This window comes from Lithobates pipiens, unplaced genomic scaffold (genome assembly GCF_037356315.1).
Source record: "Lithobates pipiens isolate NorthernLeopardFrog02 unplaced genomic scaffold, aLitPip1_a1.2 Scaffold_28, whole genome shotgun sequence".
NCBI classification, from domain to species: domain Eukaryota; kingdom Metazoa; phylum Chordata; class Amphibia; order Anura; family Ranidae; genus Lithobates; species Lithobates pipiens.
This window is the reverse complement of record NW_027507789.1, coordinates 63705501-63823029: the sequence shown is the minus strand read 5'-3', so window position 1 is coordinate 63823029 and position 117529 is coordinate 63705501. Positions and strand designations below refer to the sequence as shown.

Sequence of the window (117529 nt, the reverse complement as noted above, 5' to 3'; positions counted from 1 at the left end):
CAGCTGCCATGGGCACCATCATTGTTGTGGGGCCCAAAGCAGCTGACTCATACTTGCCAACTATCCCAGTTTAAATTTCCTTGTCCTTTGAAGTTTTAATCCTGTGCTGTGTCCCAATATCTCAGTGTGAAGTGCTGGTACTAATGCTACTCACCTCTGCCTTATTGTTGTGTACAGATGACTCACCTGCAGACCCTGTGTTTAGAAGAAAATAACAGGCATTCATATGTAAATAGCGGCAGCATTTATAAGTAAATAGCTGCGGCCATTGGCACTGATATGTAAATAAAGTCGGCATTCATATGTATATCATGCCCCCCTGCAGTGAGGAGATGATGTGCTGTAACCTCTAGCAACCAATCAGTGAGCAGTAATACTGTACAGTAATCTCTAGCAACCAACAAGCAGAAATCATTTGCTGTAACCTCTAGCAACTAATCAGTGAGCCAAAATGTGTGCTGTAACCTAGCAACCAGTGTCCAATCAACATTAAAGACGGCCCTGGCTCTGTACATCATATACCAGGCTGTACACCAGGCTCTGTACATCATATACCAGGCTGTACACCAGGCTCTGTACATCATGCCAGGCTGTACATTATACACAGGGCTCTGTACATAATATACCAGGCTCTAAGAAAGCCTAAAAAAATAAAACTAATACAGTCATCACATTTAGGTAAGGAATAATGCAATATCTTACATGTTTGCCTTTGGGTTCAATATCACTTAAATCCATAACTCAGAGCAGATCTACACAAGGTATTATCACTTAAAATGCATGTTCACAAATAAACCTATGGTGTTCTGATCTCTGTGGAACTACAGGTCTCAGGATGTCCTGTCCATGCCTATGACAATGGTTCCTCGGCAGCACAAACCGCTCAATGCTTGAATATCATCACACGTGTGTGTATATATATATATATTATATATATATATATATATATATATATATATATATATATATATATATATTATACCTACCAGTGCCCATCACTGCCACCTATAAATGCCCTTCACTGCCACCTATTAGTGCCCATCAGTCCAGCCTCATCAGTGTACATCAATGAAGGAGAAAATACCTGTTTGCAAAATTTTATAACAAAATATAAAATCATTTATTTTTTTTTTCAAAATTTTTGGTCTTTTTTCATTCTTTTAACAAAAAATAAAAAACCCAGAGGTGATCAAATACCACCAAAAGAAAGTGGTTTGTGGGGGAAAAATGATGACAATTTAATTTGGGTAGTGTTGTAGGACGGCTCAATTGTCGATCAAAGAGTGACAGTGCTAAAAGATGAAAATTAGTCTGGGCAGGAGGGGGGGTATAAATGCCCAGTAAACAAGTGGTTAATAAAGGAAGAAGATTATTTTGCAGCTCAACATGAGGCATTCCTGTTCATACAGTAAATATACGCATGGTTTCAGTCTATCATATTTATTATAGTTAATGCTACAGAAAACTCAAATATTGACCCACTAGAGGAAATGGTCAGAGATTAGTCTTTACCAACTCCTGTAGACCAAAGTCATGCTATAGGAAAACAGAGACTAGGGACATATATGAAACAGCTTGCATGTCGTTGCTCTTACCACTGACTGCTGGGGCCCTCTGGCTGCACTTCAAACACTAAAGGGGTGAATGTGGCCTATGGACTGCAGCTTGGGCACCAGGATATTAAATTATTAGTGATTTATGGCACAAACCACAGAAGGAAGACACTAGGTGCAAAGAAAAAAAAATCAGCCAAGGGGATAGGCAAGCAAATGCTTTTGGTAGCTTTGAATCAGACCTGCAAAACCATTCCTCTTTATAAAATAGCTTCAGCTCAGATACATTTGTGGGATGTGTGGTGTCATTCCACAACAGCTGTAATTGGGTTAGGATCTGGGCTCTGACTGGGCCACTACAAAAATGCCCATTTTCTTTTCTCTGAAGCCAGAGGGTGGGCTTACGTCAGTGCTTAGGTTCATTGTCCTGCTGCATCACCAAATCCCTACTAAGCTTCAGCTGGGCAGACAGCCATCCTGACATTATTCTGTAGGATATTTTGGTAGACTTGGGAATTAATTTTCCTCTCAATGATGGCAAGTGGTCAAGGCCCTAACGTAGCGAAGCAAGCCCAAATAAAATGTTACTTCCACCATTGTGATGTTTAGATGTTGGTAAGCTGTGACCTTCTGGAGCCATACGTAGTACTGAGTATTCTTCCCCAACAATGAAAAAAAATTGAATCAGTCTAAAGAATTTTCCAGTAGTGTTGCGGTTTGCCAAGGTGCTTTTTGGCAAACTTCATGTACACAGCAATGTTTTTTTTTCGGACAGCAGCAGCTTACTCTGTATTGTTCTGCCATAGACACTATGGGGGTACTGTGCACTGTAAATTTGGAGGGGAAGATCTGAAATGAGGGGAAGCTCTGCTGATTTTATCATCCAGTCATGTACAAGCTAAAACGCTATTTTTTTTCTCCTTGCGTGTCCCCCTCAGATCTATATCAAAATTTGCAGTCGGTGATGGGCTCTAGTGAAAAAGTGATCCGAGGAAAGGGAGAAAACTTACCCTCCTCCTGTGATGGATGAGCCTGGAAACAATGGGGATTTCGTTACTTCCGGTTTTGGTTGTTTATTTACATGCTGTTACCAGCCAGACAAGCATCTGCCTAAACTGATCTCATTTGGATCAGATGCTTTGGAGGGCTCGGGAATCTTATAGGCCCCTGAAAGAGTACCTGTCACTGACCATGCCATCACAAGAGATGTTGTTTATTCATTTGATAAGTTCACCTTTTATAACAACATTACACACATACTCAGGGCGCAATATGGATCATGTTAAAAAAGGATTGGCCCCTGCTCAGAGAGCTAGGGGGTGGGGTCATCTCCCTATGCTGTCAAAATTTTTAAAATGTGGCCGCGCTCCACCCACATCACTCATTCACATTCCTCTGTGAATTGTAAACTACAAGTCCCGACAACCTTAGCGGCTGTCGGCTTATAGTTCTCAATGAACTACCACAGCGCTGTGGTAGAGAATCCATTCTTCCTGTCAGCTTGTATCGGCTTGCCCGTATGAAGCACGAGCACACAGATACACTGACAGGTCTGCAGGAGATCTGCATGGCATCAGCGATCTGCTGATCACTGGTGCAATGCTTTACAGGCTCCTGTAACAAACAAAATTAATTTCACTTTACTTGCAAAAGCCACTTTCGGTCAGATCGCCAGGGCAATCTGAGGGGAAGTTCGCACCCCCTCCTTCCTCCGCAGCCATCTGGGACACATCACAGGTCCCAGAAGAGCAATCACAAAGTGCAGAGCGGATTACGCATGCACACTTTAAAGGCGGCTGTGAAGACGCAAGGCTTAGTAAAGATGCCGGCGCCTGCAGCCAAATAAAGAAACAGCTTGGGTGAGGACAGTGCTGAAATCGAGGGGGGTGTCTGTATATTAAAAGTCAGCAGCTACAGTATTTGTAGCTGTGGATTACTTATTGGGGGAGAGGGAAACTGGAGCTCCTCTTTAAAGAATTGTTGAAAATCTGCAGTAGCATACTTACCTTGCAGTAATCTCCCATTTGGAAGATTTTCCCTCACTTCCTGTCCTTGAAACAGAATGACAAAACAAAAAGGTGTAGAAGTCAACAGCACAGGAATTAAAACAAAAAACAAACGAACCCTTCTTTATTAAATGTGTTTTTTGTCCCCATTGGAGACATTTCCCATCACTTCCCTTGCAGAAGTGAGCTGAAACCTCCCCAAAAAACGTACACAGCTGGCAAAAGCCCAACAGAGGCTTCAATTCATCCTTACCCCATCCAAAACAGAATAGTTTTGGCAGGCGATGGGACCGACATGATGCATGTGTTCAAATATATAATACGCTATATTAATAGTAAACCATACCCATTTTTTTTTTTTCCTTTTAAACACTGCAAGGTAAAGGCATAAAGTGCATCTCAATGGCCGCCCGAGATGACATCACACCCACACATGTGTGCGTTCGTCACGGACCACGGCACAGAGCTCTGAAGGGATGGGTATACTGTCCCTTTAGAGTCCATGTGCCAGGTGACGTCACCGGCTGCAGTGTGAATATCTCCTAAACAGTGCAGGTTTAGGATATATTCACTGTACCTACAGGTAAGCCTTTTTATAGGCTTACCTGTAGGTACAAGTAAAAAAATAAGTTTACTTACACTTTAATGTTCTGCTATGTATATTCAAGTTATTCCGGGAAATTATGGGGAGACCGATCCACATAGTAGTTTCATAGTTAATAAGGTTGAATAAAGACACCAGTCCATCCAGTTCAACCTGAGTGAGTGTCTACAATTGTCCCTATACCTGTACATTGTACACTCACATCGGTCCCAACCCTCAAAGAGCCCACAATCCAAGGTCCCCATTCATATACTAGGGCCAATTTTGGACAGAAGTCAATTAACCTACCTGCATGTCTTTGGATTGTGGGAGGAAACCGGAGTACCCGGAGGAAACCCACGCAGGCACAGGGAGAACATGCAAACTCCAGGCAGGTAGTGTCATGGTTGGGATTTGAACCAGCGACCCTTCTTACTGCTAGGTGAGAGTGCTAACCACTACACCACTGTGCCGTCCTTCGAATTTTCTTTGTTTAAAAAAAATAAAAGTCCTAACAATGATGCCACACAACACACTCAGCTAGTCACACAACTGTTTATTTATTAAAATAAATTTCACATTGTCATTTGGATGGAAAATAAAAGGAGCATACAAGTTTAACTGCAACAACTACAATTTGCTTAGCTTTATCAGATTAATACTCTGAACATTCTTAATGGTATAAGCATTATGTAAACATTTGAAAATGTTGAAGACAGACAAAATGTGCGTAGTATTTCACAGCCATCAATCTGTGTTCAACCTTACTACTTAAACTGAGTAGGCAGCAATCCTGCCAAGGTATAGAATGTGGGCAGTTCAAATCACTAGGACCCAGTTAGTGCTCTCTCCGACGGTGGAATCTGTATACAACTTACATCCTGCAAGTTTCACATTTGTTAAAAAAAAAAGTCAATGCTCTAATATTGTATAGAGCAATGTGCAAACCTAACGTTGCAGGTTGAAGGGCTTGGTTAACAGATTTTGTTTTAAAGTTGTGCAGCATCTCTTTATAGCCTACTTGTGAGGTATCACTGTTTTGCAAAGCCTAGGCTCTGTATGATGGTACATACTTTCACTGAGGGGTTGGCATCTATAAAAGGGATCACATGCAGATTTGAGACCAGAACATTTTCAAGTCTTTGTTCATATACAGTACCTGTTGCCTGCTAGTGCTCACAAAAGATGCATGCTGTCAAAAATTGTTTGAAAACAACCAGCCACTAGGAATAAAGTAGCAAAACATTTTCTGATCATGTGAATTACGGAGGTTATTTTTCGAAACAATTAAAGTCCAGATGACTAAGGAAGGAATGTGTACATTTTGTGGTATTGGACACACAAAAGATTTAAGACATAATCCAGAGGCATAAAACTAAAGCCTAGGTGCCACAATGTAGGTTATGCCTGTAGTACACAATCCTTCCATATTGAACTGTAAAGCAGTTTATACATGTTTGACAGTAATATAAAACCTGGCTAAAGCTTGGAAAGCAATGACTTGTATGAATAAAAAGGCATCTCTAATCATCTACTATAGATTGAAAAAAATAACAAAATCAACACCAACACTATCAAAAGAATAGTGTTACAAATGGTTAAGAGCAAAATAAAAAACATAAAACTGTTAACCTAATTCGAATTTAAATACCTTTTTTTAAATTTAACAAAAAGTAAAAAATGTTTTTTTTTAAAGAACTTCCAAATTAAATTACTATGTAATCATTTTAAATTTGAAACAGGGATGTATTTACAGATACTGAAACTGTATAAGAAGTAAAATCTGAAATAAAAAAAAGAAAAAAAACAAAAGAAAAGAAGAGGGCAGGGGGAGGCTTGACCAATCACACAGCTTCATAGCGGACACTGAACCTAGGCATATCCTACAGAAGTTCACCTCTGTAGTTCTCAATGAAGAGAAGAGGTGGGTGTGGTCAGCATTGTGAACAGGATGGGTCTGAGAAGTATCCAGTGCAGGATATAAAACCAACAGAACAGCATAGCTATCACAACATTCTAAATTAGTGGATTATACCCTATAAATGGCCATACAGCTGTAGCAAATACATTCACTTTTTAACACCCTTGAAGATTTTATGAGCTGGGCTAGAAATGTTTGGCTGTTTTTACATTACAAAATGTTATCGGGGAGAATGTACATTATCAAAACTGCTTGAACAAAGCTAAGTTAGATCTGTCAAGACAGATTACAGTATTGCATAAACATTAGTAAACAATTTCTCAGCACTGGAAATTACACGGAGCAGATACTGAAGCTATGAAAGGATACACTTTTCACCAGGAAAAGTTTTAATGCGTTCTTGCTCAGACTCGCCATTAATGGCTCCATCTCGATCTGACAATCCTGTGTGGTGCTTGAGGAAAAAAAAAAAAAGGGGGCTTGTTTAGGGTACCCCTAGAAAGTGAAAACACTTCTGATGTTGACAACATCACACAGAGAAATTTCCTGAATTTTTTGGGGCAAATGCTTTCATTGAGAAAAGCAAATGCAGAAGTAATACAATAAGTGAGCAGCTGGGGTACAGATTTCTCCCTGACCGCCTTGTTTGGAGGAGTGGGGTACAGATGACTGGACGGGTTTCTCCCTGTGTGTCTACAACTAGGAAAAAAAAAAAAAAAAAAAAGTAAAAACCTTATGCAATGTTCCAAGAACAATGTCAAGTGGCCAGTTTAAAAGCAAAGCACGGGGGGGGGCCGGAACCATAGGTGTTCAAACACAAAGTTGCAATCTGCAGTAGAAACACAATGCAAAAAAAAAAAAAAAAAAAAAACAATACCTGTTTAGTTAAGGATCACCCTCTAAATACCACCACCAGTATATTAAAACAGAGCCAGTTTAGTACCTTTGATCTACCTTAAAGGTTAAGTAGTAGAGGAAACTGAATTGAATTACTCTAACAACTCCGGAGGACTCCAGTGGCCAGATCTACTCAATGGAGTATGCCCAGGTCCACCCACCAGGGTCAATACTAAGCAAAGCAAGAGTGTCTCACTCCAGCTACTGCATGATCTGTTATGTGAAGAAAAATGAAGTGAGAAAACCAACGGCAGTAGGACAGCTCTTGTGACCACAGCAGGTAGATGACTAACTCGAATACATCGATTTTATCACTAGACAACCAAGTAGATAGTGATCAAGTCAATCAATATCCATCCAACTGTTAAGGCAACTTAGCCTTTAAGTTAAACAATCATACAAACAAGAATAAACTGTTGAATCTAGCAGGTTAAATAGGCTTGATAAAGCTTTTGTACTGCTAAAGGGACTGTTCATACTTTAATTAGCTGCTTGAGTGATGTCCTGTTTGCACTATATTTTGTAGTACCTTTCATAAACAAAGGCCCAATGTTTTAGGATAGTTATGAAAGATGTTGAGTGAGATATTGGAGTGATTACCATATCTCTGCAGGGATCGTAGATGGTACAAGCGCTTCCCATTAAAGGAAACCATTGTTTTAACATTAAAGTCCTTCAGACCATAATTGATATGGTCACAAAATACAGTTATGAAAGGGTTAATGAAGGTGTCTATAAATGTTTTATTCTGCCTAAATAGTTGAAAAAAAGTGAAGAAAAGGAAAAAAAAAAAAAAGCCAACTACAAAACATAGCATAAAAAAAATAATGCTTGTATAAAACATAGCAATAACATACAGTATTTGTCTGGCCCCTAATCCTTTACAGAAAATAAAGGCTGAGTAAACATGTGAACCATTCTGATGTTCTCATTTATGAAAAATGTCTTCAAAGCAGCCTTTTCAGTAGGTCTGGTATGGTCTTATCTTTGCTTTACTTTGTAGTACAAACATAAAGGCCCCTTTAACAGGGACGGGACCATCCATTGCTCTCTACAGATGGTCTGCTTTCATCCAACAGCCCATAGAGGACAGCGGGCTGTGTCCATGTTCTCTATGCATCAGCGGAGCGGGCACAGCAGGTAGATCCACTGGCAGACTGCCAGTATGAAAGACCTTTCTGGCCTTATCCAATAGACAGCATAGTGGTCTCTAAATAGCAGGAAGATTTCACTTTTGGTGAAGAATGCAAGTCTGTTGAACCATGTGTCTTGTAATACCATCCTTTTAGCACAAGGTTAGGAGTGTGCATAGTTGGCACTGTGAACACAAATTAGTGTTGGGTAGCATCGGGAAGTAAGAGGAGATCCCACTAATGGGGAACACATAAGATAAAGATCCTACAGAGGTTCGAACTCTTTCCTTCAATTAAGCTAGCCAAACAGCAAAAAAGGGAAGCTCCACTTAAAACACCTTAAACAAATGAATCCGTTTTCATTCACAGTACCCACTAAGCACATCCCTAACCTCTATAAAGCAGCAGTTCACAACAATGAAATATGGTTTGCTTCACCTGCTACTTCAGAACATGGGCTGCCTAGGGGTAAGCAAGGGAAAAAATGGTTGGGAAATACTGCTATAAAAAGTATGAATTATAAAGCCATATAGCTCACCACACAGCGCTTAAAGCAGTTTTAAACTCAAAAGCAAAACAGATTGCAGCTCATCAATTCTCAGATGTGATGGCTGTATTAGCTTCCTTTTTTTAGGCTTTTTTCTATTTTCATCTGATGATTCAGCCAGTTTCCTCAAGTTACATGAATGAGAGACCATTGCAAGGGGTGCTTAAAGTGATCAGCTTTTATTTATCCAAAACCTTTATCCCAAAACTGAAAAAAAAAAAAAAAAACAGCTTGCTGTAACAGATTATAAAGTATTAGGTGGAGTTCAGCTTCAATTTGTTATTATATTTAACTCTGCTAGTACAGCTAACACTACCCCCCACCAGACCGACCATGCTTCTCTCCAAATCTGCCTCCTGTGCTCATTCACCCAGAGTGGTGCCTGTATAATACAGGTGGTGTGTTTGTTACTGCTCAGATCACCAGGTGAAACCAGAGGGGGGGGAAAAGCCTAAAGAAAACGAATACACCCAACACATTTGATTGGTAAGCTGTAATATATTACATTTTCAGTTTTGGGTTTAATACCACTTTATATTAGTATCACATACAGGGCATGTCTGCTACTGCAAGCCATTCACTTTTATGACCATCTGGGAGATAAGGGTGATTAAAAAAATGCGATGGGAGATTGCCTGAGGCCGAAACACAAGCAAGACACAAGGTAATGAGATCTACCTCCAGCTCTGAATGTTTTAATAAAAAAAAAAAAAAAGTTTAAATGTAACAATAGCATAGCCCTGTAAATTACTGCCTGAATCTGTAGTAATGTAGTATCACAAGTAAAGGAAGGAGGAGTGTAAATGGGATTAGGACAATAATAGGACCCTTGACATATCAGTCTGTCTCCAAACACCAATAGCTCAGAGCATGACAGGACTGACTCTAAAAGGGTTTAAATGTTGCGCGCGTATTATATATACACACACACACACAGAAAAGGGTCAAATTATATACATATATTTTTATGTAGCTGTATATATACACAAAGTATATATGCCAGTATATACACATACATACATATATTACAAAGTAACTGCCAAGTCTACTCGTCTACAAACCTGGTCCTTCCCATTCTCAAGGACCAAAATGCAAAACATACGAGTAGAGTTGTTACAGTTTAATAATCTGACACTACTCGTCTAATTTTTAACCAGCTAACACTGATTTGCCTTTTCAAACCTAATACTAAGTCACTTCTATATTTACATATATTTTTTCATTCAGTTACCCCGTGACGTTATTTGCATGTGTACGATACCAACTGCAAAGATTCCAAATTATTTTATATACCATATGTATATAAACCTGCATGTGTTCATGTAAAAATATGCATATCTGTAGTGCATGCTGACATACATGTTAAAATGTATGCTGCAACTTCTACATGTACTCCTAAGTATGAGATGATGCACAATATTGCCATATACTGTGTCATTTGTCTATATACAAGTAGAAATTATATTTAGAGTTATAGATTAGTATTGCTCAGTAATCCTTCCTGGCTCCTGCTGCAGTAGAGAACACAGAATGGGAAAGCGGTTCCTGAAAGGGTCATACAAACCGTGCCTGATGCAAAGTCAGCCATGCACATTTGGGATGGATATAAAAAAAGGAATAAGTTTGATGTATGACCTTTCCTAAACCTCATTCCTGCCATCAACCAGGTGTGACCTGTTCTCATGGTCACACAGTCATTAACAATAAAAAAAAAAGTCTCTAATACGTAAACCACCAACTGGCAGTGCCCATAACAAAAGACGAAAAGCCCCAAATCTGCTTCTACCCTTTTTTCGCAAATGCGAATCCATTATGTAATCTTTTTCACATGTCCATTTCTTCAGCATCAACAGGAAGATCCTTCAGTCATCCATTGCAATATTGCGGAAGAGGTAAGACATGGACTCCCCATTGTGGATTCGGCGAATGGCCTCTGAGAGAATAAGGCTGATGTCCACTGTTTTGATCTTTGAGCACCGCAACTTTTGCACATCGTGAGGGACAGTGTTTGTCACTACAACCTTGTATGCAAAAGAGAAAAAAAAAAATATTAGTGTGACAGCACAATCTATTAAGATCTATTACAGGGCAATTTAAGGTACCAGAAGCTAAAATGAAAATGCTTACTGTGGAACAATGCACGCTTTCCCCAACTTGAACGTAAACATAGGGGTTTTCATAAACATAGCTGAGTGAAACTTATTCAAACACCTTGACACAAGGAGTATAAAATTGGTTTTATAATGCACTTTTGGGTCCATAAGTGATCTTACACGCCTTTAATGCCCAGACTCTACCCACAGAATCTATACTGCAATGTCTTGTTTAGGTTCATGCTTTAATGTCGTTTGTATTCCTTTTTCTTCCTTCAATAAACATTTATTAAAACAAAAGAAAATACTTACTGTAAAATTTATTTCTTGGGAGTCCATTGAGTGACACAAGAATTCAGATAAAAGATGAGGTATATTGCCACCTACAGGTGGTTTGGACAGTGGCAAAAAGTGTAAGCTAGCCCTGGTATAAACCCTCCTCCACCCAGCATGCCTTAGTTTTTTGGAAAAGCCGTTCCAATGGCAATGGCAATAGCAAATAACAAGGTTTGGAAATAATTTCAAGAAAAAGCTTTTGAGAAGTACCAAAAAGAGGGCATTTTACTTACCTCTAAATCCTATATAATGGAGTACAGTACAGGGCATAGGCTGAGTACACAGATCCAGGGATGTTCCCCAACAATGAATGAGAAGGGTGGGCTTCAAAAACTTAAAAAAAAAAATAAAAAGTATGAACAGAAACCTTACAAAGCTGAACCGAGACTTGGTGTTGAAATGCCCAGGAAACATCCATTAATATTGGGGAGTGGGCACATAAAACATTGCAGGATTTTTTTTCCTTTAGGGTGTAAAGGACTTGGGAGCAGGATGTCCCTTACGAGATCCTGAATATAGGACAATATGGAGTCTGACTTCCCGACAGAAGCAGCTGCTTTGTAGCAGACTCCGATGGCTCCATGTCCAGACAATGAAAAGGTTTTTTCCCCACTTTTTATGTGCTTGGAACAGGGCACACAGATGGAAGGACTGTATCTTAACTGAGGTGGAAGACTGATACCACCTAGGAAGAAAAGATAAGATAAGATGTTCACTGGACCATGATAGACTGGAACACTCCACCCCCACCTTAAAGACAGGTTCCTGCTGCTGCAGGTTTCCAGTGATGAGGAAGGAAGTACTTCCACCATTGTTAAGTCTGGGCTGGAGATCCACTCAGCCAGTGAATTCTTTGCGAGTGACAGAGAGAGTATGCATCAGCGACAGTGTGGTGAGAGTTTGACCAGCAGTTTGTCACAAGTTTGTGAAGGTGGCTGAGGTCTGATGCTGCATCTGTCACAGTGCTATGGTTCCAGAACTGGAACACACTTTGCAGCTAGCAAAGTACCATTCAGGTCTGCTCGTGCTCAAGTTTAACAATCAAAGGCCAGCTCTCCAAGTCCAGTGGTGTTTGGGTGCTACTTCCAAATCTAGGCTGAAAAGATACCGATCCAAACAGCTATTATATAGAGACCAACTCGAGCAGCAGAGTTGCAAGGAATCCTAACTAATGTCACCCCAAAAAAAAAGCCATGAAAAGAAAGGTCTGGACAGTCAAGGCTATAATGTCTGTCAGAACCTGTGTCAACGGTTCTCTCAGGAGATTGTCAAGGCATCCCAAAATTGGAATTCCCAGAGAGCACAGCAGGACAGAGGTTGAAATGCAGCGAAAGGTCATGAATCAGCCTTATAACCTCTGGGATCAGAGTTGACAATCAAATATGCTATCTGGCCCATTAAATCCTGCAGGACTGTAGTGAAATCCTCCTAAGATGGACTAGACTTAAAGTGGTTAAGCCACTAAATGCACTTTATACCACTCTGTCCGTTTAATGTTTATGTGCCCCTGTGTCTGTGGTTTTATAAAAATAAGCGGTTCTTCACCAGTTTTCAGAGCGCTAATCGCCACTCACGTGACCTGCCAGCTCTCTCCCATCTGACAGCTGCAGTGGGCAAGGCCGAGGATTACCCACTGACGTCAGTCGAGGGGGGAGGAGGAAGAGGCGGGTCACATGAGCAGTGATCGGCGCTCTGAAAGCTTGTGAAGAACAGCTTATTTTTTTTTATAAAAACACAGACACAGGGGCACATAGGATTATTAGACAGGATGGTATAACGTTTAAAAATTAAACTTAAGCAGCAAAAGGGGAGGCGGCAGGCACTGACACAAGAGCAGACAGGCAGGGAGGGAGGGGGGAGAGAGGATGACAGCTGTGGATGATGGAGGCACGTAAACGGACCACGGTGTCGGGGCTCAGCAGCCATAATACACCATGGTCAGTTTACATAGGGGAGGACATAGCCAGGCAGGATCAGCCAAGTTATTTAGGCGTTGTAGAGGACCAAATTACACAGCACAAGCACTGTGCTGGATAACACGCTTTAAGGGAATAAAATCAATATATAATTTTAAGTTAACCACTTCCCGCCCAACGACATCATGACGTTCGACTATGTGGGGATATCTGAATGATGCCTGCAGCTACAGGCATCATTCAGATATCTTCTTTTATAATGTTTGGGTAATTTTCTAGCAAAAAATTATGATCTTTACATATAGGAGCGAAGTGTCAGAACTGGCCTGGGTAGCAAGTAGTTAAATGTTTTAAGCAAAGGGCTTGTTCAATTTAGGCTTTTCAGGGTCAAAGTGAAGCAGCACTGGAACCATAGGTGTAATGGGAGCTGAAGGCACCTGGGACAGAAGGGCTGTTCCCCATGGGTCTTGGATCCAACAATGCACCACAGCTTGCGGTATAAGACTAGACTGGCCGGTCATGAATCCACATGCTGATAACAGGACAGGGTCAGGAAGCCAAACCTGACCAAGTCACTGTAGTGAAGGTACTTATGCAACCCTGGTTGGCAGGAAAGAGCATGTAGCACTCATGCAACAAACTTAGTGGATAAATATAATAGTGGGTTACTGGAAAGTCAAATGAAGCTCATGTGCTCACATGCCTCCATCCCTAAATCTGGAAAAAAAAATTTGGGCGACTTTAGATGAGGCACGTGACACACAGCTTGATAAAAATGCAAAGAGACATGTTTATTCTCGTAAACACAAACATAGCACATTGCCGCCTGTACATTAATAATTTCAAAGTATATACACACACCCCTTATGGAATATTATCAATTCACATACAGTTGTGCTCATAAATTTACATACCCTGGCAGAATTTATGATTTCTTGGCCATTTTTCAGAGAATATGAACAAACTTTTTTCACTGCTGGTTTTGTGTTTGGCTGAAGCAATTTATCATCAATTGTGTTTACTCTTTTTAAATCAAAAGTGAAGGCTGAAAGTACACACTCATGTTTAATTTGAGGGTATGTACATCCAAAATGGGAGGAAGGGTTCAGGAATAACAGCTATTAAGAATAGCCACCCCCCTTTTTTTTTTTTTTTTCAAGGGACCAAAAGGAATTTGACAATTGAATCAAAAGCCGTTTCATGCTCTGGTGTGGGCTACCCCGTTAGTTTGTCCTCAATTAGGCAGGTAAAAGGTCTGGATTCTAAGTGTATTCATTTGCATTTGGAATCTATTGCTGTGAACTTACATCATGCGTTTAAAGGAGCAGTCCATGCAAGCGATTCAGACCATTGTAAGGCTTCAAAACCTAAACAAATCCCATCAGATGGATAGCAGCAACATTAGGAGTGACCAAAATCAACAGTTTGGTACATTCTGAAGAATGAACACACTGGTGAGCTGAGCAAATAAACAAAGGTCTGGACGTCCATGGAAGACAACAGTGGTGGATGATCGCAGGATCCTCTCTATGGTAAAGAAAAACCCATTCACAACATCCAGACAAGTGAAGGAGGACACTCTCCAGGAGGTGGGCATATCATTGTAAAAGTCTACAATTAAGAGAAGACTTCACAAGAGCAAAAAAATAGGATTTTTATAACCGCTTACCTGTAAAATCCTTTTCTTGGAGTACATCACAGGACACAGAGCACCATAGTAATAACTATGTGGGTTATAGGCCACCTTTAGGTGAATGGACACTTTTATAACCAAAAAGGAAACCAGAAGTGCCCCTCCCTATATAAACCCTCTCATACTGGGAGTAGCTCAGTTTTTGTAGCAAAGCAATGAGGCTTGGTGATGCACTGCCCATGAAGCACTGACTGCCCGGGTAGAGTGCGCTTTAATCTTAAAAAGGGAGGAACCCTTCCTTTCAGGTCATAAGCCTGAATAATGACCTGACGAATCCACTTAGCAACAGTAGATTTCAATACTGCCTGACCCTTTCTAGGGCCTTCTGGCAACACAAACAAAAACATCAGTTTTCCATATAGGAGCAGTCGCATTCAGATAGCTTTTAACTACATCGAGAAAAAACACATGCTTAAAAAAGGATGCTGCCATTTTCTCCATCTATAGCGTGAATACACGGAAACGCGTTGCATATCTGTGACATCACGGCCTGGTGCCACGCTCTACTATGCTTCTCAAGCCTCGTTCTGGCTTCCCATACATGGCTGTGCCATACCAACAGCACGGAGGCCGTTGAGGCTATACAGATATCATGACACAGCTGGTGACAGGTTGTGGCGTCAGATCCCCTTACTCCCGGAACCCACACCTGGCTGGACAAACTCACTGATGACTTCACTCAAACCTGGTGCGTCACTTTTGGAAGAATTAAAGGAGCAACCGCTGTGCTTTTCCACCTCATCTCATCAGATCTGATGTGCTGCCAGCTACATACAGACTTGCTGTGACTTGTAGTCCATCTCCTCTCTTCCAGTCCAGAGACGTGTTTGAACGCAACCTTGCAGTCTTTCATATGAGTGGATATTTTCAGTTTAATAAATGCTATGTTGATATATATTCAGAGGCACCCCCTCTTGTTTTTTCTCAGCTTTTTTGGACCTCGCTTCTGGTCTTTTCAGTGGCAGCCCTGACAGACTCCTGTATGTACATATCTATGTATACACCCATTTCTGCCCCCTTGGACTATTAGGAACATTTTATTGAGGTACTGTTGCATTGCGCCCATTTTACTTGTTTAATCACTACATCGAGAGAGTAATAAATTTATCTTCTGCTGAACGAGGTTCTGGGAAAAAAGAAGGCAAGGAAACATCTTGATTCAGATGAAACCCAGACACTACCTTTGGCAAAAAGGTTGAATGCAGACGCAGCACCACCTTATCCTTGTGAATGATTAAGTATGGCTCTTTACAGGAAAAAGCAGTCAATTCTGATATTCCTAGTTGCGATAACCTCTGCAAGAAGAGTACCAATTTCCTTGGCAAATGGATCAAAGGAATATTCCATATAGGCTCAAAGGGTTGTGTTTCCAACACTGACAAAACCAAAATCAAATCCCATGGGCACAAAGGCATTCCAACTGGCGGAGTTATCCGAGTTACCCCTTGTATGAATACCTGGACTAAAGAATGCGAAGCAAGCAGGCCTTTGAAAAAACACTGCCAAGGCCGAAATCTGACCCTTGATTGTACTCAAGGCCAGCCTAATTTCTACTCCTAATTATAGGCCAGAACGGTTCCTATGACATACTTACGAGGATGCCAACCCTTGGTTTCACACCAAGGGATATAGGCCTCCCAGACCGTGTAATAAATGGTCCTGGGTGCTGGCTTTCTGGCCTTAATCAGGGTGGTTACTACCGAACCTGAAAGCCCCTGATTTATTAGAATGTGGGGTTCAATAGTCACACCGTTAAATTTAGCGTTTGTAAAGCAGGATTGAATATCGATCTCAGCGGGAGCAGGTCCGGATGAGGTGGAAGAGTCAAAGACTCCCCTACTGCCCTTCTCACGATCCCTGAATAACAGGGTCTTCTGGGCCCTTAGGATTACCGGCTTCCCTTCTTCCCTTATCCTGTGAAGCAGCCAAACTGGAGGAAATGCATAAATCAGCGAAAACTGATTCCACAGGGTCACTAACGCATCTACTCCTAATACAAGTTGATCCCTTTTTCTCTCCACAATATTGTTCAACTTCTTGTTGAACCTGGACGCCAATAGATCTACGTCCGGCGTACCCCATCTTTGGCATATAGCCAAAAAGACATTGGGATGTAAAGACCATTCCCCCGGGAACAACTGTTAACGGCTCAGGAAATCTGCCTGCCAATTTTCCACTCCTGCAATGTAAACTGCAGATAGGCTAGGAATGTGTTTCTCTGCCCAAGGCAGACTATAGTCCACCTCCTTTTGGGCTGCGTGGTTTCTGTTGGGGGATGGTTTATAAAAATGGTTGCAGTTCCTAAAATTTGTAGTTGATATTTATGTTCAACCCCTTGAATTAAAGCTGAAAGTCGACACTTCAAATTAATTTGCATGGTTTCATTTTAATTTTATTTTGGTGGCATACAGAGCCCAAAGTATGAAAATTGTGCCTGTGTCCAAATATATATGGACCTAACTGTATATACACAGATCATATTGTGGCACATTGCAGTAACCAATAATGTAAGCCAATAGCACTTAGTATCATGGAGTCAGGTAAAATAGCAAAAAACGGTCTGCATGGAAAATTAACCATATATTAAATTACATGGCTGCATCCAGCTTGACACGTTTTGTGGCTTTGCCCCACTTCCTCAGGAGCAGATGCATGACATATCTGCAAGACATATGAATACCAATATGGTCTTTTGTTTAATACAAACAGCAGTGAGGGAAGGGAGGAAAGGGGATAACCAACCGAGAATACTTACATATCAGCTGCAGTTTGAAACGTGGTACTGCAAACTCTGGGCTGCTAAGAATGTCTATCCTGGGGGCTGTGGTGACAGAGACCCACAGAAGGATCCAGCACACACGTCTGTATCTTCATGTCAATATTCGGTAATGGTGCAAAATAGTAACTCCAAGAATTTCTATAAAATATGTTGTGTGTGACCATCATGTGTAGACAGTGCTACTACTATAGGTGAATATAGCCAGTACCCAGCTATGACTGTGGAAGGAGCACAAAGCAGTGGGAATTAAAGAACAGATAAACCATAACCAAAAAAAATGTGAAAAAGGGGGGGATAGAAACAGTATGAAAAATATTGCATGGATCCCACGCACTTTCCCCAGAAGGGGAACAAAAGGTGAAGAGAGACATGTTGCTAAAAACAAAACAAAAAAAAACAAAAACAAAAACAAACCTTATAGATGAGAAAAACTCCCAAAGTAGTTACCTTGTGTTTTTACATGGAACCATGACCCAATTGTGATGGGCAGTGTGCCCAAGTATGCAACTGAGAGGACTGTTCCAAATGGGGGTATTTAATGTACTCAACGTAACCTCGGGTTCCTCCCAGCTTCACACTGGCGTGGTTAAAGAGGGGAGGCATCCTCGCCAGTGCGGCAACTGTTGCCTGCAATTGGCGTCAAACTACCTCCTTCGTGGACCAGCCAAGTTTGCACATTAGGTGATCACCCGTGTCCAGCCAGGGCGGAGGGGAGGGCGCCCGATAAGCATCGACAGCCAGCCAGCCATACAAAATCAGACTGCATGAGACTAAATAGAATGGTTTCTCCATGGGTGTGAGAAAGTGCTAGAATTAATGTAAATGGGGACTCTGTCCCAATTCCCAATGAGTCTCAAAATATGTACAGACCAAGGGGTAAGCTCTGCCATCCATAATAAGGACACATGGATAATAGTCAAAGATTATATACCAGCCAGTCACATGCCTCCATCCCTATATTCAACATGTAAACTAAAAGGCGGTTAGTGGGACTTTAAATTAATTGCATGTGTTCATGCGCCTCCATCCTTAAATCTGGAAAGAAAGGGAGTTTTTTTTGGGACTTTACATGAGGCACATGACATTCTTAGCAGCCCAGAGTTCGCAGTACTGCATGTTTCAAACTGTAGTCAATATGCTAGGGTGGATATCCCCTTTCCTCCCGCTTTTTTCCCCTCCCTGCTGTTTGGCTTAAACATCAGACCATATTGGTATTCATGTCTTTTGCTATGCATCCGCTCCTAAGGAAGTGGAGCGAATCCACGAAACGCATCAAGTTTGTTGGATGCAGTCATGTCGTTAATATATGGTTCATTCCACTCAGACCATTGTTATTTTAACTGACCCCATGACACAAAGTACTATTGGCCTACTGCAATGTGCCATGATATGATCTGTGATATATATATATATATATATATATATATATATATATATATATATATATATATATATATATATATATATATATATATGATAATATTCCATTGGTGTGTATATAGATATATGAAACTATTAATGCCTATGTATTTACAGACTGCAATGTGCTATGTTATGTGTTTACAAGAAAAGTTAAACATACATTTCTTCCAAGCTGTGTCTCCCAGTGGATAATGTCAGCACTCAACATTAACCCCCTTTCACCGTGAAAATGTTACAGGGTTACATCTACCTTGGATCTGGAGAGCACTCTGCAGCTAACGCCGCACACTCAGGTCTAGAAAGTGCCTCAATGCAGAGCCCAGAGTGCCCCAAGGTAACATACCAGGCTAGCCCAATCCAAAGTGGTCCTGGTACAGCACTATAAAATCTGGCTTAGAATTACTGATAGCTGCATAGAAGACCAGTTCATCAGCAACGTAGAAAAAAAAAAAAAAAAAGGCCCGCTGGGGAAAGAGGGGCTATGCTGGACTGGCCCTCAGTTTTTTTTTTTCCTGTTTGCAAGTGTTTAGCATCCTATGTAGGTGGAAGATAACCTATCTGTATCTGAATTCCTGTGACCCTCAATGAATATGAAAGAAAACACCATTGCAACCCATTTGTAAAGTTTTTCAACCAAAATCTTGCGATTTAAAAGCCTCTACTAGACTGCAAAGCTAGGAAGACAACTACGCTACTGAATGCAGGCTAGTGTGGAAGAATTTCACTACCACTTTTAAAAGTGCAACTAAACCCACTAATGGTTTTCAAAAACAAAGCTCAAGTTAGAAAGATTCACTAAAGATTATTAAATCCCAATACATTTTCTGAAGTGTTTTTGTTTACATTTTTCCTACTAGTGCATGCACTGTGTATGTTCCACTCAAGCATGTCTCTGGTGATGGCAGTCACAATTGTCAGTGTGTTTGTCAGGTCTCAATTGAACTTTCCAAACCTAAAATGGCTGGAGCCATAACTGATCACGTGCGGCACCATGGCAGCTGCAGATATAAATTAATAGAGGCTAAAATGGCGCTGACCTCGTCTGTATAAGGACAGGAGGGCGTGGTTTTGTTTCAGTATGCGGAATGTGTTTCTTTATATTGCATTAAAAAGGTGTTCTGTCTATTTTTAACACATATTCATTTATGAAAGTTTCATCTGCCTATATTGCATAGCAAAGACATGCTGATAGGGTTAAAAGGATTCCGTCAAAATTGGCCCTAGTATGTGTGTAGGCGAGTTATGGGACCTTAGATTGTAAGCTCCTTGATGTGAATGTGCGCTATACAATGCTGTTAAAAAGTATTTGCCCCATTTTCTGATTATTATTTTTTTTATTTATTTATTTTTTTGCATATTTGTCACACTTAAATGACTCAGATCAAACTAAATTTTATTATTACACAAAGATAACCCGAGTAAAATACAAAATGCAGTTTTTAAATGATGGTTTCATTTATTAAGGCAAAAAAAACTGTCCAAACCTGCCTGGCTTTATGTGAAAAAGTAATTGGCCCCTAAACCCAATAACTGGTTGTGCCAACCTTGGTGGCAACAACTGCAATCAATCATTTGCGATAACTGGCATGGAGTCTTTCACATTGCTATGGAGCAGTTTTGGCCCACTCTTCCTTGCAGAATTGTTTTAATTTAGCCACATTCAGCATGAACAACCTGTGTAAAGGTCATAACACAGCATCCCAATTGGATTTAAGTCCAGACTTTGACTAGGCCACCCAAAAACCTAAATTTTGCTTTGTTTGAACCATTTAAAAGGTGGATTTGCTGTTGTGTTTCGGATCATTGCATACTTAACCCAAGTGCACTTGAGCTTGAGGTCACAAACTGACTGCCAGACATTCTCCTTTAGGATTTTCTGGAAGAGCTCAAAATTCATGGTTCCATCAATTATGGCAAGTCGTCCAGGTCCTGAAGCTGCAAAGCAGCCCCAGACCATCATGCTACCATCACATCTGACTGTTGGTATGTTTTTTTTGTTATGAAATGCTGTATTCATTTTATGCCAGATGTAATGGGACACACACCTTCCAAAAAGTTAAATTTTTGTCTCATCAGTTCCCAGAACATTTGCCTAAAAGTCTTGGGGATAAATCAAGATTTTTTTTTTTACTAAATGCGAGATGAACCCGTGTTTTTTTTTGGTCAGCAGTGGCTTTGGAACTCTCCCATGGATGCCTTTTTGCCCAGTCTCTTTCTTATTGATGAATCATGAACACTGATCTTACCTGAGGCAAGTGAGGCCTGCAGTTCTTTAGATGTTGCTCTGGGTTCTTTTATGATCTCCTGGATGAGTTGTCGTCATGCTCTTGAAAATCTCCGAAGATGAACGGTGCCTGCGCCGTGAGTGGAGGTGTTAGCCCCCCCCATCCAAGCGGACATAGGGTTGTGAAAATTTGAGGGCCCCTCACGGACGAGCTTAGCTCGCCGCGCTCGGCTCCTTTTATTCTAACTCTATATCCACTTGGATGGTGGGGATAGAACCTGGACTCACGGTGCAGGCGCCGTTCATTCTCGGCTATTTTCGGAATCGCAGTACACAGCGGACACTGTCCGATGGGGGACCATATTTGATAGGACGCCGGCCACTCCTGGGAAAGTTCCCCACTGTTCCAAGTTATCTCCATTTGTGGATAATGGCTCTCCACATGGTTCACTAGAGTTCCAAAGTTTTAGAAATGGCTTTGAACCCCTTCCTAGACTGATTCATGTACATTAGTTTGTTTCTAATCTGTTCTTGAATTATTTTAGATTGTGGCATGATGTGTGGCTTTTTGTCATCAGTTAGCGTACTTCACTTTGTCAGACAGCTTCTATTTGTGATTTCTTGATTCAAGAGGTCTGGTAGTAATTAGGCCTGGGTGTGGCAAGTGAAATTTAACTCCGCTTTCCAAAAAATTGTGGTTAATCACATTTCATTCATTATTCAGCATGGGAGAGGGCAATTACCTTTTCACATAGGGTCAGGGAGGCTTCAACAGCTTTTTTCCTTTAATAAATTAAATAATTTAAAAACTGCATCTTGGATTTACTCGGGTTATCTTTGTGTAGTATTAAAATAATTTTGATGATCTCAACAATTTTAGTGTGAGAAATATGCAAAAAAAAAAAAAAAATATGGAAGGGGGGAAAAATACTTTTTTTTTTACAGCACTGTATACGGGAAGTGCTGCGTAAATATATTGCTTTATAAGTACTTGTAACAACAACTGGATTCCCTTGCAAAATACCACAACAAAGTATTTAAAAGTTTAAAGTATGTATACCTTCAACAAAATAACTCTGCTGCCCCCTAAGCTCAACTAACTGAGCTGCAACATGCTGTGATCCACCTGTGTTGATACTTTAAAGTGGTTAAGCCACTATCTGATCTTTATATCCCTCTGTTAGATAACCTGTGTCCTAGTGCCTGTGTATTTTTTATTTTATTTTTTTATGAAACAGATTACTACCCGTTTTCACAGTGCCTCCTGGCTCTCATCTCTACCCATCTGACAGCTCCAGCGGGCGGGGCTGAGAATTTCTGCCGACTCTTTCCTACCTGCCTCCCCCCTCCCAGCCGGGGAGGCAGGGAGGAAAGAGTCAGGAGCCATGCAAATGCTGGGAGGCTCTGTAAAAACAGGTAGAAACCAGCTTATTTTTTTTTATTTAACGCACAGACACTAGGACACAGGTTATCTAACACGGGGATGTTATAAAGAGAACATAGTGAGAGCTGACAGGTGGGGAGGGGAGGAGGATGACAGAGGGGGGCTGCAGATAGCAGCAGATGATGAAGGCACGTAAACTAACCATGATGTCTGGGCTCAGGAGCCATGATATACCATGGTCAGTTTACAGAGGGGAGGGCATTGCCAGGCAGGATCAGCCAGGTATTTCAGGTGATACGGGGGCCAAATTACACAGCACAAGCACTGTGCTGTACAACATACTTTAAGGGAACAGGGTCAATTTTTTTGTAGGTTAACAAACACTTTAAGGGTTAAAAGGCTGAATGGAAATTTTTAACCCGTTTCCCATTTAGCAATTGTGCACAAGCTGACATAGGCTAATTTTAACTGACCTCAAAAATAGAAGACTCATCAATGTGATTAGGAGCATCTGCAGACAAAATACCATGTGTGGCCATTACATAAATCTTGTAAGCTCCACGCTCCTTAAGAATTTCTGCTGCAGCCACAAAGCTCTCTACCTCATCAATGATGTCATCCTGTTGGATAAGAAAAATAAAAAGGATTAAAGTGAACATACAGTTAAACTCTTCTTTATTTTAGTTTTTGATAGAGTGGGAAAGGGTTAGAACTCCCCCGGGAGATTCAGCAGCTTTTTATGTTCTTAGAACCATTGTTACTGGGACTGAAAGCAATGAAAAATACAAAAATTTGAATAATTTACAGAAACATAAGTAAAGGAAAAATCTTCCAAATCACAGCACCCGTTCTAGTAACAACGGACTTGGGATAGTCTTGCTTTCTGCTGTGTCCACCGGACAGGACATAAAATGTAAAAAATAAAATACAAAATAAAAAAATAAAATCAGGTCAAACTTCTTACCACTATGATAGCAATACGGCCCCCAACATCTCCTACCACGCTAATGGGTGGCTTTTCCTTGGCCATCATCACTTGAGGGGAAAAATAGAAAGAAACCTGTTAGTCTCTTCACAATTTGGGCCATTGAATGTGCACAAAAATCACTTGCAAAGTTAAAGGAAAGTCAATATGAAAGCCAAAGCTGTGTCAGCCAACAAATCTGTCACAGCATCATACAAGCATGCTGGAGGAAATTCACATTACATGCTAGGTGGCGTCTACATTACATAGGACTCCTGCACTGTGACAACTGAAATCTTGAAAATCAGCATTTCTTTTCCTTTGTAATATACATGCGTAGAAGTGTGACATGAAGATTGCCTTAAGATGTTTACTTCAAAACACAATATTCCCTAATATTTTATACATGAGTTTATTTTGGAAATATGATTACTTTACGATGAGTCAAACAATCTGATAAAAAATAAAATATTTAAATTAGTATTAAACTTTTTTTTTCCCAGTAAACTTCAGTTTTGTGGTCCACAGCTCCGACTCATCTGTCAGTGAGCTGTGGCTGCAGGGTGGCCGCTATTTTTAGCAGCGCTTTTCAGCCGTTAGCGGCATGCTTTTAACCCCCACTAGCGCCCCAATTTAACCCCCGCTAAATTGATTTCAATGAGCACCGCTCCTAAAGCGCCTCAAAGATGCTGCTTGCAGGAATTTTAATGACCCGCAAGCGCAACGCCCTTGGCTTTCACATTGGAGTGACAGGAGAGGCGCTTTGCAGGCGATATTTTTAGCACTATAGTGCCTGTAAAGCTCCTCAGTGTGAATGTAGCCTTAGCGTTGGGATGGAAATTTACTTTAATAAATGAATTTCTAAAAGAATGGCTCCTAAAAAACATGACCACTACATTTTTGTACCTACCATAAAATGGATTTTCTTGGAGCTCATTATTGAACACCGTGTCATTTCTGGGTACAAGAGGGTTATACCGCTGTATACAAAATATTGGACTCTGGCAAATAAAACTGGTGGTCAGCCATATATAGCCCCTCCCACTGCAAAACAGGGTGGTAAACCAGTTCTTGAGACAGAAGATCTGGGGGCCAGTTGGGTGAGCCCACCAGGAATCTGATAAGGTTCATGTACCAAATCTGACCGAATCAGTTCAATGACGTTAGAATCACTGGACTGCCTTTTTTCAAGTCAATGAAGCAGAGGAGCATGCGCACGAGCACGGTAGATGGCCGCTTATTCCACTAGCTCCGTGCCATCGGAACATAATCGCTCGCATAGCAGAGCACAGACTGCATCCCTTCACTTCTTTTACCTCCCCGCAGATCCGGAACACACTGGGCACCTTGGCAGTTATATACCGCTCATCTAGGCAGCAAAGAAAATACCGTAAGAGCTCCAAGGCCTCCCCAGCAGTGCACAGAGGCAAAAGCAAAATGGTGCCCGAACCTCCAGAGCCTGACGACTCCACACAGCTCTCGGCAGCAGCTCCAGCTTCACCCACAGACAGCCTCCATCAGTTCCTTGTGGACTTTGAGAGCCCAATCCACACTGATGCTGACCAAATTCTGTTCTATTGTGCGGGATGAGATTACTGCGGCTTTCCGCAAACTCTCCTCTGATTTTGTGATTGGCCTTAAAGAGGAAGTAAACCCTGTTGAGTTTACTTCCTGTGACTCCCTGCAAAGGTAAAGCATAATGGACTACTATGCATCGCATTGTAGTCCATTATGTGTCACTTACCTGACACAGGAGCCAGTGAAGTCACCGCTGTCCCCTGTAGTCCGGCGCATCCATCTTCTCGGTGGGTCCTGCTGCTCCGCCGCTGTCATTCGGCGAAGCCGCGATGACGTCACTCCTGCGCATGGGAGCCTCCACGTGCGTCATATCGCCGTTGACGGCGGCGCGCTCAGTGCACCGCTGTCTACGGCGCGGTGCCTGTCTTTCTGCAAATATCTCCTAAACCATGTAGGTTTAGGAGATATTTCTTGGACCTACAGGTAAGCCTTAATCTAGGCTTACCTGTAGGTCAAAGTGTGTTGTAAGGGTTTACAACCACTTTAAAGAGAGATAGGCCACTGCACAAATCAACTGGAACACCGCATGGACCTGGCTACTACTGTGCTAGAAGGCCATGAGAAGGAAGTAGATAAACTGTCCACAGAACTGGAAATTATGCGAGATAAAGATGCAGAGAACAGGGCCAGCAGGGATAACCAACACATCCGGCGTATACCTGAAGCCATTACTGACCTATAGGGCACTGCGACTGCTTTCTTCCAAGAACTAGCGCCTGCCCAAAGACAGGCTGGAATTTCACTGTATTCATCAATCCCTTGCCCCCAAACCATCGGAGGGCCCACCTCGGGACATAAATTATCAAATTTCATTATTACCGCACTAAGGAGAGACTCTTACAGACTTGCTAGGGAACAGCAAGACCTCTCCTTCCAAGGCAGCCCTCTCCTGCTGTTTGCGGCCCTCTCACCAGCCACTATCGCAAGGCGACGGAACGTGAAACCCTACCAAGTTCTGCAGACACAAGGGATCAAATACAGATGGGGGCTTCCCTTCAAATTTCCATTCTTCCATCAGGACCGGCAGATCCATGCCTTCTCTTGATCTGACCTGAGACGTCACTTTCAGGAGCTACAGTTTAACCTGCCTTCATTCCAAGAAGATGCTACATCTACATCCTCCCAAGATCTTCTCCGCCTTCTTGTCCACACTCAACCTGCACAAAAATCTCAACCCAACACAGCTCTCCAGGCCCAGCGCTTCACGAAGATCCCAGTGGGCTGAAAGGTGGTGGACCCATCTTCCTGCCTTTCAAGCATTATTACTACCCCAGTGATCACCTGGGGCTGAATGGATGCAGTTGACACCATGCTTTGCTGCACTTATGTGTGGTGTTTGACGCCATCCACTTTATTGTTCCTGTATTTTCCTGGAATCAATCTGAACTCTCACATGTATGTTCCCTACCCATATGACCCCTCATTCCAAACCAGGAATTGGGACTGAGGACTCCTGCCCAGCTAAGGGCCACCCTGCCTGCAAGATGGCAGCCTTTACCTACACCTACTAACCTACATCACCCAACGCCCTAGGGTTCCTAGTTTTGGGCGTTATTGGTCCCCCCCAATCACCTAGTCACTGGTTGCCCTGACCGCTCCAGAAGCTTTTTGACTATTGTATGGTGGGTGGGGGTAGGCACTTAGACAGGACTGTTCACTTAACATAGGCTGGCTGCCCTTGTGGGACAGTTTTTTTTTTTTTTATAGGTTGGATGACAGTGACCCCCACTCTTCAACCGGTGTGGTATGTGATCGAATGGACATCTTCCACCTCAGTTAAACCTCTTATAGGAGCCTTTTGGTTCATGTTTTATACTTCGCAATTATTTTAATGGCCAGCATTAGTCATGTTGGTCTCTTGGGCCGCTGGCTCTCCCTGGGAGGCAACACCTGGCAGTGGCAGCCCCGGGAGAGCAAGAGACCTCCTTACACCTATATACAGAAGTCTTATTTTTCTTGCATACTTTTAGTGCCTTAAATACCAAGTTAGATACTGTGCTTATTTTACTTGTGACAATCTCTCAATCTTAAGATGTCGAGTGGTTCCGATGAACCACTGCTCCCCCATGTGCCGACACTTGGCTCAGACGTTTGTCTTGGCCAACTTTCGGTCCCCTTGTGGGCCTTTTTGCCCCACGCAGTGAAGCACTTTCGCTTTACCTGTTCACTATGCTCCGAGTACTACTCGGCCTCGAATCTCATGGCTCACCTTAATTCTTTCCCTTTTTACTCATCTCTTCCCCCCCCCCCCAGAATTCCACAGGGGTCTCCGGGAGGTGTAATCTTCTGGTTCGTCTGTTTGATGTTATGGCTCTAAATTGGTTGTCCCTGAATGTTCAGGGCATGCACTCCCCTCACAAGAGAGTGAAGGTTTTTAAATACCTACAAAAGTAGACGTTGCATACCTGCAGGAGACCCACTTCTCTTCCTCTTGCCCCAAATATTTTCACGCTATGTACCCTCAAATCTGCATGGCTAACGGTCCGCTAAGCAAAGAGGCATACTGATTGCTTTCCGCAAAACAGTTCCCTCTATTTGCAGTAAACAGACAGCAGACCCAAATGGTAGATGCCTCCTGTTACAGGGCAGGTTTTCAGGACACAGAAGTTACCATCTTGACATACTATGCCTCAAACAAATCCTTCCTGACCCATATTTGCTCCTTATTGAAAGCCCATCAGAGGGGTACTCTTCTCTTGGCAGGAGACTCCAATGTGACCCTGAACCCCCGCGTTTGACAAATATCCCTCGGAATGCAAAGCATCTTCTCCAGATGCAAAAAAGTTCTTATACTCACTATGAAGTCATGACCTGGTGGACGTCTGGAGAGAGCTCCATCCCCTGGCCAGAGACTACACATTACTCTCATGCTCATCATTCCCACTCCCAAAATCGATCATATGTTATATGTTTGTGTCCAGGAAACATCTTCCTGTAATTGTGTCCGCCTCTATGGTCGGATCACGAACCAGTTATGGTTGTTTGCCACGCTTTGCTCTGCAAAGCTCGACATTCCCCCTGGGTCATGAAAGTATCTCCTTGAAGGACAGAAGGGAGTCAGACATATTCACCAAGAGTCTGTTGACTACTTTCGTCTTAATGTCGGTTCAGTTTCTTCTCAGGTGATCCTATGGTAGGCATACAAAGCAGTTCTTAGGGGACGCGCCATTCAACTGCCGTCTAAGCGCAAGAGGGAACGCCTGTTTACTTGAACGCTGGAGACACATTTAGAATCATTATCAATGGCCTATAAGCAATACCCTGCTCCTGCTAATCGCAAACTACTAGACCAAGCCTGTACAGAATTGGACTTACGTTTTACAGAAGAGGCGGAAGGTACATTTTTCTGGGCTCATCAGAAGTTGTACACCAAAGCGAAATAAACCATTGACCAACAGGTTGCGCGTCTTCTCTCCTGGCCACACTCCCATCACCTTATGAACTCGCCATAATATCCTCACAGGCAACCCCATGCGGGTCCTGAACAAAGTCCGACATCGCCTTACTACTCTATACTCACCCCCCTAACCAGTCCTCCACCCAGGGCTTGGACACTTTTCTTGATACCCTGACACTACTCTCCTTATCTGACACCCACATGTTAATGGACCGAGATATACAGGTCTCCGAGGTCTTACAATGTATTAAAGAATTGAAAGTGGGCAAGAGACTGGGCCCGGATGGCTTACGGCACTTTTCTATAGGAAAACGGCCGATGTGGTAGCCTCCCACCTGACAACCATGTTTAATTCTGTAAAAAAAATGGCCAAACCTTTACTTCGGCCCTCCTCACTGCCATTATAGTGGTGATCCCCAAACCTTGCCAGAAATCTTGGTACTGTCCTGTTGAGCCAGGACGCAAAACAGATCTACCTCAGGCATGCCCCTAGCGAAGCCAAATACGATGAAACAAGGCCCAGTGAAAGGCCCACCCCGTGGTCCAACCCTAACCAACTGAGGTATCCATTTTATAGTATTCTATTCCTGGAAAGCATATGCCAGAAAGGGTCAGAATGAGACGCTTTGCCCACCGGAGGATACTAGCAACACCCAGGGCTGCCAACAGTCTACTTTGGCCCACCCTGGTGAAGGACATAAGCCACCGCGGTTGTCTGGTCAGACTGGACTTGTACTGGGAGCCCCCAAAGTCCATCTGTCCACGATCCAGAGCAAGTCTGTTCACATGAAGTTCAAGGATCTTACTCGGTAGTCTGGATTCCATTAACGTCCGACAACCCTGAGCAGGGCTCTCCTCAGCCAGACAGACAGGCATTTGTGGTCACCCTGTTCAATACAAGGGGAGAAAGGATTTACCCCACCGAAGAACTGGAGAGCGAAGCCACCAGACTAGGGAGACTCTGGTTTCCTGACTCAGCCTCTAAACCTCCCACCCTTGGAGCTGGCAACCCTAAAAAAACGGCTTTTAATTTCAATATCTCACTTCTCTGTCTTACTTGGGGATTAGGCTTACTCCGACATACAAGGAACTCTACCAGGCCAATTTCCCCTCTCTGTTCAGGAAGTTATTGGAAATGCTGTCCTCCTGGTCCCAATTTCTGTTATCCTGGTTCCGCAGGATTGTGCGGTCCGCATGACTTATATCCCAAAACTGCTGTAACTTTTACGTCTTGCCGGTTTCGGTCCCTACACATATCCTGCGTATTCAGCGTAAAATTCGTAAATGTATCTGGGGTTCCACCAGACCCAGAAACAATAAACAGGTTTTATACGCCCGTAAGATCAATGGTGGCCTCTCGGTTCCCAACCTCCAAGCCTACTATACAGCAGTGAACACAGCCCCTTGTCTCATCTTCATGAGCAACATCAAATGCCGTTATGGGCCACAATAGACTTAATTGACTCATATCCGATTCCGGTAGTCTCCCTGCGCCCCCCCCCCCCCCCCCCCCACACACACACACACACACACACACACAATCACAATCACTGTCCTGACACACTTGCCTGACACATTCCTTTCGCATGTAGGAATCTATTAAAATATTCTGCAAGTCTGATCTCTCCTCATCTTCTCTTACTTCGCACCCTCCAGTGTCCTTAGTTTCCGCCAGGCCGTGATTACCCACAACGGTTTTCTTGGTGGACCAACAGTTTTGTTGATATCCATTCTCTATTCATCACCACCAAGATAATTACATTTGATGCACTGCTCTCCTTACACGATATCCCACTCCATGAACACTACAGCTATCTTGAGCTTTCTACAACAGCTCATCAAGTCCCAACCTACTCCATACAACTTGGCCCCTTTTGAAAGCCTTTGTAGATCCCAGCCGCATTCTTCGGGCTTAATTTTCTTAGTTTATGCAATCATTTCCTATAATTAAAAAAACCCAGATTAGATCTCACCACCTCCAGTGGGAAGCCGATCTGGAGAAGCAGCTGGATCCGGAGGACTGGCAGGTCATGACCATCACTCTTTCCAAATGCTCCAAAAATGTCCTCATTTTGGAGAACGCATATACAATACTATACAGATGGTATTATACCCCGCCTAGATTGGTTCCTTTCATTCCAAATTACTCTCCTCTGTTTCCGGGGATGCTCTCAGGTTGGTACCATGGCACACATCTGGTGGACATGTCCAAGAGCATGCAGATTATGGGTCAGAGTCTTTGCCTTTCTCCGCACCTTATTTCACACCAATCTGAAGAGGGAGCCCTATGAGGATCTTCTAGGTAAACCAATTACGGAACTACTACGTCCGGAATGCTGGCTGGCGCTGCATCTGTTTACTGCTACTAAACTGACCATAGCAAGAGCCTGGAAGATGCCAATACTTAGCTTTGAGGCTGTTAAACATTGTATGAACGACATTATGGTAAATGAAAAGCTGACAGCCATAATTTCAGACATTTACGATAAATTTCTTAGGATCTGTCAGCTTTGCGTCACCTACATACGACCTACCAGATTCGATTCTATGCTCCTATCCAATAACTGCTTACCCCCCTCCCCGTGGACCCACCCACTTTCCCTTCTTACTCTCATTCGTTCTCCTGTTTAGTCATTCTTTTTCTTTCCTTTTTTCCTTGCTCTTTTATATATCATATCATCAGGCCACCAGGCTTGAGCCTGGCTGACATGGTCACATGGTTAATATTCAGCATTTCTATTTTGTATTCCCTCAAAATGATCGCACTGTATGTAAAATGCCCATTTGGGTGCTCTCTATTTACATTCCCAGCAGCGTGCTCTAGGATGTTTTAGCACTAGGAGGGGGATACTCACCCCACAATTGTTCTACTTTATGGACCTGAACATATTAATGCATTCCTTTTTATTTGTCTTCCTTTCATTTATGATATCTTATGTTCATCTCATATGTGACCATTGAAGTGATGAGCTGTACTGTTGAATTATTAATAAAAACCTTTGTACAAGAAAAATGGATACCAGAAGGTCTACATCTGGTATTTTCAGTCTGCAACATACTTCTTTAAACATCTCCAGGTGAAGAGACCACTCTCCAAAGTGCAGATGTTAACTGAGGAAGTCCACCTGCTAACTTTTTACAACTGAAATATGCACTGTGGACATAGCAAAAATATGAAGCTCTGTCTGAGGCAGAATATGACCGGCCTCTCTCAGCTACAATAGTTCTGGCTCCTAAGTGAAGGACGATTTATACCACCACAGTGGCATTGTCTGACAGGATCTGGGACAGATGATTAAACAGTCAAGAGGTCTAACAGTGAAGGTATAACCAAAAAGTTTTGAGTTCAGGACTGCCGATTGAGAACAAATCTTCCTTCGGAATTCAAGTCCCTTGCACCCACCCCAGCACCCAGAGGGTCAGGCTGGCGTCCATTGTGAGGGATAACTTGATAATTTTCTGGTGAATGTCTTCTTGCTCCACACAGGACAAATGAGTTGCAGCGGTCTGATGCAGAATTGTGCATACAGTACTACCTCAAAAGGAGGCAACCATCAAGTCCAGGACTCTCTATAAAACCAAAAGAGTTGCCAGCTTTTGGACTGGACTGCAGACAGTGGGGGTCATTTACGAAAGGCAAATCCACTTTGCACTACAAGTGCACTGAAAAAGTGCAGTGGCTGTAGATCAGAGGGGAAGATCTGAAATGACGGGAAACTGCTGATTTTATCATCCAATCACGTGCAAGCTAAAATGCTGTTTTTTTTATATTTTCCTTGCATGTCCCCCTTAGATCTACAGCGACTGCACTTGAAAGTGCACTTGCCTTTTGTAAATAACCCCCACTGAGTTTGTTTTGTAGAAACCCTGGACTGAGCCATATCTAGTAGATTAATTGTATACTCACAGTGATTACTTGGGTTCCAATGTAGTGTCATATTTTGCTCCCCATCGTAGAATGCTCTGGAAGTGACGTTGCAGCCATAAATTTCACACACTGCACGTGCGCAATGCGTTCCAAACACTTATGCCTGTGTTCCAAAGGATTTGCGGCAATACAGTTCAGTGAAACCGTCAGATGTCATGGAAGGGACGTTAAACTTTAGATGGAGCGGAGAGCGGCAGAGCGCGAGCGGGTAACCGTGGCTCGGGGAGGGGATTACCTCCCCTATGTGGATTCGGGGAGGGAATTATCTGATGGTTTCAGTGGTCTGCATTGGTGCAAATCCTCTGGAACACATAGCGCAAGTGTTTGGAACGCATCGCGCACTGTGAAATTTCTGTCCGCAACGTCACTTCTGGAGCATTCTACGATGGGGCGCAAAATAGGACACTACACCAGCACTGATTTTAGAGGGTTTAGGACACAAACCCTGTGCTTACTGTTCTAGGTATCCCCACTATGGGCATACCCAGTGCACAAAGAAAAGCAAGTCACACACATACACACACTTTGAGGAGTGGAGGAACTGGAAGAACCCCCTTATTGCAAGGAAGACTTGTTTGCAGACTAGGAAGATTTTGAAGTCCAAGACTTGCAGTGCAACAAAGTTCCAGGCTTCAACTTGGGGCTAGATGACCGGAAGCAAGGAAAGGATCACTTTCCAGGTTCAGGAGGTGGAAAAACTATCAACCGAGGTTTAGCCTTCTTTTGCTGAGGCCCTTGTGACATCCTTGATAAAGTTGCTCAGAAAGGTGGCAAAAAACACCCCATCAATTTTAATATAAAATAAGCAGCTTTTGCACTTATGTTCTAAAGAAGGCCAGTATTTGACTCAGTGGGACCTCTGCATATATATGGAGAGGATACCCAAGCGTTTTACCTTGGTAATAGATGGGCACTCAGTAACTGCAGCAGATGGCGCTGTGCAAATCACAGTAAAACGACGAGCCGTCAACAGTACTCCATTGCATATACACTCATCTATTAATGCAATATCACATCAGTCACAGTTTAAAACATGAAGCCCGGTGTAATCAGCTGGGTTATTTGGATACTCTGGTGGGCAGTCTGAGCAAAGCTTTTGCCAGGGCCATTTCACCTAAAAAGGTAGTGACATACAATCCATGGCCAAAAAAATTTAAAATAAAAAAACGGATTTTGTCTTTTTTTCCTGTCTTTCATGTGTTGTGCACCTTTTGCCCTCCTTGTGTATTTTTTTTCTTTATCATTTTAGAACAATTCTTGTGATTTTAGAACATAATGGTGCCAGTCTTTTTTGTTGATTTTTTAGGGCACAAGCCTGTAAAGTGGCTGTGCTAGCAGTGATCTATAGCAGTCTCTTGCAAGGAGTCCCCAGTCTCTGACAGCCTCCTACAGGATATGCCTAGTCTCCAACCATACCTGAACTGTAGCATGTCTGTTGTATTTTATCTCCTGTAGCCTGTCCCTAGTCTGACCATCTATTTCATTATGCGAGTCTGACTGTTTTGAGTAGAATTGCATACACCGAACATTATATGTGGCTTTTTTGGTGATGTCAGGAATTGCACTGGGGCCAATTATATTGAGTAATTTGACAATCAATGTCTTTACCCCTACATAGGTCACATATTAATTTCTCTAATCTCACCTTCGTCAATTACCGTATATACTCGAGTATAAGCCGAGATTTTCAGCCTCTTTTTTGAGGCTGAAAGTGCCCCCCTCGGCTTATACTCGAGTCATCGCTGTCTGCCCGCTCGATCAGCGTGTCGAGCAGACAGACAGCGGCCATTCTATAATTCAAAAGCCGCGCCTCCGGCTCCGCCTTCGCCTGTGATAGGCGGAACACTGAATTTCCCAGCAGCCTGTGTTCCGCCTATCACGGACATCGTCTCATCCTCGTACTACGGACGAGGATGATACGATGTCCGTGATAGGCGGAACACAGGCTGCTGGGAAATTCAGTGTTCCGCCTATCACAGGCGAAGGCGGAGGCGCGGCTTTTGAATTTTACAATGGCCGCCGAGGCGCCGACGAAGAGGGCACGGGACGGAGGCAAGGCACGGCACGGCACGGCACGGGACGGGACGGAGGCAAGGCAAGGCACGACACGGGACGGAGGCAAGGCACGGGACGGAGGCTCGGGACAAAGGCTCGGGACACAGGTAGGCTGGACACACACACACACACACACACACACACACACGGATGGATGGATGGATGGAGACAGACACACACACACACACAGGGATGGATGGATACACACACACACAGGGATGGATGGATGGATGGAGACACACACACACAGGGATGGATGGATGGAGACACACACACACAGGGATGGATGGATGGATGGATGGATGGAGACACACACACACAGGGATGGATGGATGGATGGATGGAGACACACACACACAGGGATGGATGGATGGATGGACACACACACACAGGGATGGATGGATGGATGGACACACACACACACAGGGATGGATGGACGGACACACAGGGATGGACGGACACACAGGGATGGACGGACACACACACAGGGATGGACAGGCATGTCTCACCCTCGGCTTATACACGAGTCAATAAGTTTGCCAGTTTTTTTGGGGGTAAATTGGGGGCCTCGGCTTATATTCGGGTCGGCCTATACTCGAGTATATACGGTAAACCATTTGATAAAGTTTTAACATTTTCTATTTCTGGTTTCTCAAGGCAGTCTTTGACTCTGACTTGGGTAATAGATTACATTTTAGGAGCCATTTATGCAAAGACACTAAGAAGTCAAAATGTTTACAAACAATCTGTCCTAAATATGTTCATAGAAGCACATAAATGGTACTAGTAGGTTTGTTGCAAGTCACTAAAATGTCCTCAATTGTCTGACTGCATGACTGTCTCGTAAGGATATTTGTGAGCTCAGTCAGGGGTAGAAACTGGTAGAAGAAAACAGCAATTATTATTGTAATAGAATAAGTCTCCACTACTTGTATTAATGTGGTTACAGCAGTTCAGTGTTTAATACTGAATATTTACAAAACTAGGGTGTGAGTTGGATTACAGCACACAGAATTTAATGCAGCACTCCACAACATTTTGAATGCATTCCTAGCAGACACACAGCAAAAAGCACACCACTTTCCATACTTGGAAGCTCAATGCCTGGATACAGGGGCTGACGTTTGCCTAATATCAAAAGCACAGGAAGCATGTAAGCAGTAGCTTTATACAGACAGGTTAACCCCTTTCTTTGAAAGTAAGCAATCCACGTTAATCTAGTTATTAACATCCTTCAATATACACAGGGGATTAAAGCATGAATCACTGTACAGGTACATTATAAAGTGCTTTCCAAATTGGTTAAGCAACAAAACATTTGTCACTTTGACACAACCTAAATTCATTCATCAAAGTACTAAACTACAAAATAAACATCTCCTGCCCTTTGTTAGTTGACCCACCCGCATTCCATCATTCTAAAAACAGATATTTCCTTTACTCATTGACAGACTTAAAGAATTCAGTCTTAGAATCTACAGTTCATTTATCATGCAACTGCTCTCCTCTTATCCCTTATACTTGCACATAAAGTAAAAATCCCCCCCCCCACTGCTAGTAGTTAAAAAAAAAAAAAAAAAAAAAAAGTACAGGGGGCAGGCAAAGTATTCATAAACAATGGGTTAAATGCTTGTACCTTTGGGTGAGATTGGCAGGTGTTCGAGGACACAGCCACTGGGCACTTTCCCTATGACCTTACACCACTTTGAATCCTCTGGTTTGTAGCAGGAAATGCAGAACTAAGCAATGGAAGGGAGAATGCCCCGTCCTGCACTGAACTGATTTTGAGGAGTGGGCGGAGATAGATGTTAAAGAGCATGGGTGACAGGGGCGATCCTTGAGGGACTGCGCATGTAATTTTTCTTGCTTCCAAAGCGAACATTCCTAGTTTCACTTTCTGAGAAGGGTTTTCTAGAAAGGATGGGAACCAGGATAAGTCTGAGTCTGAAACTCCAGCTACTTCTGTGAAACGAGTGAGCAGGTTTTTGTGGTCTGTGTCGAATGCTGCACTGAGGTCCAACAGCACCAGGAGACACGATTCTCCATCTTCTGCTTCGAGGGTGTCATCCCAGATTTTAAGGATTGCAGTTTGTCCTGTGGCCAGGGCAGAAACCTGATTGTAGTGGGTCCAAGAGTTTATGGGTGTCCAGATGGAGTTGTAGCTGTTTTACTACTGCTTTCTCGATAATTTTGGAGAAGGTGTTGAGGCTTGTGACAGGTCAGCGGTCGTTTGGGTCTTTGGGATTGAGGGTAGGCTTCTTTAGGAGCTATCCAGCAGGAGCAGCACACACACTTTTGCTTAATACATGGTTGGGTGGAACAAATTCTTCCAACTTTTTGGATTAATCTTATAGTGTTGACTGTCTTACGGATCAGTCACACTACACACTCCAATCCTCTGAGCAGTGTACTGCACACTTCGCCTGCAGTTTAGGTAACAGTGAACCCGAACAGGTATGGGGAGGATAATCAAGCTTCCGCCAATATTGCCTCAATGTCCTTTTTTAACCCCTTAGCCGTCTGCCTCGTATAGCGCGGGTATATTGAGATCTGACTCAGGTAAACAAACGGGAGTAGAAGAGGCATGATATTTCTGATCCCTGAGCAAAGATGGCGGCATTAAAGTTATTTGTCCAATGAATTGTGACAGATGCAGAAAATTCTGCTTTTGTTGAGTACCTGAAATAAAGTTAGAATGAGAAGTAGAGTGTTAAAACTGTCTGCTGATCCAGTGTAAGGGATGCACTGTCACCCCTAATGCTGTGCACGTCTTTGGCAGATGGAATGTTTGCCTGTGGTTTAGCAATGGCTCCCTTCCTCCTGGTCTCTGTCTAAGGGTTATCCCCTGTGGGGTACTCATGTAGTAAGGTAGGGAATATAGGCCAAGCATGTCTGGAAGAAAAATGCAATAATCCAGATGTAGACTGTCCTGTAGCAAATCCTCCCGATGAAAGGATACTCCTGAAGGCCTCTAGGTGGAAGTGGCAGTAAAATGTGTGACCGATGTGATGTCAAGCGCCTGTGATTGAACACGTGGTTGAGTTTAAACACAAAACTTAAAAAGTTTACACAGTAAGCTATATTTTAATTCAAATATTACCCCAGTGTTCTGACTACACACGTTGCACTAAGTGGTGAAGACCAGCCATGCAGGATTAAGTGCCCTTAAGAAACACTACAGGCTGTCCACAGTGTGGGGCAAAAGTACCGCCTCCCTAGGTTTTACAAAGGTTGTGCTGTTCTGAATGCACAGTTTCTGTCTGTGTTAAGAGAACACAGTGAGGAATTGATCGAAGAATTCAAAGACAAAAATAAAGGAAAACAATAAAACTAGCGAAGTAATTTCTCCATGAAGGGAAATAGGTTCATCACCTTAGGACACTAGCAAATAAGAAAGGCCATGAGAAGGATTACAGATGAGCCACCAAGTGGGTGTGTCCTCAAAAGGCTTACCAGTGTCCAATTACTGAAAGTACGAGCCTATAATCCAGGGTCTATTAATACTTTGCCTGTGTCCTGTATGATTAAAAGATAAGTTAACCTTTGGGAATATGTTACATACTCCACCTATAACATGTTCCAGCTCTTGCAGCCACTGCCCAATTCATTGAGTCTTCCTGTCATTGTATAACTGCCTTGGAATTATGGTGGAGAAATGTTCACTCACTTCAGGCACAGGCTTTATTTCTATTAAGCGGGAACCAGAGTGCACATCCAAAAACCAAATAAGTCAATCTCCTGCACTGTGCAGTGTGCCTCTGTAAAGCCATGAGCTAGACTTAGCGCATTATCCTCAACCAGAGGTATTTATTGGACTACAAAAAGGTAAGCATTATACTCAGAATTGTTAAAAGCATGTCTCATTGGTCCTCCACGTCAGTCCGTGAGACTGTCCACATCACACGAGACTAACTCTGTTAGAGGCATAGACTGGCTAACGCGTTTCAAGAAATCTCTTTGTCGGAGCCTCAGAGGAAGAGAGATTTCTCGAAACGTGTTAGCCAGTCTACGCCTCCCACAGAGGAAGTCTCATATGATGTGGAAGACCAAAGACTTGCTTTTAACAAGTCTTTGCGAGTATAATACCTACCTTTTTGTTTTCTAATAAATATTTCTGGTTGAGAATAATGCACTAGGTCGGTGCGCCTTCTGTTTTTTTTCCATATACCAGAGTTTACATCAGAGCATCTATACATTGAGGAAAATATATAATTCTCTGCAGATTTTGTAAATTTACAAAGAAATAAAGGGTCTATAATTTTTGTCACAGGTGTATTTTGAATGATAGAGACAGAATATTAACCAAAAATCCAGAACACACACACAGGATACAAAAGTTATAAATTGAGCTACAGTTCAATGAGTAAAATAGGTATTTGATCTCCAAACAAAACATGACTTAGTTGGTGGAGAAACCCTTGCTGGCAAGCACAGCAGCAAAACATTTTACATCTGTAGTAGATATTGACCAGGTTTGCACACATCACGGGGGGGGTTGATTTTGGTCCACGCTTTAAAGATAGTTTCTAAACCCTTAAGGTTTCTGGGCTGTTGCTTGGTAACTCGAAGTTCCTATAGGATTAAGGTCTGGAGACTGGCTAGGCCACACCATAACTTTTAAACTACTTCTTAACAGCTTCCCGACCAGCTGCCACAGTTCTACTGTGGCAGGTTGGCTCCCCTGGGCGAGCCGTCGTAGCTATACATCGGCTCTTTAAGATGCTGTAGCAGGAATTCAATCCATGGTGGCGTGTTGTGTTACCAATGGTTCATTCGGCGACTGTGGTCTCAACTGCCTTGAGATAATTTACAAGCTCCTCCTGTGTAGTTCTCGGCTGATCCCTCGCTTTTCTCATGATCATCCTTACCCCATAAGGCAAAATCTTGCATGGAGCGCCAAAGGGCTATTGATGGTCATTTTGTATTTCTTCCATTTGCAAATAATCGCTCCAACAGTTGTCTCCTTCTCACCAAGCTTCTTGCCGATTGTCTAGTACCTGACATCCTTTGACAGCTCTGTGGTCTTGCACATGATGGTGAGGTTTGAATGGAAGATAGATTCTGTAGACAGGTGTCTTTTATACACATAATGAGCTGTCATTAGGAGCACCTTCTCAAATTGACAGGACTGATCTGTGTACCGCTTGAGCACATACTGTAGCCAGAATCAATGTTGGATGGTAGGAGGAAATACTACTTATTTTACTCACTTAACTGCAACTCGAATTTATACTAATATTTGTATCGTGTTTTTTCTGGATTTTTGGTTGATATTCTGTCTCTATCATTTAAACTACACCTATGATAATTATAGACCCTTCATTTCTTTGTAAGTGGGCAGACTAAAAATCTGCAGGAGATCAAATAATTATTTTTGTCCCTATGCCCTATGAACTCTAAAAGGATTCCCGATAAGAATATATTTGAAACTAACTTAAGCAAACAGTAAGTGCATGAGTTGATAGACTTTCTGATCACATCAGTTTCAAATGCCTGCGCAATCAGAATTAACAGACATGTTCAAGTGAACTGCAGTTGCCCTTCTCCTGACTTACTTCAAACCATAATTTTCCAATATCTACAGACTTGTATGGGAAGATAAAACCTGTTTAAAGCAAGCAAAAGCTCATCAACGCAGAACCGAAGGATGCGAATCGGATGTGTTTTAAACCGCATCTGATTGCGGATAACATGTGAACCAGCAGATGGTTCACACATGTACAGGGTGGTCTCTTTTTAAAACGGAGTCCCAAGCATTTTTCAGTCCAGTCCAGGTTTGATTTTCAGGAAAACATTTGCACCTAAACCATTTAACAGAACTGCATGGGACTTCTGCAGTTGCATATATATGTGAACCCAGCCTAAACGCTTGCTAAAAAAAAACAAGCTTCTTCCCTCACAGACATGGCAGAGGTGTGGTAGATCTCACAGTCAGGGTTCCAGACAGCACTAAAAGTAAAAGACTTGTCTTTATTATAGCTTGAGAAAACTGGGAGAACTTACAAGGGATCTCTAGTCCTAGGTGGAGAGGCGAGTTTTTTACAGTGGGTGGAGAGTGACGTCCATCTGCCATGTCAACTTCTGCAAACTGCGCCTCACCGTGTATCACTGCAAGTCCAAGACGCAGCCGTTCTGCGTAAGACTGTGCCCTGCAACAGTAAATAAAGCAATCAGTGCGAAAGAATAGAGAGCATGTCATGCAATATGCTTATATTTATTAAAGAGGAGCTCCAGTCAGTTTGTAAAAAAGTAAAATGCTACAGCTGTTGAAATAAAAAAAAACACCTATATTCCAAATATGTCTTGGGGAGGTGGGCGGGATGTATGGGAGTGGAACTTCCCCTTTAAGATGAAACTCTGCTTTAAGCTTTTAACTACTTCAATACCAGGTACTTTTCCCCTTTCCTGCCCAAGCCAATTTTCAGCGCCGTCGCTTTTTAAATGACAATTGTGCAGTCATGCAACACTTTACCAAATCAAAATTTTTATAATTTCGTTCCCACAAATAGAGATTTCTTTTGGTGGTATTTGATCACCTCTGCAGTTTTTATTTTTTGCTAAATAAAAAAAAGACCAACATTTTTTAAAACATACATTTTTCTTTGTTGGTTATAAAATGTTGTAAACAAGTATGTTTTCTCCTTCACTGATGGGCACCAATGAGATGGCACGATACACGGCTCTTCTCATTTACATTATAATCAGCTGTGTTTGGACAAAGCTGACCACGTGGTAAAGAGTCTCTGTCAGGCTCTTTACTGAGATTGGTGTTCACGCCGCACCACCAATTGCTGCCACACGTGTGCCCGCACAGGCTGTTATCCCAAAAGATGTCACATGACATCCAGTCAGGATAACAGAACAACTGCCCAACCATTTTGCTATAGGCCTGAAAATGGTTAAACAAGGATAAGAATCTTTCATTTTCAGTCAACTGATTGTCATTTTCAGGTCTCATCTAAACCTACCCGACCCCCCGCCCCCTTATGCTGGTAGTATATGGATGTTCCAAGAACGTTACCCAGAAGAAAACACTTATCTTACACGCTGCAGCCTCCTGCAATGTGTAAAAATAAAGATCTAGTTTAGGCAACATAAAATTAAATGGGACCACATAGCAGCAGCATCACATCATTTAAGTAAATGGGACTTTATTTCACAGATGCAGGCAGCCTGTTACTAGATATCTGCCAGGCTAAAAATATCAAGGGAGGCCTCTGCCTTTAAAAAAAGGTATCCAAGGAGAGAGACCCAGACCTATTTAATGAGAGGGCCAGGTGACTTTCTTAACCTCTTAAGGACAGCCCCACATACATATACTGCAGAGGAGCAGCCCTTAAGTGCAAAATCTCAAAATTTTCTTTCGGGTCCAGGGCTCGCGCCGCCAGAGCCCTGCTCCCGCTGTGATTGGACACAACGAGAGCCAATCAGTGAGTCCTGCTGATCATTCTGATAAGAGGCAGAATGGCGGTCTGCCTATGTAAACAAGGCAGATCGCCATTCTGCCAGAGGGGAAAATGGAGATCTGGGGTTACTAAGCAAAAACACAGATCTTGGTTTTCCTTTAGTGAAAGCACATCCCCCCACAGTTAGATAGTACCCCCTGGGGACACACTTAATACTTTGATCGCCCCTGCCAGTGTCATTAGTACAGTAATTAGTCATTGATTTTAGCATTGGTTACTGTAATAATGTCACTGGTCCCTAAAAAGTGTCAGTTAGAAAATTACTCACCGTCGCCATTACTAGTTTTAAAAAAAAATTCTATGAAAATATCCCATAAGTTGTAGACGCTATAACTTTTGCGCAAACCAATCAATATACGCTTATTGGGTTTTTGTTTCCCAAAAATTTGTAGCAGGATACATATTGGCCTAAATTGATGAAGAAATTAGATTTTTTCAATTTTTTTGTTGGGTATGTTTGATAGCATATATATTTTTTCCCAAAATTATCAGCCTTTGTTTATAGCATATCATATACCACCAAAAGAAAGCTCTAATTAGGTGGGAGAAAAGGACATACATTTTAATTGGGTACAGTGTCGCATGAACACCCAATTGTCAGTTAAAGTAGCAGTGCTGTACCGCCAAAAAATGGCCTGGTCAGGAAGGGGGGTAAATCAGGCCGCGAGTCCTGCGGACTATCGCTGCAGGGATACCCACGATCGCCTCACGGAGAGGAAGAACAGGGAGATGCTAAAGCATCTCCCTGTTCTGCCTAGCAACGGTGCCTGTCCCTGTGATTGGAGCAGAGATCAGTGATGTGTAAAACACAGCCACGCCCCCCACAGTTAGCAACATGCCCCTAGGACACACATAACCCCTACACTGCCACCTAATGGTCAACCCCTTCTCTGCCCGTGTCATTTACACAGGAATCAGTGCATTTGTATTGCACCGATTGCTGTATAAATGACAATGGTCCCAAAAATGTGTCAAAAAATGTCTGATGTGTCCTCCATAATGTCGCAGACATGATAAAAAATGTATAAAAATAAACGCTGATCGCCATTTAAAAAAAAAAAAAAAATGTATAAAAATAAAACTATACCCCATTTTGTAAATGCTATAACTTTTGCGCAAACCAATCAATAATTGCTTATTGCGATTTTTTTTACCAAAAATATGTAGAATACGTATCGGCCTAAACTGAGGGGGAAAAAAAAGTTTTTATATATTTTTGGGGGATATTATAGCAAAAAGTAAAAAATAATGCGTTTTCAAAATTGGCGCTTTTTGTTTATAGCACAAAAAAATAAAAACTGCGGGGGTGATCAAATACCACCAAAAGAAAGCTCAATTTTGTTTGGGAGCCACGTTGCACGACTGCGCAATTGTTAAAGCAACGCAGTGCCGAATCGCAAAAAGTGCTCTGGTCAGGAAGGGGGTAAATTCTTCTTCCGGGTCTGAAGTGGTTAAAGAAGAAGTTCACTTTTGGAAGTTCACTTCACCCTAAATATGGATGTTACATGTTCCAGCTTCTGCCCCTCTCCCCCTGACAGTAAGTGGGGTAATTTTTCTCCCCGCACCAGCTGTCAGAATTTAAAAACAGCACAGCAGTGAGGGGCTCAGCCACTCAAATGCCGGGAGCCCACGAACACCGAAGGAAGACAGGGTGACCATGGAAGCCCTGTCAGTGCACCACTGGAGGGATACCTTTTACGGATAAGTCTGTCAATGTGCTAGTATGCAGTGCTAATATCATTTGTGTAAATAAGTTACCTCTTTGCTGCATCAGGAGACTTTGCAACTATTACTGCATTTCTGTAATCCTGAATCTGAAAAAGGAATAGAACAGTAGAAATGAGGAGGTGGTGCAATTGTTAACACTAGCAGGATTATAGAGGACAGCTCAAAAGCGACTGGATTGTTTTCGTTGCCCACCTCTTCTTGTATGTATTGTAGCAGGAAAGGAGAAGCTCGGAGGTTGTCCACAGGAAAATTAAAGAACCCTTGGATCTCTTTTTGATGCAGGTCCATTGTGATGATGTGAGTCAACCCTGGAAAGAAAAAGAATAAAAACCAAATGACATTCTCCAAACAAAAAAAAAAACAAAAAAAAAACACACACTGTACTTTTTATTAAACGGAATGCATAATTCTCCAAAATGAGTTAATGTTAGATAATAAAGTGTAATTGAACACAAACTGTTAAGACTTGCTGTGTTACAGAGAAAAGTTAGAAAGGTTAAGTGTGCCTCAATGTTTCCCTAAAGAATGTACCTTTTGTCTGGAACAAATTAGTATATTTCCTGGTATGTGTGCGTAAAATGCATATCTATAGACCTAGCGTGAGATCTAAGGCACTGCTGCCTCTGAAGGCTCGGCTCAAGAGAGAAAAAAAAAAAAGTCGCTTGCTTTTCTCCTTGCTGGACATCAGCTGTAAAAAAACAAAACAAAACAAAAAAAAAAAACACAAGGCAAAGTTGCCGACTAGTACCTCTGACATAATTTTGGGCACAGATTCCAAAGTTCTGGTTTTTAACACTCAGATAAGTTGAGTACAAGTGATGCAGGATGGGTTTAAAGTGGTGTTCTAGACGCAAAAAAAGAAAAACATTTTTTTAAGCCAGCAGCTAAAAACAATGTAGCTGCTGACTTTTAATAAGGACAATTACCTGAGGCCGTTCTGTCCATTCTAAGGGAAACTGGCAGGGGAGCCTTGCGGCTTCACTGCCCTGTTTCCTACTGCGCATGCGCTTCGTGAATGGCCAGCTTGTCAGCTTGCCCGCACAAAAGGATATGACGTCCTATGCCACAGCCCGGATGGATTGGAAGTACACTATGTATTTAAAAATAGGAAAAAAAAAAAGTTTTTAATATCCAAAAACGAGGGGTGGTCTTTCATTTGTGACCACCTCTCAAAAGTGGAACTCCACTTTAAAAGTGATACTAAAACCCCCTTAAGCACATTCACCAGGTGATTTAATCAGTTTTGGTCACCAGTTCACAAAAAGGATATCCGGGAACAAGAAAGTGCAGAGAAGGCAACCAAACTGATAAGCGGCATGGAGGAGCTCAGCTATGAGGAAAGATTAGAGGAACTGAATTTATTCTCTCTTGCAAAAGTGCATGTGATACAGTTCCCCATAAACGCTTACAGTACAAAATAAAGTCTGTTGGCATGGACCATAGGGTGAGTACATGGATTGAAAATTGGCTACAAGGGCGAGTTCAGAGGGTGGTGATAAATGGGGAGCACGCGAATGGTCAGGGGTCGGTAGTGGGGTCCCCCAGAGTTCTATGCAATGCCAATCTGCTGCTAACAAAGCAAATAGAATATCGGCATGCATTAAAAAAAGGGGATTAATTCCAGACATAAAACGATAATTGCCCCGCTCTACAAGACTCTGGTCCAGCCACACCTAGAGTATGCTGTCCAGTTCTGGGCACCTGTCCTCAGTAAGGATGTACTGGAAATGGAGCGAGTACAAGGAAGGGCAACAAAGCTGATAAAGGGTCTGGAGGATATTAGTTATGAGGAAAGGTTGCGAGCACTGAACTTATTCTCTCTGGAGAAGAGACGCTTGAGAGGGGATATGATTTCAATATACAAATACTATACTTGTGACCCCATAATAGGGAGGAAAAACTTTTTTGCTTAAGGGAGTTTAACAAGACTTGTGGCCACTCATTAAAATTAGAAGAAAGAGGTTTAACTTTAGAGGGCTCTTTACAGTAAGAACGGCAAGGATGTGGAATTCCCTTCCACGGGCGGTGGAAGCACCTGAACGACTGCAACATGCGGAGATATACAATGTAATACTGATATATAATTACATACATAGGTTGGACTTGATGGACTTGTGTCTTTTTTTGACCTCACCTACTATGTATCCAAGATTAAGGGGGGATAGGATCAACATGTACAAGTACATAAGGGATCCATATAGTAATGAACTTGGTGGTGAGTTCTTCACTTTAAAGGTCATTACAGGGGACAAGAGGGCACTCTTTACGTCTAGAGCAAAAGAGATTTAATCTCCAAATACAGAAAGGTTTCTTCACAGCAAGAGCTGTGAAAATGTGGGAGAGACTCTCTCAAGAGCTGGTTCTGTTCAGCCCAGATTTCTTAAAAAAAAAAAAAAAAAAAAAAAAAAAGGCCTGGATTCTTTCCTAAGTGTACATAATATAACTGGGTAGACATTTATAGGTAAAGTTGATCCAGGGAATCAGATTGCCTCTCGGGGGGGATCAGGAAATACATTTTTCCCCTGCTGGAGCAAATTGGGTCATGCTTTGCTGAGTTTTTTGCATTCCTCCGAATCAACTATGGGCATAGTGACAATGGGTGAAGATATTAGAAACAAGATATGGTTGGGGGAAAAAAAAAAAAAAAAAAAGAAGAAGAAGAGGCACACTTGTGCTGCCTGTCTCCACAAAAGATACCATCTAATATTGGGATTCTGCCTAATCTTGATAACCAACGGTTACAATGTTAACATAAATAGGAGGGGAGACCAAGGGCATCTCTGCCTAGTACCCCTGTATGCGTGCAAGGTTTTGGATCTGTAGCCCTTTACTGACAATAAGGCTAGAGGATTCTCGTACAACATCCTTAAAGTGGATGTAAACCCAATGTCATCTTTTCTTAACTACTGCCATAGGGGTTTATCTATAAGGATATACATGCTTCCTGCATGTATCTTTACCTGTCCAATGTCTCCCCTCTGTCTGCTATGAGACCCGAAAAACTGCATATTCTGTGGATGGGTCTGTTGTCTGGAGCTTGGTGGGTGGAGTCGGGATGTCTCCCTGCCCAACTCTACACTCCCCTTGTCAATATGCATATTCTCCTGTGTATTTCTTACACTGAACTTCTGCTATGATCACCAACATCCAGTGAAAAGACAGTAAAGTAACCACATGACTTCAGCATGCCAAATCATGCTGAGGTGGGGAACATCCAATTCTGGCAGAGCAGCAGAAGAAAGGAGTGGGTGGGAATTAAAACATAATGCATGTCTCTTAGGCTAGTGCACAAGATATGTAAATCACCTGTCACTCACAGTAAGGGGGAGGATTTGACAAAGTTTTGCTCTGTTTGTCAAGATTTAAATCACTGAATAATAAAAGAGGATTGCTCAGAGATGGAATAACTCTTTGTGACAAGACTGGGCTCAAATGCTAGGAAATGTTATACTCTACATTATAACAATTTTTTTTCCGGGTTTACATCCACTTTAAAAACAAATTCAGATCAGGACCAAAACCATACTTCTGCAGAGTGTAAAAGATACAATTGGCATGATATTGTGTCAAACACCATTTGCATGTCCAAGGATAACAGTATAACCAGTATACCAGTCCTCTAGAGTCACAGTCAAAGCGAACAGCCGAGATAATAGCAAAAATTGGCCAAGTTTGATTTGACGCTTGCCTGTGTGGAACGAAGCCCACCTGGTCGGGATGAATGTATGGAGGAAGGAAGGATTTGAGTCTGGTGGCTAAAAATTTTGTCATAATTTTTAGATCCACTTGAATAATGATATAGGGCGACAGTTTGCACAACCTCTATGATCCCTTCCCAGCTTCGGGAGCAAATACTTCTTTAAAGCGGTTCTGCACCTTAAAAAAAAATATTAAAAGCCAGCAGCTACAAATATTGCAGCTGCTGACTTTTAATAAATGGACACTTACCTGTCCCAGGGTCCAGCGATGTCAGCGGCAGATGATGAGCGATCGCTCGTCTCTCTGCTGCCCCCGCCGCCATCCTCTGTCAGGGAATCGGGAAGTGAAGCTTTGCGGCTTCAATGCCCGGTTCCCTACTGCGCATGCGCGAGTCGCACGTCTCTTCTGGTCCCCGCTGTGTCCTGGGAACTGTGTATTTCCCAGAACACAACGGGGGGCATCTGCGGCGGTCTGTCCCAGAAGTGGGTGCAGATACCTGGATTATCCAGGTAACTGCAAACCCCTCCCCCCTGAAAGGTGCCGATTGTGGCACCGGGGGGGGGGGGGGGTTGGGGGATCAGATGAGCGGAACTTCCCCTTTAGGGTGGAGAACCACTTTAATGAAAAAATAGGATTTTTGTACTCACTGTAAAATCCTTTTCTGTGTAATTCACCGACCGACACAGCTCCTCTGTAACTAAATGGGTTTGTTAGCCTGCCATTAGGAGAACTAGGCAAAAATTGTAAACACAATACACAGACTCTGTGCCAACAACCCTCCCTGCTCCCAGGCAGAACTCAGCTGCTCCCAGGCAGAACTCAGTACGTCAAGAAGCAGTATAACGTAGAGAAAAGGAGGGGTGGGTGCTGTGTCGGTCGGTGAATTACAGAGAAAAGGAGGAGGGGTGGGTGCTGTGTCGGTCGGTGAATTACAGAGAAAAGGATTTTACGGTGAGTACAAAAATCCTATTTTCTATTATATTCACCGACCGACACAGCTCCTCTCTGTAACTAAATGGGACATCCCCAAGCAGTGCCAAACGAGGGGTGGGAAAAACAGCATAAAAACTTCATCCACCATGGCAAGTGGGAACTAGTGAAACTAAACCCACAAAAAAAAAAATCAGTGTACAGAAAAACACACCGCCATAACCGGGCATTCTCAACAGGAGAGATCGCCAACACCTCAACCTTTTTGCGGAAGTAATGCAACGGTGCATTAACAAACAGTACTGCGTTTTTATCGAAAAACCAGGAAAAAATCTCAATTGCAACTACACGGCCGCCTGCAAAACTTTGTGGCCAAAACAGGCATCGGCCGATGCACTGATGTCTACCTTGTAGACGTTGGTAAACGTATGGACAGACGAACAGGTCGCCGCCTTACACACCTGAACGACAGAAGCCCCAAGACGTTCCAATTGCTCTTGTAGAGTGGGCAGTGACTGGAAAGGGGGTCATCTGCCCCTTCAAGGCCTAGGCTTGGATTACAATCTGTCTGATCCACCTGGAAATGGCGGCCGACGAGACCACCATACCCTTCTTTGGACCAGCCACCGAAACAAACAGTGAGTCTGACTTCCGAAAGGGAGCTGTGGCAGACAAATACACCTTCAGAGCCCTAACCACATAGAGAGCGTGAAGGGCCACCTCTTTAGGGTGCTTCGGCTTAGGACACAATGACGGCAATACAATGTCTTCATTGATATGAAAAGCCGAGACCACCTTGGATAGAAAGGACGGTTGTTGACGCAACACCACCTTATCCCTGTGGATGACCAGATAAGGCGACTTGCATGACAAGGCCGCCAATTCCGAAACCCTCCTGGCTGATGTGATGGCCACTAGAAATGCCACTTTCTGTGAAAGGGTCAACAGGGGAATCTCCCTGATATTCTCAAACTGCGGCTTCTGAAGCGCCAACACCAGGTTCAAATCCCATGGGGGCAACAGTGGACGCACCGGAGGGACTACATGTCGTACCCCCTGAACAAAGGTACTCACTAACGAGTGAGACACCAGGGTTCGTTGGAAAAAAAAAAAAAAAAAAAGACAGCCGGGGCTGAAATTTGCCCCTTAATTGTGCTCAATGCCAATTTCTGGTCTACGCCTTGCTGAAGAAACAGCAGGACCCTGGCTATAGAAAAAGGAGTGCGGATGCCACCCTTTTCTTCACACATGGAGATGTAGGCCTTCCAGGTACGATGGTATATCTTCCGTGAAGAAGATTTCCGCGTCCTCAGCATAGTGGGAATCACAGAGTCCGACAGATCCCGGTTCCTCAGCACCTGGCTCTCAATAGCCATGGCGTTAAAGCCAGCGATAGTAAAGCAGGGTGAAAGATTGGACCTTGAGATAGGAGGTCCTCTCGCAGCGGCAGTTGCCAGGGAGCGTCTGCCACCAGATGCACCAGGTCTGCGTGCCAGGGCCACTGAGGCCAATCTGGGGCAACCAGGATTACTGAAATCCCCTCGGCTTCCACTCTGCAAAGCAGACGTGCCAACAGTTTTAGTGGAGGAAAGGCGTAGATCAGCTGGTACCGATCCCACGGAGCTGCCAGGGCGTCTGCCCATGGATCTCTTGTCCTGGACAAGAATCTTGGCACCTTCCGATTGAGAAGGGAGGCCAACAGATCCACATATGGTGTGCCCCATTTCAGGCACAGCAGCCTGAAGATCTCGGGATGCAACGCCCAATTCTCCTGGGTCCAGCATCTGACGACACAGATAGTCCGCCTGCCAATTTTCCACCCCCCGGGATGTAAATGGCTGACAGGGCCGGAATGTGTCGCTCTGCCCACCGAAGTATGTGAGCGACCTCCCGAGCAGCGGCTGAGATTCTTGTTCCCCCTTGGTGATTTTTGTACGCCACAGCAGTAGCGTTGTCTGACTGTATCCTGGTCAGACGTCCTTGAAGACACGTCGACCACGTGTGGAGGCACAGCCTGATCGCTCTCAATTCGAGCAGATTGATCGGCAACCTGGATTCGTTAGTTGACCAGAGGCCCTGAGCGGACTGAATCCCCATCACTTCACCCCAGCTGAGAGAATGGCGTCCGTAGTGATCACCGTCCATTTCAGAGGAAGGAACGATTTTCCGGACTGAATCACCGGGGACCTCAACCACGAGATCCGAGAGTCCCTGACTGGCTGGCTCACCTGGACCAGTTGATCCAGAGACAACGGAGATTCATCCCACTTTGTCAAAATCTCCTTCTGCAGGACTCTGGTGTGGAACTGGGCATAAGGTACTGCCTCGAAGGAGGCAACCATGAGTCCCAGTACAAAAGCGGAGCGTCGACTACTTGCGGTTCATCGGTAGTTTGTCCGCAGATCTGAGAGTCTGCAATTTGTCCGAGGGGAGAAAGACCCTCGCTTCCATGGAGTCCAATAGTAAACCCTGGTACTCCAGACGCTGGGTCGGCACAACCACCGACTTCTTTAGGTTCAACAGCCACCCAAATTCTCACAGAGTCTGGATGGTGATCGCCACATCCTCCTCTAATTCTGAGGTGGAAGATGCTCTCAGGAGGAGATCGTCTAGGTAACCCCCGATTGCGAACCCGCGTTGTCGCAGCAACGCCAATACTGGAGCCAGTACTTTGGTAAAGACTCGGGGGGGGGGGGGGGGCTGATGCCAGGCCAAAGGGAAGAGCCACAAGCTGGTAATGGGCTTCCCCGACTGCCAAAACGCAGAATTTTTGATGCCGAAGGCATATGGGTATGTGCAGGTACGCATCCTGGATGCCCAAAGACTCCAGGGAGTTCCCTTGATGGAGTGCAGCGACTACTGAGTGAATCGATTCCATTCTGAACCTCTGCACTTTTACAAAGTGATTGAGGGCTTTTAAGTCCAAGATTGTGGTTCCCAAGAAGGAAGGGGTACGTCCAAACAGATTTGAGTAGAACCCCTGGAAGCGTTCCGATTCCGGAACTGGTACAATCACCCCCCGATTCAGCAAGTCCCTTAATGCCCCTAGTAGGGCCTCCCGGCGAACACGGGGACACGGTCGCAGACCCACTGGTCAGATAACCGGAAGGTCCACCGGGCTGCAAACTCCGTAAGGCGACCCCCCACCCGATACGCGGGTGGGGGCAAACCTTCATGCAGTAGCACCTTTGTTGGCAGGCTTGATAGGCTTGCGGTTCCAGGGACGCTTTGGACCGTCCGTGGACATCCCGTCGGGCTGGGAACATTTTGTCGAAGCACCAGGCAGATGAAAAAGCCACTTGTGAGAGGAAAAAGAGGGCCCTTGCCTGCGGCGTGGCTCCTTAGCCTTCCTGGCCTGTGGGAGTAGTGTACTTTTTACCACCCGTGGCATTTTTAATAATGTCATCTAATGAAGCTCCAAAGAGTCAGTCGCCAAGGAAGGGAAGATCCATCTGGGCTTTCTTGAAAGCCTGGTCCGCAGACCAGCATTTAAATATGTATATGCATTATATATTTGCATATAGCAAATCAGGCGCCTCAGCACCACAGCTGACACTGAAGCCCTGGATAACAGGGGAAGAGTATCCAGGGCCACGTCACAAATGTACTTGAGGCCTTGCACTAGTTGGTCTGCTAGTTCCACGCAGACAGGGGAGGCGTTTAGCTCTCCCAATTCGTGGTGCAAAAGTTTTGCCCACTCAGTCAGTGTCTGCTACACCAGTGCGGATGCCAGTACTGGTCGGACGGCTGACCCCACAACCGTAAACAAGGAACGAGCCACTGCCTCGGTCTTCCTGTAGGTGGGATCCTTGAATGCAGGAGTCCCCTCTACCGGGATCGTGGTTACTTTATATAACCTGGATACTGGGGGGTCCACGACCGGAGGGGCCGACCATTTCTTGAGAAGGCTTTTGTCAAAGGGGTAACGCACCGCCATGTTTTTGGGGACCGAAAAGGTCCTTTGCGGCCGACCCTGTAGATGAACTTGTAAAAATAAGCCAAATGTGGGAACACCTTAGGTGAACGTGCTGGCTTGCGGGACCCATACATCAGCAGAGGGATCCGCTGGCTCCTGTATCTTCAGGGTATCACGCACAGCTGTGATAAGTACTCCAACAAGCACTTTGTCGTGCCCGGACCCGGACGGGGAATCATGCTCACTGTCTGAATGGTCCTGGTCAGCCTAGTCAGAGCAGGGGTCACCAGCCGCAGCAGGGCCCGAGTCTGCATCAGAGCTCTCCCCAGAGGCCTTTTACGCGTACCTTTCCTTCCATGCGCCGCCTCTATTTTAGCAACAAAGGAGTTAAGGACCGCTGTCAGGGTGTCCATGGGCACAGCGCTATCCGCAGGTGACCTGGTTGAAGCCATGCTGACCTTACCCTGTGTCTGCCACCTGCAAGGGGACTTAAGACATTGAAGGTCCCACCCTCCTGCTGCAGCCACGTGGGGTACCTAGTGCCAGACTCACCACCCTGGGGCGCTCTGTGAACGTTACTAGCCGTGCCTGTAGCCCATAGGAGGTTACCCAGTTGCAGAGTGGAGAAACTGTGTCGGCAGCAGCTGTATAGAATAGCGGTGAAACGATCTGCAGAGCTTGCACCAGCGTTCAGGGAAGAGCCATCCAGCGTCCTGTGGACACAGGAAACAGCATGTAAGAGCTCATGTAAAGCTGTCACAAGAGAACTGTGGTGAAAAGAATGCTCGGGCTTCAAAAAAAAAAAAAAAATGTCCGCCAATGCAACTAATAGGAAAAACCTATAGAAAATGGCTGCTGAGGCTCACAAGGGGAACCTGCTTTGTCCACAGTCAAAATGGCTGCCGGACAGCGCCATGAGGCGACAGGAAAAAAAAAAAAAAAATAAATAAAACACAGAACAGTGCTGCCTGCATTCAGCAAGAACACCTCCACAGACACCTTTTGGGACCCCACAGGTGAGAGACCCAGCGAACCCCACACACACACACACGGGGGAGATAGGGACGTGGGAGAGAAGAGAAGGAGGTGAGGTGGCCCCCGAATCGACCTCCCAGGGAATGCCCAGCTGCTCATCCCACCGAAGCAGGGAGAGCCATACTTACCAGTCCTAAAGAGCTGGGAGACATTCCTTTACAGACCTACTCCTGCGCAGTTACAGGGTAGCTGCTGGCCCGGTATACTGTGATCCAAACATCAGTAGCCTGGTCCTATGTATACCCGGAGCATTGAAGCTCACGACCACCTCTGGAGCTGAGGTATGTCGTGGCCTGCCGAGCTTTAGCTGTGGCCTGCACACGCTCGATGGCTGGACTGGGGAGACTACAAAGGATAACTTAACCAGCCTGTCACCCAGCCTTGCGCAAAAAACAGCAAACCTGCATAAAAAAAAAAAATGGACCAAAGGGCCCACAGGTTTCCTAGGTCATTCTCATTCACTAGGCAAAATAAAACGGAGTTCTGCCTGGGAGCAGGGAGGGTTGTACAGGGTCCGCCCCCTGGGGCGGGACTAAAGTTTCTGTGTATTGTGTTACAATTTTTGCCTAGTTCTCCTAATGGCAGGCTAACAAACCCATTTAGTTACAGAGAGGAGCTGTGTCGGTCGGTGAATATAAGAGAAACTATCACTATGTACAGTTATAAAATGATACTATATCTAAAGGATCGTTCCCTTACATCACACAGGTTTAGTACTTGTTCAGGTTCTTAACTGTGCCCATCTTTTGTATGCCCTTCTCGCTTGCAGCTAGTAGGCAATAACTGTGCAGGTTTTTACCACAGAAGCAAGCAGCAAAAATGTCAAATCACTGAAACCTTGATGATTGCAGGACAGGAGCAGAATTTTAGAAGTACAACTGGAGGTACAACCAGCTGTCACTCAGATAATATGATTTGATTAACATTTTGTGGCATTTAGCACAGAGGAAAATTTCCTGAAGAGTGCTATGTAGACATCGTGCTTGGGAGGCAATAATCTCAGATTTTTTCAGACTGGAAATGGAACTAAAATTGTTAATATACATAACTGAGTGCAAACTATATTTCATACATGACCCATAGCATCGTACCAGCATTGGACAGCATAGAAGCCAGTAGTTTGCAAACAATAGACCCCCTCTTGCGCATTTTGCACTGTTTGCTGTAAGGAAAATAGGGAATAACCCCAATGATGTTCTTGGCGCATGACGTCTTCAGTGCGTAAGTCATGATCAATAGCTCCATAACTGCTGTGTTCACATCTCTAGAAGGACAGTTAAAATATACCTTATTTAGAAGTTCAAAAGACTCTTACATTTTACATACAATACATTAAAAAATATATATTTTTTAGAGAGTATATATATCGTTTAGTTTTTTTCATGGTATGTGAATACACAAATTAATTTTGATGATTCATTGATTATGTTTTCTTTGTATTTTTTTTTGGATGAACTACATGATTCAGCATACTATCTTCATGGGAAGGTGTCCTTTTGTCCCGTTTTTTAGCTATTGTTCAGATATAAAAATGATGTATGAGAGATACAAGGGGTGGTTTGTGGAGATTGATTCCAGCTGAATGTAATTAACTGATTAATGATAGATGTGAGCTATAAGCCTTAAGGCTGGGTTCACACCATAGCGATGCGGGAACGCCGCGAATCCGCAGCGTTTTCCCGCATCGCATGCCTCCCGCCGGCAGTTCACACTGCCCTATGCGGACTGCTGGGAGTGTCAATGAAATCTTAATGACACCCCCAGACCAGTCCGCATATCGCAGTGCGATCTGCAAACTCGGACAGGAATCGGATCGCATGGTGTGAACACCCATGCGATCCGATTCTGCTGCGGACCAAAAAAAGGGTCCTGTGCGAGTTTGCGGCGGGTGCGATGCGAATTCAGCCATACTATCTGTATGGCTGAACTCGCATCGCAGACAGATCGGATGTGATTTGCACTGCGGTGCGAATCACATCCGGATCTCTCACCCGCAGCGGTGTGAACCCAGCCTTATATGTGAAGTTGGTTACAATTTTTATTGCAGGTGTGTGGTCATGAGGAAGGGCGATATGCTTAGCCCAAAACGTCACCTGAATTATACCTGATGTGATGTAAATTTTATCAATAAATTTAAATTTACTTTTGTTTGTGCAGCAATCCCTGCTCTGCTTTTTTATATTGAGTCTTTGGGACAGACTCGATTGCTGGTACACCTGTTTCACTGACCGTGTGTGCATCTCACCTACTACTTTTTTATATATATATATATATATATATATATATATATATATATATATATATATATATATATATATATATATATATATATATATATATATATATATATATATATATATATATATATATATATATATATATACATACATATATACACACACACACACACACACACACACATATATATACACATATATACACACACACCCCAGCACAGACGCTACAATAATCTGTAAGGGTCCTTTCACACGGGGCGGATCAGTTCTGATCCGCCCCGTGGATGTCCGTTTGCTCAGCGGGGATCACTCCGCCGATCCCCGCTGAGCAGGGAGATGACAGGTCTGTCTCCGCACACTGCGCAGGGACGGACCTGTCACAGCGCCGCTCTCCCCTATGGGAGATCGGATGACGACGGACCGCAGTGCCCGTCGTCATCCGATCCGATCCGCAGACGGATGGAAAAATAGCTTTTTCCTCCGTCACACTTTTTCGGATCGGAGCGGGTCGGATGTCAGCGGACATGTCACCGCTGACATCCGACGCTCCATAGAGCTCTATGGAGCACCCGTTCAGGTCCGCCTGAAAAACTGACAGGCGGGCCTGAACGGGACGTTAGTGTGAAAGGGGCCTAAGAGTGGAATGTATGATATCTGCACACCTGCCACAAAAACACTGTGACCTTGAAGGCTAAATTATATGAAGCATGCACTGAGCTGAGATAATAAAAAGCTAGCTCTAATCCCTGTTTACCAACAGCTGTAGAAGGGAAAGAAATCAGGCTTAGGTTGGAGTGTCATGTGTTTGCAATATAGTCCTTCCTATAGACAATTGACTTTACATTTCTGGAATACCACCAAGCAGTTGTTCAATAGCCCATCAGTAAACGGCCATTGGCTCAACAGAAAACAAACATCCAGCAAGATTAAAAAAAAAGACAATGCTTGGATTGTTGTGAATGGAGTTAAATTGTCTGGCTGGGTTCACACTGCTGTGATGTCAGACATAGCAGTGTGGTGTAAATCACATGCAGTGTAAAGCAAATTCAGCCATACATATGTGGCTGAATTTGCATCACATTCGAACCAAAGTCATACTGAACCCTTATTTGGTCCGCACCAGAATAGCATTGCATGGGTTGTCAAACTCATGTGATTAGTTTCCTATCCGAATTGACAGTTCACACTAAGATATGGGAACTGATCTAGGGGTGTCATTAATTTTGAATTGACACTCCCAGCAGCTCACATAGGGCAGTGTGAACTGTCTGCGAGTCAGGTGCGATGCGAGAACCAGCACTGAATTCGTAGGGTTTCCTGCATTGTACCAATGTGAACCAAGCCTCTGTTGTCGGAGAGATAAGACACCACTGGGAAAATTCTCACACTCCTCTGTCCCTGGTTTTATTTTTAAATAAAAGGTAAGGTCATTAACCTGGGGCAGGAAGACATGGACAGCAATAACATTTCAGCAAGTTCATGCCGTTGCCACTACCTCCGCCCCCCATCCAACCTTCAACTGAAAAACAGGGAGCTGGACAGAAATCTGTTCTGTATTCTGACGGTAAAGTTTTATTTAGAGTTGAGCTTTAATATGCTGACTGCCAAGGACATGTATTACACATGGTTAGTCAGAAGAGTCAAAACAAGCTCACGGCTGCACTAGGTGCCATAACTTGTGTTACATAAAAAAACAGAACATAAGCTTTAGAAAGCCTGCACATTCAGGCAAATAACAGGGCATTGTGACCGGCTTGAAAGGTCCTTAAAATTGTAACCCTTGTTTTTTGTTTAAAAAAATTAAAATAAAAATGATGCCATATTTCCCTGATCTGTGCAATGGTTTTGTACAGAGCAGCCCTGATCCTCCTCTTCTTGGGTCCTACCCTGGCGCTCCTGGCTCCTCCCCCTCACCAAATGCCCACCATAGCAAGCTGCGCTCAAGTTTTTTTTTTTTACCTAAGGCTTCATGTACACTTAGATGTTATTTAATGCAAGCCGGCGGTCAAAAAAGTTCCAATCCCGAATGGGATTCTTCCTCGTTCAGGAGAGGGAGGTTGAACCTCACCTAACCACAGCGGCCTCTAAACTCTGCTAAAAGCTAGTGTACACATTGACAAAGAAAATACCAAAAGCTCCTAAACGCAAGCTTAGGAGCTGCACATGTATATGAAGCCTAATAGACGACTGGAAAAGTCCTGCTTTAGTACACTGAAACACTCATTCAAAACATGCGAGAAGAATTATAAAGTCAGACTACTTCATATGGACTTGCGTCGGTCCAGTCTTTATAATCTTTTACTACAGGTTTACTTTAACATGTCAGGCGCCCTTAAAACTACATGACAAATTACAATTTTGATCAAACATGGATGTACATAAGATTTTCACCTTGGGATGGTCTGTATAATAAAAACATCCTGTCCACGGACAGATTCCTGGATTTCCACTCTGGTTTCTGAAGACACAGAAGCAGTTAGCTAAAAAGGTCAGATGATAACACGAACATAACATGCTGAACACACAACTCTTACCTCCATTGGCCTCTTGGTAGACTATTGCCTTGCCCAATTCTACCCCCAATCGCCTGAAAGGGACAAAAAAAACAAAAAATAAAAATAAACGAAGTAGTACTCTAATCTAACATTTTGTTATTTATAAAGCAGGCTTATACCAATCAATCACTAAAATGCTCTACAAGTTTTAACATGCACTTAAAAATGGTTTTCAAACTGTATAAACCTGTTCATCCGGTTTCATCAAATACCGTGTGATCCTGCCAAGAGGAATCTTGTTCTGGTTATAGTGTGACAACTGTTTCCCAATTGTGCTCCTACACTGTCATCCTAATAAAATGCACAGACACGGACCACCGCTGTCACTATCAGGAAGCCAGTCAAGAGCAATGATATGAAGCGGATGCTAGAACTCGCACATGTAGACAAGAAGCAGCTGAAAAGATGTGGAGATCAGTAGCACCAAGACGTACAAAGGATGAAAAAGTTAAAAAACAATATTTTATGGGGGGAAAAAAATAAATAAATTTGGCAACTATCTGTGATTCACAATGCACAGGTTAAAATAAATGTAATCCAGTAAATTTGGATGTACTTTAATCTCAGCTTGTAAACAAAAAAAAAAGAAAAAGAAAAAAAAAAAACAACAGTACTGGCTTCAGCAAGCTGTTACCAACAGGAATTAGTGATTTCATTTGAAAATCAGACAAAAGCACAATCTTTTTTTTGTATTCACCAAAATATATTCTCACACATTTGACCAGTAAATGGAGGATCCCACAATCCATCAATAAGGTCTGGATTGGATTATCCACTAAAACTGTGTTTCTCAACCTTTTTACCTTCGAGGAACCCCCGGCAAAAAGTTTGAGATCTCGAAGAACCCCTGAAATAATGTTCACATCAACAGCTCACAGAACATTGATATGGTCAGCGAGCTGTTGACAACAAAAATTATTTGTAGAAATAGGTATGTTTTAATATTTATTCTTTAATGCTATTTTATGTGAAACTTGTGCTTTCTTTTCCTGCAGAGCTGATCCAATTAAGGGGACATGCCATGTGTAATGTCCCCTGTTCCATGTAAAGGGCCATGGCAGAGCATGGGACAGGGCCATTGAACAGGCCACAGGACACTACATGGTACAGACTGTGGGGCACATTGTGGGGGGACACAGCTGGGCACACTTCAGTACCGGTTTTCTTCTTCTGGTTTCGGGAACTCATTTCATATCTTCTCCAGTGGCGTGCTGCCCCCCCCCCCCTCTATCCTGTCCACCCCAGAAGATGTCACATACAACCACTCGGGAAGGACAGGAGGGGAGGAGGGGTGACAGGGAACAGCATGCTACAGCCAATAGGATGCCAGCTGCTTCCCTGCCTATCTCTGTGATCCTCCTGTCAGCTGCCTGCGACTGGCAGTCAGATCGCTGTGGAACCCCGGTTGAGAACCACAGCACTTAGAGAATAAGTTCACCTATGGGAACATGCTACATGTTCCACCCGGTTTTAGGGTGGAACATGTAACATGTTCCCAGTGCTGCAGCCGCCACGCGTCCGTCTACCCTCCCTGTTGCAGCAGTACAGAGAGAAGTTCCCCGTAATAGCCGACACCGAATGGCCATGTGGGGCTTCATCTTGTACCTCCTACAGTTCAACGATTATTGGCATACAGTAGATGATTGTCCTCTCAGTTTTAATTGACTTGCAAGAGGTTACATTTGACAAATTAGCTTATCTTTATAACCTTTAAACTATTCCTATTAATGTTCTCCACATCACAGCATAATGTTTACCTATAGTTTGGTCAGTAAATACTATACTAATACTATATCATATAAAATACTTTATGGAATGAAATGATGACCATAATGAAAGTGCAGGGAGCTTTTCCCTCTTGAGTTTTCATTCCAGAAACACTTTCTGCTGCTTCTGGATCATCACAAAGTGTTTCTTCACCAACAGCATCTTCAAGTAAGAAGGTGCTGCAAACCACAGCCTCCCAAAAATACAAAATACAGTCCTCATTCCATTTGTAATAGAAAATTGAATTTTTCAATAAGCTGTACTTTTATTTCAAGCATAATACTTTTATATACTCTGCATTTCATGTTCCCAGTGCAACAAAATTAATTTCAATTTTTAAAACTACTCCACAATGGATTTTTTTTTCACATTTTTCCGAAAACGTTTATTTTTCCCCCAGACAAAAATAAAATTTTTCTTATGTAAAATTTCTGTAAATTTTACATCTCCACCAGAGATATACTCTTAAGAAAGCTTGTGAAATGCTTTGTACCTGCTTGTTAAAATGAATGCTGCTTTCACTAGTAAGATAAAAGCCCATGTCCTTAGGGTTTTTAGGCCACATGCACACTTACAGCTGCTCCTAGGGGTGTGTGGCATTTTTTTCCTGCCTTACTGCATGTCTGCCTATGTATCCAGGTGCACAAACTTTTAGAGGCATTTAGAGGCAGGGAAAAAAAAAAAAAAAAAAAACTGCCAGTACATTCAGGAACAGCAGACATTCAGCGTAAAAAAAAAAAAAAAAAAAAAAAAAAAACGATTAACATTGCGTAAACCCAGGTAAACATGCTACACACTTTTAAAAGCGTCAGTCATTTTCTTGTCAAAACGCTGATGCCAATAGCAAGGCTTCTAGGAGAGTTCAGAAAACGTCTGGTGTGCATGAGGCCATACACCAAATAGACCCTAGAACTAAAAAAGGTACACAGTCTTACGTTAAAGTGCAGCCAAGCCAAAACTTTTTATTTTTGGGGGTTAGGATTTCTGTAAGGTTTTACTGCCAATTCACCCCGTCTGTTTCCAGGTGATGGTGGTCAACGGAACTAAAAGTGAGGGAAAGATCAAATATTTTGGAGTTGACACCAGAACAGCAATAGGGGAGAAATCTTCCAATAAGGACACTTGTTTCCAGGACAGCTAAGACAGCCTCACTTGGAGAGATTGCTCTCCAAATGAGACACAAAAAATTAAAAATAAAAACCTTACAGAAATTTTAACTATTCCCAATAACATACAAAAAAAAAAAAAAGAAAAAGAAAAATTAGCTTTGGCCTTATAGATTTAAAGGGGTGAGCCAGCTGAAAATTTTTATTTTTTTTTTAAAAGGCAGCAGCTACAAACACTGTAGCTGCTGACTCTTAACCAGTTGCCGACCGCCGCACGACGATGTACGTCGACAGCATGGCACGGGCAGGCATATTGGCGTACATGTACGTCCCTTGCCTCCCGCGGGTCGGGGGCCCGCCCGGTGCCTGCGGCGGTCGGTTTTCGTCCGGGAGCGATCCGGGACGAGGGGGCGGCCATTCATTCATGGCCACCCCCTCGCGATCGCTCCCGACGAATAGGAATCCCCCGTGACATCACTTCCTCTCCTGTAATGTAAACACAGGAGAGGAAGTGATGTATTCTCTCCTCCGTGTCGGTATTTTTCGTTCCGACACGGAGGAGAGCGGATCGGTGAGTTGCACCAACACTCTACACACACAGTAGAACATGCCAGGCACACTCACACCCCCCCGATCACCCCCCCAATTACCCCTGCCCCCCAGTCACAGTGACACCAATGTCATTTTTTTTTTTTTTTTTTTGCATTGGTGTCATTTGTGACTGTAATAACTGTTAGGGCAGTTAGGGTTAGCCCCCTTTAGTTCTAATGTACCCCCCTAACCCCCCCAATAAAGGTTTAACCCCGTGATCACCCCCCGTCGCCAGTGTCACTAAGGCTGGGTTCACATTGCAGCGGTTTATGAGAACGAATGTGATTCGCACCGCACTGCAGTGCAAATCACATCCGATCTCTGTGCGATTCGAGTTCAGCCATTCGCCGCACCCGCCACAAATTCGCACGGGACCCTTTTTTTGGCCCGCAGCAGAATCGGATCGCATGGGTGTTCACACCATGCGATCCGAGTTTGCAGATCGCACTGCGATATGCGAACTGATCTGGGGGTGTCAGTAACATTTCACTGACACTCCCAGCAGTCCGCATAGGGCAGTGTGAACTGCCGCCGGGAGGCATGCGATGCGGGAACCCGCCGCGGATTCGCGGCGTTTCCGCATCGCTCCAGTGTGAACCCAGCCTAATAAGCGATCATTTTTCTGATCGCCGTATTAGTGTCACAGGTGACGCTAGTTAGGCAGGTAGGTATTTAGGTTCGCCGCAGCTTTTTATAGCGCCAGGGACCCCCATATACTACCGCATAAAGCCCCCTGATTGCCCCCTAGTTAACCCTTTCACCAGTGATCACCATATAACTGTTACAGGTGACGCTGGTTGGTTAGTTATTTTTTTATAGTTTCAGGGCACCCGCCATTTATTACCTAGTCTCACTAGTGTACCCCTAAATTTAGGGGTGTCTACTTTCCAAAATGGGGTCATTTGGGGGGGGGTTTGTGCCATCTTGGCATTTTATGGCCTTCAAAACTGTAACGCCCTTAGAAAGCCTGAAGGCGGTGCTTGGTTTTCGGGGCCCCGTACGCGGCTAGGCTCCCAAAAAGTCCCACATATGTGGTATCCCCGTACTCAGGAGAAGCAGCAGAATTTATTTTGGGGTGTCATTTCACATATGCCCATGGCATGCGTGAGCAATATATCATTTAGTGACAACTTTGTGAAAAAAAAAAAAAAAAGTTTGTAATTTTCCCGCAACTTGTGGCAAAATATAAAATATTCCATGAACTCAACATGCCTCTCAGCAAATAGCTTGGGGTGTCTACTTTCTAAAATGGGGTCATTTGTGGGGGTTTTGTGCCATCTTGGCATTTTATGGCCTTCAAAACTGTAATAGGTAGTGAGAAGTGAACTCAAAAATTTACGCCCTTAGAAAGCCTGAAGGCGGTGCTTGGTTTTCGGGGCCCCGTACGCGGCTAGGCTCCCAAAAAGTCCCACATATGTGGTATCCCCGTACTCAGGAGAAGCAGCAGAATTTATTTTGGGGTGTCATTTCACATATGCCCATAGCATGTGTGAGCAATATATCATTTAGTGACAACTTTGTGTAAAAAAAAAAAAAATAATTTTTTTTTTGTCATTATTCAATCGCTTGAGGCAAAAAAATAAAATATTCAATGGGCTCAACATGCCTCTTATCAATTTCCTTAGGGGGTCTACTTTCCAAAATGGGGTCATTTGGGGGGGTTTTGTACTGCCCTGCCATTTTAGCACCTCAAGAAATGAGATAGGCAGTCGTAAACTAAAAGCTGCGTAAATTCCAGAAAACGTACCTTAGTTTGTAGATGTGACAACTTTTGCGCAAACCAATAAATATACAATTATTGACTTTTTTTTTACCAAAGACATGTGGCTGAATACATTTTGGCCTAAATGTATGACTAAAATTTAGTTTATTGGATTTTTCTAATAACAAAAAGTAGAAAATATCATTTTTTTTCAAAATTTGCGGTCTTTTTACGTTTAAATCGCAAAAAATAAAAAAAATCGCAGAGGCAATCAAATACCATCAAAAGAAAGCTCTATTTGTGGGAAGAAAAGGACGCAAATTTTGTTTGGGTACAACATTGCATGACCGCGCAATTACCAGTTAAAGCAGCGCAGTGCCAAAGTGTAAAAAGACCTCTGGTCACTTACCAGCAAAATGGTCCGGTCTGAAAGTGGTTAATAAGCACATTTACCTGTCCACGATGTCGGCTGCCCAAGGCCGACCTGTCCCTCAGCTCTTGGGGCCGCCATTCTAACTAAGGGAAACAGGCATTAGATAAAAAACCTTCTGTGTGCAGCAGCCACACTCAGCCCATCTCGATCCAGTGATGTTGCATGAGAGACTCAGCTGTCCAGAACTTTCCCTCCTCATTGGCTGTGACAGCAGCTGCTCTAAATCAAAGTCAGTGAGCCAATGAGGAGAAAAAGCGAAGGGCAGATGTATTGTAGGACAGAAATGCATCATGCAGCCTCTGCCCTTACTCAAGATGGCCACGGCAAGAAATGCTAGGGTGGCGTTTTTCAAAGTGATTTCTTAGCAAAATAAAGCACGGAGACATGGATGGTCGTGGAAGTTTGCTTTGAATGTTAAAAATTAAGTAAATCTTGTTTTTGGTTTGGGATGTTCAGATGGCCAGCTTTAAGCTGGCCATATATAGATGAAAATTCATCTGGTTCAGAAAGGGACCGGTCAGATTTTGATCCACGGATGGCCAGGCTAATTGGTTCAACTTGGGTACAACCAGCCTGTCTAAATTTTTCTACATGATTTCCTGGCAGCAGCTATAGCCGCAATCATAGTCTGCCAGCCAGAAAAGCTCCCTGTGCCCCCTGCCAGCAGAACACAAAAGCACTGCGGGAGGCATTCCCACAGCAACACAATGACTGTGTTGATGGGGGAATCAAGTGATTTTCTTTTTTTCCACCCCTGATGGACGGAAAGAAAATCTGGTAATCTATGGCACGCTTTAGGCTTTAAAGTTGATGTAAACCCGATTTTTTTTTATTTTTATGCCATAACGTAGAGTATAAGATTTCCTATCATTTGAGCCCAGTCTTGCCACAAAGTTAATCCAGCTCTGAGAAATCCTCTTTTATTGTTCAGTGAGATAAATCCTAACAGAGAAAAACTTTGCAAATCCTCCCCCTTGCTGTGAGTGACAGGTGATTTACATATCTTGTGCACTAGCCTAAGAGACATGCATTATTTGAATTCCCTCCCACTCCTTTCTTCTGCTGCTCTGCAAGGATTGGCTGTTCTAGTCATTTTGGGACTTTTCTGGGTTTTGACTGGATGTTAGTGAACATAGCAGAAGTTACATAGTTAGTCAGGTTGAAAAAAGACACAAGTCCATCCAGTTCAACCAAAAAAAAAAAATACTATATATACATATACACACACACACACACACACATTATATATATATATATATATACACACACACACACATATATACACACACACACACACACACACACACACACACACACACATATATATACATATATATATATATATATACATATATATATATATATATATATATATATATATATATATATATATATTACATACATATACATACATATATACATACATATACCAGCCCATATACCAAATTCTATACCCACAGTTGATCCAGAGGAAGGCAAAAAACCCCAGCAGAGCATGATCCAATTTGCTAAAGCAGGGGAAAAAATTCCTTCCTAATCCCCCGAGAGGTAATCGGATTTTCCCCGGATCAACTTTACCTATAAATTTTAGTACCCAGTTATATTACGTACACTTAGGAAATAATCCAGGCCCTTCTTAAAGCAATCCACTGAGCTGGCCATAACCACCTCTGCAGGGAGTCTATTCCACATTTTCACAGCTCTTACTGTGAAGAAACCTTTCCGTATTTGGAGATGAAATCTCTTCTCCTCTAGACGTAAAGAGTGCCCCCTTGTCCTCTTTGTTGACTTTAAAGTGAATAACTCGACACCAAGTTCCCTATATGGACCCCTTATATATTTGTACATGTTGATCAAATCCCCCCTTAATCTCCTCTTATCAAGAGTGAATAAATTCAGTTCCTCTAATCTTTCCTCATAGCTGAGCTCCTCCACGCCTCTTATTAGTTTGGTTGCCCTTCTCTGCACTTTCTCCAGTTCCCCGATATCTTTTTTGAGAACTGGTGCCCAAAACTGAACGGCATATTCCAGATGAGGTCTTACTAATGATTTGAACAGGGGCAAAATTATATCTCTCTCTCTGGAGTCCATACCTCTCAATACAGGAAAGGACTTTGCTCGCTTTGGAAACCGCAGCTTGGCATTGCATGCTATTGAGCTTATGATCTACCAAAACCCCCAGATCCTTCTCCACTATGGATTCCCCCAGTTGTACTCCCCCTAGCGTGTATGATGCATGCATATTCTTAGCCCCCAAGTGCAAAACCTTACATTTCTCAACATTAAACCTCATCTGCCACATAGTCGCCCAATTAGACAGTGCATTGAGGTCGGCTTGTAAATTGGTGACATCCTGTAAGGACGTTATTCCACTGCATAGCTTGGTGTCATCTGCAAAGACGGAAATGTTACTCTTGATCCCAGACCCAATATCATTTATAAAGATATCAAAAAGTAAGGGTCCCAGCACTGAACCTTGGGGTACACCACTCATAACCTTAGAGCATTCAGAGTAAGAATCATTAACCACTACTCTCTGAATTCTGTCTTTTAGCCAGTTTTCTATCCATCTACAAACTGATGGTTCCAAACCTGTAGACAAGTTCAATGTAAGAAATACACAGGAGAAAATGCATGTTGATAAGGGGAGTGTAGAGGTGGGTGGGGAGTCTACTGACATCAACTCCACCCACCGAGCCCTGGAAAACAGACCCACCCACAAAATCTGCAGTTTTTTGGGTCTCATAGCAGACAGAGGGGAGACATTTGACAGATAAATATACATGCAGGAGGCATGTATATCCTTCTAGAATAATATTGTGGTAGTTTAGAAAGGATGAGAGTGGGTTTACATCCACTTTAAAGCATTAAGCTTAGCTGTCAGCAGCAGAAACACAGCATTCTTATAGTGGGCACACAAGCATAAAAAAAATAAAAATAAAAACACAGAAGATTTTCGTCCAATTCCAATGTTGAATCGATGTAACACATATAGAGGTTTTGATTAACAGCTGAAAAATATGACAAGTAATCAACTGTCTACATTTTTAAATACAATCTACTAATCAGATCGCTGTGCAGTCGATATGATCAATAATAATTGATACGATCAATAATTTTTCATCCTGGCTAATCAACTCAAGCGATTCTCATCTATATTGAGTCTCTCAATTGCAAACGGTAGTTACCCCTTATTGAATTACCAATCCTTTTGATCGTATCACACAACTGATCAACTTTCAGCTATATAATTGGTTAGAGAGTTTACATGAAAGTTCTCCACTCACTCTGTAATCTTCTTGGCAAGTTCAATGCAGGCAACAGTGGAATTCGCTGAGAACACTCGGTAACCACTTCCGGCTGAGTTCATCGTACAGGTAACATTCAGCCACTTTGGAGCCCGAGAGTAAGAGAAAACAGACTTGTGAGGCATTGCATTCCGTCGTGGCATAATGGGGACACCTGAAATACACTAAGACGGCTGCTTGATCAACAAAAACACAGCACACCAAAACATACAAACACTGCAATATGGAGATGTACCTACTACACTACAGCAAATCCTGGGTGCATTTTGAGATATTTTACCGTTTATGTGTGAGAAATGTCACTTGCTACACCGGGGACCATTCCCTAATCACATCTGCTGTATTTAAGCCAAACTAAATCTATAATTAAAAACTTGCAAGCAGGCAGCACTTCATTGCAGAAGAAACAGGTTATGTCTCTTCACCACACTTACTTGCCTGCTTACAGTCTTGAGAGTGTGCGCAGCACAATGTGCATTCTAGGCACACTCCAGCTTTGTCAGAATGATTGACTTCTTTTTGAACGAGCAGGATTACATCATCCCCATGGCCAATCAGGAGCCTGAAAATCTAGCATTGAAAGTAGCCAAGGGAAAAGGTGACAGATGCTGCAAGGGGTGTGTTGTGTCGCTGGAAGGTGGATGTGAGCATTTTGCAGAGTTTAATTCCAATTTAACTACACTGAGTATGTGTCAATGTTATGACCGCCGAGTGACTGGGGAGGTGCTCCATAAATTATGAATCCACTCAGTTTCTGGATATCCTGTAGATCCGTGAAAACAATTCTAAAATTACAACACACACACACAAATTCAGTAAACACATCCATTCAATACAGAACAAATAAATTCATTAATTAATTAAAAATAACACTAAAAGGAATACCCCACAAACTACTCATCTCTGGTTTAAACAGTCCTCTAAATACTTTTAGGTTATATTTGGATCCTTAAAGTGTAAGTTCACCTTTATGGAAAATCAGATTGCTACGATGCCCCGCTGTCAGACATTGAAAAGGCACTTTAGCGGTGTGGGGATTTAAAATCCTGGCAGCTTTCCCTCCTCACAGTGCTGACGGCTTTTGATTGGTCAGCGGCAATCCATGTGACGGCACAGACCAATTAGACTACCTGAAGTCCGTCCCGGCTAAGCAATATGGACAGCTGAAGCAGCTTTACGGTGTCGAACAGCGGGGGATCGTGGCAATCTGGTACAGTGGGCCTGGGGGGAGGGGTACAGTGTGAGGTCACCTTACAGATTTTCTGTAAGGCCCAGTTCACACGGCTGCGATGCGGGAAACCTGTGAATCCAATGTGGGCTCCCGCATCGCAGGTTTCCCGTCGACAGTTCACACTGCCCTATGCAAACTGCCGGGAGTGTCAGTTAAAAGTTAATGGCAGCCCCAAATCAGTTCGCATATCGCAGTGTGATCTGCAAACTCAGACATGAATAGGATCGCATTGCCCATGTGATCCGATTCTGCTGTGGACAAAAAAACAAAAAAGGGGTCCTGTGTGAGTTTAATGCAAATTTAGCCATACGATTTGTATGGATGAATTCACATTGGAGAGATCGCATGTGATTTGCACTGCGGTGCGAATCTCATCCTAACGCTAACATCACAGCAGTGTGAACTGACCCTAAAGGTGAACTCACACCAAGTAAAACAATTTAGCTTTAGGCCCGGTTCACACATGTTTGGTGCCAATTGAAGCTCAGGTTTCCCTGCAACGTCAGTTTTTGATCAGGTCAGGATTGCATCAGTATCAGGTCAGGTTTACATCAGGATTTTATCCTGTTCACAATGGAATGCATCTGCAAATCAGCTGCATTCCCGTATAAAATGTGCTTGCAATTCCCAGAAAACGCACACTTTTTTGGGCAATGCGGAGTGCGAATGCAACACACAGTTGTGAACCAGCCCAACTGTAGTCACCTGCAGATTCTGTGACATGCTCCCATATAATGTGTCACAACCCCAAACTTTCTGTCCCACCTAGACTGATAACTAGATGCCATCGGAAAAATAGCTGGAGAAAAAAAAAAAAGTAAAAAAACAGAGAGATGCTCAATAGCAATACAATCAGAAGACCAAACAAGCCCAAGATGCATTGTACCTAAGCTCTGCTTTTCAAAGATGGCCATATAAATTTGCATGCAACGGCTTCTAATTGAAAATTCATGTACTACCATTATAATAAAAAAAAAAAAAAATAAATAAAAAGTGTATCCAGATACAAATTTTTTTTTTATATATTGCCATTTACCAAATTGTAGATCTGCTGGCTGCATTAGTTTTACCTTAAGATCCCCCCCCCCCCCCTTTAGTTTCACACGGTGGTCCTGACAGTAATTTTTTTTTCCCAACAGTCCTAAAGCAGAAAAAAACCCTCATCTTCTACAACCAAGGAAACTGCTAGCTTAGCCTCTGTTGGATTTGAAATTACCATTGTGCTGCACATGTGATTAGTTATGACACCAGCCATTTAAAAAGTTGTAGTAAAGTCTCAGGGTTTTTCACTGCAATAAAAGGTGAAAAACCTTCTCCATTGCAGCTGCTCCCAAAGACCCTCCCCCTTTTCCTTACCTGACCCCGATCATTCCAGCGACGAGCACGAATACAGCAGCTCCAGTCGCCATTGGTTCCCGCTGCTGTAAATCAAATCTAGAGACACGAGGGTGAGGCTGAGTCCTGCTGTCTGTGTCAATGGAAGCAGCAGCAAGAATCTGGAGCGCGCCTGCACAGATGCCCCCATGGAAGTTGGGGGAAGATTGGGGCTGCTCTGTGCAAAACCTTTAAGTATGACATTTTTGTTATTTAAAAAAAGAAACAAACCTTTACAATCACTTTAATGTCTTGACAGTTCAGTTGAGAGCACAAGCAACTGACAGTCATCAATCACGGAATGCCTTGAATGTAATTGTTTTGGGAAATGAAAGGCATAGTTCTATCTAAACAGAACAAGCTGTCCAGCAGAAGTAGCAGTTAGTGGTAAACTGTTTGTTTCAACCCACTAATGGGGGGGGGTTGAACTATGTTCACCTTTTATTAAAAAAGGTATGTAAAAAAAAAACAAAAACAAAAAAAAAAAAAAACACACACTTAAGCAGTTACAGAAACTGTCTGAAGGTTTTAAAGTGGAACTAAACTGTAAAAATTAAAACAAATAGGACTTGTGTGTTATTACTTTCCCTTTCTGCAGGTCTAAGAGGCCTGCTCACCCGGCTTGGCTAGCTGTCACACACTAAACTGCAGTGGTTTAGTGTGCAGCATTTGTCCATTTGGGCTACAGTGATCCGGTGGGTGGTAAACGGTGGTGTAATGCACTTTATCTTTTTAATCCAACTTTATTTGAAGTGCACAAAAGTGACATTCAGGTCACTGTACAGCAGCGTGTTGTGTTGTGCTGCTGTACAAGGACATGTGATCCTATCAGGTGTCCAGCAATAAAATAAACCACTTCCGGGGTGTGTTATATTGTGAATAGAACACATAGAAAACAATTTTTTATTCCTGTGTCTCCTAGCAGTGACCCGTGTTCATCCAGTGTGATAAAACACAGATCACTAACTTATGTGCGAACAACGTGTAATTACACAACACTTGGCTTGCATAATGACAAATTTTGCTCTGCTTTACTTCAGCATGAACAAACCTTTCTCAGCCCAGGTTCACACCAGTGCGATCACAGCCATCGCATGCAATTCGCACCTGCGGTGCCGATCACATGCGATGTCTAAGATGTGAGTTCAGCCATACAGGTGTACATATAGGTGTTCTTCACAGCAGAAGTTAAAATTGATAACAGTTTACAATGAAAAAGGTAAATATAGGCAGTCAGTGGGGCCGAAAACACTTACTTTTTCCTGCATGGCAAGCTCTGGTTCACTTTAAATGTTTCATTCAAAGATTTATACGAAAATAAAAAGAACTGATATCTGTGATTAAAAAAACAAAAACAAACAGATAATCACAGTGTACATCAAATGAATGCTTGAAAAAAAGACAGTGCCCGTTTCAGAAGATGAATTTAGGGGGTTTGTTAGACCTCTTGGGTGTCTATTTGAGCGCATCTGTCAGAATGCTGGCAGAACACACACAGCCTATTGGCTGCAGCACTGTTGAATGGAAATTTTACAAAAACATTTATAAAGTCTGTTTAGCCCCAGTATCTAAAAACGCAAACCTGATAGCAGACAAGTAACTTAGGTCAGGGACTAACATACTGACAGTGCACAGACATCTATACACCACAGCAGGCCAGGTGCAGTACTGCCATTGTAAACAAACCGAAGGATTCACTGTTAAAAAAACAAAACAAACTGAAGATATAAATCTGATCCAAGAGGCCTACATTCAGGGATCATAGGTGTTGGGAGAGGCAACAAAAAGCTTTACAAATGTTTGCATGGTAATTACACGTTAACCTGTGCCAGTCTAAATTACATTGACATCTTTCTATACCTCTTTTTCTGTGGTACAGCTGACCTCTGTTTTTGTTATTCTCAGTGAAAAGATGTCCTGACCACTGACTAGTAAAGCACCTCTAATATTTGAAAATGCAGTGTAGTGTTTTCAGAATACAAAGCCAACAATGTAGAATTGAAGCTGAGCTAGATACACAGAAAAGGACAGAGCTAAGGTCCAAAAGAAAAAAATGACTGACATCATCATCATCATGACTGCACACACACGGCAGATAATCTAAAGTGTAACAGCCAGCAAGTAAAATTCTATAGAATCTTAACTCTGAGCTGTAAAAATGCATACACTTGTGTGATTTAAAGCACATTAAAAGTGACATTAAAGTTTTTTTTTTTTAAGAAACATATCATACTTACCTCCACTGTGCAGCTAGTTTTGCACAAAGTGGTCCCAAACCTGCTCTTCTGGGGTCCCCCGGTGGCTCTCGCAGCTCCTGCCCACATCAGATAATCCCCTAGGGGGAGGTTACCTTGCAGGCACACTCCCGTTTCCAGCATTCAGCGTCCATAGAGGCCGAATGCAGGACTCGGCCCCGCCCCCCAGTGCCCACGTCATTGGATTTGATTGACAGCAGCGGGAGCCAATGGCTGCTAGCAATCCAATCGAGACCCAAGAGCCCTGGGCGGAAAGACAGTCCCCGTGGGTCATGTTCTAGGGCTCGGGTAAGTAAAAACGGGGGGGGTCACTGCCAGGTGTTTTTTCACCCGAATGCAACACGTAGGTTTACAAGCACTCAACCTGCATGCATTATATAACTTTTTGATATCAACAGAATTGCCAATGGTTTCCCTTTTCCTCAGGTCTCATGCACACAGACATTTATATGCTTTCCTTTGCCTGGGGAGCCACTTTACCATGTACATCCGCCAATACATGTGCATGTTTGTATGCCGGCTGCTTGTAAACATCAATGGCTTCTGCATTGGCTTTTACCTGTGCATGTACTGTTGCTGCATTCCCACAAATACAAAAGTGGCAAGAGGAATATGACATACGTGGATAAACGATGAAGCAGAAGCCTTATAAGCAGCCTTCTGAATAAAGCCATTCACATGTATTAGCAGCTGTACGTGGCACCTCAGAGGCAGACCACCACAAGACATTTCACGTGTCACGATTCAGAAGCGTATAAACGTCCATGAGGCATAACAAAAGAGCTTGAAGAAATGGGGTTCTGGTTCAATATAAAAAAATAAACACCACAGATATACAGAATAAACCTGAGCTGATGCAGGTAGTTTGAATCCCTGGCAGGTTTGCCAATGTTGTCTCTGCCTGGAGACTCACCCTCTCCTGGCAGCTACTATCAGTGTCAGCAAACAAGGAAATCTTTCAACATGAAAAACTGTTCGATAAAAAAAAAAAAAAAAAAAAAAAAAAAAAAAAGAAGTTTTACAACTTCTAAATGTTTTCACACTTCTAGACGCCCATATATTGCTCACCACCTCCAGCAAGCGATATACTTGCCAGCCCCAAGACTGAATTCTCACCTGAGCGTTTCAAAGTTGTGCGTTTTTACCGCAAATTTGTTCAGGTCACCAAATGTAAAAGGCAGAAAAATGCCTGTAATCTGCTCCAAAGAAGCTTGTGTTCTTTTTTGAGCTTAGGGCATTCTTTAGACGTTTTGCTTGACGTGACAAAACAGTCAGATGTGAACAGGTACCATTGAAATGAATGGGATTTTGCTAGTTAGGAGTTTTTTCAGGCGTTTTAGGAGCTGAAAACGCTCAGGTGTGAATGCAGCCTAAAGCCCCAAAATCTTGGCTATGTGGCCTGTTTGACACCACAGAAGGCGCTTCCTGAAGCGCTTTTATGTCAGGCCTTAGGCTCGGTTCACACAGGGGCAACACGACTTTTAACACGACTTTTGGAGGCAACTTGGACACGACTTGGGGCGACTTACAACACGACTTTAAGTTGTCCCAGGCCAGGCGACTTTTGCCGTGGCCAATCAGAGAATGAGCTCTGAAGGGGGAACTCCACGCCAAATTTATAAAAAAAATTGGCATGGGTTCCCCCTCCGAGAGCATAGCAGGCCTTTAGGTCTGGTATGGATTTTAATGGGAACCCCCTACGCCGAAAAAATGGCGTGGGGTCCCCCCAGATTCATACCAGACCCATATCCGAGCACGCTACCCAGCCGGCCAGGAAAGGGGGTGGGGACGAGCGAGCGCCCCCCTCCTGAGCCGTACCAGGCCGCGTGTCCTCAACATGGGGGGTGCCTTGCACCCCAAAGCACCTTGTCCCCATGTTGACGAGGACAAGGGCCTCTTCCCGACAACCCTGGCTGTTTGTCGTCGGGTCTGCGGGGGGCTTATCGGAATCCGTGAGCCCCCTTTAATAAGGGGCCCCCCGGATCCCAGCCCCCCACCCTATGTGAATGAGTATGGGGTACAATGTACCCCTACCCATTCACCTGTGGGGGAAAAAAAAAAAAAAAAAACCCACACAACACACAAGGGTTAAAATAGTTTATTGCATAGCTCCGGAGGTATTCTCGCCGGACTCCTTTGCTATCTTCTGCTAGCTCTTTTACTAGCAGAGGAGCCCGGCTTTCTTCTTCGCCGCCGCCCTCTTCTTCCGACTTCGGGGGGTCTTGCCCCCCCCTCTTCAGTTCTTCTTGCCGGGCCTCCGCGCCGCCTGCTAGCTCTTTTACAAGCGGTGGCCCGGTCTTCTGTCGCCGCTGCCGCCGTCTTCTCTTCTGGAGATGTTGCCTCGCCGCCATCTCCGGTCACTATGACTGGGCACGCAGCGACTTATATAGGGACATCACAGTCCCAAAGGATGCTGGGACTGTGACATCGTAATGGGCGGGGACATCATCCGGGATGTCCCTATATAAGTCGCCGTGTCCCTGTCATTGTGAGCAGAGACAGCGAAGAGGCAACATCTCCAGAAGAGAAGAACAGAAGACGGCGACAGAAGACCGGGCCACCGCTTGTAAAAGAGCTAGAAGAAGGCGCGGTGGCTCGGCAAGAAGAACCGAAGAGGTGGCAAGACTGACGAAGTCGTAAGAAGAGGGCGGCGAAGAAGAAAGCCGGGCTCCTCCACTAGTAAAAGAGCTAGCAGAAGATAGCGGAGGAGTCCGGGGAGAAGACCCCGAAGACGGAAGAAGACCCCCGGAGCTGTGCAATAAAATATTTTAACCCTTGTGTGTTGTGTTGTTTTTACATTTTTTTCCACAGGTGAATGGGTAGGGGTACATTGTACCCCATATTCATTCACATAGGGTGGGGGGCCCAGATCCGTGGGGCCCCCTTATTAAAGGGGGCTCCCAGATTCCGATAAGCCCCCTGCCCGCAGACCCCGACAACCAAACTGCCAGGGTTGTCGGGAAGAGGCCCTTGTCCTCATCAACATGGGGACAAGGTGCTTTGGGTGGGGGGGGGGCCGCGTGGCCCCCCTTCCCCAAGGCACGCGGCCTGTTACGTCTCAGGAGGGAGGAGGGGGGCGCTCGCTTGTCCCCACCCCCTTTCCAGGCCGGCCAGGTAGCGTGCTCGGATAAGGGTCTGGTATGGATCTGAGTGGGACCCCCACGCCATTTTTTCGGCGTAGGGGGTTCCCCTTAAAAACCATACCAGACCTAAGGGCCTGGTATGCTCTCAGAGGGGAAACCCACGCCAATTATTTTTTTTTAACAAATTTGGCGTTGATTTCCCTCTTCAGAGCTGATAATTCTGTGAGAGTCACCTCCGTATAGATAGAGATCCGACTTGAAGGCGACCTCCATTGAAATAAATGGGTACCAGTCGCCTACAAGATGGATTGAAGTAGTACAGGAACCTTTTCTGAAGTCGGAGCGACTTCAGTAGTGTGCATTAAGATGGCTCTCATTCACTTACATTGATTTTTACAATAAGCGCGACTAGAGGCGACCTGAAGTCGGATCTGAGTCGCCCCTGTGTGTACCGGCTCTTACTACAACTGTGAATATGTGCTACAATCACCAATCATTTTTTTGCAAACCATGTACTCCATGTACACTTTAACTGCTTGCCGACCGGTGCACAACGATATACGTCGGTACAATAGCACAGCTGCGCAAAAGGGGCGTACAGGTACATCCCCTTTAAGAAGCAGCACTGTGGGCGCACGCCCGCAGCGTGCTCCATGACCGTGGGACCCGCGGACTCGATGTCCACCAGTGTCCCGGGATCGTGCCATGGAGCTGCTGAACACGGAGATGTACCTATGTAAACAAAGCATTTCCCTGTTCTGCCTAGCAACATGACAGATCTCCTGCCCCCTGTCATCACACCCTCTCCTACATGTAAAATTCATAATTTTTTTGCTAGAAAATTACATAGAACCCCCAAACATTATACATTTATTAATAAAAATGCTATAAAACTATCCCTATTTTGTAAACGCTATAACTTTTGCGCAAACCAATCAATAATCGCTTATTGCGATTTTTTTTACCAAAAATATGTAGAAGAATACGTATCGGCCTAAATTGAGGGAAAAAAATGTTTTTTTATATATTTTTGGGGGATATTTATTATAACAAAAAGTAAAAAATAATGCGTTTTTTTCAAAATTGTCGCTCTATTTTTGTTTATAGCGCAAAAAATAAAAACCGCAGGGGTGATCAAATACCACCAAAAGAAAGCTCTATTTGTGGGAAAAAAAGGACGTCAATTTTGTTTGGGAGCCACGTCGCACGACCGCGCAATTGTCAGTTAAAGCGACGCAGTGCCGAATCGCAAAAAGTGGTCTGGTCTTTGACCAGCAAATTGGTCCGGTCTGAAAGTGGTTAATGAGTCTGATGATATTTACCAGATTGACCCTTTCATAGTATATCTCTCCTCTAATAGAATATACAGTATATCCCCTCTAATAGTATATACAGTATATCTTTACACTAATAGTATATACACTATATCTCTAAAAGTATGTTCACTATATCTCTCCTCTAATAGTATATACATTATATATCCTCTGATAGTATATGCTGTATATCTTCAATAGTATATACAGTATATATCCCCTCTAATATATACAGTATATCTCTTCTATCTGGTATTCTCAGAGTAGATTAGATATTTTGCTCCAAAACCATGGTTGGTTATTTATATTTACGACTGCATATAGAGATATTTAAGAATAAATTGCCTTTTTTTTTAAACTTTACATATTAACTAAAATTATACAGCACACTTTTTTTAAGGTTATTAACCGAAACAATAATCGTCAACTAATCGATTATGAAATAATCATTAGTTAAAGCCATAGACCAGACCTTATCAAATCTTTTAGGGCAGTTTCTACTCGTAAGTGAGTTTGTATAGAGGTAAAACAGAATTTATTGTAGTTCTCCACATATGCTACGTGGGGGGAGTGGACTGTTTCCATTTAAAGCGGAGGTCCACCCTAAAGTGGACCTTCTGCTCATTGGAATCCTCCCCCCCCTCCGGCACCTTTCAGGGGGGAGGGGGGTGCAGGTACCTGTACAGTACAGGTATCTGCACCCACTTCCGGGATAGCTCTCAGCAGAAAGGGGCGTAGATTACGCCCCTTTCCGAAAGTCCCCCGCTGCCTGCTGGGAAACACAAAGATCCCAGAGGCAGCGGGTCCATCCTTATTGCACAGCGCGACTCGCGCATGCGCAGTAGGGAACTGGGAAATGAAGCCGAAAGGCTCCACTTCCTGATTCCCATACCCAAGATGGCGGCAGCAGCACCCGAGAGACGATCGAGAGATCGGCTTCGGGTGCCGACATCGCGGGCGCGCTGGACAGGTAAGTGTCACTATTTTAAAAGTCAGCAGCTGCAGTATTTGTAGCTGCTGGCTTTAAAAAAAAAAAAAAAAAAAAAGACTCCCTCTTTAACCACTTCAATACCAGGCACTTAAACACCTTCCAGCCCAGACCAATTTTTCAGCGCTGTCGCACTTTGAATGACAATTGCGCGGTCATGCTACACTGTACCCAAATGAAATTTTTATCATTTTTTTCCCCACAAATAGAGCTTTCTTTTGGTGGTATTTGATCACCTCTGCGGTTTTTATTTTTTGCGCTACAAATAAAAAAATACAGAAAATTTTGAAAAAAAAAATGTTTTTTTTTTGTTTCAGTTTCAAAACTTTGTAAATAAGTACGTTTTCTCCTTCACTGATGGGCACCGATGGGGCTACCCTGATGGGCACTGATAAGGTGGCACTGATGGGTACCAATGATGTGGCACCAGTGAAGTGGCACTGATGAGGTGGCATTGATGGACACTGATAGGCGGCACTGACAGGCGGCACGGATGGGCGACATGGATGGGCGGCACAGATGGGCGACATGGATGGGCGGCACGGATGGGCGACATGGATGGGCGGCACGGATGGGCATGGATAGGTGGGCACTCATAGGCGGCACAGGTGGGCACTCATAGGCGGCACAGGTGGGCACTCATAGGCGGCACAGGTGGGCACTCATAGGCGGCACAGGTGGGCACTCATAGGCGGCACAGGTGGGCACTCATAGGCGGCACAGGTGGGCACTCATAGGCGGCACAGGTGGGCACTCATAGGCGGCACAGGTGGGCACTCATAGGCGGCACAGGTGGGCACTCATAGGCGGCACAGGTGGGCACTCATAGGCGGCACAGGTGGGCACTCATAGGCGGCACAGGTGGGCACTCATAGGCGGCACAGGTGGGCACTCATAGGCGGCACAGGTGGGCACTCATAGGCGGCACAGGTGGGCACTCATAGGCGGCACAGGTGGGCACTCATAGGCGGCACAGGTGGGCACTCATAGGCGGCACAGGTGGGCACTCATAGGCGGCACAGGTGGGCACTCATAGGCGGCACAGGTGGGCACTCATAGGCGGCACAGGTGGGCACTCATAGGCGGCACAGGTGGGCACTCATAGGCGGCACAGGTGGGCACTCATAGGCGGCACAGGTGGGCACTCATAGGCGGCCTTGGTGTTATACTGTACTAATAGATGCCAATCAGTGCCAAACAACAATGCATGCCAATCAGTGATGCCCATTGTGGGCACTGATTGGCATCCATTGTGCTGACTGGCATCCCTGGTGGTCTATGGAGAATTACCTTTTGCTTAGCATCCCTGGTGTCCCTGGTGGTCCAGTGTGGGCATCCTCGGTGGGGCTGTGCTGATAATCGATCAGTACAGACCCCCCCTCCCTGTCAGAGGAGCAGCCGATCGGCTCTCTTCTACTCGTGTCTGACAGACGCGAGTGAGGAAAAGCCGATCACCGGCTCTTCCTATTTACACTGTGATCAGCCGTGATTGGACATAGCTGATCACGTGGTAAAGAGTCTCCGTCGGAGACTCTTTACCGAGATCGTAGTTGCCGGGTGTCAGACTGACACTCCGCAACAACGATCGCCGCGATGCGCGCCCCGGCTCATAATCCTGATCACGTCATATGACGTCCGATCAGGATTATGAAACCACTTTGCCACCGTCAATTTGTAATAGGGCGGGCGGCAAGTGGTTAAGGAGGATCTCTCTTCTAGCATAATACAGGGCATAGAACAGGAATCGTTTTTCATAATCCCTCTCCATTTTGTTTTTGTTCAAAACACTAAAGGCCACATTTATCCCTCAGTGTTTTGGAGCTTGAAGCTCCAAAACACTGGAAGAGAGAGAGAAAAAAAAAAAAATTCTCTATGAAGATGGTTCACATCACCACTCCAAGTCACCTGAAGCTCAAAAGTTCTGTAGCTTCTTTTGTAGCTTGAATCGGAAAAAAATACACAAATAACTAAAACTCCCCTTATCATAAAAATATATTATATATATATATATATATATATATAAAAAAGCTGAAATACCTAGCAACAAATTCTATTTTTCTCTACTGACTAAAAAAAAAAAAAAAAAAACGGCAACGCTCAAAGTCTCACAAAAAAGTGCCAAAAAAAAAAAAAAAATGCTCAAAGATGCTACTACACTACACAAAAAAAGTGAAATAAGTGAAATTCATAGAGGCACAAGCTAAATGAGCAAACTACTGAAACTCAACAGCTGAGAGGAGGAAAGCTGGATGACAAAGGAAAGGGAAAAGATACACAGGCAGCCCCTTAAAAATTGGGCAAAGGATACCTAAGTGAATAAAAAAAAAAATGTAGAAGAGGCAAAAAAGACAAAACATGTGGAAGGAAAGGAGAAGCAACACAAAGAAAAGGGAAGACAGAAAGACTGAAAGGTATGATATGATGGCAATCCCTAATGACTCATCTCAAGGGAAGCCAAAGCTGCCTCTACCTATAAACTGCACCTCTACTTTTGCCATTAGCTCACATCTCACAATTATCTTAGGTGTCACATGCCCCTCCCTCTTAGGCCTCATTTCACCTGGACGTTAAAATAACGTTATAAAAACGTCAGTAGCTTTGCAGGGAGTTTAACATATTTGCAATAGCGTTATTTAGCATCTCTTTCTTTTCAATGGGTCAAAAAACTCTGGCGAACCGCGTTTTGGGTGTTTGTCAGCGTTTGACGTTAAAAAAAAAAAAAAAAAAAAAAAATCCTCTCAGAACCCACTAGTTTTGGGGTTTTCTAAAGCCAAAAAACACCCCAGCCTGTGTGTGGCATGGACACACTAACATGAAAAACCGTCTGAAGCCAAACAGCTGCTGTAAAAATGTCCATTGTGCATGAGGCCTAAGATTGTAAACTCTCACAAGTAGGGCTTATCTATTTCTCTTGTATTGAATTACATTAGAACACTACTGTACTTTGTAAAGCGCTATGCAAACTGTCAGTGCCATTTAAACTCCATATAATAATTAGATTAGCAATCACTGCTAAACTTTTCTTTTTGCAATGTATAGACCAAAGGGCAGATGAATGTTCAGCCACCATCTAGCAGAATTCAGGTCTGTGTTTAGCCTATGGAGATGGGCAAGGAAGTGCAATGTAGAAACATGGTTAGTAAGGTTGACTAAAGACATCAGTCCATCCAGGTCAACCTGAGTGAGAGTGTGGGTGTGTCTGCAATTGTCCTTATCCCTGTACACTGGTGTCTCATTAAGATCTATTATTTAACCACTTCAGCCCCGGAAGATTTGGCTGCTGAAGGACCGGGCCCCCCCACAAATAGAGCTCTCTTTTGGTGGTATTTTGATTGCCCCTGCGGTTTTTATTTTTTGCACTATTAAAAGCACAAAAAAAAAACCCCACACAATATTTTGTACTTTTTGCTATAATATTCCCTTTTTTTTTTTTAAACACATTTTTTTCTCGGTTTAGGCCAATACGTATCCTACATATAAAAATAAGCATAGATTGGTTTGCGCAAAAGTTATAGCATCTACAAAATAGGGGATAGATTTATAGCATTTTGTATTTCTTTTTTTTACTCTTCCTAAAATTCCGGGAAGAGCTCATCACATCCCCATTGTTTCCAGGAGATGCTGTGGCCCAAATTCACAACCCAGATGCAGCAAGTCGACTGCATGAGAGCCATTTTCCATATCTCCTCCATGGTACTTCTACCCAAAGAAGATGTCATGTCTGTAGAAAACACGGATATAGGTGTGACACTCGCCATTATTGTCCCTCCTTTGCTGGTCCTTTGCATCAGTGACTGTTTGGGTTTCCCAGTGGAAAGCCCTGGTAAACTCTACGTTACCAATCTATAAACTCACATATATCAACCGTAAATGCCCCAAAAAAAATTTGAGAAGATCTGGGGGGCATGGGCTAAGCAATAAAGACTCGTCCGCCCCGATTGTACTCCTGACACTTTCCCCCTCCTTCCCTTTCCATCTCCTCTTCCTCCCCCCTTCCACCACTAGTCATTGGATATCTGCTAGCATTCTAGTACAACTAATGAGTAGATGAGACAACTCCGGGCCAATATGAGCAATAAAGTCTTCAATTAACTGATGTAAAATATAATTGTAATATGAGCAATGCACAATTCTATACTAAGATATTCGATTGTCCCATGTATGGCACTATTCACTGAGATTGTATATATGTATTGTACAGCAGCAATACGTTTTTTGCTGCGATTTATGCTATACTATAGGTTTTACTGTTAAAAAAGAACTCAGCTGATTTCCTACCTTCACCAACTTTGCCATCCATGTTCTGAGCTCTGTAATAGCCTGCTGAACAACGTTATTGCCTGGTAACTTCCTGTTTGTAAAATCGCTGGCTTCTACCCCTCTCCTAAGCTCAGCTAGGGGTCTGATGCGCCCAGGTGTAGTCCTCTGAAAACAAGCTGGGAAGGAGCAGACATGTGGGCAGCAGGGGTCTCACAGCCCCCGGTCTGTGCCGCCCATGGAGGGGGTGTCCTCCTCTCTTTCCACCTCCGCTCCCTTAGACCCCGAGCCACCTAGAGCGTCAGCGGTAAAGCGGCGCTATTTTAGTGGCATCGCTTTAGCTGCGCTATTTAGCCACTAGCAGGGTGGTTTTAATCCCCCGCTAGCAGCCAAAAAGGAGTTAAATCTACCTGTTTTGCCGGCGGTATCGCAGCGCTGCCCCATTGATTTCAATAGGGAGCAGTGGCGAATTCACCGCTCTAAAGAAGCCGCTGGCAGGACTTTTTCTGACACCCTGACAGCGCACTGCTCCAGTGTGAAAGCCCTCGGTTTTAAACATGTAAACACCAAATCTGAAAAAGAAGCCTGGTCCTTAAGTGGTTAAATATATAGCACCAGTGCAAGCCCTACTGGAAGTTGCAATTGTAATTCGCTATCCAAATCACTGTGATGCAGTACTACCAAAGTCTATTCTTCCAGTGACATTTTATGAATTTCAGTGTAGCTGCAAAGCATCACAAAAGCAGGATTCCCAAACCAGCAAAAAGGTAGGTGAATGTAACTATTTATCCCTCAAGGTATAGAAGTGATTATAGGGCTTGGAGCTGCCAACTAGCTTTTTTTTAAATCAACCAGGTTTATTGCGATTTACAGTGCATACATGTTACAGATTACAGTTACAAAAATGCTACAGATCGTAAAGCTCCTCAAATAACAATTGTATAACCATCTCAAATCTTCAATGTCCCATCACGTTTTATGCATGAAATAAATAAAGCAAAAGGGTACCTTGTGTCAGTGTTTTGGGTTACTTCACTACCCAGGGGCCGGAGGATCCGCTTGTTATTTACATTACTATATATTGTGCATAAACCAGCTATGAACAAGTGCTAGACTCCTGCAGCCACCTGTCCCAGATTTTGTAGTATTTCTCAGGACATCCCCTATTGGTGTATATAAATTTTTTGTAGGGGAGGATGTTGTTTATTTCTGCTTTCCATTCTGCAACGCTCGGGGGATAAGTCCTCATCCATTTCCGAGCTATTGTCTTTCGTGCTGTGAATAACGTCTCGTGTAGAAATGTCTTCATGTACCTGTCAGTCGAGTCTGGCAAGAGTCCCAAAAGGCACATTTTTGGGTCCAGCGTGGCTGGAGAGCCCATTTCGTCATGGAGGAATCTTACAATCTGTGTCCATAGTCCCTGTACTTTGGGGCATGACCACAGTAAGTGAATGAATGTTCCTGTCTCCCTTCCACACATTTGGCACAAGGTGGACTGGGAGCCTCTGTACCTGGCAACCCTGAGGGGGGTAAGGTACGCTTGATGGAGTATGTAAATTTGAGTCAGCCTGTCCGACAGTTTTGGGGAAACTGCCTTACAGAATTCCAGAGCTTCCTCCCATTCCCCGTCCTCGATAGGTCCCACCGCCCTTTCCCAGCGAGGTTTAAGTCCATAAGCTATTTTAGTTGCTACTGGGGTGGAAAGTAGATTGTAGAAGGCTGAAATTAGGTTTTTGAGGATCAGTGTTTTTGATGATTGCCATAGCGACATTTGAAGCGGGCTTAGGGGGGGACAATGGGAATTGAGTGCGGATTGCATGCTTGACTTGCAGATATCTAAAGAACATATGATTGGGAAGATTGTACTCCTCTTGGAGTGTGTGGAAGGTTTTTAGAGTCCCATTGGTAAGTAAATGATGGAGATAGAAGATTCCATAGGTGGACCAGCAATCTACATCAGGAATTTGCAAGAATTCAGGTAGGACCTTGTTGTGCCATAATGGGGTGAAGTCGTTATATTGGGGAATCTCTAGTTTAGCGGAGGCAATGTCCCATATGCGTCTGTATTGACACAGTAGGGCCAGCTCACCAGTCCTCAACTCAGTATTTCCGGTGTTTATTGTTATCGCATAAAGAGGGTCTTTAGTGCATCTGGCCCACTTGGGGCACATCAGCTGGAGGAACCGCTCCCTGTCAGTCTTGTCAATGTGGTATAGTTGTGATAATTGGGACGAAATATAGTATAGGTTGAAGTCTGGTAGTGCCATACCTCCCAGGTCAGGTGGGTTTTTTAGCGTCTGCCATGCCAGTTTGTGTCTGTTAGGACCCCATACAAAAGATTTGAGGAGGGCTTCTAGAGTCTTGAAGTATTTCAAAGGTAAGTATGTTGGGGAGTGCCACATAACATATAATACTTTGGGGAGTAGAACCATTTTAATTAAGTTTATTCTGCCCCATACCCCCAGTGGCAAGCGAGTCCAGGTCCGCAGCTTAGTTTTTACATAAGACGTGAGGGGTTCAATATTGAGATGTACAAAGTCTGTCGACATTCTGGATACATGGATCCCAAGATATTTGATGGTACTAACTCTCTGAAGTGGCAGACTGGCCTGTGACTCGGTTGGTGGAAAACTGTCTATTGGTAATATTTGCGATTTTTCCCAGTTAATTTTTAAACCAGAGAAGGTCCCAAATTGTTCGATTGTATGTAGTGCCACCCGCAAGGAGGAACCCGGATCTGCCAGGTATAAAAGGGTGTCATCTGCGTACATACTAATTTTTTCAATCAGATTACCTGAGCATAGTCCTTTGATTTCTGGATTATTCCGGATGGATATGGCTAGCGGCTCAGCAGCCAGGGCGTATAACAACGGCGAGAGAGGGCAGCCCTGCCTTGTGCCCCTGGTGAGGTCAAACTGCTCGGAGGGCCATCCGTTCGCCATTACCCTGGCTGTGGGCGACTGATACATCAGTTGTACCCATTTGATGAATTTGGGGCCGAAGTCATACCCCTCCAGACATTTCCACAAGTACTCCCATTCCACCGAGTCAACTGCCAACTAGCTTTTAATGAGTTGCCAACTTCTCAGTAAATCTGGGTACACTATGAGAAAATCAGAAGAACATTTTTACATCTGATTCAGACTTTGCAAACAAACATTTCCGAAGGAACAAATCCTCATAAGTGAGCAGAACTAACGATTTTTGATAATGTGTACTGTTTTCGTATGTGAAAAATCAGATGCAAAAGACTGTGCATGATCAGAAACAAATAAAATGAAAAGCCTTCGTCATACGAGAATTTTCATACATTATTTCCTTCCTAGGTTCCGACTTGCTGTAAAACATCAAGAAAAACCAGACAATCTTTTGTACGACTTTCTTAGAGTGTACCCACCTTTACATGAATAACATTCCTGACATGTCACAGTACACACCAATTATTAAAAAGGAAAAAATGCTGTACCTTTTATCCCAGAAAAAAAAAGTCCTTGAGCTCCAGTAAAATGCCTCTGCCTAGGCTGAGCTGAGGTCCAGTGTGCAGCTGGAGGATTGTTTTCCTCTGTCCCCCTCCCACAGAGACCTTTAGTTTGCAACTTTTTAATAAGTTAGCAGGTGCTGGTCTGTGCAGACGTTTGTGAACACAGCCAAGGCCTGCACAGACATCAGGATCACATTATACTATATCAGAACAAGCATTTCAGTTCAAAACAATGCCGACCCTGGATGATGCATGAAACTAAGTTGGCTGTGACCTTTTGTAGATGAAAGTGTCAGCAGAAGCACTATAACTGAGAGGTAATAAATACCTGTGTTACACCTACACATTACTCAGCATGCTCTCCTTTATCATAAAGGCCACACACACACACACACACACACGACTATTTAACACTTCTCTTATGGGAGTCTTGTGTATTTTTCTCTGCCTCTTAAAAACAGAACAAAAAAACAAAAACAAAAAAAAGAAGCATATTCAGGAGCAGCAGTGTTTTGGTAGAAAAAGAAAAAAGATTGGTGCGTGTAAATGCATCTAAATGTGCATGAACACTATATTCATTTAGCACTTGAGCATTAATTAATTTCAATGGCTAAAATAAATTATTATGGCCAATACAATAAATTTACGCACCTAAACACGTTTCACTCATTTAAAAGTGTCAAAATTCTGCTGCCAGGTGGAAAGGTGTCTAGGAGAGATGGCATCTCATACTTGGTCCTCTTTATTCTGCCTAAAGGCATTAGATAACACTTGGGGTAAAATCATTCTTAATGACAGAAAGATATGGATGGAATCACTATCATTTAGCTGCTACCTTATCTAAAGCTGACCATGTGCATTACAATCTGATTGCATGTTCTACTGCAGATTTATCAACAACTCTGTTGACATATATGAAGTTTGCTTTTAATATGTTTCTGCAGTGCGTTTTGGATCGGTTTTGCCGTTTTAATGCTTTTTTTTTTGGTCAATTTATTGTTGGGCAAAACCACTAAATTTATTATAAAAAAAAAAAAAAAAAATATATATATATATATATATATATAACACGACTGTACAACCAGACTATATGGATGCACAGATTTAAAGGCATTGTTTTTTTTATCTTAATGCATTAAGATAAAAAAACCTGTGTGCAGCAGCCCCCCTCTGATACTTACCTGAGCAGGTTTGTTTTTAAAACAAGACTTTACAATCACTTTAACCTTTCACACTGGGGCGGTGGGTCCATTGGCGATAAAGTGCCACTATTTTTTCCGTTGTATTTGCAGGGGTATTCGGCCACTAGCAGGGAGCTTTTAACCCCTGCTACAGGCCAGAAAAAGGGTTAAAACCACCAGTAAAGCGCTGCTATAGTATCGCTTTGTCGGCGGTATAGCGGCGATGCCCATTCATTTCAATGTGCAGGAGCGGTATACATACCGTTCCAAAGATGCTGCTAGCAGGACTTTTTTTACCGTCCTGCCAGCGCACCGCTGTAGTGTGAAAGCCCTCGGGGCTTTCACACTGGAGACACAGGAGCGGCTCTTTCGGGGCACTTTGCAAGAGCTATTTTTAGCGCTGTAGCACCTGCAAAGTGACCCAGTGTGCTGCCTCTACACTGCAAGTATTAATAGCTTGTTTTGTGTAGAAGAGGGAAGAAACTGTTTCACTTACCTAATCTTCTGCTACCCCACACTATTGGTGGACTGTCCCTCGCTGTCATCACGTCCAGTGCAGGGCTATGGACCCTGCTTCCATATTGATGACATTAGGAAACTAGACCATGGGGGAGAACAAACTGCAAGGAGGGAAGCAGTGGAGAGGAGTGATGGATTGGGCAAGTTCACTTTTTTTTTTTTGGTACCCCTAGACAAAGACATGCAATTGATTCTGGCATTGCGGGCACAGCCCTACTGCAAAGGGAAATTTTTTTAGTTGCGCAGAGTTAGGATTTAAGGGTCCGTTCACACCAGATGCGCTGGCAGCTATTTCTAGCGCAGCCCCAACACACTGACAGAGCAAAAAGCCTCACTTTCTATTGTCAGTTCAAGTGATGATTAAAAAATAAAAAAAGTGTACGGTGCGCACTCCATTTTTTCAGCATGATGGGCTGTGATGCCAACCCCTACATCACTGTGCTGCTGCAGTGCAGAGAACTGTACTGATATTCCACTCCTGGCATTCCACGGGTCTACTCACACCAGAGGCGTTGGCACTTTTTTTTTCCTCTCTCCTCAAAGAATGCCAACACAAGGACCTGTGAAAAAAATGTGAATGGGAGGAGTTCACACTGGCACTTTGCATTGATTTGCGCTGGGGGGGGAAAAAAAAAAAAAAAAAAAGAAGGAGAGCAAGCCCTACTTTCTTTCAGCGCAAAGTGCAATGCACATAATGCACAGGCACAACAGCAGGCCAGCACAAGTTTGACTCCACTGTCATACTGTAGACTCTTTACATCTTCCAGAATGAAAGGGGAAAAGTGCATGCTAAAACACAATGCATTAACCTGTGCTCAATGCACATGTTGTGGTGTGACTGGACCCTAAGGGCACAGTGGTTTAGTGTACAACAGCTGTCTGTTCTGCCAGCAGGGGGCAGAGTGATGTGCATTTCAGCACATCACCTTTCCACTCCCCTTGTTTTTGGACTCAACTTTATTTGAAGAGTACAAAGCAACAATTCATTCATGTCACTGCACAGCAGCACATAGTGGCATGCGATTCTGTCCTGTAAACTGCGATAAAATGCAGAATGCCTGCATTTTATCGGAGCTCAGGCCTGCACTGTAGTGTGAACAGCACACATAGAAAAATGTTATTTTCTGTGTCCTAGTGGCAAATTATGTTTTTCCAGCGTGGAAAAAAAAAACTGATCAATCAGCGAATATCTCCTAAACTTGCCCTGTTTAGGAGATATTCACGCGGGATATAGCTGGTGACATCACCGGCATATGCGCTCTGAAGGGATGGTGCCGTACCTTCACAGCTTTGTGCCGCGTATGACTCCCGCGCACATGTCTGGGAGTAAGATCATCGCGGTTTAGCCATTCATACAGCTGAAGCCTGTGAAAACAGGAGGAAGATAGGACCAAGATGGAAGCCCTGTCAGCGGTTTCAGGGCTGTGTGTTAAAAGGTAAATATTTCATAATATGCTAGTATGCCGTAGCCCTAAAAGGTGAATTTACCCTCTTTACATTTCAATAGCAGTCATGCGACTCCTTCCATCTCTTTTGCTCAACCACGGGCGGGGGAGGGGGGGGGGGGTGGATGGCACTTTCACTGATGGATTAAGGAATGCTCTGACTGGTGGAAACGTCCGCTTCCACAGAGGCTCCGATTGGTGGAAACATCCACAAAGGCTCCGATTGGTGGAAACGTCCGCGTCCACAAAGGCTCTGATTGGTGGAAATGTCTGGGTGCTGAGACTGATGGTAAAGCTCTCTCTGGCAGTGTAGAATTACAGGTTGTGCCTGTAGTCCTGATTTGAGAGCACTTACACAAAAAGGTGACAACGCAGCTACTGCACTGCAATCAGGGCTGCAAGTGTTGTCACCCTCCTAAAGGAAGTGCTGTTAATAGTATTAGGAGGAAAACAAAACATACTGTAAATGAGACGCTATGAAGGGGAGGAGAGGGGAGTTAAAGGGATGAAAACCGACATAGATTTGTATACAGACAGAGTGTCAGAGCCTGTACACCACACAGGGGCCCCAGGAGAACACGTCCAATGAGGAGCTGGGATAGGAGCAGTGAGTCACCCAGTCAGGGAAAGAACGGACAGAAGGAAGCCCTGGGATAATATCCGGGCAGGAGGACAATGCTGGGCAGTGGGGGGTGACAGGGTACTCCTCTGAGGTCCCGGGGGGACGGGGCAGCGGGAGCGAAGATTTCTACCTACCGGAGTCTGGAGCGCGAGTCCGCCTTGTTTTTCCTGAACGTCTAGAGCCTTGCAAACTTCACTCAGCCCTTCTGCGCGCTCACGTGAGGGGAGTTACGCGCGTGACTCAGCTGCTCCTACGCATGCGCCGCCGTAGACGCCGAAGCTCAAGCGGCCATCTCTGATGGGGGAACCAGGAGCTTCGCGCATGGATGGCAACTGATGGAACACCGGGCAAGAAAGACACGTGACCTCCCTCAGAGCAGCCAGGGAGAGAGGGGCGGGACCTTGTCACTAGACAGTCAGGGAGGCGTGGCCGGGCCCCGGGGGTCATCGGCAGCATCGTAATACCATACCAGCTCTGCCACTTCAGCACCTCATCCTCTAATTAAGATGCTAAAGAAAGCAAGCGTGCTGTGCTGATAAACATGGCTAGTGCTGTGGTGCCAGCTGAGCTTCCTGTGAATAGACAGTCATGGAATTATGCTAATTACAGGAACATGAGCTATAGTTTGTGCTGCTTCTCTGCAGTCTGAAATATAAAAGACAATGGTATAAATGACAACATTTACCTCACAAATCAAAATATTTCATGACAGACGAAGCAGGAAGTCGTGAAATCCTGCACAGTGCATTGAAATGCAGATGACCCTCTAGTGACCCATAGCTGCACCTCATGTGACCCACACTTGCCCTCCTGACCCGTAGCTGCACCTCATGACCCACATTTGCCCTCCTGACCTGTAGCTGCCCTTCATGTGACCCGCACTTGTCCTGCTGACCTGTAGCTGCCCTCCATGTGACCCACACTTGCCCTGCTAACCCGTAGCTGCCCTCCATGTGACCCGCACTTATAACATCCTGACCCATAGCTGCACCTAGGGTTGCCACCTGTCCAGGATTCACCCGGACAGTTCGGGTTTGGAATCATGCGTTCGGGTTTCAGACCACCTAAAACCTGGACACATTCAGACCAGATCATGGCATCCTAGCAGGGTTGTTGGCTGCAGTTCTGTAAGCCGAGAGTGTCTGTTATACTCTCTTTCACAGTGCCCAAAAGCCAGCACTAACAATTACTCCTCCCCCTCACACAGACGTGAGAGGAGAGAGGGCTTGATCTACTCCTCTTCCTCCCACCCCTACCCCTCTGTGAATGCGCTCAACTCTTCAACCCCTGGGACGGTGCCTCAGAAAGCGGGGACCATAAATTTGAAGTCCAGCAGCCTCAGCTACATCTGGATGAGAGTTACTGACTGCCAAGCGGTGATTGAGCTCACCATCCATCCCTGGCCCTTCTCTCCCCTGCCTCCGAGTGAGTACACTAAGGTAAATCAGGATTCTCAGAGCACCCCTTACATCAGAGTTCTTCTTTACACCAGAGGCCACAGCGTTCCCCCTTACATCAGAGTCTTCTCCGGACATCACTTTTCTCAATTTTCCCCCTTAGATCAGGGTTCCCAGAGCATCTCTTATGTTAGAGTTCCCAGAGTCCTCCCTCACATCAGAGTCTGCAGACTCCCCCCGCTTCACAGTGTAAGGGAATTCTAGGAGTTCAGATGTAAAAGGGGAACTCTGTGGACTCTGATGCAGAGGGGGACTCTTGCGATTACCTTCATTTGATTAGAAATTGTATTTTATTTCAAAATAGATGTATAGTTTATACTATAAAAAAAAGATTTCTGTGCACCGCTAAAGTGTTCTGGTTTGACTTGAAGAAAAGGTGGTAACCCTAGCTGCACCTCATGACCCACATTTGCAATCCTGACCCATAGCTGCACCTCATGTGACCCACACTTGCTCCCCTGACCTGTAGCTGCCCTCCATTTGACCCGTAGCTGCCCTTCATGTGACCCACACTTGCCATCCTTACATGTAGCTGCCCTTCGTGTGACCCGCACTTGCCCTGCTTCAGTTGCTTTTGCATCCACATAAACCTGTATGGGGAAAAAAAAAAAAAAACTGTTCTGAGGAAAACAAAAGTCCCAGGACACAGGCCCTGAGGCACCTCCTGACAGTGAAAGGATAAAAAATATGGAGGCTCATTGTCTTTCTCTGTGTCAATCCTTTTATTAAATTTTCAGAATTACAGTAAAAAATTATGCTGTAATGTAAACAATGAACAAGAAGTCAACAATGACGACATGTTGGAAGGGTAAGGAATTAAGACATTAAAGAGGAAGTAAACCCCTTCAAACCACTTTGACCTACAGGTAAGCCTAGATTAAGGCTTACCTGTAGGTCCAAGCAATATCTCCTAAACCTATATGGTTTAGGAGATATTTGCCCGAAAATGGGCACCGCTGTCTACGGCGCATGCGCCGTAGACAGCGGCGCGCAGGCGCAGTAAATGCGGCAAGTCCAAGAATGGATTTGCCTAATTTGTCGACTCCCGCGCGCATGCGCGGGAGTGACGTCATCACGGCTTCGCCGAATGGTAGCGTCGGACCTGCGAGACGCGACTCCCGTGCGCATGCGCGGGAGTGACGTCATCGCGGCTTCGCCGCTGTCATTGGTCGGAGCTGCGAGGCGCCACCAGCAAGATGGACGCGGCGGACTACAGGGATCAGCGGCGACTTCGCTGGCTCCTGTGTCAGGTAAGTGACACATAATGAGCTACTATGCGATGCATAGTAGTCCATTATGCTTTACCTTTGCAGGGAAAAAAAGAGGAAGTAAACCCATCAGGGTTTACTTCCTCTTTAATCCACGAGGATCCACAATGGGTACTAGGAACTGTGACAGAGCGGTCAACTATATATTAAAAAAAATAAAATGATATTCAGAAACATATTCGTTTATAGTTCTCAAATAGGCCAAACAACCCATGGGCCTTACATCAGGCCAACTTTGTACATTCAGCAGAGGGCTCAAGCAGGAAAGGCCCTAAACACCCAACCACGAGGTCAGCTATAGACATAATAATGGGATTATAACAAACATTGACCTTTATGTCATCTAACACTTATTTATCCTACCGCAACAAAAAAAACAAATATATATATATATATATATATATATATATATTACACACTTAGATAAATCAAGTGTAGCAGCATCATATCCTTCACGGGATATCGTTATATACAAAACCTAGACTCATTGGGGGTTATTTACGAAAGGCAAATCCACTTTGCACTGCAAGTGCACTTGAAAGTGCAGTCGCTCTGAATCTAAGTGGTAGATCTGAAATGAGTGGAAGCTGGGGTTGCCACCTTTTCTTCAAGCCAAACCCGGACACTTCAGCGGCACACAGCATTTATTTTTTTACGGGGGAACACTATGGACTGTGTTATAAAATAGAACTCTGATGTAAGGGGCTTTCTGCTTACCAAAGCCCACATTTACATCAGAATTCCCAGCATTCCCCATTAAATCAGGGTTCCCAAAGCTCCCCCTTACATCTGAGTCCCCTTTACTTTAGTGTACTCATTTGCTCAGGGGCAGGACAGAGAAGGGAGGAAGGGGGATTATGCACTGGGTGGTTGTTGTACTTGGTTAACCACTTAAGGACCGCCTCAAGCCAATATACGTCTGCAGAATGGCACGGCTGGGCACAATCACGTACCTGTACGTGGCTCTTTAAGTGCCCAGCCGTGGGTCGGAGCGTGCCGCTGGCGGCGCGCTCCCGACCCGGTCCTGAGCTCCGTGGCCGCGGGACCAGCGGACCCGTTCGCCACTGGTGTCCCGCGATCGGGTCACAGAGCTGAAGAACGAGGAGAGGTCTGTGTAAACAAACCTCTTCCCGTGTTTCCTAGTGTGGCTGTCACCGATCGTCTGTTCCCTTTTATAGGGAAAGACAATCAGTGACGTCACAAGCCAGGCAAGCCCCCCTACAATAAAGAAAAAAAAAAAAACACATAACGTCACACATAACCCCTACACTGCCCCCTAGTGGTTAACGCCTTGTGTATGTGTAAAAAATGTCCGATGTGTCCGCCATAATGTCGCAGTCACAATAAAAAAATAAAAAATTTAAAAAATTTAAAAAAAAAAAAAAAAAAAAAAAAAAAAAAAAAAAATCGCTGATCGCTGCCCTTACTAGTAAAAAAAGAAAAATATTAATGAAAATGCTATAAAACTATACCCTATTTTGTAAACGCTATAACTTTTGCGAAAACCAATCAATAATTGCGTTTTTTTTTTTACCAAAAATATGTAGAAGAATACGTATCGGCCTAAACTGAGGGAAAAAAAAATGTTGTTTTTATTTTTTGGAGGATATTTATTATAGCAAAAAGTCAAAAATATGAATTTTTTTCAAAATTGTCGCTCTATTTTTGTTTATAGCGCAAAAAAATTAAAACCGCATGGGGTGATCAAATACCACCAAAAGAAAGCTCTATTTGTGGGAAAAAAAGGACGCCAATTTTGTTTGGGAGCCACGTCGCACGACCGCGCAATTGTCAGTTAAAGCGACGCAGTGCCGAATCGCAAAATAGGGGCCTGGTCCTTTGGCTGCAAATTGGTTCTGGGGCTTAAGTGGTTAATGGGGAGCATAGGTGTGTGCAACCCAGGCAACAAGGAAAATCTGCACCGCACTGGGTGAATAGGGTGTGCTGAGGTACACCTAAGTTGGATGGGGGGGTTGCAGTCCCGTTTGATTAATGTGTCCGTGTTTCAGACAGTCTGAAACCTGGACACATTATTCAAAACCTGGTCTGTCCGGGTGAATCCCGGACAGGTGGTAACCCTAGTGGAAGCGCTTCTGATTTTATCACCCAGTCATGTGCAAGCTAAAATGCTGTTTTTTTATTTTCCTTGCATGTCCCCCACGGATCTACAGAGACTGTACTTCCAAGTGCACTTGTAGGGAAAAGTGGATTTTCCTTAAAGTGGAGGTCCACCCTAAAGTGGAGCTTCCGCTCATTGGAACCCTCCCCCCCTCCGGCGCCACAATTGGCACCTTTCAGGGGGAGGGGGGGTGCAGATACCTGTACAGTACAGGTATCTGCACCCACTTCCGGCATAGATATCTGCAGAAGCTACGCCCCTTTCCGAAGGTCCCCCGCTGTCTGCTGGGAAAAACACACGGATCCCAGAGACAGCGGGGACCATCCTTATTGCGCAGCGCGACTCACGCATGCGCAGTAGGGAACCGGGAAATGAAGCCGCAAGGCTCCACTTCCTGATTCCCATACCCAAGATGGCGGTGGCAGCACCCGAGAGACGACTGAGAGATCGGCTTCGGGGGCCGACATCGCGGGCGCGCTGGGCGGGTAAGTGTCATTATTTTAAAAGTCAGCAGCTGCAGTATTTGTAGCTGCTGGCTTTTGAAAAAAAAAAAAAACGGCGGACTCCCGCTTTAAGTAAATAACCCCCATTGTCTTTCTCCATGATGATTATTTCCTGGCTGTCATATTGATCCTATCCCTTCCATACCTAGGCCTCAGTCACACACAATAACATACACACAGGTATAGGACATTTCTAAACACATATAAATACACATAATAATCCTACCCCTTCCACAGATAGGCCTCAGTCACACATGATAACATACACACATGTATAGGACCTTTCTGAACACATATAAATACATACAATGATCCTATTCCTTCCATACCTAGGTCTTAGTCACACACAATAACATACATACACGTAAAGGACCTTTCTAAACACCTATAAATACATATAATGATCTTAGATGGTATAATCAGGCATTTACCTGCGTATATCCTGTGCGTCCACACAAATGTGTCTAACCATATGTAAACACAAGTACATTTAGGCCTCATTCACATGGGTATACTTATGCGTACACCAGTGCGAAGGGCCATCTTTGCCCACATGGGAAACACAGGCTCTCTCGCCATGCAGGCTGCTCCATTCAGGTCAATTGGCATGCAGTAGTTGTATGTCGCTGGTCCCAAAATCAACAGTCACGCATGTCCCCAAAGGCATGCTGTCTGTGTTCAAGAACCCGCATGGCAGAAGCAGCTGTGTATGTGCAGCCTCTACATCTCAATTGACATCAATGGAACTGCCTGCACACAGATGCACAAAATACTTGTGCATTCCTGCATGGGCAAACATGGCCCCTGTGCGGGTGTACGCTTAAAGTGGTTGTAAACTCTATTTTACCCAGTGATACATAGAGATGAAACAAATACTTCTACATACGTTTTGTTTGTATATCTGCTGTCTTCCCCTTTCTACACTTGAAAAGTGCAGGTTGTGTTAGAAATCTTTCTTCCTCTTCAGCAGCCCATAGGAGTGGGTGGGGAGACTGGACTTACACTGTGTGAGAGCTGATTGGAGGAAAGGTAAAGCCCCCTCCCCCATAGGAATTAAGGAACATGCAGAGCTGTATTCTGAATAGACAAACTCAATGCTTATCTCCCTCTAAACTACTTACCTGATACCATAGTTGCCAACTGTCCCAAATTTCGTGGGACATTCCCGCCATTAGGACATTTGTCCCGAATTAATTTTGTCCTGGGAAATGTCCCGCGAAATTCGGTTTGTCACAGGAAATTGAATTTCCCGGCGGCGGCCGGCGGAGACAATGTCTCCGCCGGCCGCCATTTTTAAGAAGACCAGAAGTTGGTCTACACCTGTGGCGCCGCCTACCCCTGCTGCTAGTGTGTGTTTGTGTCAGTGAAGGGTGGTGGGCGGCGCCACAGTTATGTGCGCGCGGCAACGGCGGCCAGTATGAATGTGTATGTCGGGGGCTAGTCGGATGCCAGTCAGATGTCGGGGGCCAGTCAGTCGGATGACGGGGGCCAGTGACAGTCATGGTATGTGGCCAGTCTGTGAATGTGGGGGTCCAGTCTTTGAATGTGGGGTGCAGTCTGTGAATGTGGGGGCCAGTGGTATGTCAGGGGCCAGTCTGTGGATGTGGGGGCCAGTGGTATGTCGGGGGCCAGTCTGTGGATGTGGGGGCCAGTTTGTGGATGTCGGGGGCCAGTCTGTGGATGTTGGGGGGCCAGTGGTATGTCGGGGCCAGTCTGAAGATGTGGGGGCCGGTCTGTGCAGGATGTGGGGGGGCGGTCTGTGCAGGATGTGGGGGGGCGGTCTGTGCAGGATGTGGGGGGGCGGTCTGTGGATGTCAGAGGGACACCAGATGTAAGGAGGGGCTCTGCTGATGGACACAGATGTGAGGAAGGTACCTCTGATGGGGCACCTGATGTAAGGACAGACTCCGCTTGGGACACCTGATGGCATCTGGTGGCAGGCAACGTGGCTAGTGACGCGCTCAGGGCTCCCACTGATTCTGCATTATGGTGAGTGGAATGATTTCATTTCATATTACAATGTAATAATAGAAATAATGCACTTCAATCATCCTGACACCATAACAATCATGGCGCCGGGATGATTGAAGCGCCAACACCAGGTATTTGGAGTATATTTATCTGCTGATTGTCAAACTCTGGAAAACACATATTACTATTACTATTGTGGTGTAGGATCGGGGGGCTGCTGTCCCTCCTTCCCCCTCCTTTCCCTCTCTCCATCCCCCTCCTTTCCCTCTCCATCCCGCATTCATCTCAGACTCTAACCACACCCCTTTGAGCCACGCCCCATGTAAACTACGCCCATTTTTCGAGCCACATTTTTACCTTTTCCTATGCCACACCTATAAACGCATGCCCCCCCCTAATTATACCACGACCCCGCCCACTGCCAAAAAATTGTCCCAAATTTTTTTTTTTCCAATGTTGGCAACTAACTATGTGATACCTGACACAAGTTTTCAGCTCGTGTTATCTCATGTGTCGGAAAATTTGTCAGAAGTGACACATGCTACATAGTTACTGGTAAGGTTGAATAAAGACACCAGTCCATCCAGTTCAACCTGAGTGAGTGTGGGTGCATGTCTACAATTATCCCTATTTTATTTTATTTATGGCACCCATATAGCGTTGTCAATTTACGCAGCGCTCCACACACACATTGGTCCCTACCCTCAAGAAGCCCACAATCCAAGGTCCCCAACTCACATTCATATACTAGGGCCAATTTTTTACAGAAGCCAATTAACCTACCAGCATGTCTTTGGAGTGCGGGAGGAAACCCACGTAGGCACATGGAGAACATGCAGGCAGGTAGTGTCATGGTTTGGATTCGGACCAGCGACCCTTTATTAGGAGAGTGCTACCCACTACACCACTGTGCCGCCCACTGATAACAGAGGAATAACGCTACAGAGAGAAACTGCACTTAAGGCCCATACACACGATCAGACTTTTTGACAACAAACATGCAAATTAGCTGTTTTGGAGCAACATCCGACCGTGTGTATGCTCCATCGGACAAACTTTTTTGTTTTTCATCTGACTTTTGTTGGCTGTGCGAACGGACAAACTTTCTGGCAACAAAAGTCCGATGGAGAAAAGTCTGATCGTGTGTACAGAAAACCATAGCACTTTTGTACAAAGTACAAACAGGCATGCTCAGAACCAATGCAAAAGATCAGACAACAATACAGAAGTTGACCAAAGGTGGAGCTAAAGAGCAGAAAAACCACGTGATTTGATGAAAGTTGGCTGAAAAAGTCCTGCTGTGTGTATGCAATACAAGTTCAGGGCCGACGCCCTTTGTGCAAAAATCCAAGGGAAAGTTTGTACAAAGTCCGATCGTGTGTATGAGGCTTTAGAGCTTTTACGAGAGACAAGTAAACACTACAGATATATGTGCTTAGTTCAACGTTTATGAATGGGGTTTACAACCACTTTAAGTACACCCGTGTGAATGAGGCCTAAAAGTTGTTTATATTTACTAGATTACTTTTTTCAGCGTTTAACACATGTATAGTCCATGTTCATGGAGACTTAGCACTCATTCACAGGGGCACTGAGACTCGTACAACACAAATCAGCTGTTTATGTGACTGGAGCCAGCCAGTGCTCAAGTAAATCTATGGTGATTTAGCAACTGCACAGGCACAACCACTTGTCTTAATTTGACAGTCATACAGGTGTGAGAAAGTGGCCCTGAACGCAGACAGTGTGCTCACAAGTGAATGTGTACATACATCCATTGTGTCTTCATGCAAGCTGTGTCTAAAAAGTTTGGTGAATGGTCCGACATCTCAACGGCAACATGGACCACGTGTGCGTGTGTAGCGCCCTGCTCCTAATGGGCAGATGATATTATTTTTCAAATTTAGTTGTATGAAGCTGCAGTTGGGCTCAGGCAAATTTTTGTGCCAGCCCAGCTGGGTTGCACTGGTTCCCACTTGACCGTAGGTGTCGCTGTCACCGCCGGTAAGTGTGGAAATGCAGCAGGCTGGATGTATTGAATACTACCTCTTGCTCAGAAATAACTCAGTGGGAGTGTCTTCGCTGCTGTGCATTCTGGGAGAGGGTATTTAACCACTTCCCACCCGGCCAATGTACATATACGGCTGGGTGGGAGCTCTCTACTTCTGAGAGGACGTTCAGGAACGTCCTTCAGAAGGAGTGGGATCACCCGCGCAGCGGCACGATCCCGATGTGCTCGGTCACTTGGACACGGTGCATCGTGGATCGGCAGGAGGGCTCTGTGATTGGCCCTGGTGATCACATGACGGCCATGTCCAATCACGGCCGTCATGTGATGTAAACAAACAGCTGGTTGCTAGGCAATCGGCTCTCCTCTCCTCACACGGAAGTCGTCGCTAAGGAGAGGAGAGCAGATCGCTGCAGCCGGCTGGTGATCAGTGAGTATGAGCTGTTTTTACAGCTTTTTACTAACTGATCACCAGTCTAGTATAAACCTACAGTGTAAACACACATGTCACCACAATACACGGCACCACACATGTCCCCAAATAATAAAAAGACATGTCCCCAAATATAAAAACACATGTCCCCCACATATGTCCCACTAAAATCACATGTTCCAATGATTATCTGCACGCATATGTACGTGATCACCTGCACACATATGTACATGATCATTTGCGTACATATGTCCGTGATCACAAAAACGAATTATTATACACTTAACGGAATTTTTTTTTACCAAAAACATGTAGCAGAATACATTTTGGCTTAAATTTATGACAACATTTGATTTTATTGGATTTCTTTTAAAATAGAAAAAAGAAAATATTGTTTTTTTTCCAAATTTCTGCTTTTTTTGCGCTTATCACAAAATCTAATATCACAAAAAATAAAAAACGGAGTCGTGAATAAATACCACCAAAATAAATCTCTATTTGTGCGAACAAAATGATAAAAATTTCATTTGGGTACAGTGTAGCATGACCGCGCAATTGTCATTGAAAGTGCGAGAGCGACGAAAGCTGAAAATTGGGCTGGGAAGGAAGGTGTTTAAGTGCTCTGTATTGAAGTGGTTAAGGTACCGACGCCATTTTTGGTGTTTCTTTTGCCGAGGTCCGCTATCCCTACCTCATGGCCCTCCTGACCTGGGGTCTGTGTCGCATGGTTCTGCGCCTCGGGGCTGGCTGGCCCCAGGCTATGCAACTGAGAGGGTAGGCCCAGAGAAGTCTTGGGGCCTACTGATCCAGGGGTGGTCCTGTGCTCTCTTGCCTGTGAGGAGAAGCCGAGAAAACTGGAGGATCTAGGGGAGGACTTTTCTAGTAGAGGACAGAGCGAAAGGCTGGTATCTCTGGAGGAGCCTGGAAACTCAGTTAGAGGGCTCAACCTGGATCAACACCCATACAGTATCGCCGGGTCGGCTGAAAGAATCTGGTACTGTATGGTAGTTCTTCAAAACTTTCAAGATCTCTTAAGTTTAATTGACAAGTCTGTGGCAGAGACTTTGTTGAGCATCTCATCGGCTGCTAGGTCAAGTGAGAGGGGCCTATCCGATGGTTGCTGGATCCAGTCTGTGGAGCTGTTTGTCCTCTGGATCTGACCAATACCTCTAACCCGCAATTACTAGGTGCCTGAACTTCCCCTTTATACTCTAACCCTCTATTGAAGGACTTTTGTGTTTATCCTGAATAAATGTTAAAAAAAGGACTAAGTGTCGGATTCAACATCATTTGGGCTACTTTCTAACGGGACTCCTGTGACGGAGAAGCAGGCAGGTGAGGTAATGGTAAGCCCAAATAAAACCAGCAGCTCCTTCGGGGGTTAGTGCTACACATGCATGCACATGGCTGTCCAAAGACACATCGAGGAGCACCACCTAGCGTGGAGTACACGTGACCGTTAGGGTAAACCTGCTGCGGGCATTCGAATGTAATCAGTGTGAGAAGTAGGGTAGGGACGAAAGCTTTGAGCCAATGGCTGAGAGCACTGACCGGGGTGTTCTGGCAGGGGGTAGTGCCCCTGTCAGAACACAATAGAACAGCAAGGGAGACCGCGGTACTAACATTGGGTTGTTAGTGCAGCGGCTCTGACAGAAGCTGTCAGTTTTTTGTAATTCAACCAGCTGCATTGAACGAAAAAAAACCTGGCTTTAGTTGTATTTCAAAAGAACAAGCTGTCCTGCGGATGTGTCAGTTACAGGAATGAGACAAACCATTTAACACTGACAGGGGTGCTTACAATGGTCAGCTTTTATTTATTTATGCAAAACCTTTATCCCAAAAGAAAACAAAAAACTCTTTATTGTAATTTCTTGTGTAGCGCCCTCTTGTTAGGTAGGTGCTTGACTAGAGCAATGATTTTTCTATAGGGTAGTTACATTTAGGTAGGCCTAGTTGGTAGCTAGGCCTGTTTGCAGGACTGGTGCAAGGATTTTTGACACCCTAGGCGAAACCTAATTACCTGTCGGAGAAGAGAAGCTGCCTGAGACTGAGTTAGTTACATGCTGCAGCCTGCAGAGGGAAACCAGTGGCCGGGCGCCCCTAGGCAGCAGTGCGCCCTAGGCGTTTGCCTAGTTTGCCTAGTGGTAGCACCGGCCCTGCCTGTTTGTTTTCATTCTGGGCTGGGAGTGGTTCAGGGCAGGGCAGGGGGTCTCACAAATGGCATCACTGTCACCTGAGAGGAGGAGAGAAGAGGTGGATTTGCCTTGGTGTATTCAGAGGAGCTTTAACCAATCCCCAACTTGGATTGGCAGGGGGCAGGCCTCCTTAAGTACCCAAGGTCAGCCAAGTTTGGGGAGAAGTTGACAGCTGGAAGAGCTGGAGTGCGGAGGCTGTCGGGCCGCAGGGAGCTCCCCAGCCTACGGGTGCATCCAGAAGGAGAGTAGAGATCCTGGGATAGAGGCACATGAGAGAGCAAAGAGAGGACAGCGGGAGAGAACACTGCTAAGAGAGTCCAGGAAGGACAACTGGTCACAGCCTGGAGAGCTAGTGAATGAAGCACAGTTGGGAGGACTGGGGAGGCATGCCTGAGAGAACTGGGAGTTTGCTGTTTGAGATGGGTGCAGAATCAGAGGAGAGGACTGTGAGAAGGGTGGTGGAGAGAGGTCTTTGCAGCCAGGCTGGCTGAAGAAAGTTATCTGGGATTAGCAGCTGGGAAGGACAGTTAGCACCAAGAAATTTCTATTTACTACTTTATAGAAGCCTGTGGTCCCTGCCTGTAAAGGGCAATTCACTGAGGCCTGGCTGAGTTGTTATTAGGCCTAACCATGTGGTACTAGCTAGTTTGGAGGAGTAACAGTCTGCAGCAAATGAAGTACTGGAGGAGTAAAAGGAAAGAGGTCTTAAGCAAGAGTTGTGCTGGAGAGAAGACTGGAGTATAAATATAGGAGTGTATATAGTAGTCCCAAGCAATTTGCACTGAACCTTTCTGGGCATCCCATAATTTCCCATTCCCATCCAAGTTCAATCCCCTCAATAAAATACAAAACAAAAAAAAAAAGCAAAGCTTTTGGACTGGTCTGTGTCTCTGAGTGGGCAGGGTGACAGGTGAACCAAAACATTCACCAACCCCTACGAGGGCATGGCTACACTTGTAAAGTATTAGCTGGAGTTTGGCTTTAATTTTTTAGTGTATTTAAATATGCTAGTAATAATCTAACACTCAATCCCCCAGACTGACAATGTTGCTATCCAAAGGTTTCCCTGTGCTCCTTCATCCAGAGTGGGGTCACTGTAAGGCTGGGTTCACACTATTGCGAATTGGATGTAGGTTTCCTCCACATCCAACTTGCATGTCAGGAGATTGTGACTGGCTCTCAATGGAGCCGGTTCACACATCTCCGGAGCGGCTCTGGAGCGAATTGCACAGGAGCCCTGTGCGTCATTCTGGTCCATTCCAGATCCAAATTCAGACCAAAATTGGACCTGAAACGGTGAATGAGGGCGCACCGGACCCCTGCTGTGAGAGCCGCTCCCTACTGCAGTGTGATCCCAAGATGTAACTCTGCCCAGATCAAGAGGTGAAAAAGTAGGGAAAAAGCGTAAGCTACTACTATTGATTGCTAAGCTGCAATACTGTTTATTACCTTTTTGGTTTTAGTACGGCTTTCAGCAACCACCACATCTAAGAAATGTAAACTGCATTATGTTACTTTTTTGGGGTTTAATAAATGATAATAAATTGGGGAAATTAATACCAATAAGCTTTGTAATAGCAACAGTTCTGGGACTATTTCACCGCGGGAACGCCCTTGCATTTACTTTAGCTGGCTAGGAACCATTGTAAATTGAAATATCAGATGAAGCCGGCTCTTGGTGTGTTTGATGTGTTTTCACACGCTGCTGTATATTTTCTGGAGGGGTTGTCAGTGTCTCTGAGTGACATCTCCAACTGTTCTTCAAACCTAAGCCCCAGTGTCTGTTGTGATCCACAATGCCATGTCAACACATCCTGGAAGCCCAACTATTTACATCTGCATTCTGCAGTGAGTGTGGGGTTTCAACAAACGGAATTTGCAGCAGCAGATAAAGCCAACCGATTAAAGCAACAATGTAATATATTCATTCATTTAGATATACCATACTCGTAAAACAGATTACATTGATGTAGAAAAAAAAGCCCTTTGTTTTAACCTGGTTACATATATTTTGCAATTTTGTATGTAAATGGTGGCGGCCATATTGCTCATATTGTACACATAGTGCAGGCTGTTTCCTCCTTTACAATCTCAATCAATTGTTTCAATTGTTTGCTTTACTTTTTAAAAAGCAAGTCAAAGAGTCCAGCTGAATACAATGCACCCCTATATCTTATGTTAATAGGTGGAACTTGACGACTCTACCTATTGTTTATAAATCTGTATATTATAACTTTCATAGGAACTGTTTGTACTTACAGCAACATTCAAAGTTTCACATAAAACAGCCTGAAATCATGTTGTGGCTATATTAACTGTAATAAGAGACCATATCGCCAGACCACTCACAAACTTTTGCCATGGGAGTATAGGTGCATCTAATGCCGCGTACACACAGGCGGACTGTATGGCCTACTTAGTCCGTCGAAACACATTTCAGCGGACAGTCCGCTCGTGTGTGGGCTTCAGCGGACTTTTTCAGCGTGCAGTCTGGCGTACTAAGTATTTCGGATTTTTCGAAATTCTGTCCGTCATACTTTGGTTTCAGCGGACAATCCGCTCGTGAGTAGGCTAGTTAGACGGACTAAGAATGGCGCATGCTCAGAAAGGATTTACACGGCGGAAGGGTGCATTGCTGTGTATTGGACTTCCTATTTCTAGTCCCGTCGTACGTGCTGTACACGTCATCGCGCAAGCTTTCGACGGACTGTTTGTGCATCCGTGTGTGGTCAAGTCCGTTCATTCGAAAGTATGACGGACTGTCCGTCGGATTGTATGACGGACTAAGTAGGCCATACAGTCCGCCCGTGTGTACGCGGCTTAACATATTTTATGCTTGTTATTTTCCTGTACATGCTTTGCTTTCGGGGCTATTCAAAATTCCTGAGACTCTTGCTGGGCACCATCATCTTAGATACAAAGTCAGCAGCTCCAGCTGACTAAGAGAGGTCCCTCAAGTAACACTCTACAGCAGCCATTCTTTACCAGGGTTCCTCCAGAAATGGCTGGGGGTTCCTTAAAGTGGAGGGCCACCCTGAAAAACAAAAATACATAAAAATTTAGAAAAAAATCAGAAAATCACTTACCAGAAATGCCTGTTGCTAGGCACATTGTCCTAATCTGCCTCTTCCTCCTCCGCGGAGATCTTCTGTCTTCTCTCCTCCGTGCAGCGTCTTCTGGGTAATGGGTTGCGCTGTGTTCTGGGAAATGTGTGTCCCAGAACACAGCGCGCCCCATTTACAAAGCGCTGCGCAACTCGCGCATGCGCAGTAGGAAACAGACAAATGGCGGCGCCGGGACCCAAGAGCCAAGGGACGGGTCAGCCTCGGGCGGCCGACATCGCGGGCGCCCTGGACAGGTAAGTCTGCTTATTAAAAGTCAGCAGCTACAGTGTTTGCAGCTGCTGACTTTAAAAATTTTTTTTTAAAACCGGCCCTCCTCTTTAAGCTGTTGCTGATTTGACCTCTCACCTTATAGTACCTGCATAGTTCCAGGTCCATCACCACTTGGCAGATTCAGAAACATGATACAGTGCATCCAGAAAGTATTCAGAACACTTGACTTTTTCCAAATTTTATGTTACAGCCTTGTTCGAAAATAGATTAAATTCACGGTTTTCCTCAAAATTCTACTAACAGTACCCCATAATGACAACATGAAAGAAGTGCGTTTGAAATCTTTGTAAAATTTATTAACAATAAAAAACGGAAAAAAACAAACACATGTACATAAGTATTCACAGCCTTTTCTCAATGCTTTAAGCACCTTTGGCACCAATTACAGCCTCAAGTCTTTTTGAGTATGATGCTACAAGCTTGGCACACCTATATTTGGGCAGTTTCTACCATTTTTCTTTGCGGGACCTCTCAAGCTCCATTAGGTTGGATGGGGAACATCGATGCACAGCCATTTTTAGATCTCTCCAGAGATGTTCAATCAGGTTCAAGTCTGGATTTTGGCTGGGCCATTCAAGGACATTCACAGAGTTGTCCTGTAGTTACTCCTGTGGAAAAAGTTAAAGCGGGAGTCCGCCGGGAGTTCCGCCGTTTTTTTTTTTTTTTTAAAAGCCAGCAGCTACAAATACTGCAGTTGCTGACTTTTAAAATAATGACACTTACCCGCCCAGCGCGCCCGCGATGTCGGCACCCGAAGCCGATCTCTCGATCGTCTCTCGGGTGCTGCCGCCGCCATCTTAGGTATGGGAATCAGGAAGTGGAGCCTTTCGGCTTCATTTCCCGGTTCCCTACTGCGCATGCGCGAGTCGCGCTGCGCAATAAGGATGGTCCCCGCTGTCTCTGGGATCCGTGTGTTTCCTAGCAGGCAGCGGGGGACTTTCGGAAAGGGGCGTAGATTCTGCGGAAAGGGACGTACCTTCTGCAGAATCTACGCCGGAAGTGGGTGCAGATACCTGTACTGTACAGGTACCTGCACCCCCCTCCCCCCTGAAAGGTGCCAATTGTGGCGCCGGAGGGGGGGAGGATTCCAATGAGTGGAAGGTCCACTTTAGGGTGGACCTCCTGTGTAAGTGGGCCGTACACAGATTTTTTTTTTTTGTCTACTATACAGTGTGGACTAATCTTCTGCTACATCTATTGTTTTTTATCATCTGGTACCAGCAGCTGTCTGAATACCCAAACATCTGATTGGAGGCAGCTGATGTTCAGCCGTCAATTTTCTGCCAGGCTCCTTCAATTTTTAAATGAAAAGATGTTGAGTGAGAGGACAACAGGGCCACCCACTAAATAAATTCAAGCCGGTGTTCTGGCATATAGCGTCCGTCCATAGGATAGTGTCCGCCCCGAAATGTGCAGGCGCAGCGCTTGCACAGTAAGGAGCAGAAGGAGATTTGGAAAATCTCCGAAGATGAACGGCGCCTGCGGCGTGAGTGGAGGTGCAAGTCCCACCATCCAAGTGGACATAGGGCAGGAAATATTAGAGGGCCCCTCGCGGACTCGCTACGCTTCGAGCACGGCCTCACTGAGCTTGGCTCTTTTTATTCCAACTCTATGTCCACTTGGATGGTGGGGCTAGAACCTAGACTCACGGCGCAGGCGCCGTTCATCTTCGGCTATTTTCGGAATCTATGTGTCCTGTGTACTGCGCATGCGCAGTACACAGCGGACACTATCCGATGGGGGACACAATGTGATAGGACACCTGTTCATCAGGAAGCGGCCTAAATTCGAACAGTGTATGGCCAACTTAAGGGTGGCATTCTAATTATCACTGTAAAGGAAGCATTCTTCCCAAGAGTTGTGCTGGAGAGAAGACTGGAGTATAAATATAGGAGTGTATATAGTAGTCCCAAGCAATTTGCACTGAACCTTTCTGGGCATCCCATAATTTCCCATTCCCATCCAAGTTCAATCCCCTCAATAAAATACAAAACAAAAAAAAAAAGCAAAGCTTTTGGACTGGTCTGTGTCTCTGAGTGGGCAGGGTGACAGGTGAACCAAAACATTCACCAACCCCTACGAGGGCATGGCTACACTTGTAAAGTATTAGCTGGAGTTTGGCTTTAATTTTTTAGTGTATTTAAATATGCTAGTAATAATCTAACACTCAATCCCCCAGACTGACAATGTTGCTATCCAAAGGTTTCCCTGTGCTTATTGGTATTAATTGGGGAAATTAATACCAATAAGCTTTGTAATAGCAACAGTTCTGGGACTATTTCACCGCGGGAACGCCCTTGCATTTACTTTAGCTGGCTAGGAACCATTGTAAATTGAAATATCAGATGAAGCCGGCTCTTGGTGTGTTTGATGTGTTTTCACACGCTGCTGTATATTTTCTGGAGGGGTTGTCAGTGTCTCTGAGTGACATCTCCAACTGTTCTTCAAACCTAAGCCCCAGTGTCTGTTGTGATCCACAATGCCATGTCAACACATCCTGGAAGCCCAACTATTTACATCTGCATTCTGCAGTGAGTGTGGGGTTTCAACAAACGGAATTTGCAGCAGCAGATAAAGCCAACCGATTAAAGCAACAATGTAATATATTCATTCATTTAGATATACCATACTCGTAAAACAGATTACATTGATGTAGAAAAAAAAGCCCTTTGTTTTAACCTGGTTACATATATTTTGCAATTTTGTATGTAAATGGTGGCGGCCATATTGCTCATATTGTACACATAGTGCAGGCTGTTTCCTCCTTTACAATCTCAATCAATTGTTTCAATTGTTTGCTTTACTTTTTAAAAAGCAAGTCAAAGAGTCCAGCTGAATACAATGCACCCCTATATCTTATGTTAATAGGTGGAACTTGACGACTCTACCTATTGTTTATAAATCTGTATATTATAACTTTCATAGGAACTGTTTGTACTTACAGCAACATTCAAAGTTTCACATAAAACAGCCTGAAATCATGTTGTGGCTATATTAACTGTAATAAGAGACCATATCGCCAGACCACTCACAAACTTTTGCCATGGGAGTATAGGTGCATCTAATGCCGCGTACACACAGGCGGACTGTATGGCCTACTTAGTCCGTCGAAACACATTTCAGCGGACAGTCCGCTCGTGTGTGGGCTTCAGCGGACTTTTTCAGCGTGCAGTCTGGCGTACTAAGTATTTCGGATTTTTCGAAATTCTGTCCGTCATACTTTGGTTTCAGCGGACAATCCGCTCGTGAGTAGGCTAGTTAGACGGACTAAGAATGGCGCATGCTCAGAAAGGATTTACACGGCGGAAGGGTGCATTGCTGTGTATTGGACTTCCTATTTCTAGTCCCGTCGTACGTGCTGTACACGTCATCGCGCAAGCTTTCGACGGACTGTTTGTGCATCCGTGTGTGGTCAAGTCCGTTCATTCGAAAGTATGACGGACTGTCCGTCGGATTGTATGACGGACTAAGTAGGCCATACAGTCCGCCCGTGTGTACGCGGCTTAACATATTTTATGCTTGTTATTTTCCTGTACATGCTTTGCTTTCGGGGCTATTCAAAATTCCTGAGACTCTTGCTGGGCACCATCATCTTAGATACAAAGTCAGCAGCTCCAGCTGACTAAGAGAGGTCCCTCAAGTAACACTCTACAGCAGCCATTCTTTACCAGGGTTCCTCCAGAAATGGCTGGGGGTTCCTTAAAGTGGAGGGCCACCCTGAAAAACAAAAATACATAAAAATTTAGAAAAAAATCAGAAAATCACTTACCAGAAATGCCTGTTGCTAGGCACATTGTCCTAATCTGCCTCTTCCTCCTCCGCGGAGATCTTCTGTCTTCTCTCCTCCGTGCAGCGTCTTCTGGGTAATGGGTTGCGCTGTGTTCTGGGAAATGTGTGTCCCAGAACACAGCGCGCCCCATTTACAAAGCGCTGCGCAACTCGCGCATGCGCAGTAGGAAACAGACAAATGGCGGCGCCGGGACCCAAGAGCCAAGGGACGGGTCAGCCTCGGGCGGCCGACATCGCGGGCGCCCTGGACAGGTAAGTCTGCTTATTAAAAGTCAGCAGCTACAGTGTTTGCAGCTGCTGACTTTAAAAATTTTTTTTTAAAACCGGCCCTCCTCTTTAAGCTGTTGCTGATTTGACCTCTCACCTTATAGTACCTGCATAGTTCCAGGTCCATCACCACTTGGCAGATTCAGAAACATGATACAGTGCATCCAGAAAGTATTCAGAACACTTGACTTTTTCCAAATTTTATGTTACAGCCTTGTTCGAAAATAGATTAAATTCACGGTTTTCCTCAAAATTCTACTAACAGTACCCCATAATGACAACATGAAAGAAGTGCGTTTGAAATCTTTGTAAAATTTATTAACAATAAAAAACGGAAAAAAACAAACACATGTACATAAGTATTCACAGCCTTTTCTCAATGCTTTAAGCACCTTTGGCACCAATTACAGCCTCAAGTCTTTTTGAGTATGATGCTACAAGCTTGGCACACCTATATTTGGGCAGTTTCTACCATTTTTCTTTGCGGGACCTCTCAAGCTCCATTAGGTTGGATGGGGAACATCGATGCACAGCCATTTTTAGATCTCTCCAGAGATGTTCAATCAGGTTCAAGTCTGGATTTTGGCTGGGCCATTCAAGGACATTCACAGAGTTGTCCTGTAGTTACTCCTGTGGAAAAAGTTAAAGCGGGAGTCCGCCGGGAGTTCCGCCGTTTTTTTTTTTTTTTTAAAAGCCAGCAGCTACAAATACTGCAGTTGCTGACTTTTAAAATAATGACACTTACCCGCCCAGCGCGCCCGCGATGTCGGCACCCGAAGCCGATCTCTCGATCGTCTCTCGGGTGCTGCCGCCGCCATCTTAGGTATGGGAATCAGGAAGTGGAGCCTTTCGGCTTCATTTCCCGGTTCCCTACTGCGCATGCGCGAGTCGCGCTGCGCAATAAGGATGGTCCCCGCTGTCTCTGGGATCCGTGTGTTTCCTAGCAGGCAGCGGGGGACTTTCGGAAAGGGGCGTAGATTCTGCGGAAAGGGACGTACCTTCTGCAGAATCTACGCCGGAAGTGGGTGCAGATACCTGTACTGTACAGGTACCTGCACCCCCCTCCCCCCTGAAAGGTGCCAATTGTGGCGCCGGAGGGGGGGAGGATTCCAATGAGTGGAAGGTCCACTTTAGGGTGGACCTCCTGTGTAAGTGGGCCGTACACAGATTTTTTTTTTTTGTCTACTATACAGTGTGGACTAATCTTCTGCTACATCTATTGTTTTTTATCATCTGGTACCAGCAGCTGTCTGAATACCCAAACATCTGATTGGAGGCAGCTGATGTTCAGCCGTCAATTTTCTGCCAGGCTCCTTCAATTTTTAAATGAAAAGATGTTGAGTGAGAGGACAACAGGGCCACCCACTAAATAAATTCAAGCCGGTGTTCTGGCATATAGCGTCCGTCCATAGGATAGTGTCCGCCCCGAAATGTGCAGGCGCAGCGCTTGCACAGTAAGGAGCAGAAGGAGATTTGGAAAATCTCCGAAGATGAACGGCGCCTGCGGCGTGAGTGGAGGTGCAAGTCCCACCATCCAAGTGGACATAGGGCAGGAAATATTAGAGGGCCCCTCGCGGACTCGCTACGCTTCGAGCACGGCCTCACTGAGCTTGGCTCTTTTTATTCCAACTCTATGTCCACTTGGATGGTGGGGCTAGAACCTAGACTCACGGCGCAGGCGCCGTTCATCTTCGGCTATTTTCGGAATCTATGTGTCCTGTGTACTGCGCATGCGCAGTACACAGCGGACACTATCCGATGGGGGACACAATGTGATAGGACACCTGTTCATCAGGAAGCGGCCTAAATTCGAACAGTGTATGGCCAACTTAAGGGTGGCATTCTAATTATCACTGTAAAGGAAGCATTCTTCCCACTGACCATGATTATTTTTGAGAAGGGCTGCTTTATAATATACTCCTTTGCTTAACCCCTGGCAGCTACAATTTTTTATTCACTCGTATTTTATTCACTTGTGCTTTTGAACTTGAAATTTGAAGACTTCAAGTTGTTGTAAAGATAATGTTTTTTTTTTTTTTACCTTACTGCATTGTCTGCATTAATTAAAAAAAAAAAATACTATTCATGTCAGCTCCTTCCAGGTCCCTCAAATATTTATCTGAGCCCAATCTCAATCCATTGCTGTGCCCGTCTGCAGCAGAGCTGATCTTCTCTCCTCTCTCACAGGAGGAATGGCAGCAGTGGGAGCCATTGGCTCCTGCGGCTGTCAGTCAAATCTTGTGAGGAGGCAGCAGAGGACAGGGTTGAGCTGCAAGATGTGTATCAATAGATGCACACAGCCCAGCTTCAGATCGAGCCCGCACCAGTGCCCCATAGCAAGCAGCTTGCAAGCAACATTCATAGTTAGAGGAGGAGCCAAGACCACCAGTGGTGAACCCCAAAAGTGGAGGATTGAGGTTGTTCTGTGCAAAACCAATGCACAGAGCAGGTAAGTATACGTTTATCATTTTAGAAAAAAAAATCAACCTTTACAATCATTTTTGAGTGAGTCAGTTCCCTAGCACAGCCCCATCCCTATTTGCACATCACATCCTTCTCCTTTCCCTTCTCCCAAAGTTTTTGAGCCCCTGCTGATTTTGTACATTTGCCCACTGACAAAGAAATAATCAGTCTATGATTTTAATGGTAGGTTTATTTTATTTAGTGAGAGACAGAATAACAACAAAAAATCCCAGAAAATGCATTTCAAAAAAGTTATAAATTGATTTGCATTTTAATGAGTGAAATAAGTATTTGACCCCTTCGCAAAACATGACTTAGTACTTGGTGGCAAAACCCTTGTTGGCAATCACAGAGGTTAGACATTTCTTGTAGTTGGCCACCAGGATTGCACACATTTTAGGAGGGATTTTGTTCCACTCCTCTTTGCAGATCCTCTCCAAGTCATTAAGGTTACAAGGCTGACATTTGGTAATTTGAACCTTCAGCTCTCTCCACATATTTTGTATGGGATTAAGGTCTGGAGACTGTCTAGGCCACTCCAGGACCTTAATTTGCTTCTTCTTGAGCCACTCCTTTTGTTGTCTTGGCCTTGTGTCATTGCCGTGCTGAATACCCATCCACGACCCATACTCAATGCCCTGGCTGAAGGAAGGAGGTCATCATCCATCCATCGTCCCTTTGATGCAGTGAAGTTGTCCTGTCCCCTTAGCAGAAAAACACTCCCAAAGCATAATGTTTCCACCTCCATGTTTGACGGTGGGGCTGGTGTTCTTGGGGTCATAGGCAGCATTACTCCAAATAGGGCGAGTTGAGTTGATGCCAAAGAGTTTGAATTTGGTCTCATCTGACCACAACACTTTCACCCAGTTCTGTTCTGAATCATTCAGATGTTCATTAGCAAACTTCAGACAGGCCTGTACATGTGCTTTCTTGAACAGGGGGACCTTGTGGGTGCTGCAGGATTTCAGTCCTTCACAGCGCAGTGTGTTACCAATTGTTTTCTTGGTAACTATGGTCCCAACTGCCTTGAGATCATTGACAAGATTCTAGCATGCAGTTCTGGGCCGATTCCTCACCAATCTCATGATCGTTGAAACTCCACAAGGTAACATCTTGCATGGAGCCCCAGACCGAGGGACATTGACAGTTATTTTGTGTTTCTTCCATTTGCGAATAATCGCTCCAACTGTTGTCAACCTGTTACCAAGCTGCTTGGTGATGGTTTTGTAGCCCATTCCAGCCTTGTGTAGGTCTATTATCTTGTCCCTGACATCCTTGGACAGCTCTTTGGTCTTGGCCATGGTGGAGAGATTGGAATAGGAGTGATTGATTGCTTCTGTGGACAGGTGTCTTTTATGCAGGTAACAAGCTGAGACTGAGAGCACTCACTTTAACCACTTCCTGACTGGCGCACGACGATGTACGTCGGCAGAATGGCACTGTCAGGAAGATCCTCCTCACGGACGTCCGAGCGGCGAAAGTCGCAGAAGATCTCTTGCCCAGTTCCAGGAGCGTTACCGCGATCGGCGGTGCGCGCGTGCACGCGCGAGCGCACACGCGGGTGCGCGCGCGGCCGTTTGACGCAAATTGGCGCCAATAGCGCTATTTAAACTGGATCCATGCCTCACTGCCTTGCTGCCTGATCAACAGCGTTCCTGTGCTTCCTGGTGATCCGTATCTGAACCTGAACCTGTACCTGTATCCTGATCCGTATCGAACCCGGCTTGTTCCCGACTCTGCTGTTTGCTGCCTGCCCCCCGACTTTGGCTTTGTACCCGACTACTCTTCTGGATTCCGTTTCTGTACCTGATCTGCCCGTCTGTGCCTGACCTGGACTGTTACACCATCCGTCAACTGTAAGTTGCTTGCTGTTGTACTACAGGACACCTCCCAGTCCTCCGCAATATCTGGCTGTACTCCTGCGTTTGTAGCCTTCTACCTCTGGCCGCAGACTACTGGACTCTTCCGCTTCCGCTTATCCATTGCACCTGCATCCGTTGTTGGACTACAATACCCCTCCGTTGTTTGTCACTTCCTGCAATCACTTGTATGCCGTTGCTGGACTACAGGAACCCTTCTGCTGTCTGCTGGAACTTATCTCACCTTGCCTGCATTCAGACACCGGACTACAATACACCTCCTCCTTCAACGGTCTTCTGCCTCTACCACCTGCTATCCAGTCAGGCACTTGTGCCCCTCTGTGCTCCTGAGCCCCTGTCACCACTACCAGGGTCTCTCGAGTCAGAGGTCTACGAGAGGCCACTCCCTGCACTCCGGGCTCTGCTTAAAGGTACGTGACAGTATCAGGCAGCCATGTCTGAGCCCACGCAGGGAGATTCGGCCATGGATGATTTATGCCGTCATCTTGCTGGACTTACCCAGGCTGTTAAATCTCTACAAGAAGGCTATTCTCGATTGGAAGAGCGTGTCCAGGTCTTATCTACCACAGGCCCTACCGTGTCGGGAACTTCTTCTGCGCCATCAGTGGTTATGTTACCCCCTGAACCCAAGGTCCCAACTCCAGAGAGGTTTTCGGGAAATCGCAGCAAGTATAGAGCTTTTCGCAATGCCTGTGAATTGTTTTTTGCACTTCAACCCAGAACTTTCTCTCTAGAATCCACTAAGGTGGGTTTTGTTATCTCCCTCCTACTGGGTGAGCCCCAGGCTTGGGCCCACCGCCTTTTGGAGCAAAAGGAAGCCTGCCTTAATAACCTGAATACCTTTTTTCAAGCCATGGGTTTGCTCTATGAGGATCCTCAACAGGCGGCCACAGCGGAAGCAGCTTTATATTCTCTTCAGCAAGGCCGCAGAGCGGCAGAGGACTATGTGTCTGAATTTCGGCGCTGGAGTTCCGATACTACCTGGAACGATGCTGCTCTGCGATACCAGTTTCGCATGGGACTCTCTGAACCTCTAAAGGATGAATTGGCCCGGGTGGGTGTTCAAGCAACTCTTCAAAACCCTTATCAACCTCTCCATCCAGATAGACAGACGCTTGAGAGAACGGAGAACAGAACGCACTGCCGGGCCGTCCCGACCAGTCTGGATGTTACCCCGTGTACCTAATCCCCCTGCACATCCTGCTGCTGACACACCTGAACCCATGCAACTGGGCTTACTTAGACCAACGCTCACCACCGAGGAACGACAACGCCGGCAGCTCAACAATCTGTGTCTTTACTGTGGAGAACCCGGACATTACGTGAGATCCTGTCCTGCCAAATTCCGTAAGCATTCTTCTGTATCTTCTCCTGTTTTACCTGCTGTGCCTAGTAATACTACTCACCTGGCTGTTCCCGTCTCTCTTCAGCTACCCGGAGGGAACATTCAAGTCCCCGCAATAGTTGATTCTGGGGCGTGCAGTGGATTTATGGACTTATCGTTTGCCCAAAAGTTCCAAGTGCCCTTACGGCCCAGGGCGAAAGGGTTGTCTGTACACCTTGCCGATGGGTCAGCTATCAAATCAGGACCAGTGACACAAGAGACATGTCCTTTGACTGCTACTATTTCCGGTAACCATCAGGAACAACTCTGCCTGGACATTATTGAATCTCCCCTTTTCCCTATCATACTGGGTATGCCCTGGCTTCGGGCACACAACCCGCAAATAGACTGGTCCACCGGAAACATTTTCTTTTTCTCCCCCTATTGTCGTCAACACTGCTTTCAAGAATCAACTAAGGTTTCACCCCATTTAATGTGTATGGAGACCGATGTTGAGACTCGCCAGCACGTTCCTGAGACCTACCATGACTTCCTGGATGTGTTCAGCAAGAAGGGGGCAGAAACACTTCCCCCTCATAGACCCTACGATTGCCCAATTGAGATCCTTCCCGGAGCCGAAATCCCTTTCGGGAGAATATTTCCCTTAACAGAAGTGGAATTGGAGACTCTCAGGACTTACATTGATGACAATCTGAAAAAGGGGTTCATACGTCCTTCTACGTCCCCAGCTGGGGCAGGAATCTTTTTTGTAGAAAAGAAGGACCATTCTCTCCGCCCTTGTGTTGACTACCGGGACTTAAATAAAGTTACAGTCAAGAACCGGTACCCACTGCCTTTGGTACCCGAATTATTCCAGCGCCTTGGATCAGCTAGTATCTTCACAAAATTGGATCTTCGCGGAGCCTATAATTTGGTCCGTATCCGAAGCGGGGACGAATGGAAGACTGCCTTCCGCACCCGCTTCGGACATTTTGAATATCTCGTAATGCCCTTTGGGCTATGCAACGCTCCTGCGACTTTCCAGCATTTTGTGAATGATCTCTTTAGAGATTTTCTTGACCTGTTTGTTATAGTATATCTGGACGACATCTTAATTTTCTCCCCCTCTCTGCCAGCTCACAGGGAACACGTTAAGAAGGTTCTCACTCGGCTTCGCCAACACGGCTTGTACGCAAAACCTGAGAAGTGCGAGTTTGAACGTCGCAGCATTCAGTTTTTGGGGCTGATTATTTCGGTGGATGGAATCAAGATGGATCCGCAAAAAGTTTCGGCCATCCTGGACTGGCCAGCCCCTACTGATAAAAGAGGAATTCAACGCTTTGTGGGGTTTGCGAATTTTTATCGAAAATTCATCAAGGGATTTTCTACAATCATCGCTCCAATCACCAGATTAACGAGACAAGGTATCAAGTTCCAGTGGACTCCGGAGGCACAGGCCGCATTTTCTTCCCTTAAAGAACAGTTTGTGTCAGCATCTGTCCTGAAGCATCCTAATTCTGCGCTACCCTACATCCTTGAGGTGGATGCATCCGAAGTTGCAGTGGGAGCAGTCCTTTCTCAGAGACAGGGCCCAAAGGCTTTATTGCACCCAGTGGCGTTCTTCTCACGTAAATTGTCTGAAGCGGAAAAGAATTATGATGTCGGGGACAGGGAGCTACTCGCTATCAAAGCCGCACTTGAGGAATGGCGCTATCTCCTGGAGGGAGCAGCCCATCCCATTCTGGTATACACTGACCACAAGAACTTAGAGTATTTGAAGACTGCTAAGAGGCTGAAGCCGCATCAGGCCAGATGGGCACTGTTCTTTACAAGATTTTCCTTCCACATAACCTATAGGCCCGGATCAAAGAACACCAAACCCGACGCGCTATCCCGGATGTTCAGCGAACCCGAAGTTCTTCAACCCACAGACACCATCCTTGCGCCCGGAAATTTCCTTATGCTCCAGGAAGATCTTCTATCCCAACTTAAGCAGGCTTCATCTTCAGCTCCACATCCCTCAAACACCACCTTACTCTCTAGCAATAACTTGTTATGGCATGAAAACAAGATCTACGTGCCCCAACAACTACGGGTTGCTGTTCTCAAGTCTTGCCACGACCACAAATTGGCCGGTCATTTTGGGGTACACAAGACCGCCGAACTTCTCCAACGCACCTTCTGGTGGCCTCAGCTGCTAAGAGACTGTAAACTTTATGTTGAATCTTGCATTACCTGTACCCAGAACAAGAGTAGCAAGACCAAAGCCTGGGGGTTGCTGAAACCACTCCCCATCCCGGAAAGGCCTTGGAAAATGATTTCCATAGACTTTATTGTAGAATTACCTCCGTCAGAAGGCTTCACCACTATCCTTGTGGTGGTCGACAGATTGTCCAAAATGGCTCACTTTCTGCCCATGAAGGGTACACCTTCTGCCCCTGAGACCGCAAGGATCTTCATTAAGGAGATTGTAAGACTCCACGGTATACCTGCGAACATTGTTTCCGACCGTGGGGTACAATTTACATCAAAATTTTGGAGAGCTTTATGTAAGTCCTTGAAAATTGATCTTTCGTTCTCGTCTGCCTATCATCCCCAGACCAACGGCCAGACCGAACGAACGAACCAGACCCTTGAGCAATATTTGCGGTGTTATTCTTCTTTTTCGCAAGACGATTGGGTATCCCTTTTACCACTTGCCGAGTTTTCCTACAATAACTCTGTTCATTCTGCAACTAATCAATCCTCCCTTCTTTGCGAACTATGGTTTTCACCCTCAGTTCTTATCAGCCAATATCCCAGAATGCACGGTTCCAGCAGTTCAAGAAACTTTGGACTTTTTCTGCACCAATAACAAGTTGCTTCAAGAAACGATGGCAAGAACTCAAGAACGCAACAAAGCAGTTTTTGACAGAAAGAGGAGAGGGGAGCTCGACCTAAAACCCGGAGATTTGGTTTGGTTATCTACTCTGAATCTAAAATTAACATGCCCATCTAGAAAACTGGGCCCAAAATTTGTGGGTCCTTTCCCAATTTCCAGGAAAATTAACAATGTGGCTTATGAGCTGAAATTACCAGAATCGCTGCGTATTCACCCAGTGTTTCATGTGTCCCTCTTAAGACCTTCAATCCAGGATCCCTTCACCGATCGGAACGTGGGCCCTCCTGAACCTGTGCTTATTAATGGTGAAGAGGAGTTTGAAGTAGAAGCAATTTTGGATTGCAGAAAGAGACGCAACCAGGTCCAGTATCTGGTGAAGTGGAAGGGGTATGGTCCAGAAGAGAACTCCTGGGAACCAGAGACTGGCATCCACGCCAAGAGGTTGGTTCTGGCATTTAAAAGATCTCACCCAGGTAAGATGTCCCAGTTGGGCATCCGGAGGCTGCCCATTGGGGGGGGGGCAATGTCAGGAAGATCCTCCTCACGGACGTCCGAGCGGCGAAAGTCGCAGAAGATCTCTTGCCCAGTTCCAGGAGCGTTACCGCGATCGGCGGTGCGCGCGCGCGGCCGTTTGACGCAAATTGGCGCCAATAGCGCTATTTAAACTGGATCCATGCCTCACTGCCTTGCTGCCTGATCAACAGCGTTCCTGTGCTTCCTGGTGATCCGTATCTGAACCTGAACCTGTACCTGTATCCTGATCCGTATCGAACCCGGCTTGTTCCCGACTCTGCTGTTTGCTGCCTGCCCCCCGACTTTGGCTTTGTACCCGACTACTCTTCTGGATTCCGTTTCTGTACCTGATCTGCCCGCCTGTGCCTGACCTGGACTGTTACACCATCCGTCAACTGTAAGTTGCTTGCTGTTGTACTACAGGACACCTCC

The 117529-nt window shown here is 44.5% G+C and overlaps 1 protein-coding gene across 5 annotated transcripts; it reads right to left on the bottom strand.

The window, feature by feature from the left end:
• Nucleotides 1-6863: 6863 nt before the first annotated feature.
• On the bottom strand, nucleotides 6864-88873 carry PRPSAP1 (phosphoribosyl pyrophosphate synthetase associated protein 1). 5 transcript variants are annotated; one of them, XM_077459311.1, is made up of 13 exons: nucleotides 88766-88850; nucleotides 70744-70821; nucleotides 66862-67046; nucleotides 57955-58007; nucleotides 57812-57878; nucleotides 54275-54447; nucleotides 43796-43911; nucleotides 43634-43689; nucleotides 40413-40558; nucleotides 35499-35537; nucleotides 23452-23522; nucleotides 22961-23107; nucleotides 6864-10661 (listed from the first exon to the last, which is right to left on the bottom strand). In XM_077459311.1, exons 2-13 carry the CDS (start codon nucleotides 70753-70755, stop codon nucleotides 10503-10505), a joined length of 1224 nt encoding a protein of 407 aa, XP_077315437.1. In that variant the 5' UTR covers nucleotides 70756-70821; nucleotides 88766-88850; the 3' UTR covers nucleotides 6864-10502. The 5 variants fall into 5 exon arrangements, with proteins under 5 accessions (XP_077315437.1, XP_077315438.1, XP_077315439.1 ...); XM_077459312.1 differs by lacking the exon at nucleotides 70744-70821 and having other exon boundaries at nucleotides 88766-88873; XM_077459313.1 differs by lacking the exon at nucleotides 70744-70821 and having other exon boundaries at nucleotides 66862-67036; nucleotides 88766-88862.
• Nucleotides 88874-117529: the final 28656 nt, after the last annotated feature.

Excerpts from the sequence above, each read along its gene's own strand:
- PRPSAP1 (XM_077459311.1), bottom strand. Across the intron at positions 58,008-66,861 it reads CTTGCCAAGAAGATTACAGA|GCGATTGGGGGTAGAATTGG; the intron begins GTGAGTGGAGAA and ends TGTCCCTTTCAG. Across the intron at positions 40,559-43,633 it reads TCTCCTGATGCAGCAAAGAG|GGCACAGTCTTACGCAGAAC; the intron begins GTAACTTATTTA and ends TTACTGTTGCAG.